Here is a 114,410-nt window from a genome sequence, read left to right as displayed (position 1 = left end):
TTTTATCTTAACATGTTTTGCAAATTCACATGCAGATTTTGATGGGAATGCTACAGCATGCATATTAAAGAATCCTGTATAAGATAGTGGTGAAAATAATGTATAATAAGCAGTGAAATCACTGTACTTGCTTGGTTCAAACTTCAGTCACAATCAATATGTGGAATGACTAAACTTATAATGGGCCAAAATATGAAGAAGGTTCTAATTAAAGCAGGCTGAATCTGCCTTGCATGCTCTTACCAGTTATGCAATTGAGGGGAGAGAAGAAAGGTAGGCTTTAGATCAAAGGATTAGAAGCACACATTGTTCCTATATATGCAGCTCTAATCCAGTGTCATGATAGAATGAGGTAAATGCTAATCTTGCTAATTTATCTGTAAATGTTAGGCTAAGATGACCTCACTAAGGAAGAGATCCCTTAGATTCTGTTCCACGTGTGCACATAGAGAGACAGGAACACTTTACCAAGAGTTTCCTTGTTCATATCTTTTAGTGAAGTCATATTGGTGTTACCCTACTGTGAGGAAACAACCTAATCTAAGGACTCTACATGGAGTTGTTGAATATCTTGTGCGATGACAGGAGAAAAAAGTAACTTGAACTTTCTTCTGGATGTAAAACAACTTTTTGTACCTTGAGGCACTCATTTAAAGGTAGTTTGTGTGGATGAAGAGTGTAGTTATTTAGAAGACCTAATCTTGTGGGCAGAGAGCAAGTGAGAAAGGGTGCAGTGCATCTTGCAGGCTACTTTGGCATTTATGGTGCCAGCAGAGGGTAAAGAAAAAAATCCTGTGGGAGAGCTTAGGGATTCAGTCTTTATGTAAGCAAACAGCTGTGTTCAGACACCTTCCCTGACATCACCTGCCATATGCCACTCTTTTCTCTACGCAGAGAACGAAAGAAAAGCAAAGCTCTGTGTTGTCTGTTGAAACTGGCATCTCTCCAGGGCATGCCTCAGTATGTGTCACGTTGTTAGGGAAAAGAAGGCCCTAGGACTCCATCATGTGAGAGTAAGGGACTTGAGTCACAATATCTGGAGAAAAGAAGGAGCACAGATGCCTCACTGGTTCAAGAGCGTAATTCCAAAATCCTAAATTCGGCTTGAAGAGACTTCAAAAGAGTTTGGCTAGAGTTTCCAATTTCAGCTAGTCATATGTCATTTACTACTGATTCTCTTTTGTGTTCAAGTGGACTGGGCAGTTGAATCCTGCTTTCCTAACAGCCACACCTATGGGAAAGCTGACTGAAACATGATCTCCAATTTCAAAGTCAATTTTAGGTGATCTTGGCCCTGTTCTCTCCCCTCTTCTAAGATACCTCTGTTCCACAGGAGGGAAGTGGTACTGTCAACTTCCTTAACTCTGGGGCTGTTGGAAAGGCACCTGGTTTATCTCAGAATTTGGACATGGAAAATTTCAAGGTCTGGCATTTCTGTTATTCCCAAGTATGCCAAAGTGACCTTGACTTTGGATGCCCAAAGTGCTCCAAGACTGCAGTGGCATAAACTCTGACAAAGGCATTTCATATCATCATAGAGGTGTTAGGAGTTCCTGCCTCTGTCATGCTTCCTTGAGTTCCCAACAAAGCTGTCCTGAATGTTGCTGTACGTACATTTCACTGATCCTCAATGAATCCAGTGATCCATGAACCCTTATTTGAGATTTCCAGGCCCAGATGCATTGTGTCCTGCCTCCTGCAAAACTCAGACAACCCAACAAATAGCAGTCTTGGCCATTCCAAAACTCAGTGCAGATCAAAAAACTTCAGATGTCCTTCTAAGAATCAAAACTGGCAACTTTATAATAAATGGGCTCATCCATCCAGGCAAATCCTTAGTCCATTTGTAATTAACACAATAACCCTTAATGACAACAAAAACCATTGAGCAAAATCAGGTACATGACTTAACATGATTTTGTGACCAGAATATGAAGATGATTTTTGGTCTGCAATGTTATGATTAGCAGTATATTACATAGTCATGAGGAAGGAAAACTCCCAAATATAGAAAACAATTACTGAAGAAACATGACTGCTTTGATGTTGTCTGCTCAACACAGCCAAACAATCTGATCCAACAAATGCTTAGAGATTCTGTATAATTCTGGAATTATTGCACACCTTACTGAAAGAATTCAGTTCAGATTCTACGAAACAGAATTTCAAGATCAGTCATCTTCTTCCTTTCTTTCTTTCCAAGCTCAGCTTTCCAGGCCAAGTGAAGACTCCTCCCTGCTTTAAGGCACAAGAGATTCTTTCACAGTGTTTGGAATACGACTGGCATAGTAGTCATAATTTCTCAAAGTGGCAAGGACCCCAGCTGAATTCATGTGTTTCACCTCCTTGTTATACTGAAATGAATTTCCACGGATATCAGTTATCTTGCCTGCAAAAAAGAAAATAAAATTTTAAAAATCCAGCAAAAAGGAGTTGGAGTTTATTAGTTCAAGTGAAATAACTAAAAGCAGTCTTTGTGGTACACATGCCTGTCATCAGATGTGAAGTATCTTTGCTTCCAGTTTTAGCACAGCAGGTTTCATATTGATTGAAATTAAATAGCTAGTGGGTTTATTTTATTTCAACAATACTTAAATTCTTTGTGTCTCAGAAAAAGGAAAACATCTCTCTCTCATGGATTACTTAAAATGCTAGCTGAGTAGCTTTTACACTGGCCATTGACAAGCAACAAAGAAAAATCCTCAGTTCAAGTAAAAACCAGGGTAAGTCTATACCACAAACTGTAACATAATGTAGAAACACCCCAGCTAGTTTTAAATGAGATTTTAGAAATCACTTAGCAAGGGCAACACAGATCTTTATTCAAGCTAATTTAACCAGGAGACTCCTACCTACCCAAAAGGCTAAATACAGCACTGTGCTGCCCCAGATTGGTTGGGTTGCTTTGTGCTTGAGCTAACCCTGTTTAAAGTTATCCCAGTTATGAACAGTACAGGCTGCAGAGGAGGTCAATAGTGTCATTATGAAGCCTGTTGTCCCTGCTTGACAGAATTTAGGAATCAAATCCCATAATTTTAACATATGGTGGCAAAAGGCCTATTAATGTGAAAAGAAGAATTTTTTAAAAAACAGTAATACTTCAAATCCTCGGTAATGAGTCTCTTCATAACTTTTCAGCCCCTTAGCCCCTAGATAAGTAAGGTGTCTCATGTTGGCTGGAGACCACGAATTCTATTGAATTACATGAATGACTCAATTTTGGAGTTTGTACATCCAGAAAACAACTGCGTGATTTGACCTATTTTTGTTGGTTTAGAGAATTCAATGTCCACATATTACATAACATTTTGCTAATAATAAACTACTATACTCAGTTAGTAGGACAGCAGGTTTTACTGTGAGATAGTAGCCAACAGAAAAAAAGAAAAGGCTTTTGTTTTGAAAACATTAAAATAAATACACCCCAAATTTGGGGATTTGGCTTTTAAAACTATGTGGCAGTTATGGATGCATGTATTGTCATTTTTCTTTCAATGGAAAGCATAAATAACTTCAAATTAATGCAGTTTCACTTTCCAGGAACTCTGAATGCTATGAACTTACCTCCCACAGCATGTAGGATAGCTTCAGGTGCACATGTATCCCACTTCTTGCACCCAGGACTGGCAAATACATAAGCAGATGCTTTGCCTTCAATGAGTTGAATGACCTGTTAAGAATAGAGTGGCAATCAGTGCAAAGGATCTGGACATTTAGACATGGGTAGAAATAACACCAGGAAGTTTATTTAAGTACTCATAGTCAGGAAAGGAACACCAGCCATTTCCTTATTGATATTACAAGAAATGTACAGTAATTTCACGAATACAAGCCTCACCAATTTGACCAAAATTTTGGTGGAAACCCGGAAGTGCGGCTAATATTCCGGGGCGGCTAATCTATTAACAAAATTCTAAAAGCTGCCAACACGGAAGTGAGAGCCCGCGGCAGCCCCAAGCCAAGCTGGAGCCCGGCCGGCCCCGGCAGAGGTGGGAAAGCCTGGCAGAGGCGGGGCCTGCAGTGTGGGGGGCGGGCGGCAGAGCCTGAGCCAGCAGGGCGGGGCAGGGGGGCGGCAGAGCCTGAGCCAGCAGGGCGGGGGAGCCCGGGAGAACTGGGGCTAGCAGTGCAGGGGAGCATGGCAGAAGCAGGAAGGCCGGCGGGTGGGGCTGCCTGGCAGCGGGGGAAGCCCAGCAGAATCGGGGCCAGCAGCGTGGGGGAGCCCGGCGGTGCGGGGGCCTGCAGTGCCGGCCAGGGCGAGGAAACGCGGCGGCGGTGCAGACGGGAGGGGGCGGCCGGCGAGCCTGGCAGCGGCGGCAGTGCCTGGCCCGCCGGCAGGGCGAGTACGTAAACGCAGCGGCGGGGCGGTGCTGACGGGAGAGGGGGGCCAGTGAGCCCGGCGGCGGCTGCAGCACCACCCAGCCGGCCCCGTCGGCAACCATGAGCGGGCCGAGCCTGCCTGGCCCCGCCCCGAGCCAGTAAAGCCCGCTATGCCGCGATCCTGTTACTAATTGGCCAGTTTGTGAAAGCTGCGCACGGATTCTCGCGACGAACGAAAGTGCGGCTAATATTCGGGGTGCGGCTTATCTATTGACAAAGACAGCAACATTGTCGAGGCACCGGGGGTGCGGCTTATAATCCGTGCGGCTTGTATTCGTGAAACTACTGTATTAAGATTTAGAAGCTATACTGTATCACCATTCCCAAGTCAATATTTTTTTAGAAATACAGTCCATAGGATAAAAATCTGCTCTCAGTTTCAGAAAAAAGAATTCACTTCTTATGCAAGTACTAAAAAAATGAAGTGGAAACTATATACATATTGTGTTAGTGCCATTTTGGGCCTTGCATGTGTTGGAGAAGAGAGATGAGAGGGTGTGTTTTTGACAGCTATGACACAATTAAGCTTTAAAACATGTACCAAATGAGTGTTCCCTGTATGCAGAGAAATTTAGCAAGGGAAATATCATTGTGTGCTTATATTTTTATCCTTTCAAATGTGCTGCTGGATAGTTGGAACAAAAGCTGTATTAACACAAACAGGAGGACATGTCCAATAATTGAGATTAAACTGAATTCCCATTTAGTCATTCTGGTCTTACAGCTTTTTATTTTCACCCCTAAAAACAGAATACTGAGGCAGACAGACCTCAGCCATGACCAGCATGACCACTGGTACAAATACACCTGTGCCAAATTCTCTCAACCTCACAGCAGACTGAATGCCAGGAAGAAAAGTTGTGCTGGGAAAGGTGGAGGAAGTCTCTCCTGTATATTCATGCAAGTAAGCAAATTATTTCTTTGAGAATTTTCTTTTTTTTTTCAAAGGTGCCACCTCCCAGTAAAAACAGAAGGTTTGGGGTTTTCGTACCTTGTTTCCTGCTCCTCCAACTCTGATGACATGGTCTGGGTTCAAGGCAGAGATGCACTCATTCACCAGGGCATTGCTGTGGGAGCGGGTGGTAATGACGATGTGTTTGCCAGCAGGTACTTCTGTCAGCTGAAAGCCAAAGGCACCCATGCCCAGCACTCCCCAGATTGTCCTGCCCAGCACAGCATTAGCTCCTGCCTACAAAAAAGGCACAGTGATGGTTAATCACACTGATCAGCAGATAAAGCACAAAGGGAAGGGGCTACCTAGTTGCATCTTGGCATATCAGGGAGTATAACATTAACACTGGGCTGTACATTTAAACAGTGGCACTTAAAAAGAACTACTCTAGAGCCCAGAGTGAGAAACTGACTCTCTTTCCCTCTAAGGCAATGACATCATTGACCCTTTTCTTATCTGTGACATTGTGAATGGTGCATTACATCCTGCCTCCAGTGACTGGCAGATTAATATTTATATACTTCTGTACTTGGGGCACAGTCTGTAATTGAAAGTATCTTGTAATTTTAAATATTTTGCGATACATGTCACACTAGCTCAAGGGCTTTTCTTTAAACTCCAATAATTTTAATTAATCCCCCCAATAACACTGAAATAATCTCCAAATGTGTAAATGCCTGTAGGTTGGCCATCCTGATTTTCACTTGAAGCCTGGCATGATACACTCTATCCAGCTGTCAGTGACAATTCATGCTTGGTTTATTTAGGGCTGCAGATTTATGGTAGTTACTATACATTGCAAATGCACCCATTGCATGGATTTACTAAAGAATTTCTAGCAAAGACTGCAACACCACTGATTTGTACTTGTTTTACAGCAGGTACTTTATAAGGACTGTACTAACATTTAGAAATCACACAATGCTGCTAAATAAATCAATTATTTAATACCTCATAGTTGTAATATGGCTGGTTAATAACTCCTGCTATTGCTTTGCCTCCATAAGCAATTCCAATAAGAACCGTTACGTGGTCAAGGAGACCTGGACAGAAAAAACAGGAATGCAGTTATGCTTGAGAAAGAGAAAGATCTTAATGAAAACATAAAGCTTCAGTAAAAGTCCACAAATCAATATGCAGGGTGCTATCTTAAAAATGCAAATACTAGTCAGGATTCTCAGATGTTGATACAATTTTTTATTACTTAGCCTTGAGGTTTGTTAAAAATTACCCCAGACAGAGTTATTTTAATAGAGCTATGTTATAATTAATACATAATGAAAAGGAAGTTTAAAGATACAACTACACAGCAGTATATGATGACATTCTTTTGTAATTGTGGTGGGAGTTCTTTAATGCTATTCAAAACTAGCAATTTTTTAACAGTTGTACATTTCTTTCCCCAAAAAGGGGAAAAAGTCTGCCTAAAATATTTTACATTAATCAACTAAAAGATGCATTAAGAAGCAAAAGCAAGGTTTCAGCATATTGTTTCCTGGAGGCTTTTCTTTTTATTTTTTTCTTTTCTTTCATTTTAGGTCTATTTCTAGATAGAAATTAGGCTTTGCTGAAAACAGTTTCTTCTCATAACTGAGGAATTGTAATTTGTGGGAGGGTGTTTGTTTCATTTTGAAAGGGCTACGAGTACAGCTGTGGTATTTGGAGGAGAGGAGGATGTAAATTTAATCAAGCATATTCCTGTGTGAAAGAGATTTAATCCTTCAATTCAAACATATGCAAAATTGTAAATTTAACTAAAAACTTAAGATAACCTGCCAGAATCAAAGGCAGATCTTTGCGCTCTGAAATGATAAAAACTGGCCAGCACTCAGTAGCACTCAGGAATATTCAGTACTGGTTAGAATAAATACATTTCAAGCACTCAAAAAGTACAGAAACATCAGCCATATAAAACCATATTGTAAGTAATTTATATGATAAAACTATCTACATGTATATGCTACTTTATTATATTGCTATTTTTAATCAACAGAATTAAAAGAAAATCCAACCTTCGGTGTACTCCTTGGTTCCATCCAAGGGATCAACCCATATGACAAGCTTTAAGAATAAAAAAAATAGGAAAATTAACAAATACAAATCATGTACATCACCACACAAAGTGTATATTTTATTTTAGTGCTTTTGTTTCCTTACGGTAGTAAGGAAATAAAGAGATCCAAAGTATTAACAATGTTATATGACTGAAGCCAATAATAATATTTTACAACAAAAGAAAAAAAGCTTAAAAATTGACTGGAATGTCCCAACAAATCTCTTAATAGAAGTATGAAGGATTAAACTGAAATGGAAAATGAGATTACTTTCTTATGTCCAAACTAGATTCCTGCCAAATTAATTAGAATCACAAATTGTAAGAAGCCAATTTCCATTTCCCATTACTGCACACAGAAGCATGCAGCATTTGCAGCTCTGGAGGTGTGATTCTCATGACTACATTTAAGTTTTCAAAGAAAAAAAATTTGGCAACGCTGAAAAAGCCTTTCTTCATTGTACACACTTAGCTAAAATTAGAAATCAGTATAGATAATGTAAAATATAAAGACATAACCCTAACATTACCACATTACCTCTTCCTCTTTAATTCCTGTGTACTGAGCAGGACAAGGTTTCTTCAGTATTTCTTCACAGTGACCATCTTCAATTAAATCCTCAGTTACATCATCAGTGGGCAGTTCCTAACAAAAGAATTCTCAGAATTATTAGAAAAATGTTTTGGACTCACCTCATTTTGCCTTAGAGCTGTGTATATGACAGCAGCTTCATAAAGCTAATGAAATGAAAAGGTGAAATGGGATGGAAATACCTTTGCTTGTTGCTTTTTGGGTTGGTTTATTTTAATTAAAACTGATGTTTTCCTAACCCAGCCAAAGTAAATTCTAGTGCAAATTACAGCAAGAGAAACTGTTAGTATGAAATAAAGCAGGTACTTACTTCTTCTCCTATGATTGTCACCTTGGGAAACTTCCGTGCCAGGGAAGCACAAATGCTCATTTGTACCAGTCGGTCAGCTTTGGTCTGCAAGTCATTGGGTCCAGCCTGTCCAAGAGTGGATAGCAATTTGTGTACTCAAAAATACACCAGCACAGCGGCCCATACAGCACTCTGAATATCTACTTGCAATGAAAAAGAAGTCTAATTTGGTAAATCTTTAACCCAATAAGTGACCTTGCAAGAGGCAGGCTAAAAACAGCAAGAAGCTGAGTTTTCCTGTGCATCCCAGAGCTAAGACAGACTGGTCTGACAATAGAACAGTGGATTTGGTGCCCCAAAGTCAAAAAATGACTGCAGGCCTTCCCAAAGTTGTGTAGCCAAACATATGTTGCTACATGTGTTACAGTATTTTCTTAAACGTTAATAACATGCTGAAATATCTGAAAGTGGGCAACTTATTAACATTTTTTTCACATTTTAGGTCCAGAAACAGAATCCCAGTCAGAAATCATTCTGTTAGCACTGGAATTTTTAAACACAATTCGTTTAAGATTTGCATCTTAGCTGAATCAAAAATTTTATCTGCTTGTATCTTTGCTGACAACATGAAAAGTGTTTTATTCAGCTACAGAAATTAGCCAATTATTATTAGCCAATTATTAAATTTAGAATCATGTTATGGGTTAATTTTTGTGAAATGCGATATTTTTCTTTGAAATTTCCCTCTCATCCCCTAATTAATTTGATTGATATTGGTCCTGAGTTTAGACTCAGTAAGATCATGTTTATTGCAGAGAATGTCCTTTGTTCCAGGACACGAACCCAATAAAACAGTATAAGTGTGGACAAAAATGTCTATCTACCAAGTGGGGGAGGGAAAACAACAAGCACTACAAAGAGAAGCAATATAAATGGAGACCTTAGAGCTGATTCAGGTAAAGAAAACTCTGGATATCAGGAGAGGAGATAGCTAAAAACTCAGCTGCCCTTGAACTAGATAAATGGATGGGAGGTCACTATGTTGAGGGAAAAGGCGTAACATTTTCTTTCCAGATGTTCTAAAGCTTTCAGTAAGGCCAGTTGGAATTGGTCTTGGTGTTTGCTGGCTGCAGAAAGAGGATGAATGATGAGAAGCAGCATTTCTGCTGCTTTCTGTTCTGCATCTCTTCCCTTTAGACTGCAAAATAGAGCCACATGCAGAGGTTCTCTTGCATTCTTTCTCTTCCATCAGCAGCTACCTTTGGCAAGAAACTTGAAGGAATTTCAAGATCTCTAATCCCTCAAACAGGAACCTCTTCTGTTGGTCATTGCTTTCAATCTAATTTTGTGTTTGTAGTATTCATTCTTCAAAAAATTTAGAAGTATGTATAACCAGTCTTACTTAGAACCAGTATCACCTATTACTTTTGATCATTTTTTAATAATGTAAATACCTGAAGTACCTTCAATGTAAAGACCAAAAATAATATATATATTTAATTGTGACATAGCTGTAAAGCTAGAATTAACTTGAAAAGTTAATTTCACCTATTCCAGTATTGTAGTCAAAACAAAGATCCTGGCTCATCAGTGCAATATAATAAATTACAGCAAATTAAGAACTTTAATACTTGTTTTCTTTTTAGAATTAAATGTGAAGCTCTGAAATTATTTTGAAAGCTCTGTTTATAATAAAATCTGAAGTTCTTTTTTGTTTTAGGAAATCAAACACTGATTTATTCTAATCTAAAATTCATCAAGGGCACAGTACTTTAAGCTGTACTAAGGATGTTAGAACACAGGTATAAAAATTACAGGATATATACCATATTAGGTATTTTGACGTGCTATGCAAACCTTGTGTTTTGTGAGGGAAATCAGGACATAATGAATGGTGTTTCTTTTAAATGCACAAACATTGTTTAGAAGTACTGGTCAAAAGACACTTCTCTAGGCTGCTTTAATCCTTTAAAAAGGAATATTTATTGTAGGTGTGGTGAGGGAGGTGAGAGCTGTATTTCCTCCCACAGCTGCTGATTTTTAAAAATACCACGTTGACTTGTATCTAACTCAAGATTAACAAGTGAAATTCATCTGGAACAAAGTAAAAGGTAATACCTTCTCCACTATGCCCAGATCCCCTGCAGACATCACATTTCTAACAATTGTTGCAGCTTTTTCTGCAACAGAATATGCCGAGGCCACCACACGCATGAGGAGAGCTGGAGAAGCCATGCTGAATGCTGAAAAGAAACAAAAAGCAAACTTGAACATTTCTCTCTTCAAGAGAAGAAAAAATGTAAAGTATTTTACCTAACATTTCAAACAGATACAGTTTAAACTGACTGGAAAGGGGAAAGTGGGTTACTGCCAGTGAGTGGCAATGAGGTGAGTTTTGGATTTTTTTTAAAAATACAATTAACAAACACAAGAATGTAAAGCTACTGTAGACAAGATCTTGCAAATATCCATGTTCTGTCTGACAGTGAACCTGGTTCTCACTAAAATAGAATGACATTAAAAAAGAACAACAGCAGCTGCAAAAACTCTCATCACAAATATTAAGAAAAAGAAAAGTCTACACACAGTACTCATTTTTTGCACACTTTGAACGAAAGTTAATTTGGACTTTTGTCAGTTTGTGCCCAGAACTCAAGCACAAGACTACCAGACAGGATGACATCAGAAACTTCATTTACTATTCCCCTTTGTTTAACTATAAAATAGGGGTTTGTAGGTGGCCAATTGTGTACACAAAGAAGTACATCAGAAACTTCATTTACTATTCCCCTTTGTTTGACTATAAAATAGGGGTTTGTAGGTGGCCAATTGTGTACACAAAGTAGGTTAATGACATGCAGATATGGCAAACTTGTATGCAAAAGTTGAATTTAACCATCCTTTCTGTATTTGTTTAACTTCTCCTGATTTCTTTAAGGAAATCAATTTCTGTCTTCCTGCCTCCCCTCACTACTCCATGTCCTGTCATTCTTCCCATTGCATTGTCTTCCTCATCTGTTCCCCAGCACAAACCAGTGCAATTCACTGGGCCTTCAGTCACCAAGTAGAATAACTATCACCCTTGGAAAGGCTGGCATTCCTCCCAGCATTTCTTTAGCTCAGGAAAAAGAAGTATTGATAACCACACTGCATGTTTTAAAATGCAAAGCCAAATCCTCGTTATGTTTTCTTATCAGTTGTTTCTGTCTGTGTAGATGACACACTTTTTGGCTTGGCCTCACATGTATGACACACTTCCAAGGAAAACACTTGAGCACAGAGCCAGACAAAATACAGAGGAACTCACTGATCACTCACACAAAAGATGTATTATGGGGAAGTGTAATATAGCAATCATATCATACATATTTCAATTGCAGAAAGCACTGCTTAAGTGGCACAGTGTCATTATACAACACCTTTCCTTTCTTCCTTGACAAATCAAGTTCATGGCTGTTCACAAAACAGCAATGTCAGAGGTATCAGAATCCCAAATTTAGCCAATTAAAGAACTTTTTGAGCACTTTAGTAACACCACACCTGTATCAGTGAAGTCAGAAGCACTCTGAGGCTGAAAGAGTGGAGCGACTACGCGAGCAAATTCCAAAAGCACAGTTGCTAATATTAATTATTATTTCCGGCTGATGGATGGGAGCAAAGTGCTCTGGAGCTCTGTGGAATAGCCAAGGTCCATACCCAAAGTAACCCTAGACAGGTAGCAATGGTTACAGAGGAAATTTTGGAAATGCTACCTGCGGCAAAAAGTAGCTCTCAAACAATTGGAAGTTGCACAGCAAATATGTATCATAACACATGGAAAGCCATATACTATTTCAAGTCTATACCATCATGTGAAACAAGTTAACAGGAAGGAAAATAGCTCGTTCCATAACGAAAATATCTGGAATATGAGAATTTCTGAGAAAGAGTTAGAAAGTAGCATATTACATGGGAAGTTTGGATTAAAGAACTGAAATGAATTATCAGACGAACATCATTAACATTTCTTGCTCAGCTTCTCATAAAAAAAATCATTTGACCTTTTACTATACATTTGATTCTGCTTCATAAAATGAGATGAAAACTTAATTGTTTCAAAAGTTTTGACTTATTTTATGTTCACATAAAGTTTCAAAAGACTCAGAAAACAATACAGAAATACTATCTTGTATTCTTGAAGCTTGATCCAAGGTGTTTCTTGGGTACATTTTTCTTGGCCACACTTAAGGCAAACAAATATACTTTCTGCAGTAAAACCAGAATCTCCTGACAAACCTTAAAATTAAAATAAGGTTTATTAAATGAAACTGAAATGAGAGGTTCAACACCCCTTCCTCATCACTCTGGAGTAATTACCTAATGAATTGCAAAGCATTTTATTAATGCAAAGGTGCCTTAAATTTTTATAGGGCTGCATTTCCTGTGTGCCACATCTTCTGGTGTATTGGACCTTTTTGATTAGATAAGTGAATGCAGTAGTTGCCTCAAAGCTCTTCACTTCCCTCCTTTATTTTAGCAACCAAGAATGGTCTTGACAAATCAGCCTCTTTTGATACCTAATAAAATTAATGAGTTCTCCAATTCTTCTTCTACTTTTTAATTCTGATGTATGTAAGTACTACAGGCTGACAGCAATTAATTTAACAAAGCACACATGACAGATTTGTTGATGGTTCTCACTCAGTCTCTTTTACACAAATTTTAATTTTCCAAATTTATGATTTTTCCTGATGAAAGGAGAAAATGGACATCACACAGAGAATGTCCTTAAATCCAAGTGCTAAGCCATGACTTCTTTCTTGGAACTCTTCAATACCCAGGCGACCAGAGCTCCCTATTTTTTTACAATAAACTTCGGCCTGCACCTAGTAAAAGATAAACTTTCCATTATGTAAGGGAGCAATATTTACCCAGCAGCTAGGTCTCGGGGTGAGAATCCCACCGCGGCTCACCTGCAGACTTCCAAGTGGGAAAGGGCTGAGCTACCTCCTTTCACCAAACAGAAAAAAGAAGGGCAGCCTGTTCCCGATTGTCCTGCCGTGGATATTCCCGGTGCAGGGCAGCACAGCCGGAGCTGGGAGCAGTGCCGGGAATGCGCCCAGCGCAACGTGCTCGGGGATGGCAGGAGCAGCTCTGCCGGCGCAGCAGCCAACTCACCGCGCCCAGCCTCGCCGCTCCCTGGATCTCCGCCGGCCCCGAGACCTTCTGCCCGTCCCCTCGCCAAGCAGCGACCCAGCACCACCGCCCACAGCGCGCTGGGGCCTCCGCGCCGGCTCCCTCTCCTCTACGAAACCACCTCGGAACGCCCCGAATCCTTCCGGCTCCGGGCGGGGCTGAAGCGCTCGCCCAGCCCAGAGCGCGGAGCAGTCCCGGTGCCGCCCGCCCGGCGCGGTGTGTCCCTGACCGCGGCCCGTCGCGCCGGCGGAAGCGCGGCCGCAGCTCCCGAGGATGCTTCGGGCCTGGCGGGCGCCGCCGCTGGCGCGGGCCCGGGCCGGCGCCGCCCGGGGCTGGGCGCGCTCCGCCGCCTCGGAAGCCGCGGCCGAGAGCCGGGAGGACTCCCGGTACCGGGACACGGTGCTGCTGCCGCGCAGCCGCTTCCCCGCGCAGCTCCCGGGGCGGCTGCAGCCCGAGAAGGAGCTGGAGACGCAGCAGGTGCGGCCGGGGCCGGGCCGGTTCCCCCGGGTGCGGGTCCCCCGGGTGCGGGTCCCGGGAGGGGCGCGGGGCTGCTCCGGGACGGCGGAGTGCCGTGTTCGGTTTGTGTTCGGTCCGTGTTCGGTCCCGCCGCGCTGGGCGAGCTTCTGGCGAGCCTGGGCTCTCTCCTGGCCCGGCAGTCCGGGCTCTTTAGAGAAGTCCGGGCTCTTTAGAGAAGCTCGGGCTCTTGAGGAATTTATAGTTTGGATAGTCGCAACTTTGATACAGTTTGTTTTGGAGGAGAGTACCGACCGTCCGGATAGTGTAGTGCTAGGATAATGATCTCAGGCCTAGTGTTTCATCCTCTTACGTACTTAAAACCCAATAATGTCTATTCTTGCAGAGTTAGAAAAGTGCATTTGTTTGCCCGCTGCTTTCATTGTAAATTTTACATCCGGACTTTTTGGAAGCGTAGAGACTTGTGATAGTTTTGGTCTTTTTCTTGCTGTTTCTACAGAAATGTGGTTTTTCGGAACTGTACTCATGGCAAAGGCAAAGGAAAACAAAACAGGAATTTTGTCTGCATGACGGACCACCCTATGCCAATGGAGACCCTCATGTTGGCCATGCATTAAACAAAGTAAATATTTACTTGTTTATACTTTATTCTTGTGAAGTGGTAAAAACTTTGTCATGTGCTCTCTGTTCTCCCTTCCCACTTAAGTCAATAACACTTTAAAATCTTCGAGGTCTTGGTAGCTGGGGCTTTTAAAAACTCATTATATGGTTATGTGGATGCCATATTTTGACATAGATACCATACCCCAAATATAAATACCATATATTGAGTGCTCAGTGTTCGTTTTGGTTGAGCCCTGAGATTCACAGCAGTACACTGGCCACAAAGTGAGAAAGACTCAAATTGTGAGCTGTGACCCACAGCTTCTCACAGTCCCAGTGCCAGAGCTTGGGCTGCAGCAATGAGCTCTAGGCCAGTGCTGTAGGTCTAGCTCTGTGTTTTAAAAATGAGAGCAAGTCAGATTTGTTCACTTCAAGTCCTGAGAGTTTATACTGCGTTTCTCTATTACACTGGTTGTGAACTCCTTGAATCAGAGGTCTCTGAGGTTCTGCCAATGTACAAAATGATAGGCAAGAAAAACAATAAATGCAGAGGCTTTGAATCACAGAGTGGTTTGGGTTGGAAGGGACCCTAAAGATGATTTAGTTCCAAATCTTCTGCCATGGGCGGGGACACCTTCTACTTGACCAGGTTGGCCAAAGCCTCATCAAAACTGGCCTCCAACACTTCCAAGGATGGGGCACCCAGAGCTTCTCTGGATTAAATATCAATGTATCTTGCAGCTTTTGATATCTGTGTTTTTTAAACAGGAGGAGCTTAATTACAAATGTGACTGTTCCACATGGGGGAGCTCAAGTGTTAACTGACCCTTGTGGCTTTTCAGATTTTGAAAGACATCACCAACCGCTTCCATGTGATGAGAGGTTATAAAGTGCATTATGTGCCAGGGTGGGATTGCCATGGATTGCCAATTGAATTGAAGGCACTGTCAGAAGTCAAAGGAGCTGAAAATCTTTCACCGATGGAAATTCGGAAGAGAGGTAAATAAAGGCTTTTAGGCTTTATTGTGGCCTTTTCTGTTAGCTATTGGTGACTTTTTCTCAGATCACTTGGTATATTTGCCAAGCAGATAGAGCACACTGGAATCTGATGAAATGGGGTGATTTCACACAGGCTTAATTTGTTGCTTTAATGAGCATTCAGAGCATTGGCCTTCAGTTAAAAAAACAAACAAAAGAAGGGCAGGGGATTTGGATGTCTGTTCTGATTAACTGCATGGTGGCCAGAAGCTGCTGTTTTTCAGATCAGCATCCTTCTCGTTTTTGAAGGCTGAATTTGATTAGGAATTGAAAAGATGCATGTAGAAGTCAGACTCCTTCAGGATAGCTTGGCTCGGTGTCACAAGTAGGAATGTATTTGTTGACTGTTTTTACCAATCCTACAAAACTATAGGGAGGCATCCTTTTGAAGAAAGTCTGCATTATATGGAAACTGTTTAGAAGAAATAATTTTAAATACAATTGAAAGGCATCATTTTTCAGCTGCAAAGCTTTTTGTAATGAGTAGTTGAAACTGCTTTAATTTGAACTTGTGGTAATGAAATGGACTAACTTATTTTCAGATGTATGTTGAAAATTTTGGATCAGCATCAACAGAGGGAGTTAACTTTCACTCTTACTAGTTTTATGTTGAAAACTTAGTTTGAGAAATTTTTTTTTCGTAACAAAATATATTTCCTCTGCTTTCTTAAAAAAAAGTTTGGAGTCTAAAGGCATGTGCTTAATGTTCCTGTGTTAGTGAAGAAGTGCCACTCCTGGATCTGTTTTCTCTTTGCAGTCATTTTTTGTGACAGCCGATCTGAAATGTATGTATTTTGAACCATAATAGGGCATAGGTTCACTACATTCAGCTTTGGTTTTACTAAAAAAATCAACAGTGCATTTTAAATGGTATTTTATTGATCTTAGTGAGCTAAACAATGTGCTTAATGGAACCATTCCCTTCAGCCAGAGCATTTGCAGAAAAAGCAATTGAGAAACAGAAATCCGCCTTCGTTCGTTGGGGTGTAATGGCAGATTGGGCCAACTGCTACCTTACATTTGATCCAAAGTATGAAGCAAACCAGCTGAGAATCTTCTACAAGATGTATGACAAGGTATGTTGAATTTCTGTGGAAGTCTTGATTTTTTGTGAGTTTTGTTTCTCCTAACTTTCTTTTTTTCCCTTCACTGTCCTCTCTAGGGCTTAATTTATCGGGATTATAAACCTGTGTTCTGGTCCCCTTCAACAAAGTAAGAATCAACTTACTATTTTGTCTTCAAAATTTTAGCAATGATGCCAATAACTATTGATGTTACAGCGTGTAACTTGTGTCTGATGTGTATCAGAACAGCCTTGGCTGAGGCAGAACTCGAGTACAATGAACAGCACGTCAGTCGCTCTGTGTACGTGAAATTTCCGCTGCTGAAGTCGCCGCCTAAACTGACTTCTGTGATAGGTACGGCTCCTCTGTAGCTTTAGAGATGGATGGCTTTGGTTTTTGTTGTAATTGTGAGTAAAGTACTTCTAATTTACATCTGTAGATGGATCATCCCCTGCTAGTGTGCTAGTCTGGACCACGCAACCTTGGACTGTGCCAGCCAATCAAGCAGTTTGTTACATGCCAGACTCAGTGTAGGTGTCTTTCACTTGGTTCAGTTGTCTGTGTCAGTCCTTGCTGGTATTTAGCAACAAAATTAAAACGTTCTGGACTGCCAATACAGTTTACTTAAGGCACCTTTTTTTGGGCTTTGTTTGGGGTTTCTTTTTGTTTTGTTTTTAAGTTATGCAATTGTAATATTTGTTCTATATCTACTAATACATTAATTTCTGTCTAAATTTTTATTAAATTATTTCTCCTCCATGAGGCAAAATTACCTTGAAACTTTTGAGATTTATGAATGAATTGGACATGTAAAACATACTGGTCTGTCTTTTAGAGATGAGGCATTTCATAGACTGGTAGCTTTGTGGTATTTGTAATTATTTAGTATCACAAATGCACGATTGCATTGCAGATACTCAATTGTAAAATGTGCAGTGACTGGACAACACTTCATCCTTGCTGCTGATAGAGTTGAATCTACAGCTGCTGTTCTGGACACACAGTTTGAGGTTATATCAACGTGTAAAGGTATGTTTTAATATTGGTAATATTAAATTGCTTAGTCTAAAAGCTACTTCAGTTTTGATGGATTCAATGTGTTTATAATTTGAGAATATGCTTCACTAAAATAATACGAGGAGGAGGAGGAATCTGTCAGATTTACTGTTGTTGTATTGTAGCTCAAATTACCATCCACAGGTTTCAAATGAATTTTGAAAATCTGGATTCATGCTTGAAAAAGTGGAATGTTGAGTGCAAGTCTGTTCAGTATCAATATCATAATTACACTGAATGCAGTTTGTCTTTCCATCCATTGTTGATGACAGGAGGGGGCTAAGTACAAGTATGGCTGTTGAGGTATTGTAGGGGCTGTTGTCTGGACAAGCTAAAGCAGTTGAATTGGGATGTTGGGATCCTAACAAACTACATAGTGGCATTTCTGAACAGACAGGCTTGGGATTCAGTGTCATGAGCTGGGATTTAGTTTGTCATTTGTGAGCTTTATTCATTTGCCTCTCAGTGATTCAGTGCTGGAAATACGCATTTGTGAAGGAGGTGAGTAATCTGTTTATATGACTTTTTGTTTTCTTTTGTTGGTTTTTTTTTTGGGTTTCTTTCTAGGCCTTCTCTTTCAGATGAAGTCTTTTTTTTTTTGAACCTAATGATGAAATTACTGAGGGTGTTTTTTCTCACAGCTTCTGTCTTTTTGAATCATGTGATTTACAGATAACAGCCAAGAGTAGTAGAGCTGAACTTCTTATAAAGAAATTTCATATTGGAACCTGTTCTGTTTAACTTCCCATATATTCAGTAATTAATTTTATTTGTTACTTTTCTGTAATTGTGTACATAACTGTGTGATGGCAGTTCTTAAACACATTCCTTTTAGGAGAAAATCGATCTGTGAACACCATTTTGTCATATGGCATATTCCTCAAGCTCTGGGATTCTTGACTTTCAGCAAGTCTTTTCTACTGTTTCAGTGAAAATTTATTCTGTTTTTTGTTTTTTTTTAAACACTTATTCTTTTTCTGCTCTCTGATAAAAGAAGCTGAATGCATGAATTGTGTTGCTCTGTTTTATCTTCTATTTGTATTTTTCAGGTACAGATTTGGCAGATGGTTCTTGTGCTCATCCCACCATTCCAGGCAGAGTCTCTCCCCTGTTACCTGCAAATCATGTGACAATGACAAAAGGGACAGGATTAGTTCACACAGCCCCAGCTCATGGTATGGAAGATTACAGCGTAGCTTCCCACCATCAGCTACCCACGGTACTTCATCTTTTCAGCTGTTGCTCTTGATTGCCTGCAACTGATTGTGTGCCCCTAAAATTACTTGTTTTGATTTGTGCATAAAACTTGAAAATGTTTTGAAGCATTCACAGAAGTGTGAGTATCAATAATGGCCTGCAGGAATGCAAGACTTGTCTTAAAGAAATGTGTATCAGGATAAAAGAATGAAGTTTCCTTCTGCTAATTGAAACTTAGAGGTGCTGGAATCAGATTTTTCTGCTCTTTGTGTGATTTTGTGTTTTTAAAGGAGAACACAGAAAATGTTTTTCAGGTATTAACTCTCACTACTCAGAAGTGTCACCACTTATGTAGGTCATTGTTACTTTTTTCCAGCAAAGCTTGTTTTAAACACAACCATAAATACAGCTTTTTATGCATGGCCAGTTTGTGATTGATGGGAGTGAACATTCAGGGTATGGGGGATGGGGAGGGTGAGGTTTGCTTTTATTTTGCACTGTTTATTTGAAAAGTCACTGAAATGCCAGTGACTGTGATGTATGATAGTTGTGGTATGTGTGCAAATGCAATGGTGCTCATTTCTTCTGGCACCTAAAATTCACTTGCCTGGTAGATTGCTAAACTGCAGTTCACTAAACTGAAGTGTACTAAACTGCAGTTCACTAAACTGAATATTTTGTTATTCATCAGAAAAGGAGTCACCCAGTAGAGTATTTAACTCACTTTTAAATACCAAAACGATAATTAATTTCCATATGGTATTTTATTGACATGACTAATTTATTTCTTTTCAGGATTGCCTTGTGGATGAAAGTGGATATTTTACAGAAGCAGCAGGTCCTGAACTTAAAAACAAGAACGTCCTTGAAGAAGGGAATGAAGCTGGTGCGTATTTGATGTTTGACCATTTGTTACTTCATCAGTTACAGTCTTGCAGGTGTATTTTGAGAGTTTGTATAAATTTGCTATATTTTGAACATGGATGAGGTACAGGCATTTCTTGCTAAATGTTGATTATGGAAAGGGTTGAGTTGAGGTTAACAGCAGCCATATCTTCAAATTTAAATTGAATCTTGCCTCATTTTTTCTCTCAGTCATTAAGATGCTTCAGGCAGCTGGGAGTTTGCTAAAAGAGGAAAAATACGTGCACAGTTACCCGTATGACTGGAGGACTAAAAAACCAATGATTATTCGTGCCAGCAAACAGTGGTTTGTTAACACAGCAGATGTGAAGGCTGCAGCACAGGTATGTAATTTTGCTTTCTTATGAGGCACTTGAAGACAACTGATGCTATTTGGTATCAGCAAAAAAAAAATCTTGCTGTAGTTCTCTCCAGAATATGTTCTTCTCTAGGGTTTATAAACAGCACTTGCAAATTGTTAATTACTTGTTGAAGCGAAATATGTTGTGAGTTTTCTTGTCAATATTGATATAATCCAGGGTAGCTATGCTGACTGGTATATTTGCTCATTGTATTTCCACATGTAGAAGTTTTGTAGTGCTAGTGGTTTTTTTCCCCTAAAACATTTTTTAAAAGTACGATGTTTCAAGGAATTAAATCAGAAGTGACGATTTTATCACTATTAAAATTACCTTTTTAGTTAGGCTAGCCTTGTGTGGCCATGTATCTTTGTTTGCTGCCCTGTTAATTTTGTCACAGTCCTATTTTAAATAACTTTAAAGCTTGGGGTCTTTTGCTTTATGGAGTTGTGTAAATCCACACAGAAAATTCAGATCAGCACCTTAGGGTAACAGTGATTTTACTCTAATTGGGGCATGAGGTGTATATTCTATATTAATCTTCATCTAGAATGGATGAAAACAGGGTGGTTACTCAGCAGGGCTGGGAGTGAGTGGTAGCCCACTACAGACAGTTTGTATCAAGGTTTTCAAAGTAGACAACAGTACAAGATACTTCAAATTGATTCACTGATGTAATTTTTAACTCATTTTTGGGGTGTGCTTGGAAGAGAATCAGAGAATTGGGGTTTGGTTGGGAAATACACAGTATATGCAGTGTCCAAATAAGTTATTGAAGAGCAGCAGGCAGTTGTCTGAGAATGTGTGGTTTGATACTGGGAATGGGAGAGTAGATCTGTACCATATTTTTATCAAGCATTATATGATTTGTGGGAAAGCTGAAGATGTTCAACAGCTCACTGTCTCCTTTACAGGATGCACTGAAAAAAGTGAAAGTGATCCCAACATCTGCAGTGAACAGCATGCTGGAGATGCTGGACAGAAGGACGTTCTGGTGCATATCACGGCAGAGGTGCTGGGGCGTCCCGATTCCTGCTTTTTATCAGAAGAGCACGGGAGAATGCTTGATAAACAGGTACCTGTCTAGCCTTAGACACTGAAAAGTGACAGAAGAAGCACTGTCTGTTGTGCTGCAGTTAATGGTATTATAAAACTTATTATTCTTAGTAGGAATACATGCTTTTACTTGTAGCTGTTTATACACAGATCTAATGTAGCTGTAAGTTAGAACAATCAAAAACTTGTTACTGGGAGTGACTTGTATATAAATAATAGGAATCAATTTACTTAGATACTTAAGTTACCTGAAAACTCCCCTTGAGATTGATTGCTGCTTTTATCCCTTGTCTTCAATGTGCTGACAATCATGACTGGCTTTTCCATTTAAGCAAGCAGTGAAATGCAAGTTGTGGTTAGAATAGATAGCAACTGTAATTGTAGCACTGTACATTGAGCAGTCCAGGTACTGTGTTAAAATACCTTTTTACAGTTAAGTGGCAGTGAGATCTGAAGTGGAATAACCACATTGGTTGCAGAATAATTAAGTGCATTTTGTTTCAAAACATTAGAGTGGTTGTGAAGGCCAGCCTCAAGTGTAACTGACCCTTAGCTATATGATTTGCTTTGTTCAGATCTTCAGATGCTAGCCTGATTCTGCCATCTTTTGGTTAGTAGTATCCACATTTTGCAAACACTGCATTTCAGGAATTCTGGACAGCATAATGCAGGAGAAATCCAAGTACGCTTTAAAACAAGGAAACTCAACCAAATATGATGCTTTTCTGTCCTGTGAGGAGTGCTTTTACTTTGGGGAACAGAGGTTTTCAATTGTGAATGCCCTCTAAGAGGTTATCTCATAAAAAGAGTATTGTGGAGTTCCATATTCATTGGATTAGTTCCATATTTTTTTGTCTGCCTTGAGATATGCTGATGTAACTTGGTTTTGTACACCTTAACATTACAACCTCTTATGAAAATTCATAAGAAGTTTTCACAGCTGGAGGTGAACTTGAATACTGTTGCAAAACTTTTTTTTCAATTCTGGTGTTGAGTAAATGTACTGCAGGAGTCCAGCATGTTGTCCAGAGGCTGTACTTAGCACACAAGCAGTAGATAGTAGACAGTAGTAGGTGAGGCTCAGGGTGTGGAGAGCAGGGAATGAACTTTAGACAGGTAGTCCTTAGCTTCACCTGGTGTGACTGGGTGTGTAGGTGCAGAGAGATGTACTTTGGCTCTCTCACTGTAGGCAATAACTGTGAGAAAAGACCACAATAGCCACAATGTCCTTTATAGTGCCTGGATAATGCTGGCACACATCAGGAAATAAATGGGTGGAGGATTTGTGGGGCGTAAAACCATTTTACCTGCAAAAAATATATGTGTGTCTCTATAAAAAACTACTATTTCTGAGGAATAGTTTTGTATCCTGGTTGAAGAGTAGGCTTGAGAGTGTGTGTGTTGCTTAAAAATTGTTAAATATGTAGTTTTCCAAGAAAAAAAGTGTAGTGAAAACCAGTCCAGCAGCTGGCACTCAAATGTGAAGGGCATCATGAAGCAGGAGCTCCTTCTGAATACTGAGGAGCTGGGACAGACAGCATTTGAAAGGAGGCATGTGTGGGAATTCCTTAGGTTGAAGTAAAATCACCTTGAAAGGCTGTGACCTGTATTAAAGCCTCTGTCTTTTGTGACTGCTCAAGCTGTGTGAGATTATTCCCGGAATTGTGCAAAGCGTGACAATCGCAGCATTTTGATGTAGCAAACTGCCATAGCTTAACACCTCCATTTTTGTGTGTTGGTGTTGGCCCAGCAGTCAGTCTTGTAGGGGAGTGAACAAAAGGACAGCCTGGCATGTTTGGGTAGAATTGATCTGGGGAATAAAGAGGGACATTTGGGAAAAAAACCAGACATATTCAATATGCTTGAAAACAGATTTATTTCATTTGACTCATAGCTTCTGACACTCATTTATAGGCAGTACTCTTTACTTCTGGCCCTACTTATTCTCGGTGGAATTTTCAAAGGAAAGTGTAAAGCAGTCATTAAATATTTTAAAAAGTCTGAGCTTAAATATTTGTAAAGTTAACTGGAGGAGACTTCTGTAAGAGGAGTAGGAGAAGTGCACAGAATATTGGCCTATAGAAGTGACAGGCAAATTTAGAAGACAGTCTGTCAATTCATAGGTCATTTTCCTGGACACCAGTTCTTTCCTGGACAGCGGTTCCTGAAAAAAAGCAACTAAGCCTGATTGTTTTGTTACATTTGCATTATCATTTTGAAAATAGTGTTACAACAGGTTGCTGACATACTTTTTGATATTTCATACGGTGTATATAATTAGAATATTTAATATAATTATGCATATATAATGAATATAAGTAAAACACCAGTAAATAACTTGCATTTCAAAACATGAGCTGTTTTTAACTTGATTGCTGGATAAACAACATTTCAGTAGCAGTTGCTGTGGAGTTTTTGAGTGACTATCAAAAGTAACAGCATCTCCACTGGAAGTCAGTGTAGTCCACATGGAGTTGCTGTTACATATGAGAGCACCAGTGGTCGATCCTGAGTGATCCTGTTCATGTATCACCTGTAAAAAGACTTCCAAAAAGAAGAAGAAACTCCCTAAAATAAACTGATGTTTACTCTGAGAGTTGCCCCTGCATTTGTCACATGAAAAGCTGCTGAAAGCCATTCTTTCAAGGCGGAACTGCTTTCTCTAACAGTGTTTTTGCCACACCAGCAATCCAGTCTTTCTAACTTAAAAGCCAAGAGTTAGTTTGTAATGTTTGATGCAGAATCTCCGTGAGTCTCCCTGCTGCTGTGGTTCCCCCATAATCCTAAAAGATATTTGATTCAATGACATTGTGACATATGGTTGGAAATTTAATATACCAATGATGTTTAAATTCTTTTATGCAGAGTATGTTGCTTCATATTGTGACCAGGAGTGTAAAAATTTTTTAAAACGCCTTATAGGAAACAGAGAAAAGAGAGAGCACTTTTTCATTATTGCCATTTTCAGTAAGATTACATAGGTAAGATTCTGTGGGATTTTTCTACCCAAATGGAGAAAAAAAGACTTTAAATAATTTGGAGTACTTGCACAAATAGATTTTACGCTGTATGACAGCTTTTAACATTTCATAGATTTCAAGAGAAAACATTCTCCATCTAGGAAACTCTGTAACTCACGGAAAAGAAGAGCTCCAAAACTAAAATGTGAGAATGGCATTTCCAGTAGTAGCTCAGTCCAGGTAATAAATGTGAGATACATACTTTAATCTGACCTCATACAGTAACTGTTTTACAAATTCACTGTCTAGATATTGGTAATAAATAGTAGTATTGCAATGATTGTTCTAATGCCTCACGACTTTTGTCCGCTTCCCTGTGACTTTGATTGACGCGTAAATTAAATTTCTGAAAAAGAAAACCTCAACATGTTTTTGAAGGAGGTCTGTCCCGTGCTCTAATTTGTTTTTTAAAATAATAAGACATTTCAGTGAATTGCAATTAACAGAAGCTTACCATTCCCTAAATACTTACAGCTGTAGTATTGATGTTCTTGTGAAGCAGAAGATAACTTTCCCTCTTTACTTCTGCTGGAAAGGAGATGGAGAGAACTAAGGCTCTGTATTCTTCTGCTCCTGACTGTATCTTAATGCTGCCTAATTTCTGTTAACAGATTAAATAAGTGTGCAGCATAATCAATATCAGGCTCCCGGGTGATTGGCTGGAGCCGTGGTAGCGTGAATTGCCGTAGGGGTGTCAGAGCATTGCAGGGACACGTAATGCGAGTTCTTCCAGATAGCCTCTGAATACAGGGCAAAGTTTTACAATGCCCTTTATGGCTCACTCAGGGAATTATCATGCTCACCTTGAAGGCTGCAGATTATAAAGTGATGAGTAGTTATTTGAGCAAGGTGGTTTTCACTTGCACCTTACAGAAAAGCACTTAGCAAAAATCCTGCTCCTTACAATGCAGATACCTTAAATAAAGTTATTTTTCTCTTGTAGTAAAATTAATCATAAGGATCCTGCGAGAAGAGCAGAGACAATAATAAGGGCTGTGTGTGTTTGTGTTGTATTTTTCAGACTGTAGGAGGATGATTTATTGAAAAATCCCTGGAAATTTTTCATCTAAACTACCTCCTTTGATGAAATGCATGTTAGCGTTCACTTATATTCTGTAGGGAAACACTGTATAGCGAAAAAAAAAACTTGCACTGCTAAAATATTACCTTTCTTTAAGATGTGATTTGAAACTATAATAGAATTTTGAGAATATTGGTCAATAAAAAGTTGACTTCACAGTCCTTGACACGTTATTTCTTGTAACTGATTGATAACACAAATCTGACCTTCTTTGACTTATCTGAAAACTTCAATCTGTAGCATAATTGTACCTGTTGGCTCTTGCGTAACAAAAAATGTTTTTTAAAAAAATCTGCTCTTCATAAATTAATAGTGTAATCTTTGCATGGCATAGCAATGCATGGCAATACTTGATAAAAGGTTGGCCCATAGTATGCTTTGTGGGAATGGTGTATCTGCAAGGGTACACAACTCGTGTGTGTGACATTGGCAATACTTACTGTAAATGAAGGCAGGCATTTTATTGTGGTTTCCCAAGGGAGAATAATAGCAAGGGTTTATTTCCTTCTTGTCAATCCCCTCCCCCACCTCTGATGGAAAGGAAAAAGTTGTTTGTTAAGAGTATATTTTTATATGTTGTCCAAGATAACTGTTAGTTTGGGTCTATAGTTGGTTTTATCACCTTTTATAAATCCCCCAAATATTGATATTGCGAAATACCTGTTGAATGTTTTAAAAATGTTTAGGTTGAAAATTAATTCATCACTGGAGTTTGTGTCCCTCCACTGAAGTGTATTTGCAATATGAAAAATTATGTGGAACACAGCCTTAATTCCTGTTTAAGTTTTCTGCTTTACAGGATGTGCTGGTAGCTTTTCAGTACTAATTCTGGGTAGGATTGCTGATCAGAGAATTTTTTTGGCTCTCATTGAGGCCAGAACCATTAGATGAGCACTGAATTGCTTCTTGCCTGAATTGCTCAACATACATAAATACTTTACATGGTAATAAACATGTTTTAGGGTAAATCATCCCCTTTGTGATTTAGCTGCTCTTGTCTTCTGCTGGTGAGTTCCATGGGTAAGACATGGGCTGTGGCTCAGCCATTGAAACTGTGGAGAGAGCTCTTGAAATCCTCAGGTGAAAACAACTGGTTGTCTATAACTGTCTTTAAAAATACACTGATAGTGCATTTGAGAAGAATCCAAGGTGGAAAATTCTATTGGCAAAGAGTGAAAAATAATATTGTGTGTTGCATTTTTTAAAATGGTCCTGGGTGCTTCAGTATCATCAATTAAAGGTCAGGATGTAAATGCAGCTTTGTCAGTGGAAGGTACTGATCCTGCAAAAAACAAATTCAGTGGAGTAGTTTAGTCCAGGCTGAGGCAAATTTCTTTTTTGATTTTCCTGCAAGCTTTCTGAATTTGAAGATTTAGGGAAAAGGAGGCAAGACATAAGGGCTGCACATCAGCTATCTGCCAGGAATTGTACCAGGGCTGGGGTCGTTCTTTGCTTTTGTCTTGGAGAAGTAAGACTCTGACAACTGGAAGTACAGCCAAACAAGCCTCTGTGCAAATATTTTTGGAAAGAACTGGAGCTCCTCAGTGTTGTTTTAGCAAGATAAATGTTAGCAGACACGTTACAAAGCCATAAATTGTGTCCTACCACCATGAAAGTGGAAGGTGAATGATGCCTGTGCTTGTTTGAAAGGGGCAGAATGGTGGTGGTGCCAACTGGATGTCTGTGTGTGAGTGTTGCTACCTAATGGCCTTTCCCTGCAGAGAACCTGCTAGGGTGTTCTAGAGGAATTTATTTTGAGAAGTAAATTGATTAATTGATGATTGATTGACTGATTGATACAAAATTGATGTTGTGTCATTGCAATTTGAGCAGTCAAGAGCAAAACTGGATTTTCTTCTTGCCATTGCACCTTGTGTCATGAACTGAAGTAATCTGTAAGAGTCCATTAAGTGTTTTAGTGATGTAGCTCAGCTTATTAGCAGTGCAGTAAAATACTGTGCTGAAAACCAGACACAAGACCGAGTTATCACTGAAGATCATCTGCCTTCTGTGTTTTCAAGATAATTATGCCAGATTGTTATTTTACTTTTTCCCCTTTTGCAATACTGTGTCAAGAAATTAGTTAACTGATTAAATTTTCATTTTCGAGTTATAAAAAAACCTTTGGTGGCCTGGGTAACACAGCAGGTTTAGTTTGAAGTTGGCAGGTCATGATGATCTGTTGTACTCCTTAAATACAGCAGATGTCTTAAAAACCACTTCTTTAGCAAGTGCTCTGTGAGTCAGCAAGCCAAAGTGTGTGGGGTTCCTCTTTGTTTTTTTAAGATATGTTAATTTATGTCTAGACTTGGCATTAAGCAATATTAAAAATCAATTCCCCATAGTCTTACCTACTGGGGCCAAAGATTGAATGTGTCATAAATAGGGCACAGAACTGCACATCTTATCTGTTCAGATCAGAAAAAATGCTTAGTTAACTTTTAAATTTTTCTTATTTCCGTAATATATGTTCATTTCAGGACCTTTGTCCTGGCTGGTGCTATATGATATGAACTAATAGATTGCCTTCAGAGTGTACATTGAGTAGTTTATTATCATTCCTCTACTGGGTGCAGAATTTTCAGTTTCCTACACTATTTAGATTAATACATTTGTATTTATTACAATTTTTAAAAATATATTGCTAAAATGGGGAAATTCAGGCAACTGGAAGTTTTATATATATATACATGTATGTATGTGTGCTACTTGCAAAGCTGTCATTTTCTCACTCCTTTTTACATGAGATATCAAGGTCTCTGTATCCAGTAGGAAAAATAAACCTGTTGTCAAAAAGAACAGATATTCTGAGGGGAAATAGTTGTGTAGTTTCTTTAATTTCAAGGTCAATAAACAGCAAATAAAATGGATTTTTGAAGTTTTCAAGCTGCTGGCATCTTCTGAGTGCCCCAATTATGGAGTATTTGCAGAAGAAGATATTTGGGATCCATGTGAGTTTTTGTGTGTTGTACAAATCCTCCCATCTTGGAAAGCAAAAATAGAAAATACAGGTAGGAAGTCTTGTCTGGATTAGAAGCTGGGAAATCATAGGTTCTAATAGCTTGGTCTGTGTATCAGTGTCTCTCACTGCTTTGGGTCTGGGATACTTGTGGAAAGGTGTGATTACTCCTCCATTCATAAACTCCTTTTTTCCTCCTTCTAACCCAGTGAAACCATCACAGATGTCATCAAAATAGTGGAGCATCAAGGGACAGATGCATGGTGGGCCCTTCCTATTGAACAACTCCTGTCAAAAGAGGCTGTAGCAAAGGTAAACTTCTGACTTCAGATACAGCAGGTACTCAAGACAATTGAGTGAATGGAAGTAATAGAAAACTTTTGTTTATTTCCTTGATCCTCTTCAGTCTTGTACCCTCATGAGAAGGTATCTTGTGAAAGGAGTATTCAAAAAGTGAGATCTGAGTGGGACAGAATACACACAATTGGCTTTGTGCTGCTAATTCAGGGCAGAGATCTCCATCCTCCTCTTAAATCAGGAGGAAAGTGACATCCTAATTAACCACATTATGAGCCCAAATATGTATTAGGTCTTGGCCATTAAGATGGATTAGAATTTTTATTTAGTTTTTCCTAACTTTTTATTGTTCTTTAACAATTATGTACTTAAGCTAGCACAAAGCTGTAGTGCTACTGTGCCATTTGGGGGTTTTGTTGTAGTTTTTCCTTGCCCTACCTTGGATTTCCATCAGTAATTATCTGAAAACTCTTTGTCAAAAATTATCTCCATTATTTTGTGTTCACTCACGAAGTTGGTAACAGAACCTATACAAAACTGGTCTAGTAACCAAATTCGCTTTAGTTCTAGCTTTAAAAAGCACTGATGATATAGAATATTTTATTTGCATTATTTAATAATTGTTCTCTCAATAGGCTGGTGGTCATGATGTTGCAGATTATGTCAAGGGACAGGACGTTCTAGACATTTGGTTTGACAGCGGCACTTCCTGGGCTCATGTTTTGGAAGGTAAAGAACTCCCATGTTGATCCTTCTTTTAAAACACTTGGAGAACAAAATATTGCTGTTCTGTGTGACAGTGTTGGTGTCAGCAAAACTGAGGCAGATTATGCTGTGACTTGTAAAGCTGCTTTTGCTTGTAAAGGTTCTGCTGTGTGGTGTACTGTGTAACTGTTGATCACATCGTACTTGTTTTGAGCAGAGAAGTGTCATGGCACAGACAGCCAAGGTACTTTGCTGCTAGCTGGTAACTCTTAAACTGTTTTTAGTTAACAAATTTCTGTCTGTGCCTGTCTGTGCTATTTGAAGCAGAACATGACTGAAATCAGCTGATGAGTCTAAGTTTTAGAATTTAAAAGTGTAGGTGTGCTTTTTCGCTTTTGATTATTTTCAGTAACTAAAGCAGTACATTGTAGCTTAAAATATTTATATTTGCTATATGCTATTTATGGCTCCCACTGTCGGTAATTGCTACTCAGCAAGTAGCAGATACTTGTACAAAAAGATGTAAAATATACATTGTTTGCCTGGATAATAGTGCAAAGTCAGGAGTCCTTTCTAAAGGAGGAGTGTGGTGCCATACATCAAGTCTGTTGGACTTTAAACCCTCTGTACACAATTGCATGATAAGAATCTTGTTGAATTATAAAACACGTTAGTACCAGAGCTTTATTTCTTAGCAACGTGGTCAGGCAGCAGTACCATCAGCAAACATTAATTTTCTAGAAGACTTTGACATATATTGAGGTTTATGCTCCTTAAAAATGTTTCTGGTTTGCTTTTGAAAGGTATAACAAAGTAGCGGTCATTTTATGCAGTTACAAACTTGCATTGTTAAAGGGCCGAACACCTCAGCTCTCTAACCCTGTGTGAGGGAGATAACCTTTCATAAGGAATAGCAGAATCAAGACTCTGCAGTCATTGTTAATTTGTGTAAAGCTCCCATATAGATTTTGTAGTGTCTAATAAATGATGGGGTTATCACGGTACAGACTTCTTTCGTGGACCCATTACAAGTTCCTCTTCTCTACCTAGTCCTCTCTTTTCATGAAACTTGCTGGAGCTTGGTGTGTGTAAGGCATTTTCTGCTGTGTGACAGCTGGAGTGGCCCCAGTGCTGTAAAAGCTGGGGACTGGCTAATCAGCAGTGTAACCTCCTAACCCTGTTCAACTTCAGAAATAACAGAAAAATTGCATTACCTTTTTTTCTATGTAATTGAGGTTTCCAGCCACTGCCAAAAGTTGTAGTACAGTCTGTGATTCATATCAAATTATTGGTTTAACTCACCTTTTATGAAACTTTGCAAGAGAAGTTGTTGAATTAAGAGTTTTGTCATCTATTTCCCAAATATGCTCCAGATTGTAAAGCTTTTTTTCTTCCAATATCAATGATAATCAGCAAGGCTTACAGACAGGCTAGTGGGTGGGATTGCTTCCCAAAGTATTCTTGGATAAAAAGAGATTAAATTCATGATGAAATCCAAGATAATGTCATAATGGGAAGAAGAACTAATTTTGTTGTAGGAGATGAGTGATAGCAAAGGTTGTTGCTGTCTTCTGATGTCACTTTTTATGGCAGAGGTTCTTCCACAGCATAAGTTACTTTCAGGGAAACTGCAGGATATAAAAGATGGCTAAAACTGAGACTGATGTTTGTTTCACTCTATCCTGAACTCAAGTTATTGAAAATTCTAAATCAATGATCTGTTAGTAACCAGCAGTAATAACAGAAGTTACAGATTTCCCTGTCAGTTCCAGTCTTGTGAAAATAGTTCTTTCTCTCCAGCATCTCTGCAACTCAGGGAACTTGGGCCTGAGTTTTCAGTGCACTTGACCCAGCTGTGTCTGAGCTTACTAAAGGAGAGGCAGCTGGTTACAAAGTGAATCCCTTTAGCTGATGGCCACACAGATTGCTGTCAGCAAATACAGCAGGTTGGGAAGGGGGTGAAGAGGGGCAAGAAGAGAGATTCTGCTGAATGAGGTTAAAGGAATTGCTCAGTGTCAGCCAAGCCCAATAGTGTAAATCATAGCTTGCATTACCTTTTGTCCTTGCACAATCCTGTTTCTCATGCTTTCCCTGCTGCATCTCCTTCCAGGGACTGGGCCTATTTCTGATGGACATGGCTTAAAGTTACTCTTGTTCCATTAAATTATGGTTGGCTTCCTTTTTCCAGCCTGGGTGTGCCTAAGGTACCACTTGTAGCTAAATGACAGATTAACCAAACGTCATCAGTGAGGCAGGTAGGAAGGTGCAACTTACACACTAAAATCAGAGATTTGGCTACTAGATGTGTAGTCACAAACCCAAAATTGTACAGCTGCAAGTAGACAGTGTGTGAAATAAACACCACTCACTGGCATCACAGAGAGCAGATCCACAAGTGCAATGTTCTCTGAAATCCTGCTGCCCCTAAAGTTTCCTGGGGATGCTGTTTGCTTTGTTAATGCTCTGTTGGCCTAACACTATTTTCACTGAACAGTTTATTGTTGTGCCTCTTATCCTATTTCTTTCTTGCTACATGTGCATGACATTTTTTTTTTAAGAATGTTTTTATGCAGCATTAAAATTTAAGTCCAGATGCTTCATACACGGATAACTGCATTTTCACAATGCTGTGTGTTAATCCACCGCTTCCAAAAAGAAAATATGGTAAAACCAAACTTTAGTTCAAAAGCATGTGCTAATTTTAAATACTTAATGCTGTGGTGCCCAGCACTTTTTCTGCTGTTGTTCTTTTGCCTTGAAGTTCAACCTTTTGACAGAGCTCATTCCAGTAGCTCCTTCTGGAGCATCCATTCAAGAGAACTCTTTAATGTCTTCAAATTGTTGTACGTTTTCCTCATGGACAGATTGCCATCTTCACTACAACCTTGAGATTATTATTTTTTAAAATATTCCATATAAAATGCAGACTGAACTTTATTGTGATGTGATTTGCCACTGGAAAAAGTCACACAGCTTTTTACCCAGTTTTGTGGATATTGCAATGATGGTAGTTTTCAACATCATAACTTTTTTTCCCTATCTTATTGGCTAATGTTTAACTGAATGAATGTGATTATTTTACAACTTGCCTATCTAAGTGTTTAAACTTTTATGCTGACTGAGAGGCTTGAATTTATCTTAGCTGGTTTATTCCTGGCATTAAAATACAATACGTTTAATCTAAAAGTCAAAGTCTGTAAGATCAAAGATATGGAATCTTGAAATCCAAACCAGAAGGATCATAAATTGTAATTCTCTTTAATGACCTATGTACTATACCTCTGTTAAAATAAACAACAAAAAAGTCTCTTTGGGGTTGTTGGACATACTTCTCCATTTACCAAAAAAAAAAACAAAAAAACCCGAGCGCTGTTGTAATTAATTTATATATAACAATCATAACTTTAACAAAACTGAGGAAGGGGAGCAACTTCTAAGGCAGGTAATTTATATGCAAACCCCATGTTTGTATTTTACAGATAAAATGTTCAGGCCTCTGTTAACTTTGCAAGCACCAGTAGCCAGCTTGCCAGATGTACTAGATCCTGTCAGAAAAGCCCAATCCAGTTTGCTGTTTGTAATCAGTTATTTGTTGAAATTCTTCTCTCCTCTAAGTTCTAACTACTGCTATTTCCATGAAAAGTTCACTTCTCTAAAACCAGTGGCTAGTAAACTAGGTGTAAATAACAAATGTGTTGTTACAGATTTTCTAATGTTGCTGTCTCCCTTACCACAAATATTCCTTTTTTATCTTGTCCTCACAAGTATTTTTGCAGTCTCTTAATCCAAAGGCTGCTTCTTACTTATTGTACTTCTAAACCCCAGACTCTTTGTAGATTTCCTTGAATGAATAAGCAAATGTGTAAAAACCGTAATATCCACCCACACATTTTTCCTGTGCTACCTGGAACTGTGTGGCCTTGACCTTTGTAATGTTGAACTTCCCTTTATTGCAGGATGGATCTAAATATCGAAACTTCCATTAAGTTAAACAAATAAATCAAGTGTGTCAGCAGCAGAAAGAAGCATTGTCTCAGGGGTCCTAAGAAGAACTAAAAAGGAGATAGTGAATAAAAATTGAGTTGAGAAACTTCTATCCAAATGTTGAGAAAGCAACACCATAACTTGTAGAATCAAAACTAAATTCCTGACAAATATGTGTATGGTTTTGCACCTTTGTAGGTTTTGACTTGCATATTCTGCTGTGTTCCACATTACTCTGTTTTCACTCTGGTGACCTGCCTGGGATTGCTTAGGACAAGGAGGGACTTCTTGAGTCAACAAGTTTTGTACCTTTTTGTACAGTGACAGAATTCCACCAGTAAAGCCATGTAAACTGTCCTGTCCTCCCTCAACCCTGTGGAATAGCTGGGTTTGCTCTTCTGCCTTTCATGTGCAGTCAGCTAATACCCTGCCTGCCTTGTAGCCCAGTCTTCCTCTAAAGTACTCATTAGCTCCACTTGTTCTTCCCTAGCATTCCTCTTTTTTTTCTGTGTATTTACAGGGAATAATATTTCTACTCAGCCTTCACAGGAACAAGCTAAGCAAGCCAGGTTTACAGATGCCTCTATCCCCAACAGGCTTTCTTGTTTCCCATGTTGTCTTAACTCTTTCCCAAAGTTCTTATTCTTCCGAGAATACCAGTGACCAAAAATGTAAATTCTGTCACAGGTGAGCTGTGGTCACTGCCAAAGCTTCCTGCTCCTCTGTAAATGCCTTTCATGGGCAGTTTGGGCATGTTCCCTCTGTGCTTTGCACCCTGAGTAATTCCAAAAGGGGAAGCTTCAGATGGTGGCATAGATTTTTATTAATTCCAAAGAATGTGAACTTTTCTTGGGTATTCCAGTTTGTTTAGGAGTACTTGGAGTTTACTTGGAAAGTATTCTGAGAACTTCTGTGAAGCAATCTGAGCATGATAGCTTCTTTTCATAATTTATATAGTTTGGGAGAGAACAAGCTTATTTGTTAAATTCTGGAGTGTTGGAAATTTTGGATTCTTTTAAAAATTGTGATACTAATGAATCCCTTGTATCATGGTAAAGTAGCCACACACCATTTAGAAAAGTAACTTACCTATTGGGTTTAAAAAGCAAAATAAATGTTACTAATCACTTTCAGATATTTTGTGTGTTAATTGTTTTAAGATACAAGCTCTGATATTCTAAATAAAATGTTCTGGTTTTAAAGGTGCAGATCAAAGAGCAGATACATACCTTGAAGGAAAAGACCAGCTGGGAGGTTGGTTTCAGTCCTCTCTCTTAACCAGTGTGGCAACAAGGAAAAAGGCACCATACAAGTAAGTGTGTGGATTGCAAACACATTTCTAGTTCATTTACTGAATACTGGGCTTTTGGAGTGTGCACAGTAGTGTATAAACAAGAGAAATCAAACCAGTACCAAGTATCTGATTTCATGTTCTTACATTTTCAGTATAAAGCTTTTCTCAGATTGTAGTTAATTTACTGTTTAACTTTTTTCTATCATAATTGTAATAATGTTTTCATTCTTCGTCATTTAGGAATTATCAGATACAAGTCTGGTTTTTTTGCTATCTCTCCCACTCCCATAATTAAAGAAATTATTCAGGAAGTGCAGTGTGCAAATTTCCCATGATCATTGACTTGTTTATTCAGCATTAGGCCATAGGGAATTGGGAATAGCTGTGTGCTTGTATTCTGCTGGAGCTGTGGCACACCATTTATCTCCTGGAAGATGGAAAGCATAGGGAAGGGGAATGTGGCTCAGCTGCAAGGAGGCTGTGTAATTTTGGGAAATGTATTGGCTTAAAAAGTAAATAACACTTTAGTCTTTAATTAATCTGAAATACTCGTGCCCTGGGTATCTAAACAATCTGTTGCTTGCACAACAAAATTAAATGAGGAAAATGAAGTTGTTTGCTCTCCTTGGATGGTAGTAAGGGGTGTATTCATGGTTGGTTGAACTCAGGGTATGAAGCCTCAGGCTCACTAAAACAGGGGGTTTCTATGTGCTTTGACTTAAAAATATCCTCATTAGAAATCTATTCTTAGCATAGATTTTTCCCTGGGATTTTGTTTTCACTAAAATCTTTCCTGCAGGACTCTGGTGGTTCATGGCTTTACTCTTGGTGAGAAAGGGGAGAAGATGTCCAAATCTGTTGGTAACGTGGTTGACCCTGATGTCGTCATCAATGGAGGCGAAGTAGGTCAAGCTCCTGAGTTTCTCAGAACTGCCACTTACAACCTTTCATTGCCAGATTCTGCAGCTGTCTGGTAGCAAAACTCTGTCAGGCTCTTCTTGGGCTGCAGTTCCATTTGGCTGGACTGAAAATGTGGAGTTGTGTTGCTTCTGCTGTAGTGCAAGAAAACCCCTTACCTTTGTTCTCTGCTAAGAGAAAAGAAAATTATACAGAGGGTGTAGAATGGTTCCTTTTTACCAGTGTTGATGGAGTAATGGAGAAGAGGAATAATAAATAGGAAAAAAAATTAAATAGTGAACCTCTGCTGTCAAACTGACTGGAGCCTACCATGTGTGGCTGGCAGTGGAGCAGTCAGAAGTAGCAGTTGCAGCCCAGCAATCTCTGCTCTCAGGCTGTTACTGATTCTGGAAATTTCACTCCATGGTCAGGGAGGTTGCACTGCCGGTGATGCTCTAAATTTCCTCCCCAGTCCTGCTGTTGCTCTTCCTGAGGCTGCTGAACAGATTTTGTAACTCACTAGACAAAAGAATCAATCCTTGCATGACTTGCTCATATGATTAATTAAACATAATTGTTCCTATTCTTTCAAAAAGGAGAAAATCCATTTTCAGAGTTGAAAACAGAAGGGGAAGAAAAACCAATGTAGTTTTAGATATTAACATTGCTAAATTAATGATAAGCATTCAAAGGATTTAAGGCTGCAGATGAGTTTCTCTCAGCTTACCTGGGTGCTAGCACTGCCTGTACACAGAGTGCTGCAGGTGTGGGTTTAGCCCTGCTCAGCAGTAACTCCTGCTAAAAGAGGGGGAAGCCTCCAACCACAGCAGCCTCTGGGCACATGGACGGAGTTTTACATGGTCCTGCAAGGAGCAGGGAGCTGGACTGCATGGTCCCTATGGATCCCTGCCAGCTGGAGATACTCTATGGCTCTGCTTTCCTGTATGTCCTCAGGATCACACCAAAGATCCTCCGTACGGTGCCGACGTTCTCCGCTGGTGGGTGGCGGAATCCAATGTCTTCACGGAGGTGCTGATTGGGCCTGTGGTGCTCAATGCTGCCAGAGATGACATCAATAAGGTAAGAGCCACCAGAGCCAACACTGTTCATCCCAGCAACAGGTCCTCTGTGTATTGCCTGCAAAGCTTTCCAGTCTTCAGACTAAAGAAGGCTTTTCCAAGGTTATTTAGGGAGGCACTACTGCTCTTTACACCTGTGGGTCAAATAGTAAAGTGTGCTGAGAAAAAGACTCCTTTCACAGCTTTGTGCTTTGGTAACAACCAGTCTTTATTTTTCTGTAGGTCCTTTTGCCATGTGTTCTTCATGATGCTTTTGTGACTATTCAGTCATTTTGAAAAGTAGTCAGTTTTAGTTAATGATGGAATATGAGCATTTTGTGTTTCATCTAAAGCAAAGGCAAATAATGTTCAATTGCTCTGTTCTAGCTCCGGAACACGCTACGCTTCATGCTGGGAAACATGGAGGGCTTCAATCTAGAGACAGATTCCATCCCCCCTGCAGAGATGTACATAGTGGATCAATACATGCTGCACTTACTGCACGAATATGGCAGCAAGGTAGGAGGGAATTGTGTTTAGATGAACATGTTGTAATATTTTCCATTGGCTGTATTTTCTTTAGGTGTGTGAGTAAAGTGTGTGTGTCAAGCAGGCACATTACAACCACAAAGGATCCTTCAATGCAATGCGCACTCTGCACTCCCTTAAGCCCATTGTAATTTTTGAGAAAGACTTTACCATTCTTAATTTGGTTTGGACATCAACCAGATTTTCCTACTCACTGTTCAAGGCCTCAAATCAAAAGTCTGTTAAAGATAGATATTAAAAAACAAAACAGAAACTAGAGCTTTGGAAATTTGCTGTTGTACAGAACTTTGTCTTTTCTGTCACTCAGAACTGTTCTGCTGAAATCATGGGCATAGTTTTGGATTTCCCCTTTTTCTTTCCACTCAAACTTGAATGAAAATTATTACTTTGGCCTAACTATTAATTGACTTAGTTTTTTTTCCCCTCTGAAAGACTTTTAAATTTTCTGCCAGACTTTGTGCCACCCATTTCATTTTCTGTAAGTTTAGTTTATCAGGGACTGTCGTTGTATGCTGTGTGATGCAGACCAATGCACTGTTCTCACCTCCCTCTCCCAGGTTACAGAAGCCTACAAACAATATGATTATAGCAAAGTTGTTCGACTGCTGCAAGCATTCTGTTCCAGAAGCTTATCTAACTTCTATTTCAGTGTGATCAAGGACAGGTGAGTTCCTCTTCCTGCTGCCTTTAAAAGGGAAAAAAAAAAGTAATGGGTAGTAAGGTTCCAGGGGAATGCTGAGTGGTTTTCATTGTTGTGCTCTCTCTTGTCCACTGGCAGTACTGAACACTTTAAAAGGTCATCAAACAAGCACAGTTAAAACCAAATAAATATTTAAAGACAGAGTATTGGATCTATATTAATACCCAGAAAGTGTGTGCGTCTGAATTTGGGAAGACAGGAGGAAGGGCTTCTAGCAGTTAGCTGTGCAACTGAGTCCATTTATCTGGTTTTTTAGATCATTAAAAGAATCCTAGGGCTGTGACAGATCCTGTGTAAATGTGCAAGGGCTGTTTCATGGGATAGGAGGGGTGGGGCTTATACTGATCTTAAGTTGCCAGGACATGAGTAAAGGAGGAGTGTGAGGAAGAGAAAGAAGCCCTAATGCTGAGGTTTACAGATGAACCAGAGCAAAAGGCTGACAGCTGCAGGCTCAGGTTCCTGAGGACAGATTCTCTCTCCAAATTAATATGTAGCAAATCTCCTTTCCTGTGGCTGCAGATGCAGATGGTCCTGTCTGCAGCCCACTGTGCTTGCCTAGGGAAGGGCACTCCAGAAAAGCTTTCCTTAGAAAGGCTGGCTGGGTCAGACTTCTGACAGTCCCAAAAGCGTGGCTCTTGACCAGAAACATGAACACAGGAATACTCTCTGCTGTCTTGCAGACTCTACTGTGAAGAGGCAAAGGATCCTAAGCGTCGTTCATGTCAAACTGTGTTGGCAGAGGCTCTGGACATTGTTGTTCGCTCCTTTGCACCCATCCTGCCCCACTTGGCAGAGGAGGTTTTCCAGTACATCCCTTACAAGAAAGGTAAAGCACATATCACTGCTAAGCAATTCCTTAAGTGGCACTGTTTAATTGCACAGTTACAAGGAATGCAATTACAGAAACATGCCATTCTTTTTCATTCATTTCATAAACGCTCTAATAGATATAGTAAGCACTGCTTTGTTTTGCTTTCAAGACTCAGAGGGTGTGTTTCGTACTGGCTGGATTAATGCAAGCTCAGCATGGAAGAAGCCTGGCATTGAGGAAGCAATAGAAGGTGCATGTGCAATGAGAGACTCCTTCCTTGGGTCCATCTCTGGCAAGAACGCCTTGGAATATGAAGTCATCATTGTAATTGAGCCTGGGCTGCTATTTGAATTAATGGAGGTAAAAAACGCAACTAAGAGTAGCGCTCTGTGTGTATGAAAAATTCCTTCCACTTTGTACTTACCAGAGAATCAAAGAACGGTTGAGAGCTCTGCTGGAGCCTGTACAGCACAGCCCCTTGCTCAGGCAGGCTTAGAACAGGTTCCCCAAGCCTCTGTGCAGTTGGTTTCTGGGTACCTCGGAGGATGGAGACCCTATGAGCTCTCTGGGTTACCTGCACCACTGTTTGACCACTCTGATACTAAAGCTTCAGCTTTGTGCTTTCTTGGAGAAGGATCACCTTCACCCTGCTGGCAGTGCTCTAATACAGCATCCTGAGGTGGGATGCTGCTGGCCCTATCCCTTGGGAGAGCAGAATGCTGGCTCATAAGCAGCTGCTTGGCTCCTTTCTCTTGGACACTGCAGTTCACATCTGTCCTCCTGCTCCTGGCAGGAGTAAATCAGACTCCTGGTTCAATCCATCCACTCTGATTAGGAATCACAGCTCAGCATTTATTTTATAGAATGGATGGTGCTGAGAAACAAAACCAAGTTCCAAGTCTGAAAGTTCTCTGTCCTCCAGGCACTGCAGGCTGAAGAGACTTCCAGTGTTTCCCAGCTGAACGAGATAATGATGGCTTCCCAGACAACCCTGCTGAGCGAGTTCCCCAAAGAAACCCCTTCAGATGCAAACATCACTAAAGGAACCTTTCTGATTAACTTGGAAGGTAAGAGAACCATTCCAGACAGGCTCCTGCACTCCAACACAGGGTTGTTCATGGCTTGAGTCTTACCTGCAGCTCCAGCCTCTCTCTCAGCAATGACACTTTCTTTGACAGGTGGTGACATCTGTGAACAATCTTCATACAAAGTTATAGCCCGACCCATTGCCAAAGCAAAATGCCCTCGCTGCAGGAGATACACAGCCGAGTCCTCAAGCACTCCCTGCCCACGGTGCCTCCAAGTCCTTGCTGCTGGAAAGGGGAGCACATGAAGACAAAATGCCTATGCAAAAGCTGCTCCAAAGTGGCTGAAGCAGCAGGTCTGCTGTACTGGAACCTGTAGAAGCAGATGCTTAAGCCCCAGCCTGAGCAGGAGTATGATGTATTTTGGGGAACCTTATATGTGTGTATATATATACACTACTTGTATATCACTTTTCAGCTTAATAAAAAGGGTGGTTAAAAATAACTGATTTACTTGTTCTTAGCAATTTGTGTTCTAGGCAAGTTCACTTCCCTTTAAGAGAAAATCCCCAGTGAGCCAGCTCTTGTTTAATTTTTATACTGGCAGCTGGTAGTTCAGCATCACCCCAGAGAACCAACCCTCTCTACAAAACAGCAGAGAAAGTAGTGACCACCATTCCCTAAAAGGAAGGAAAAGACACAATGAAACCTCAAATTTTATTTAATCAATTTACACAAATCCACAGCAAATTAAACACAAAATAGCACTATATACAGAGTATTACTTACAATACATTACAGATTTGATTGGTGTAGTGTGTCAGCTCTGACATGATGCTCAGTTACAGTAAATTCCTTTACACAGCTGTACCAGGATAGAGGAATGGAATGCAGCTAAGGAACACTCAGCTTTCCTCATGTTCCATGATGACCAAATCTCAAGCTCACTCATTTCTGCATGAAGTGTGAGGTGCTGTCAAGGAAGGTGATCATGGCATCTGTATGATATTGCCTCTTCCATTTCTCCTTCACAGCTCAGTTTTAACCTCATTTATGGAAGTCAGTAGAGAAGTACAATAGAACACAGACCAGGGAATTTTACTGGAATTCTGACTATTCTTTGTCTGCAGGAAGGCAAACGTTCAGTGTCAAAGCAAGAATCCTTCACCAGCTGCCTTGGAGTGCAGTGATCAGGAACTGGGGCTGCAGAACAAGCCACCTGCATCACCTTTCTGGGGGCAAGTCAAACCCTTTGATGACAGCAGCACATACTCCAGAAAGATAAGACACAATTCGAAATTCTGTCTCCAGCAAGGCAGAATATTACAAATGTTTCTTACATATAATGCAGGAGGAGCAGGTTACAGGAGTGAGCTGGTAATTTCAGCTGACAGACAAGATGTTTGCACCAATTTCATTTTTCTCTCCTGGCTTCCCTTCAGAAAAGTAGTGAACAGGAGTCACCAATGCCAGATAACCATGTGCAACACCATTTCAATAGTGAAGATACTACAGGATTCCCTGTAGGTACCATCAATAAAGTAAGGGTTTTAAGGCTAAAGTACTCAGTACTATCAATCTTCAGAGAAGTTGGATCAACTTTTTAAGCATTTTTGACTACAAGTTAACATGTGCAGAGATTCATAGCATACTACATCTCCTACAGTGATAAGATGGAGGAACAATCTTACAATAAGACATTCCTTGACCTACTTAAACTCAGCAGAGCTCAATAATACTGGAGAGGGATGTAAATCCAGTTGTAGCTGAAGCCCAGCACCCCAGAGACAACACAGGGAGAGCTGGACTAAAAGATGTGTCCACAGTCCTGCTGGAGAGTTGGGTTCTCCTTCCCAGGCTGTCCTCCCTTTGCCTAAGGCCCCAGCATGTTTCATCCTACATCGAGTGCAGTTGTCATTGTCACATAATGCAGTTACAAGGCATGAGCCCAACACCAGCTCGAGCTTCAGAAAAAGCAGTATTGGCTTTACATGGTAACTTCAGAGACTGAAGTTCTTCTTGGGTCTAATTCTAAAGTTGCTTTTGGAAAACAAATCATACATGGAACATTGAAAGTGCAGCAGTTCCTGCCAGCATGAAATACAGAATTTCACAAGATGTGATTGTGTTGAAAGACTAAAACTGCTGTCAAATATACCCAATTTAAACAACTGCATAAAGCACTCAAGTCAGAAATAAATAACAAAGCAGTTCAGATACTGACAAGTGTACTAGAAACTAAACATATTCTTACTAGTGCAGAATTTAAAATATACTCCAATTTAAAATTACCTTCTGAAATTCTGGGATGGGAGAGCATTGTTCTTTTTGTTGCTTAACTAGAGCCCCATGGAATTTTCTTCCCATCAAGTTCAGACTCTGTGTAAGAGCCTGCTCTGCTGCACAAGTGCTCAGGCTGGGATGGCCTCCACAGCCTCGATGAGGTTGAGGGCCAGGCTGTATTGCCCGTGGTTCTCAGGCAGGTGCTCGATCACCTTGCTCACCAGCCTGGCTGTCGTTGCAATTGGCACTTCCACGTTCTGGATTTCCTGGGGGTCCTGTGTGAAACAATAAACTCAGCATCTCAGCCATTTCACAGGTGAGCCCTCCAGAACCTTTATAAGACAGATTGCTAATGTTTATAAACACAATCAAGCTGATGCTTTGACCCATGAAACTGCTTTACCTTTCATGAAACAGAGCTACCATAAGGAAAAATATGGCGGGGGTTGGAGAAGAGAAATCTTATTTCCATGAGTAAGAAAGGGCCATTCAGATGTAGTCTCTGTCTTGGTGCAGAAAATTCAGCTTTCCCAACTGGAGCTTAACTTACCATAGCTTTGAGCCAAGTGCTCAGTGTTGGAGGAAGCCTGGTGAGGAATTCCATGCCCTCCTTGATCTGTCCGTGGAGCAGAGCGAAGGCCAGCCTCTGCCCAGCCAGCATGAGCAGCTGGGATGCCAGCACTTCTTTGTCAGCCACCAGCACGAAGGCCTGAAAGCAGAGAAACCCAAGGGACACAGTTTCAGTGTGACACAGCTCACTTAGCTGGATGCCCGAAGAGCTGCAACAAAATAAAGTTCTTGATACTAAAAGGACAATCGTCTTTGACACTGTTTCTTGTGTTACATGTTATTGTAACAAAGCACAGTAGTCGGAGCTTCAGAGCAGCACAAGGCAGAGAATTGCTCTTGACAGTGATTAACAGGAGCACAAGATCTGTCTTACAGTCCAGCGACATAATCCTCCCTCAAGAAAGAGAAGGGGATTTTTTGTCCTATTTTTTTTTCTTTCCTAAAAGACATTACAAGCAAAAGAAGCCAATTCCTTAAATTGTCAAATAGAATAAAATTTAAAAGGCCATGCTAGTTAAACCAGTAATGTAACTCTGTCAGGTTTCCACTAGTTGCAATAAACAGATTCTTACTGGGAAAATGGAAAAATAAAGGTAATTATTAGTTCTGGAAAGGTACTTTTATAGTCTCTGACTTTGCTCAGCCTGGGGATTTTTTTAGCTTGATAAATCCTGCATAACCCTTCCAGGCATCTTAAGCAAGTGAAAAGTAATTTTAGCAGAATACATGACAGTGTTGAAAAATGTTAAAAGCTATTCTTACCTCTTCACCAAGATGATCCATGCCATAACTGTACAGTTCACAGACATAATGCCTTCTGACCAGATCCTCAGAGACCTGAAGATACTGAGCCAGATCTGCAGCCAAAGTTGGCCAATTTTTCCCCTTCTCAAAAGGAAAATATTCCTCTTCTGAGACTTCTCTGTCCTTCTGTGGTGAACACAGTGTTTGAACCGCTGCACTCACAACTTTGAGCAAGAACTTTGAAGCAAAAATCACAGGTTACCTCAGGGTTATCTGCAACTTCAGAAGTTTAAGAATTTCCAGTACAAAACTTCTGCCTACCTGCTGTCGTAGGGATAACGTGTTTGGGTCTATATCCCCACTAGGTAGCAGCTGAATTGATGTAAGGTCCTTGAAAAATGCATTTTTGCCCTAAAATTAAGAACCAAAGACAGGTCTCAGGGAAACAGGGCAATACAACAAATCCACTCTGATCCAATACTAAGCAGCCCACTTTACTTCTTTAATTTTGTTTTGTATTGCATCTTCTATTTTGCTCATAGAGAAAATTGAGACCTTAAGTGAAGGCAAAAAGAAAATGGCTAATAGCAACACTTGTATGCAGAAGAATGGAGGCACAGGAATAGGATCTGATTTTACTCAAGACATCATATGCACTCTTACATGACAAAAGGTAGTTTAATTCTTTCTGTGAACAGATTAAAAAAACAAAACCAATGGAATTTGACCTGTGGTAAAACGCTAAAATCAGACTCAAAGGCTTGGTGAGAGCTTGCAGACACGTGCCTACATCAAAAGGAAAGTAATATTCTGCATTTATAGAATTCCAGTAAATCATTTAGAAAAAAATCTGAATAGTGTTACAGCACTAAATTATTTTCTCCACAGCAGGAACTAAACCACAGTCTGCACCAGTACTTTGTGTTCAGATTCTCTTAGCATCAAAGTGTGGTTATGATAGGAGGAAAGCTCAATTTCTGGTATCAGGATCAAGCTCTGATTGTAATATGCTGCATTTTAAATGCAGTGACTTTTAAAAGTGGTTTATATGGGTTAAATGAAAAATGGTTTATTCTTTTTGAGATGTTGGGAATTCTGGAATAATCATCAGCAATAATTGATACAACAGTAACACTAACATTCCTGTCCTTTAAATATTTATGTTTCCACTGGTCTGCACTTCTCAAAGCAACCAGAAAAACCTGTCATCCAGTGTTCTGACCATGCAGTATTTCCAGGCCAGCTAATAATTAAAGAGCTGATCTTCATGCAACTGAGGTCACTACAAATCTTTTATTCATAAGGAAGCTCACCAGGTTTGAGTCTCTGCCTGAATTCTGGTGACAATTTCCTTAATGCACTGCAATGGACTAAAGGTTTCCATAAAATCATGTGAGAACTGCTTAAAGTGCGAAAGCCAGCAAATATCCCAGATCCCAAGAGGAAGGGAGTACTAATTAAAGCAATATTCCATTATCTGCTTTCAAAGCTATACCTTGCTGTCAAACAGTGACAGTGGCTTCACACCCTTGAGGGAGAGCCTCATGATGGCGTAGAGCACGGTGCAGAGCACGAACTGGTGCTCCACCAGCGGGTAGTGGATGCGCTTCTGCTCCAGGGCCAGCTCCACGATGGACACCGGGCCCTCCACCGACAGCCAGGCGTCCTCAGTGTCCAGCACAGGGGCCTGCATCTCATCACTGCTCACGTCTGCCTGCCAAGCAACACACCAGAGCAGTCACACACTAAACACCTCCTGCAGTGGCTTGCTCTGCAAAGCCTTCAACCACAAGTGCTCTGCAGTGAAATGAAATGAAAAAGAAAACTTCATGTTGTTTAGAATATGTTTAACATTTGTCTGAACTGAACAGTACAGAAATTAGTACAACCACAGTCTTCATAAACAGATTTTAATCCATCAGTTCCTTGCTTTCAATGGGAAAAATAAAAATTTACCTCTAGCAAAGTTTGCAGAAGTTCTGAACAGCAGCCAAGAAAAGCTGTCATTGCTGTGTCACTCATCCCTACGTCCTGGTAACAAACAGTAAGATTTAAATTGTTTCAGCTGGAATTAAAACAGGCTTTTATTAGCTCTTTATGTTTGAGAAGACAGTTGTTGACATAAAATACATAGTTCAGCTCAGTTTCTTAACCTGGTATATTTAAATGTAAACAAATACTTAATGAAGCACAACAAAGTGTTAACAGGAAAATTTGGAATAAAGTAAATGTAGCCATTTATAATACTGTATCTCCAATGACAACTGAATCAAGTAATGCCACCTAGTAAATTTAATTTTGTGATCATATCAGTTGTCTTCCAAAAAAGTTTTAACTAATGACATTATGCATGAAAAATAATAGCAATTTGTCATCTTACAGTCTCAATCCTACCCTCTACAATATTTCAGGTTATACTACTGTTCTAATCTGCTTTTTCAGATAAAAATTAATTTATACTTTTTAAAATTTGTAACACCTTCCCTAGGACTACATTTTCAATTTTTTTTTAAACTTTCAAAAATAAATCACAAACCAGTATTAAATTTAAGACATTCTAATTATTTCTTCCCATTCAGACAAAAGTAGTATTACTTGCCCGTCTGCATAATCTGTCCTTTGGAGCTTTTCCAACCTGTTTTTACCAAAAAAAAGGTAAAATATATCACAATTGAATTTTCATTATGATATCTGTTACCCACATTTTAACCTTTTATTACTATTTTCCCAATATAAAATGAGAAAATAGCTCAGTTACAGCTACATGATGCAGCACATTGCAAATCTTGCTTCCAACAAAAGACTTGATACAGATCATAAGGAATGAACATCACTGATGCCCATATTTAGTTCATCTTTCTTAAAGCCTAGGATTGGAAATAAGGCCCCAAGGTCCTCATTCAAATCTCAGAGACAGCTAAGAAATTCCCAGTGATTTCTAGAATGCAGAACTAAAGCTGTAACACCAGGCACGATACTAGGAAGAAAGCAGTTAGCTAATAAAAACCTTTCTCCCTTCTCCTGCAGGTGTTACTTCAGGTAGAGAAGTTACGGTGAAGGATTTGCATAAATGCATGCAGGAAAACTGGAAAAGGGTTTTTGCAGAAGCAACACCTACTACAACCATACACAACTAAGCCTATTTACTGAAAGGAACAGGGAAAATGGTATTTTCCAGTTCTTAGAGAACTAAACAGAAAGTAAAGGCAGAAAATGAGAGAAGCAAAGGAGAAGGAAGAGAAGACAGAAGAGCAAATTCTTGCAGGTTTTGTGTTGGAGTTTTATTCTTTAAGTCACTATCCACTTACTAGGAGCACTCTTCCTAAACTGTCTTCCAGTAAACAGCCCCACTGCATAGTTACAAGCATGAAAAAACCAGAAGCTTAGCAGGGAATAAAAGAGTGTTCAAATTCAAAGCAGACAGGCTACATGCCAGAACAAAAGGTAACTTACTACAGTAGCAATAGTTAAAAGTGCTCAACAACATCCACAAAATATTCTCCATTTTGCAGAGTAAGAGTTCATGTATATGAAATCTGGACTTGTGGTAGATCCTTGGTACTAACTTACCAGGCACTTTAAGATATTTATTGTTTTCTAAGAAAATTTTATATATGCACACATAGATAGTGTGAAACTGTTTCACAAATATTTCTTATTTAGCAATTACAAGCTAAAACTGCACTTAAGTCTTTAGAACACATCACCCAGTGTTGATCAGCTGCCTCTAGTTAATCATCCAACGGATTTGATATTTTAAAACATGCATTCCATCACCACTTCCAAAAGTTAGCAATGCAATAAGCCAAATAAACAATGGCGATTTGCATAGTTAAACCAAAGACAATCCAAATACTTTTAAAAACAAAAACCCAAAATAAAATTTTTTATAAATACTGGTTTCACTTTTCAGTTAGTAACAAAAGCAGCCTCAAGACACTGCACTGACCTTGTCCATAAGATATGTGGCAGAAGAAAGCCTTTTCACTATGAACGTATTCCACATCATCAGAGCAATACCTAGAAAAATCAGACTTGTGAACTCCAGGTGAATAGAAAAGGGATCTTACAAGATGGTGAACAAAACAAGATGGAATTGTGAGTTATCCTCACTGCTTTATATTTGGAGTTTAGATTTCTCAGGAGAGGAGGCTACACTGGTGATCAAATACAGTCATAAGTGCAATTAATAACCTGTTAAGAACCTCATATTATGCAGACTGGGCTAAACACTAAGTACGCAGCAAGAGAGCACCATATCTGCATACATAAATAGTCTACAGAAAAGAAAATGGTCATCACCTTCATTAAACAGCAGAAATGCATGAAAAGTAATTGATTACAATTGATGCTCCACCACTTAACTACAAAAAAAATAATTTCAGAGCAATTTTATTTAAAAACACTTTTTGTTAAACACATCAACTTTATCTAACTTATTTTCACAGCTGTGATGGAAACTCAGTTTCACCATGGAAAACAGAAGCATGAATGTCAGCAGAAACTTTTGGGGTGGTTTGGTGGTTTTAAGACAAAATGGCCATCACTATCATGAACAGCATTCATTTATTCTAGTCAACAAACATCCATTCTGTTCTACAATTTCAACAAAGACAACTTCTACTAAAAGTTTTGTACTTACCATGCTGGATGTGAGCATTAATGATGCATCTTAGATGATCTATAGACCTATTGAGAAAACATGCTTCCTTATGGAAAAAAATAAATAAAAGTACAAGTTAACACATTACTCAAAACTTGCTTTAAATGTAAACTACTGATTCTGAAAGGTATCCAGGTAGATTATCCTAAAGCTTCTACTTTGACAGTTATAAAACTTTTAAGTTATTCTGCTGTTGCAATCTTCTCTACCAGTATCTGACAAACACCTGTGCATGGCAAAGTTTATTTCAGTTATCGTGAAAGCAACTGTAATTTCAGGAGCTTTTTTGTATAAGTACTGTTAACATACTCTTTGCTGAAAGGCACCTCCACTGACTACAGTCATTTTTCAAATACAAAATCCATTTCTGATAGAGTTATTTTTTCCTCAATTTTGCTATGATGCAGTAAGTTTTTAACAAATCTCAGAGGAACCTTCTATTCTACATCACGTTATGTGGCACAGCTCTAAGGAGTGCTAATTTAACTTTTAGCATCATCTGAACTTAGGACATTTTCCATTAGAGATATTATAGGACAGAAGAGGAAAAGAATTTTTTTTCTTATGACAACTCCCAGCAGTGGCGAGGGAATCCGAGAACATTCAAGAAATTCATCTTTCCTCCCACAATATAGTGGGTTCTAGTCTAAAAAATTCAGTATTTTGTGTTTTGTTTAAGCATATTTAGAGCAGAGAAAAATACACCTCTATTTTGGAGTATTGAAACTCTTTTGTCTCTGCAGTAGAAACAGCCAAAATCCTTTTTCAAAGGGAACCCAGTTTCCACACTCGCAGTACTGAGAATCTGAGAGCTTTGACACTTGTGAAGTGCCATTCACCTCAAGACAAACTCTCATTTTCTCAAGTCAGTTTCCACTTCCACTTATCACAGAAAAACTGCACTAGTAATTACTTTAAAAGTCAGTCTTATTAATTCATGTATTGATGAACCACCAGAAACTTGTGAAGCTGCTTCTATGGAGTTGGTCTTAACCATGATTCCCTGCAAAAGACATTTTCTTACCTCTGGGTCCTTATTCCACTGCACTACACATTCCCAAGAGCAATGTGCATGGAGAACATCCACTTCAAGACTACATGGAAATTGCTGATATGCTACTTGCAGCAGCTCTAGAAAAACAAAATCTGAAGTTAGAAGACAGACCTCTTCCCACTTTATGCTACTTCACAACTACAGTCTTTGCAGACGTTTATAATTTGAAAAATTCACATCATTTTCTTACCTAAGATTCTTTCTAAGCCTGTAGCTTCTTCTGGTTCCTCAAGAAAGAGATTATTATGCATTTCTACAGATTCTTCACTACTGTCTGGATTGTTTTTGTACTGGGCCACATTCAGTATGATTGGACTGAAGCCTTGCCTAAAAACCCACTTTGCTACAGTGTCAGCAATACCTCCTAGGGTGTTGAAAAGAAAAGTAAGAGATAGAGTCAATGTATTGCAGATTATTTATGGTACACAATCTAAGGACAACAGACAATACAGAGGTTACCTTTAATTACATATAGGCAATTAAAAAACTTCCTAATCAACTGATCAGAAGCTTACAATGCAGTCTTTACAGTAATAGCTTTTAACAATTTTAAAGCACTCTTTTACATGATTTACGTTGTTTTTTAAATTAAGAATGGTATCCAGCAAAACAATTTTCAGTGCAGAGTATATCATTAAATAGGTAAGGATGGCTCAGAAGTCTATTAGAAAGAAAATCAAATATCACTCCAAGGAAAAAAAAAAATGTACCTTTTCCAGCTTCAAGCAATTTCTTGACAGACAATCTGCCCAAAGGCTCAGTCTGGAGTGATGAAACTCTTTTTGTCCTTTTGGTCACTTTGCTATGCAGTAGTGTTTGAAGTATCAGGCAATCCTCTAACTGTTTCAGCAGAAGTTTCCAATATTCAGTATCAAGGGAAAGTGCTTCCCAAGATTCTGTGTCTGAACCTATAATTATATGGGAAAACTAACAGAAGATATGAACTGGTTTAGGTCTGTTCATTTTAAAGCACCACAATTTTGTTCATAAAAAATGCATAGCATTAAAATTCAAAGCTATAGCCCAAGAGCTACTGCATTTTAAAGAATCATTTACTTCAAAGTATGCATTAACTATTATGCAAAGATCAATTAATACCCCCCCTGCTCACAAGTTACACAGATACTTAAATAAAAGCCTAAAGGAAATAAAAGGACCTGAAAGATCACCTTGCAGTCCCATTTTCAAGTTCACATTTAGCTGAAAAGTGGGTTAAAATCCTTTAAAAGTATTTAATTTTAAATCCTCTGTGGCAGTGAATACTGCAGCTTTTCTAAAAGATGCAGTCCTCCACTATATACACATTCCCCAAATATATGATTAAACCACTTACATTTCCATTTCCTATCACATTAAAAATATCTATATCATGTACCCAGAAATACTGGATCACACCACATGGCAGTTCTGTGCATTATTTTGATGATTCTCATGTCTATCAGCAAATGTTCTGCCAAGAAGCCCAAAAATGTTTCCAGATTGGTAGGGGGAAAAACAAGGAGGGAAGATACATGGATTTATGGAGGGGAATTTTGAAGGAAATAAATGTTACCTTTTTTAAAAAGCAGAACAGAAGAAAAAGGGACAAAGAGGCATGTAAGGTAAAGGATACATTGCAACATATCAACATCTGTATTTTGCAACACTGACACTTTTGATAAACAGAATTGCAATAGTCAAGGGGAGTGTGCAAAAATACTAAAACACTTCCTGGTGCTCTAGTTAAAATTTATAAGGCAGACACAATTAGGGGGCTGGAGCACCTCTCCTATGAAAACAGGCTGAGAGACTTGGGATTGCTCAACCAGAAGAAAAAGCTCCAGGGTTCCCTTACTGCAACCTTCCAGTACCTAAAAGGGGTCTATGGGAAAGGGACTTTTTACAAGGGGAGGCAGTGATCAGACAAGGGGGAATAGTTTTGAAAATGAAAAAGGAGGTTTAGACTGGCTATTAGGAAGAAATTCTTTACTGTGAGGGTGGTAGGCACAGGTTGACCAGTGAAGTTGTGGATGCCCCTTCCCTGGAAGTGTTCAAGGCCAGGATAATGATGCTTTTGAGCAACCTGGTCTAGAGGGAGGTGTCCCTGCTCATGGCAGCAGGGGCTGAAATCAGACCATCTTTAAATTGCCTTCCAAGCCAAACCATGCTCTGGTTCTATTTACAAGACTGAGCATCACCTACATCCCATCTAATCTGTTCAGACACATCTACCTGGTGCCATTTGCAAATGGAATAATGTTTTCTACATTGAACTGCAACGCTGTATGCAGTTTCACAGTCTTAATCACAATTTGGTAAAGGTATTTATTGTCAAGAAAATCAAGTATCCATCATGTTAAGACAGGATAATAGCATAGGTACTACAAAAATTCCACAGCATACTTTAAAAAAAAACATTGCAACGATGTTAAAACAGGTTTACTATCCAAAGTTCATCCAAAGTCTCAAATTTATGTGGAAAGTGTGTAGGCTTTAAGTTTGTCAACATCACTTGCTATTGAGAGAGAAACTCGATGTACAGTTTTCATATTTAAATACGTTCAGTAAATAATCCTGACATATTCATCTCAGCATCATGTTCTCCAAATCTGAATGCAAATTTTCAGGCTTGCAGGATGTCAGGCTTGTGTCCAGGCTGGAATAAGGCCAAATGCCGAGGGTGTTACTGCTACCAGGACAGAAGTGATACAGTAAGGAGAAGAGAAGGGGAGGTGTGGGATGAGTTACCTTTTTCTCGTTCAGGCTGTCGATGATCTGCGCGGTCACAGAGTGTCCCACGTGGGCGGACAGCAGGGCAGCCGCGTTGTTTTGGGACTGAACGCAGGCCGTGCGCATCTGCTGCCACCAGGGGGACACGGACTGCGTGTCCCACGACTCGTCTATCGCCACTGCGGGATAAGGGAGAGCGGCAAACTCAGCCTGGGTCACCACGCAGGAGCGACCAACCCTGAGACCAGCACCTGGGAACACAGCTTGCCCATGAAGAGCAACTTCTGATTGCTCTATATGATCATTTTCCAGGTATTTAGCTCACGGGTTCTGGATTGTAACTCAAATTTAAAACAGAATGTGAATTACTCATTCCCAAAACTCACGCGTAGCAAATGTCTGGACAATAGATCTGAATCACTAGGTAACAAACCTGCTACATGCTTAAAAGATTCAAGGGATGCTACACTTCACAATGCAGACACATTCATTTGTGATTTCAAGATGCCACACATATTCAATGCACTCAAGCTGTCTCCCTTCAGGCTACCTTGAGTTCAACAGCATTAATTTACTCCGACAGCAGCAGAAGTTTATTCACACTTCCCACATCAAGCTGATAATGCTGCTCTGTGGTGAAGCAGACAATAAGGGAATGTGACACAGATTTCTCCACAGCAGCTGTCTGGCGAGGTAGGAAAATCAGCATTTAGTCATATGTACAACCTACCCTGAATTATGGCAAACTGACTTTATAGAGTAATCAAGTTAAAAATGCTGCTAAAGTAACAGTAAAGGATGCCTGACAGCCAGACACAACACAAATTAAGGAGATGGGACTACATATTCAAAAAATGTGAGGAAAGCAAGCTGGACAGTTACATTTTGGTGGCAAATAGGAGTTGTGTCAACTTAGCATAGAGTGAGAGCAAAAATATGGCATGATTAGTTAGTCCATGAACATGCAGCATTAAGTTTTGCTGCATAATTTGTGAGTGGAGAAAACCCAAAGGGATAATAGAGGCTAGTCCAAGTAGCAAATTTCTAATAATAACAAGCTACCTTTGAGAATTTTAAATGCACATCTCACCTTTCATTTTGCTCAGAAGTGACAGCATAGTGTGAAGGCAACTGACAGAATCTGGTTTGTCTAGAATATCTTTTTCCTTGGAAAGCCATAAATTGAGAAGGAGTGACTGTAAAAAAAGAGAATGTGGAATTAAAGCACTAAAATGAAAGGCTTATATTGCAACACACTTAATGCAAAGTTTCTTAAACAAGTTTTGTGTCACAGAGTAAAAATATTATATCCACGAACCATTAAATTAACATAGTAAGTTAAAAATATACAGCACAATGCACTCTATGACAGATATTGAAATTAAATAATACAAGCAGGACATTTAATTAGGAAGATATTCTAGAAAACGCTCCCTTTTGAAGGCTCAACTTGGCAAACATTAGCAGTTACTAATATTGCTGAAAATTTTACAACACTTGTAGTCCTTAATGAACATTCTAGACATTCCCACCAGAATACCTACATTTTCTACTAGAATATTTTCTTATTTTTTTTCTGTGATCTCTCTTAACTGGAAAATGTAAGTATGAGCAACTAAAGAACTGAGTATGAGGGTACTTGAACATAGCCTGAATACAGCAGTAATCTAAAGGTCAACAAGCAGAAATTTTCCTTTCGATGTTTTGTTTTCAAAATACAAATCAAAGTTTTGCAATAAACACCTTACCAACAAGGTTTGTGGGCTAAAACCTGCTGATTCCAGTGCACGGCACACTTCCTCTGTGGAACTCTCCCCACACAAACACTTCCAGAAGAAAAAGCTGCCTGAAGCAAGAATTAGTTGACATTATGAATGGTATCTAAAACCACAATCCCTCTCTTTACACTTAGAGAAAAGGAAATCTATTGATCGGTCCCGGTGAGTGCAATACAAAAGAACAAGTTACATTCAGAATCACCTGGTGTTCACCTGCCTGTCAGGTTACACAACAGTCTTTTCTGATGCCCAACAAGGGGCACAGAGAGTTGAGATAACGACAGATCTGACTAGAGCATGTTAAAACAAATTTGTCATAAGCATTCATTACATTACTTGGATAGTTGATGGTCACAATGCCGATGGATTTGCTGCCAGACTGTGTTAAGTGAGGTGCAAATTGCTGTAAACATTCTCTCTTGTGCTCTATCACCCCTGGGGAGTTGGTTCGGGTTATCAGATACTGTGTAATGCTGGTCGTGGCATAATAACCTCTCTGTCTGATGGGCCTTTGGCCTCAGCCCTGCCACCAGCTCCAGCCCCTGGGCGCCGTGCAGTGGAAACGATTCGCAATTACACCTTTGCTCCTCCAAGGGCCTATCCAGAGGGAATGCCTTCCTCCACCTCCCCCTTCTCCAGCCGAATTACAATCATTCTGCTCAACACTGCTCAGTATAGTCAAAGGGAAGAGAAGGCACCTGGATCTGATGGCAGAGTGACAGGCACTGTGGCTACTCTGAGCCCAACAACCTGGCTAAGCTAGAGAACCAACCTGCCACTGAATCACTGACAACTCTACACAAGAAGAAATACTGGAAGTGAAAGTCAGCTCACTCAGCAGGAGGAACGGGAGAAGAAGGTGGATGAGGCAGGCTACTCCACAGCAGGGCCAGCATGAGAGCAGTACAATGAGGTGGTCACTACTCAGGAAGGAAGAAGAGGAAGAATTTGTAAACAAGGCAGTAAGCAAAAAATCCCTATGCCTGAGGGAGCCGCAATATATCCGTGAAGATTTCAGCCAAAATCCAGGTGAGTACACTGTCAATCAGCTGTTCTTATGCTGGGGTAACAGGGCCAGCAGCCTGAAATGAGAGGGTAAGGAAGCCAAAGAGCTGGGATCCCTTTCTAAGGAAGAGGGCATTGACAACATAATTGGAAAAGGGAACAAATCTTCAGCCTCTAGAGGCAATTCCTCTCAGGTGGGAAGGGAAGGAATCTCTTTAAGGAATACATTATATGTCACCCAGGCAAGTGGGCTGATCCAGACTGCACAGAACAGGGTGAAGCCAGCCTTTGGAAAGTTGAAAGATGCAAAGGGCTTTTAAAGGCTACATGGAATGCAGTGGGTGCTGGGACATTCAAACACTGGGATTCAGAGGTAGCTATGGTCACTTGGTTGGCAACCATTGGCACTATGGGATCTGCCAATCAAACTATCCCTGCCCAATCAAAGCTCTACCATACAAAAGAAAGGGTTTAAAACACGATGGGGAACAGAGTTTATGTCATTCCTGCCTCAGACAACAGCAAGCCCCTTTGTGGAACTGCTTTTGCTGAGGGACCTGGATGCACCTGGGGAAGTCTGATGTGCACCTCAAGGGGATTTGATTCTGGGTGAGAACAGCCAGTGATTTGAATTGTATGTTAAATGCTACGTTGTATGGCATCACTGCTACAAATGCTGTATGGCATATCAATGGCATTACATTAAAAATTACACAGATGAATGACAATTTAACTTTGATGAACCTGGGCAAAGTGCAGTGATGCTGTAACATGACAAGCACAGCAGTGATGGAACCATAACTGGTTTCAGCATGCAACAATCTAACACCACACACCACTTCTCCTGCCCTAGAGGACTACATCTGACAGACAGAGCCCACAGCCATGGACTAAATTAAATTAAATTAAATCAATGGACATTTTAGAGGGACCTTGTTAAAAACCTCAACTCCACAAATTAGGGGTCCTTGTTGCCTCACCTAATGGATGGACATGTGTTGCCTCTGGTCAGCCCCCCCACCTCTGAGGCTAAAGTCAGTCCTGCCATTAACTCAACTCTTAGGGTGCTGTGACCATGAAAGAAACAGCAGGGTACAGCTACTCTCTGAAGTTTCCAGTCATCAGTGCCCAATTCAGTGGTGTTAATAAATGGATGAGCAGTGGTTACATGGCTTCAGGGTAATTGTATCCAAGTTGCAGTTAACTTGTATTAATATCCATTAAAGGATAAAGACTTGTCTTCCAGCTAAAGGTAAGAGTCTAAAAGGAGCAGTTACATACTACTTCAAGGCAAGACAGGTTGTTAAGGCATTCAAATTAAGGCTAAAATATTTATACCATCTTAGATTAAAATCAGTCTGAGTAATGTGACAGAGATCAACAGCTCTTACCTAGAGCCACATATTCTCCATCTTCCATATTTTTTACAGTAATCACATCCTTTTCATATTCCAGATATTCTAAGAACACTTTCACAGACAACACGTCATCCTTCTCATCAGTCAGCTGAGTGGTTTGAGCATTTTCTTTCTTGTAGTTCTCCAGTAAAGTTTCAAGCCTATGAAAATCTTTTTGTTCAAGACGAAGCAGTTTAGCCAAGTCCTTAAAAAAAAAAATCTCATCTCACAAGGCTTATTCAAGCAGATGGTTTTCAAAACACAGTAAAAATTTAAAGTCAGAAGAGACAAAATATTCCATTTCAAACGCTGAAAATGTCTTTAAGAAGGCCAAAATAATCTCCAAATCAGTTATTCACATTGCTCAAATGAAGAGCTTGTCTAGCTTCCTTTTTAAGGACCAGTACAGATGCATTTCCCATTTTTAGATTCTGCCCTTAGCATAACAATTGTCCATCAAGCAAAGAAGCCTACTAAATACCAGAATGGTTTTGTAAATATGTAAGTAGCTTTACAAATTATAGCAAAAGCAAGCCAAATGATGCTGCTATACAAGCAGCAAAATTTGTAACTTTTACAAGTCCCAAAATATCCCTCCAGAACCAAAGTTAAGAACATGCTGAATACGGAACTGAAAACAGGAGACTGTGGTTTTCTTTTCACTTGCATCTTAACTTCATGTGTCTCCTAAAGAATATTAGGTAGATGAATTACCAGACACTTGTATGAGACTGGAGAGAAGGTATTATAAACAATTAATTCATTAAAAGCTACAGGCCACAAAAATGGGTCACTTGCTTACCTACGTATTTTATCTGAGGCTTTGAAAACATACTTTTATGATTAAATCATCACTTGAATTTAAAAGACAACTGAATTTTGAATTTACTCACATTATCTGAAGGTGAAGTCTCTTTCTGTATGCCCTGGGAATTTAGTTTGCTAACCAGTTCATAAAGATGTAACAGCTTTAACTTATTTGCACAGAACTGCAGCAGCCCTTCGTCCACACATTCCATCTCTGAAGAGAAATAAAACTACATTTGAACATGAAGATGTAGCCTGGAATGGTGAAACACACACACAGGACTGGAAGATTTCTGAAGCTCACTGTAATTTTTGATACATTGCTGTTTACATTGCAATGGTTACAATGATTCAATTCAGAGCAGCAAAAAATAATAATTATTTTTACAAGAAGTATTACAGAAAGTCATCAGGCTTGTTTTAAAACTGGAGGTTGACAACGTGGAACTGGACAAAGACAAATCTATTGTGTTCAGCAGGTTTAAGGCCAAGCCAGAGACTGCTAAAAATTTAAATACAGCTCCTATTTTCCTTCATCAAGAATCGCAAACTATATTTTACTCATTCTGACAACACTTTAAGCATATTCCTCTCATCTGAAGAAAGCTTGATAACTACTAACATTAAGTTTCACCTTTGCAAGACATTGCCTTCTGTATTTTTGCCATCTTAATCTCAGAAATTTCATGTATCTATTGACATTCAAATTCCAGTATTCAATATAGGAAACTAACTAACAGCATGTCCAAAAAATCCCTTTTTTTCCAATTTATTAGTCTTTAAAGAAAGTTTTTTTGAGAGATCCTAAATAACCATTCTATACAAAAGATTCCTCTGAATACATAATTTCACCTCAAGCTGCTTCTAAGTATGATCTTCACTTACAAACCCTTATATACTTCTGTTATATAAAATCCTACCAAAATTAGAGAAACCACAGAGAGCATGTCACACAAAAACACTTGACCTTGAATTCACAACCACAGCATTCCCAGAGCCCAGGATCTGCTTCATATTATCTTTTAATTTTTGTTTTATTTTTATAATTTTATAATTTTTAGAATTATCTACTAGACAGAAGTGGAGGAATATAACACTAATCTTGTAAAATTAGAAGGCTGGAACATCAATCAAATTTGCTGTATATTGTGACTGTGGGAAATAATGTTATGTTTGACAAAAGATTAATGATGAAAAATACACAAATACACATCTTAGGAAATACACTACTCTCAACCTCTTTTCAGGATTAAAAGTTATGTTTCTGTTTTTCTTTGGATGTTTTAGGAGTTCTAACAGAAATAGATAATACTTTTGATTTAGAATGAGGTAGAGAATTTAGGTAGAGAACTGCATGTGAAGGTCTCAATCTCCTCTATCTACTTCAAGAAAACCATAAAAAGGAAGTACGACTGATAAAAATGAAGGAGAAATTCCTTTGATTTTCAGCAACAATATTTTGAATTGGCAATGGCATTTCCTGACATAAACTCTGAAATATCTAGCAAACTATTTGTAGTCTGCATTAAATACATGGAAAACCACCATCCTGTGATATCTAGCGCCAAAATTAAGCAGACCAAGCCTGGTCTCCCTGTGGAACAGTACATTTCTACAACAGTCATACAGCACTGCAGACAAAGTGCAAATGCTTCTCTATATTTGCAAAACAGATATCCACCTACCCTGTTTTTTTAAATTATCCATTAATGTCTGAGTGATGTTTGTGAGAGATGAAAGTGGCACACGTTCACTTGTCAATATACTTTCCAAAGCCTGTTAAGCAGATAGTCAAGAGAATTAAACATTCACTTAATCTCATTGCAAAAACATACAATTTAAACCAACAATAGCACATATGTGACCACAATCTTTCATCTGTATTTCACCTCCACATATACCTGTGGTGTAATTTGCTCCTACAGAATGGTCTTCTCTCTTTTTATTATTCATAGATAATGCCTTGGGGAAGTCACAAGTCAAAATTAATCATAGTCAATATGTTGTAAAAAACCTACCCAGAAAAAAACATAGAAATCCTAGACAGCTCAATTATTTGCTTCAAGTAATTCTAGGGGGGAAAAAAACCCTTATTTTGAAAGATTTAGCACTCTGATAATACAATACTTTTCTTCTAATATCAAAGTATGCTCTAAATGCTCACCTGTTTTTTTGTCGCAGGATATTTGATATCAAGTATTAATTCCTTTGCTTCAGCTTCAACTAAATCTGCAAACAAAGACAATCACAATTTCAATTCATATTCCTCAAATGCCTTCTGAAGAGCAAGTAAACCTGCCCCACACAGTTAAAGTGCAGAGGAGCTCATGACAAAGATGAAGACAGTGTTGCAGAAGCTGCCAAAATAAGCTGGAGGAAAATGAAACAAAATAACAGAAACCCGCAGCTACTTAAATATCATAGCTCATAGCACGTACAGCAGTCAGAACGCACCACAATGATATTTGTTTGCACACTTACAAAACAGATAATCCAAGAACTCTTTGATAACACAATCTTGAGAAATTATACAAGAGAACCTACCTGGATCTGAGGCTTTAGCTTTGAGTAAAGCATTTAACTTCTTCACTAGATGCATATCCTTTGCTCGTTCACTCTTTTTATCACTGAAGGAAAAGAATTTTTAATTGTATGAGTGAAGAGAACTAAAAGTAATGAGTCAATAAAATTTTTAAATTGTAATTTTTAAATTATTTATGTTACTTTAAGGTAACATCCCAGTAATTAAAATCATGCTAATCCATACAAACCAATGAGACTATTATAAATAGAGTACACTATTCAGTTTGAAAAGGAACACCAGAAATGCCAGAACAGTCTCCAACTGTTTCCAAAAACAACAATGAAATTAGTTCACTCAGAACATGAAAAGTCCTTACCTCAGTGATAAATGGAAAGGTACATGGACAGTTTTCACACTTCCAGAGACTGGATCAACAAGGCAGATCTGGTAAGTCTGGGGTTGCCATCCCTGACTGGTCACATTGTTTAGACCCATTATTTTATAACCAGGATACAACAATCTGAAATTTTAAAAAATGGCCAAAATTAGCAACCTTCCCTGTCCACAAACAAAATAAAGAAGCAACAAGTTGTATGAAGCAAAGGTTTTCTTTATGAGAAAAGACCATAGAGTGATAAAATTATAATGAAGTCCTTACCTCTAGAGCAACAAGCTACATTCAGTGGAAACACTGGGCAGCACAGGAAGAGCTTGCCAGCATCACTAGCACTTTTACTCCTGGCATAGCTATATATCACTTTATTGCAGCAGTACAGCCACCATTCCTACCTGCTACCTGCTTCTTACCTGCAGTATTTCCCCACATTGAAGGCTCCAACCCGAGGTCCCTGCTGCGTGCTCCACACTTCCAGAATGCCTCTTCTTGGAGCATAGATCACAAGGAACTGAGCTACCCTGCTTGGACCCTGCGCATTTCCAAACGGAGAAGAATCCATCTTCTCTGTTTCCCTCTCCTGAAGGTCCTCTACAGTCTGTATCCAACCAACCTCTGCATCACGGTACCCTTTGTAATAGAAGACAGAAGGTCATTAGTGTGCAGAAATTAAGAGAGGATTAGCACAACAAGATGTAATCTTGAGCTTTGTTTCAAATTGCGCAACTCCCGACTCCTGTAAAGAACTCTGGTCCATTGACTTGGAACAGAGCCCACCAGAGAGTGGCCAAATGTAGCTTTTGGCAAAGCTCTGGGGAGGAACAAATTTTTATGAAGAAGATATAAAAAGCCCCAAAACTCATCAGGTCAGTACTCTAGACGTTACACCAATGCAAGAAATTGAGGAGAACCTACCAAGCTGTATGTCTTCTCAATGAGTTTTCAAAGTTTATCTTGTCTGCAGAATTAAAGAGGGTACAAGAGCTTATCAAGAGAAAGAACCCTGGAGAATAGAGCTAAAGCTCTTGCAAAAAATATGCAAATCAAACAGAGCAGGCCGTGTAAGTAATCCAGGGATTTACAACAATACCCTTATAGACTTTAAATTACACCTGACTTTGGTTTGTAACGAGGCAATGTACTAAAATTCTTGGAATTCTAAGTCTGAACATAAGAAACCCCCAGTGTTTTGAAGAATATTATTTGCTACACTAATATCACTATCATACCTTTCCACATGCGAACCGCGAGTCCTCTTGTGACATCCAGCAAAATAACCCTTCCAAATTCATCTGTTACTGCAGCCAAAGTGTTACATGGAGAAAGACATATCCTTTCACCATGGCGCCGGGAGTCAGGAAGTCCAAACCTAAAAAAAACCCAAAACATAATGAAGCAAAGTTACTAGATACATCCTTTTCTTCTGAAATAGTTAGGCTTTTTTTCTAAGGATTAAGATTTCTTTTTTTAAGGTACACAGAAGGTATGGGTAAAATTAAGAGCAGATCATGATAAAAGTTCTTGTTCTGTCTACCAAGATGTATCATAGCTCTGCCTAAGTCCTACTAAAAAATCAAAGTTCAGAAAGTAGGATAAGTGATTGCCTTGTCATGCACTGTCAGGCAATGACTGTACACTAACAAGGAACCCACACACTGGAAGGGAAAGATGAATAATTATTTGTCCAGAATGATAAACTTAAAACTAATTACCTGCAAACTACCATTACTGCTTAAAGTCACATGTTCATCAATTATACACCTTTCAAAATTATTTAAATAATTAAAAACACAAGACATTCAAAGCAACTGAGTGAAAAAACAGCAACTTACCTCACTGCCAGTGGGGTTGCAGGTTCCACTTTTGGTTTCTGTTTTTGGACAGGTTCTTCTTCATGTTTACTCTTCCAACCAAGCCAGCCACTTGCAACAGAAGAACATAAGAATTACACTAATGGTCCTAAAAATATTCAGAATATTATACAGAATATTTTACTACTAAAAAAAAAAATTAAAAATAAAAAATAATTTAAAAAATTATTACCTGGCAGCATTAAATAATGCTGAAGTCAGTTTGCTTGCAACTGCTAAGGCAACATGAGACAACAGTGGCTGTGAGCTACCCTGAAATGCAAGAATAAAGTGTTTAGAAAGTCAAGACATAGCCAGCTCTGAACCACCCTGAAATGAAGAAACAAAGCCTTTACAAAGCCAAGAAATAGTTCTTACACTGAACTCAACTGCAGAATAGTTTTCAGCTCAGAAAGCACAGCTTTAATACTGCAAAATTTTAATTCATTACCACCAGAAAAGCCATTCTGACGTCTCTTTACCATTTCAACATCCTCCTGCAAGTCACTGGTAGCTCAGTATGTTTGTGTGCAACAGAAGCTAAAAAAACCCTGTGTATGAACTATCACAGAGATCTGGCTGGTGCCTGACTTTGGCATCCTTGCAAATACCAACATAAGCTGTTTTTTTGCAAACCTATTTGAAACCAAGTACAAAAACCAAAATTCCAATTCTACCATTTTCAATTAACTTTCGATCCTGGTAAGGACCGCGTACACATAGGAGCTGAATGTACAGACACAGCTACACTGACATCCTTTTCCTCCCATGCAGTAGAGGATGAGGTAAAGATGCTAAAGTTAAGCATAAATTTCTGTTTTCTCCTACAAGAAATCACTACAATATACTCAGCTCTTACATACACAATCAAAGGCCAAAGAACTCCAAAAAGCTGTAAGATGCACGTTTACACAATACCAATCTAAGTTTTGAATAGCATTAGTTGGCAATAAACTAACAGATTTGAGAAAATTACTTAGCACATTCAATTTAAGATAGAAAATAAAATTTCTCATTAGCAGGAACCCATGTTAGACATTACTATCACATCCACTCCAAATCATTCCAGTTCCAGAAGATCAAGAAGGGGACATGTCAACATAAAATGAACATAAGAATACTTCAGAAATACTCATACAGAAAAAAAGCAAGATTAATTATTCAAAATTTCAGCAATCAGCTTTGTAGTACATACCTCCAGGGCAAAAAAGAACCCAGTGAAAGGATTGGCTCCAACAGTAACATACTGGGACATGGCAGGTGGACTGTTTTTTATAGCTGCATTATATCCTCCGATATTGGAGGCAGTCTTCATTTGATCAAAAGGACACAGTGTCATGATGCCTAACAAAAACATTAAAGTGAATGTCTTACAGAGTCAGAACAGAGGCATGCAGTTGCTCTAAAGCGTAAAGGTATTCCTGCCTTCTTGACTGACCAGCCAGGACTCAGGGGGAAGGGAAGAGGAATAGCTTTACCACAGAAATGCCAAACGACACGGCAGAAATAACCTAATGAACTTGGGTTAATTATAAAGCACATCTGCTTTGTTCAGAAGAAAAAAAATCCAGCAGAGCTCAGCAGTAAAAATACATGTCCCAAATTCACTTTACCTGCCTTTATAGCAGCCTTCTGCCCACTTAGCTGCTTTTGTAGAAAGGGAGGAAGAGAAACTAAGTTCACTGCCCCTTAGATGTGCCTCTCTGACAAGAACCGAGGCTTCTGCAAATTCCTGAAGGGTAAAAGTCTTTGAGAGCCTATGAGCCAATTTGCCCTTTTTGGAAAGGAACCATCTCAAATTTAATTTTCCTTATGTGCTAGACTTGGGAAAGACTCACACCAGTCTTAACCTGTCTGCCAGAGAGCTCCTTCACCTGACAGAAATGACAACAACTGCATCTGACCTCATCTCTCTCAGCTGTTTCTTACCAAGCAACAAAGAACAAGACAGCCACAGCTGTAAGAGGGAAGACTCAATCAGACTAGACAAGAAAGTAAAATATATTTTTGATAGTGGTTAATGAGATATTCACTATGACAGCCTTCTCTCACCACATATTTCTATCCAACCAGTATCACTAAGTGCCCTCAACCAGAATTTAACTGCACAAAAACATTAATTTCATTTTTTTTAATACTTGAAATTAAACAGAAATGCTTACCAATACTAGCATGGTCAACAATTGTATCCACATCTTGCAAACCCCATTTCTTATAAGCTAATGGTGGAGGCTGAACATTCTCATTGCCAGATGCTGCAGCTGACAAAAATCAATAAAGCACAAAAAAATTTCTACTGAGTAAAAGACAAAATAGAGGGGGAAAAAACCACCTGATGCAATCAGAAGCCACAAAACAATCTAGTTTTAAGTTAACATGAATTGAAACATCTGTTAAAATGGCCTTTTGAAATACTTACCATCATCAAATTAAAAAATGTTTTAAAATTAACTGAATAGAACTGCACATGGCATTCCATCATAAACACATTTTGCACTTGCAGATAGTGTATTCCCTAGCTATCATGGTATAATAGTCTCTACAATTTTTAAAAGCTACTACAATTGATTTCTGTGCTTTGGCCATGTTTAAGTGGAAACTTACCTCCACCTAAGTACTTACAAAGTCAGCACAGTCACTAGATATGTAACAGAGGGAGGCGAGAACATTGGTAAGACTAAACCAGTGAGTGACACTTTCAAAATATCTATTACCCCACATATATAGATGATCAAGAATGAAGGAAGATATAGTACTCCAGCTCCAGATACCGCAACAAGCTTTGAGTCCTTCTCAACACCATCCTTGTGCCATCTATAACATAGTACTGTCACATAATTCTCCTCTACCTCCTGGAAACCCAGTTTGTTTCCAAGATAGAGTATGAACAGGCACTGTACTAAATGAACAGGATCAAAGTCTGCACAATCAAACAAGGTATGAAAAGCTCTTAGACACGAACACAAAGAGCAGTGACCACCACTGCCATCATCACAGCATTATCACTTCCCATAAAGTCTTAACTGGGAAGAACATTATTGGGAAGAAGAAGACAGTGACATGCTAAGAAGCACCACAGCAGTATGCAGGGGCTTAATGCCAGTGGGCAGATGATCACCACACAGCAGCTCACTCATTCACTCCTAGTGGGATGGGGAAGAGGCAGAAGAGTAGAAGTGAGAACACTTGTGGGCTGAGATAAAGACAGCATGCAAACAGAGCAAAATAATGAATTTTTTTAACTATTTCACATCAGCAGGCAGGTATTTAGTTACTTCCAGGAATACAGGGCTTTATCACATATAACAGTTACTTGGCAAGTCAAATGCCATAACTCTGAAGACTCCCTCTTCTTCCTTTTCTCTTCCCAGCTTTTATTTCCAGGAGCACCATTGTATGGCACAGGATATCTCCTTGGTCAGTGGGATCAGCTGTCCCAGCTGTGTCCCTCCCAGTTTCTGGGAACTCCCAGCCTGCTTACTGTCACAGCAGTGTGAAAAACAAAAAGAGCCTCAACACTGAGTAAACACTGCTCCAGAGCAGCTAAAACATCAGCATGGTATCAGTGCTGTTTTCATCATAAATCTGAAACAGCCCCATACCAGACTAGGAAAAAAACTAACTCTATCCTAGCCAAAGCCAGTGTATTATGGTGAGCATGCAGAAGACAGTCAATACAGCTTGGAGAACTTGGGCTCTGAGAATATTTTCTGTAAAGGAAGAAACATCCCTGAATGCAGTAGGTGTTAATATATCGATGAACAAGCAAGGAAGATTTAAATTCTGCCTTGATTTTATATTTAATCTAAGTAAATTTCCTAAAAAATAAAGAACTACTAGCAGATGAAAATAAACATTTCCCCATACACGTACCTCTGGCTACCTGATTGCGACATGCACGAAGGGACTGGAAGAGGCTGAAGCCATCAATTGTCACAATTGCTGCTGGGTACAAGATACTTAGTTCCTCATTCTGGAGAAAAATGAGAAGAAGGAGACAAAAAATAGATCACTGCTACTGTTTGAACAGCTTATTTTCTGGCTTTTTATACTATTAACTACACAAAGATGAGGATTACATCCAGAGAGTTAATATCAAACAAGCCACAGGCAATGGACTAAGGCAAAACTACAGAAAATCAGTATTAAAGTGTCCCAAAAATTATTTTAGCCACATAATTTTATATTTTTATCTTTTTTTAATAAGTCCTTTGTTTGCTTAATATGCCTTAGGAAGAAAATACAAAAGTTTTAGCAGCCTTTGAAGGCAATAGAAAAATAGGTTTATCTAGAATGTAAGTATCTCGGGTTTTGGAAGCCAAATTCTGAAACTGGATTAATGCCTGCCTGAATTACCACTTGGGCACATAAATGCTAATCTGGTGACACAAATTCAAGACTCAAATTCCTTAATGCTTCTGTATTTCAAAACTGATCCCAAAAATGTCATACTAAATCACATGAGTATTTGTACAAAGAAAATTTGGAAATTTCCATGGTTTTGGTCATTTTTCGCATAAAGCTTGCCAACTCAGCCACAACCAAGGAAAACTGCCTTCCTTACTAAATAGTCTGAGTTCTGCAGAGCCTTCTCTGCAGGAAATACTCATAATGACATACAGGTTCCTAGCCCTATTCTTTTAAATTCCAGCTATCTTCTCTGTGAAATAATTAAGATAAGTTATTATGACTGAGTATGAATAGCCCTTGGCACCTGTCAAATTACATTTTCTTCCTTCATCAATGCATTATGGGGTTTTTTTTGCACATAAATGAATAAACAGAAAATGAATGAAGTATTCCTTGGCAAAGAGAAAAAATAGAAAAAAATCTATAGAGCTAATACTCCAAAAGACGTTCCGAATCCTCAAGCTATACAAGCATGAATACATCCAGAACAAGAAATCAAGGGTCTCTTGTTCTAAGGAATCATCCATTCCATCAAAAACTGGTAAAGGACACAGAGGATTCAGAGAGAAGACTCCTTTCCATACCCCATAACACTGGCAGTTTGCTTTTGAAAAAATCTGACAAAACCTGTTCTGTGACACCAGGATGCCTGGGAATTTCATAGGTTCTGCACTTTAGCTGTAGGACAGGATCTTCATTCAAAAGCTGGGCAAGAAGCAGTACTCCACTCTAGAAGAGAAAGGATAAGAAGCATGAACATTTTTGTTTCTTAGAGAAGGTAAAAAAAAGCACAGTCTGCAGGGACCAAAGTTTAAAACACCCAAATGTTTATGCCAAGAGCTCCCTTGTCTCACCCAGTTGAGAAACGCACCTCGGTGTAAAACCGAACGTAGCCAGAGGTGAAGCCAACCACGATGCACGTCCAGTCAGGGCGGCCTGTGGAGCTCCTGTTCCACAAAGATACACTCAAGTTAAAAACAAATCCCATTCTAAGCCAGAGACACAGAAAAGTGTTATGTAAGGACATTAGTGATGCATATATATCCTTACCTCTTCTGACTTGCCAGTGGAATACACAACACACTAGTCACACATTCACTAGAAACAGAAACACAAAATTAGTGGTTTTCCCTGCTGTGAAGAGATCTTGTTATGTCACCACTTTGAAAGTTTTAATAATTGGTTAATGCAGCATGCCATATATCAAATTCACAATAAGAATCAAAAAAGTCCCTTTATTTTAAAGATATTTTCAATCACAAGCTCAAGAGCACCCAGACCTTTTCGTACCTTGTTAATGCTATCTTATATAAATCACAGACTGATTATTCTGTCAGTACTGTTCAGCAGATCCAAGTTAAATTTCATGTGCCTAAAGGTAAATTATTTCTTCTGATCTATAATGATATGCCATGAACAACCACTTTTTTTTTAAGAGCCAACTGAACCAAACATATCAAAATAAATTTTTGAAACATGCAATTAGGGAGATTTTATATCCACGGCCTTTCAGTGCCTTATAATTTGAGAGCATTTGAATATGGTCTTCCCAGTTAATGCAATATCTGAGCCTGCTCAATGACAGCCAAAGCATTGCAGAAGGCAAGCAGATGAGCAAGTCTATATGTCTCAAATCAGAAGTTATTTAACTGTTAACATGATACAAAATTTTACAACGTCTGGGGAAAGAGAAGCAGTACAAAGGTTTTATGAGACAGCATAGAATTCAAGATGGTATCTCAAACAGCACTTAAAGCATAAATGCCAGCAGTACTGTTTCCCAAAGGGTGACTAAATAAGCAGGGTAAACAACTGGAGAAGGAAAGTTTTCTAAATGTAAGGTTGAGATGAGTTGCAACTTTATTACATCCTCAAAGCAATGTTAAATATTTCAGTGACATCTCATCTTCCAATAGCAAAGCTTATACACCTCAGAACATTCTCAGTTGAAGGCAACTTTGGGGAAAGAAAAAAAAAAAACAACAAAACACAACCAAAACCAGTCTTTTGGCAATCTGACAGTAATTAACATATTAACACCTCCACAGAATAACAAAGCAAAATACATTTAATGTGAGTGCCCCTATCCAAACAGAGCAACCTGTTTCATAAGACAGCATTCCTCAAGGCATGTCAGGGCAATTTTAAATGCATGGTAACAGCAGTTTTAGAAAAGGATTATGATTTTTACAGATTGGAAAGAAGCTGATGAAGTCAACACCTCCTGCAGCAAACAGAAGGTTGAAGGCAATAGGGAGCATGTTCAAAGGCAGACAGCAACTCAAGGCTGCAAATGTAACAGCAAAGCGTAAAATCTTATTCCATATGGGAGATTCAAAAAAGCATCTGTCTGGTTATTTGAAGACACATGAAGCAAAAATATTGTATAAATACCAAATGTATGACCAAAGCAAGTTTTCCAAGTCCCTAAGTGACTTAGAACCCAAAAACATATTTTTATCAGAGATGAATTTATGCTTGTTTGAATGAGGTATTGAAAATGAAGAGAAATATTTCTAGAACAACTTCATGTATTTCCAAATGCAGTATTCCCTAAGAAAATTTCATCTCTACTATAAAAATTTTTTTAAAAGAGTACTTATTGTTTTCCCTTCTAGAACAAGAACCTAAAAAAAACATGTCTAAATTACACACAAATACACTGATTTGCAGAGAGCCATTCTTTTAATTTGTAAGAGCTTGTTCTGTGATACCACACAAGGCACAGGAGTGAGCTTTGCAGATACTGTTTCTCCTCACCCATGTTACTCTCTGTTTCCAACACTAATGTACATAAAACCAGGAATGCACTCAGATGAAAGGAAAAATAACACAAGTAAAAAGTGGTTACTAATGGCTAAACATGAAAATAACATCTTAATCACAGCTGCATTTCAATACCTACCCTTCCTCAACATTCAGAGAGCCACTCCAGCCAACAGCATACTGCATTTCCTCCTTTCCCTTGTCACTGTGCTTCCATTTAGCTGCCATGAAGAATAAAGACACCATCTATAAAACTCCAATGTTTTGCATCTCACGAACATAATTCTATTTCTAATTTTTCTCTTTGGTACAATACATCCTACCACACTTAGATGAAGTGCCAATCACAAACCTTAAAAAATCATAAAAACAAAAATATATTCTTAGTGACTTTTCTAAAGGAAATTTGCATAGAACAAGACACTAAAATTTTGAAATATCTAGTTTTGTTTGAAAATATTTAAACAGTAATCCATCAAATTTTAAGAGGTTCAATTCAGGAAACAGGGATCCTGAGGAAATAAGTACTAAGGAAAAACTTCTGGGAACACTACTGAACATGAGCTATAATGAATAGAAAATTTTAATTTTAACCAAGCCAAGAAGAACAAAAGCACCCATATTAAATCTGACAATCTTTAATCATTGCATCATAATTCAAGGTTAGAAGACACCACACTTTGTTATTCACAGGGTGCTGTTACAGGGGGCATTTGATTGGTTGCATCATCTTCCAGGTGCCAATGGATAACCAAAACTAAGTTAGTGTTGTGTGCCATTTGCCTGACACCTAAAACCTGAGGCATTGGGACACTTCTGCCCAGTGTGGGACAGTTGTCACTGTGCAGTACATCAGAGGCAGTTCTCCAGCAAGTGATCACTTCTTTCTGCTTGATCCAATAGGAACTTTATGAGGAGTAGTGCTGTTTTTCCAGTTTTGATGACAAATTATCAACTGGTCTGCAGCAGGTTTGGAATACACAGCTTTGCAAGGAACGACAAAGCAGTACAACAACTCAATACAATCTGCCCAATTATGGAAATCTGGCTTTCAACACTCTGATTTTTTTTGTTTTAAAATGCCATAATAGTACCTATATCAGGATGCTTCCCCTCATTTTCTTCACATGTCACCCACTGCAGCCATCAAAAGACCAGAACCCCAAACAACAGCACATCTATGAACAGCAGCTAGCTGATCAGTGTCCATATATTACTAGTGATATCTTTAAAAGTTCCCAGAGATCTACTTTAGAGTAGAATACAAAGCCACCCATTGTTTAAGATGGTAATCACCCATTATTCAAGAATTTTCTATCAAAGGTAGAATTTCAAGAAAAATTCACATTAATACTCCTTTCCCAGAGTGATACTAGCTCAGGTAATTTTTTAAGGGAAAAGAAAACTAAGATCAAGTATTTTTGACAAAACTTTTTATTTTCTTTCTGAGAAAAATTAACATCAATATCTTTGAGCATTTTAAAACAACTGGGTAGTTCTAACATGTATGCATTTTATGTTTCAAAATAGTTTCCACAGGTCAAAACACAGCTAAGAAGTAATTTACTTGACAAGCAGCACCTAGAAAATGCAAGACATGTAGTATAAAACACGCCAAAATCCTTGAAGGTATGACTTGGGGGATAAGCAGGGAGTGGGGTAAACAAATCTTGTTTTGGTTACTGTAAAGTATCCTGGCATAAAGAGCCAGTGGAAGGGATACTTACGCACTAAAAAGACTGCTTTCTGTTCATTAGCTATTACCATCAAGTCATTGGTTGGTGACAAGGACAACACACAGTCCTGAAGCCAGTAATTTCGCTGGTTCTTGGAATTAGATTCTTCTTCTTCCTACAAGTAAAGCTTTAGTCAATGTACACAACAATTTTTAGACAGAACTTGCAAGACTGATGAGAACAATCTGGCTTGCCCTCAGTAGCAGTGCTGAATGGACTTTTTATTACTGACCACATCACTTCAGCTCCAACTTCCATGGAAAGCCCTGAGAAATGCATCAGCCTTGCACTAATTCTGTGTGTTTACAAAACAGAAAACAAAGAAGTACCCATCACTAGCTCTACTCAAATTCATCTCCTTTTAAAGAGACAATAGGAGAATGAGATTTGAAGTTTTTTAATCATTGATTAGAGAGTGGAGAGAATCTTACTATTCTCATTACAATCCATATTCAAAATGAAGAATTTATCCAAGTTCATACATTGGCCAGCATTAAGCAAATATATGCACATACGAAGAAGGTAACTAAGCCAGTATTGACATGTAACAGGTAACAGGTGCCTTTCCACAAAGTAACTTCACAGTGAAGCAATTCCAAACCAAATGGTACCAAGTTTTAAGGGCATAAAGATGGGCAAGTAAAAGATACCATCCTCATGCGTAAGAGCAAAAAAAATTACATCTTTTTTCCTTGGGGCAACAAGTTAAATATTTTCTTGTAGCACAAACAAAGTAACTTCTCCTAATCACAGTTCAAAGTCAGGAAGTAACAACCTTGGAGTGAACTGTCTCAAAGTCTCAGAGTTGATACTCCTGGTTAGCCAGATCCATCCTCTTATCCAATCACAGCAACACGCTTTCCCTTGTCCACAGACTCCATTTCCACTTCCCTATCCAACCCTACCTCCTCTTAGCTCTCTAAAATATTACTCCATCCTCTAATACCTCAAAGCACCTATGTACAAATTAAAAATCCAACAACTTCAGTGTGATCATTTTCTGATTCATTCTATTTATTCTGTTACAGTAAAGTTGCATCCACTTGAAAATCTGCCCATTTACTCCCAGCAGAAAAATAAACATCAAACTCGAGGAAGAATTTGCATATCATGCTCCTAATCAGCTATTCATTGTATTTATTTCCTTACATAAACTTGCACCATAAAAATGGACATTTTAAAGAAAAGAGTGAAAATTTCAATTTAGAAATGCCTGCTGGTTCTATCAAATTGCAACAAAAGTAGAAAACCAAGCATTTGTTCTACTCATTCAGGAGGTTCTAAATGTTACAGCACATCTAACAAAGATGTGGCCTGAGAAACACATTCATTTCATGACAGTTATAGTGGAGCTGAGTACCCATTCTATTTAAATGGTTTTATACCCCGTCATTCCTGACAGTGCCAATGATTCATCCCTGGGAGACACCATGCTCATTTCAATTTGTCTGTCACCTCAGCTGAAAAATCTGTTTCTCCGCTGAACAGTCACAAGGATACCGTCCAACAACTTGGGCATCCTTCCTACACACAGAGAAAAACACTGCAGATAAGGGATTTGTTAGTAAGGTGAGTTCTGGATTCCTCAGAGATCTCAGAGGCAGTTGGAAGGCTCAGCCTTGCAAACAATTAAGAGACCAGCCCTGCTACTCTCAGGTGAACAAGTTCTGCAGAGGAATGTTTTTACCCCTTTAAAGAGCAATTGGGCTGTTCCATCCCACACAGGTAGTTTAAACCTTCCTATAAAACCATCCACACATGACAACACAAAAGGAGCACTAGTGATCCTTAGGAAGATGCCTATGCCAGTACAGTAATTTCACGAATACAAGTCGCACCAATTTGACCAAAATTTTGGTGGAAACCCGGAAGTGCGGCCAATATTCCGGGGCGGCTAATACATTAACAAAATTCTAAAAGCTGCCAACACGGAAGTGAGAGCCCGCGGCAGCCCCAAGCCAAGCTGGAGCCCGGCCGGCCCCGGCAGAGGTGGGAAAGCCTGGCAGAGGCGGAGCCAGCAGTGTGGGGGGCGGGCGGCAGAGCCTGAGCCAGCAGGGCGGGGCAGGGGGGGCGGCAGAGCCCGGGCCAGCAGGGCGGGGGAGGCCGGGAGAACTGGGGCTAGCAGTGCAGGGGAGCATGGCAGAAGCAGGAAGGCCGGCGGGTGGGGCTGCCTGGCAGCGGGGGAAGCCCAGCAGAATCGGGGCCAGCAGCGTGGGGGAGCCCGGCGGTGCGGGGGCCTGCAGTGCCGGTCAGGGCGAGGAAACGCGGCGGCGGTGCAGACGGGAGGGGGCGGCCGGCGAGCCCAGCGGCGGCAGTGCCTGGCCCGCCGGCAGGGCGAGTACGTAAACGCAGCGGCGGGGCGGTGCTGACGGGAGAGGGGGGCCAGTGAGCCCGGCGGCGGCTGCAGCACCACCCGGCCGGCCCCGTCAGCAACCATGAGCGGGCCGAGCCTGCCTGGCCCCGCCCCGAGCCAGTAAAGCCCGCTATGCCGCGATCCTGTTACTAATTGGCCAATTTGTGAAAGCTGCGCACGGATTCTCGCGACGAACGAAAGTGCGGCTAATATTCGGGGTGCGGCTTATCTATTGACAAAGACAGCAACATTGTCGAGGCACCGGGGGTGCGGCTTATAATCCGTGCGGCTTGTATTCGTGAAACTACTGTAATTAATGATTTAGGATTTTTTTATTTATATTAGTTAATGATAATTACAACTTCACTGCCTTGCCCTACTGTTTCTGACTAGCTCCAGGACAAAAAGGATGCCCCTAGGTGCAGCAGCACAGGAAGATGTGTGCATACTTTGGTAAGAAAAGCCCTACAGAACACAAGAATACGAGCAATTATCACAATAGGTTAACATCCAAGCTGTATTTAGAAAATACTACAGGAGCAAGGGACAAATAAGCAGACACATTTAAAACACAGGTCAGGACCTTTCTTGCCCAGGTGAGTTATATAGGAGGAAAAAAACCAAAACACCACACACACCAACTAGTGGAAAAGACTTCCATAATAGGGAAGTTACACACACAGATATACAGACACACACACACGTATAAACTTACAGGTTCTTGCAATTCTGCTTCATCCCAGGCTCCCCAGCCACCATCTTCCCAGCTTGTTGATTTGCCTGCTTTAAGTGAAAAAAGACTTGTCACAGGAATACACAGACAACAAAATGATCATTTTCCTTTCCTCACTAATGCATTACAACATTTTTATGGCAGATACTAAAGAAGTCCTACTGAAAGAACTCAAAGTATCTTATTTTTCTGTATTTTATTGACTATAATTTCTCAAATTATGGGAGAGCATTAACAGAAGAACAGTAGTACACAGAAATCCATCTGACCATAAAACATCTGAGCCCAGAATAATGTATATCCCACCAGCAAAGCAAAAGCTGAAGGTTTGGTTTCTGAGGAGAAAATGAGCTCAAGGACCTTCACATCTTTGCAAGACAACAGAGAGGAAGATTAATGAAACACTGATCGGTTCCAATTATATCATTCAGAAACCTCAGAGTAACCACAAGCTCACAAAATACCTCCAACACCTAAGAGAAAGGTTCATAGAGACAGGCCTACTTTAGTTGTAAGAGTGAATGTGGAAGGTCTTTTTTCAAATAAAAATACAGAACTGGATATAAATTGAAAAGCCACAGGCATTTAGTAGTAGCAGATGTACAATTCACAGACACTACCACCACTGGGACCCTGAATAAATCAATGAACATCATTGCAGTTCAGTAGAAAAGCCAAGGACTGACTTCCATCCAAGCATGCACTAGAGTGAAATCTGAAGCAGTAACATCAATAAGACTTCAATAAGAGTTTTCCAAGGATTTCTTCCAAGTTTTTCCATTGTCTACTGTCGTGGCAAATTTGACCTTGGGAAGAAGTTTAAACATAATGTCTCAAATGAGTTTAAATTTAGTTTTAAGCAGGTAAGATTCTGCCATTTTGCATGGTCAAACAGTACAGACAAGGATGTTTGTATCGAGATCAATTTCACTTGGTCTTAAAACTTGTGGTTCTGTTACCAACAAGCAAAGAAAGGTTGGTCAACAAAACAGAAATCTGTAATCTCTCTGTTTGGTTAGATTTTAAATCTTCTGTATAGGTAATGAAGACAAAAATGTTTGAAAAAATATCTTCATTTAAGACATAAACCTTTCCCCAGTGCTGACAAGTAAGTATTTTAGGAGAACATAGAAGACAAAATGCCCACTCTATTTTACCTCTGTAAAATAGAAAGGTCTGTACCATCTGCAAAACGGGCAGGTCAAGCAGTTTTACTGCATCATCAGCAATGCAGATATAACAGCACAGTTATTTCAGACATCACTCTATAAGCAGCAAGCTTCCAAGGGTCACAGTCACATCCTGTATTTGAGGTTGAAAAATTTTGCAGTGTATAAACATATAAAGGAAAATCATGGCAAACACTGTTGAATATAGTAACCACAAGAAGAAAACAGTAGCTAACTTCAATGTTTAGATTAAGATAGCTAATAAAACTCTGTTTTTGTTTGCATTTTATTATCTCAAAAGATTAAAAAAATCTCCTTCCTATAAAATTCATGGAGGAAAGAAATCTGTCCACATGCCATGATCCAGAGAGAAAACAGAACCCTATGTAAGAAACACATTGGGGCCAGGGCTTCCCTGCACCACAGAGCAGAACAACCTTCCCAAGAAACCTCAATCACTTCAATTCTGGGACTGAACACCCACAACATAAAACTGCAGCTGTGAGGATTCCTGCTGCCTCTGAATAGCCACCATTTCATGGTAGTTTTCATCATGCTGGGATGATACTAGATAAATGAAAAAAGACAGGAAAATGATGTAATGGTGAGTCACCACTCCACTGACGAAACTGCAGAGATCTTTTGGAACTGTGACCTGCTCTGCAAAGCCAGCAGCTCCTCCAGCTTACAAGCATTTACAAGCCTGCTCCTTCGTATCCATCCTCCACATTGGACAGATCATCCCACGATGTGCTATTATATATATTTATCAAGGCCTGAATCCATCTTGCCTTACACCGCTTCTTTTTGTAAGAAGAAATTAAATTAAAATTGTTTTCTTATTCACATCATTCTTATTATTTAGATGTTTCATGTATGCAATGAATAGTGAAGCAAGGCATTAAACAATAGACAACAATCCCTGGAACAATGGACAGAGGAGACACTGTCATAAAGCACCAGTTATTCACCTGTGCCAAAGATTTATAAAGTATTCCATGGAGGCTGCCAGTTTGCAGAGCCTTTCCCACCCACCAGCACTTGATAAGGTTGGTCAACTGAGAGTCCAAGTCCACAGGGTCCAAGTTCTGTTATGATGAAGATTTTCAGGAAATCTCCCACCATTTCCTTTAGTAACATTACAGATTAGAATTAGCAACTATGGAATGTAACACATTATCCAATAACCAACACCTAAGCAAGCCCTAAACAGTTGCAACACAATAATTTTTTCCACACCCTCTTCAGGAAGAAAAAAAATCTCTTAAAAATAAATCAAACTTTCCTGCACAAATCTCTATTTCGATTCAATTCTATCTCTGACTAGTAGCAGATGTGTCATAAACAGTTCTCCTTACTTGGATAAAGCAGCAGCAATATTCCAGATTTTGCTTTACTATGGAGATTGCAAAAATAAAAGTCCATCTACTGGATTTACATGAACCACTTAATTCTTTAATTTGAAGCATATGGCATCAGCATGTTTGACACTTAAGAGCTGGTCTAAATGCTGCACATGTGCAACACTGGTGTTAATGCATAAGAAAATCCATTTAAGCGCATTTATCATTAAATATAATACTCACAAGAACAATTTCGACCTATAAGCATGTTTTGTTTAAAATACAAGAACAGAGGAGAGAGAAAAAATAGCAACAGATCTAGTACACTGAGGTTTAACTGGCATTTAACAGGTCAAATTCAATATGAAAGACAATTTTACTCACTTCCCAAATTGCAGAATAGACATCTGAGCACAGGGAACTGCCCAGTGCCCTTCCTTCCAGAGCAGCACCATGACCTGGACAGGCAGCTGAAACCTTTCCTTCCTGCTCTCACATTTACATTCCAAATCTGTGCAGGAGGTTATTGGAGGATGCACTTGGACACATGCAATGAAGTCCATCCATGCTTTACGAATATAAAACATTACTAGGTAATAGTGCAAGAAATGTGTGACAGTTGCAGATTTTCTTACATGCACGTTTACTGCAATTCTGATACCACTGGATTGCATCATTATGAAAGAAATAGAAGCAGTTTTTTTTCTCTTCAGACCAAGGAATTTTAGAAATTGCTTAGAATCTTCCTGCTATTCAGGAATCATAGGGCATTTATTCCCAAAGCTCCCTCAACATGAGGACTGACAAAGGAGGCTATTTTGCCAACATTACTAGGAAGCCTCTCTTGAGACTAGTTCTGTATTTGTTCTCTCTTCTCACAACAGGCATTCTTAAGTGGGGAAAAAAAAACCCAGCACAACTAAGTTAGTCTCCTAAAACACAAAAACAACCACTTGGGCATTTTTTTCATCCTTTAGGAGGTCACAGTTGCTATCAACAAAGCAAAAAATTACTAAATCAAAAAGAATCCAACCATTAAACAGATTTTTTAAAGTAACAGTGCAAAAATGGAAATACCAGAGGGAAAAAAACCAAAGCCCATAGGAAACAAATGAAACAGATTACATACAAAACATAGTATTCCACACTTCTCAAATGCAAGCAATGCCTTAAGTTAGAGCAAGAAAGAATGAGGGCTATGCTGTAAAGGAGATGTTAAAGCAGCAACAAGCTCAGGTGAGAAGATAATTTGGATGAAGTACTTTACAGCATTCTGTCACATATGCTGAGAGCATGTCATTTACTCTCCTCCATATCTGAGGTGTATTAACTGCTACAGATGTAATCCAATTCATGCAGAGCGTGTATATTAACAACACTTTACAGGAAAACTGAAATAAAGGAATCCTGAACATAAATACTACAATCTGGAAAGGGAGGATCTGATTAAACAGGCAATGAAAAAGAGCTTGTCAGTACAGTATTCAATAGGAATATAACTGATTCAATAAGATTGATACAGAAGCAGTTAACAACAACCCTAATGCTAAATGCAATCTAGAATTTCATTTTGTAATGCATTTTTTTTTCTTTGTAACCTTGTTGGAAACTCTGAAATAAAAAGCCTGGCCTTCTGTATTTCTGAACTAAATCAGCTGATCCAGATAAAGCAAAGTGTACAAGTCCAAAAATGTTTTTTAAAGGGACAGGGTTGAAGAGTAATTTTCAGGCTGTTGTCAATGTAACAAGGCAGGATTTTAGATTTTGTGAAGGAGTTTCTCTGACAGGCTTAAGCCATCACTTCTATTGCAAAAAAAAGAGCAGCTAAGTGACACCTTGTAGCTCTGAGGAAGCCCTCAGGTAAAGAGATCCATTTTTTCTTCCCCTGAATAAGAACAAACTCACTATCATAAATGGAGATATCATTGCTTGGGAACTCTCAGGGTCAAGTTTGCATCTGTTGGCTTTTTTTCCTTATTAATTTCATTTAGGTAATGGAGATAAACACACCAGCAAACTAAAAATATCTGCACACCAAGAAAATAGTGAATTTTTTGTTTCACCTTAACAACCCCACAGTTTATCTATCAGCAGCGGCTATGCCCCTGAATTGCTGCCATCAAGCCTACAAACAGTTCAAGCTGTGAGTGCACTAGAAGAACATAGACACACACTGCTCTAAATAAACTGCAGTTAAATTCTTCAATTAATAAAAATTAGAGGAAATGCTATCTGTCTTGCTCTACTTTCTGCTGTGTTCAGGCAAACATCCATTAATTAATTTCTGAATGCTAAAACTCTGTCGTGCCTGCAAAGCTTTATCACATATTGCAAATAGGATGGATTTTTTCCATCATATGCGTGCCTTTATTTTAGACAGCTTTACAAGAGAGTTAACCTTACAGTTGTTTCCTGATCCAGCCAACAGCAGCCCAAAACCTCTTCAAGACAGCAAGATGCCAAATTAAATGTGATGCAAACACTTCCTATTCCCAGTTAGAACAGGAGTTTTCAGAGCCACTTAGACACCACTAGGCTCAGGCTCCACAGAGGATCTGCGCCTCATTAGTAGCATTACTTTTTCTGAGACTCTTAAATTCTCATGCTTAAGTTCTCCTCACTGAAATATGAAAAAGCACTCTCATCTTTTTTTTTTCCCCTAAAGAATAAAGATATATCAACTCTGTATGAAGCATATTTAACCAGCTCACTCTGTAACACCAGGTTTATTTACTTAAGGCACATGAGCCAAGATCCAACCCAACACCTGTTATTCTATTCCAATAAGGACAATAAAACGTAGCTCTATTTTGCTTCATGGTAGATCAATGGTCAGCTCAAGCAGTCTATGAGCATTTCTTAGCATGGCATCAGTGGCAATTTTAACAGATGATTGCACAACACAAGCATGAAGCACACAAACCCTTCCAGTGTTTCCTGAGTGAGCAGGAAACAGGCACCTGCAGAAATGACTTCACACAAGGCTCAGAGGAGGAGGACAGCTTTTTCTCCGTCCCCACTTTACCAGGCAAGTGTATCCTTTGCACAAACAAGACAACCTGTTGGGCTACAGGAAAAACTGCAGTGAAGTTGTAGCTGACAGGATGCTTTCTTTTATCGTGTTCTACTGTTGAATGTGTTTAAATGCTTACACCTGTACAAAGTAAGGGAAATAAACCAAATCCCCTTGGAATAAAAATCCAGATTTTTTTTATTTACCTACACCTGTATTTTTAACATATGCAACACTTTGCTAAGCCTTTTCAAGTTAAATTTGAAATTGACAACATAGAATAATTTTTATATAAACAAAAACCACTGTTTTAAATACGAGGTGACGAGTTACAGGTTTTTTACTCAAATTAAAGACATCTAATTTCCAAACTGGATTAAAGTCACAGTATCACATCTGATTTGGAAACATATACTGCCTGTATTTTCTGAAGCAAGCAAATTCTCTTCATTTAAAACGTTACTGCAAAAAAAGCTTTTACAATAATAACCTTAAATTTTATTGCAGCAAATACACTCACAGAAAATATTTTGGTTAGTTCTGTTAGAATTAAAATATGGCCAAAGTTAAAACAGCATTAAAAATTTCTTTACTTTAAAACTAAGAAACAAAAAAGACAAGGCCTACAGCCACCACTAAAAACCCTAAACCCCACACATGGAAGATGCCAGAGGCACCTTTTCAAAACCATTTGTTACCCAAAACCCAATAAGAATTCTTGAAAATTATACTAAACAATTGAAACATTAAATTATTACTAAAATAATTTGTTAACTCAAATGTGCTTTGTTAATTGAAGATACTTAATGTATATTTATTTCCCTAAGGTAGCCATAAATTTTAACTACGACCATTAAATACTGGCAAGAGTTTTCCCACACATGAACCATAGCTTTAAAAAAAATAAAGTAAATGAAAAGTTCTTGTCCCAGGCAAAAATAAAAAAATACCTAAGAGTTTTGACATGTGTTTGCTGTCATTTGTATAACTGTTTGCATAATAATGAACAGTTTAAGTTTAGTTCTAAAGTTGGATTTGAAAGCAAATTGACATCATCTTGTAACTTATTAGTAAAAAAACCCTAGATATTATTTTTCCCAACAGAGTAAAAATATAAAAATATATTAAAATCCAAGTTTTTAAATATGCAACCTTATTAAACAACTGTTTTAAAACAGTACCTTCTGTCAACAGAAGAGTTTCTAGCAAAGTATTCCCTGATAAAAAGCACAATTTACTCACTTCTAATTTAAGATACCTCCACAAGTTGCAGCAGCATTTTTCCCTTGTCAAACACAAATGCACCAAGAATTTCTGCTGAAAACCACTAAATTACAATCTTATGTCTAAATCACTTTGGGAACTCTCACTTGCTCGCTGGCATTTATACTTATTTATCCTGAACCATGAGAACAGCTGTGGTAGCAAAAAGTTACAGGCACAAATCCAAAATATTTCAATGAATCTAAATGAGCATTATTTCGAAAAACACTTGCTTCTGCCTCAATGACTGAATAAGCAAATATAAAAATAGTCCAGAAGACAGCCCACTCATTAAAATGGAACAGCAGCACATTTTTGAACATGCATTTTCTCTGCTTCTTTTATTTTTGTACTTTTGCAACATACTAAATATTTTCTTTTAATGACTGCCATTAGATAAATCCACTAAAATAAAATATCCAAGTTATTTTACACAAACGCCTCTCATGTACCACCAAGAGAAAAATATTTTAATTTCTTTCAACACCCACTTTTAGAAACACAGACACATTCCAATCCTTTGCTTTTATCTTCAGAATTCAAGACATACTAACAGAAGCCTTCTGCTTCCAGAATCCCTCCTTTAGATACAGATTATACCAAAGAAAAGCCATGTGGAACTTGTTATGCATTTTTCAAAAACTATTAGAGTCACAGAACAAGCGGCAGCAGAAAACAGTTTTCTACCAAAAGTTTTGCACACAGAAGTTTTAGTGGCAAAATTAACTAGCTGAACATATAATGCACTTTTAGAAGTTTTTAACAACTGTTGTGCCATCTTTTTTGCAGAACCTGTAGTTATATGACAAGGACTAATGGTTTTAAATGGGGAATAGATTTATATTGTATATCGGGAAGATTTTTTTTTATAATAAAGAAGATGAGGCACTGGCACAGAGAAGCTGTGGACACCCCATCTCTGGAAGTGTTCAAAGACAGGCTGGAGGGAGCTGTGAGCAGCCTGGGCTGGTGAAAAGTGTCCCTGCTCATGGCAGGGGGTTGGGCAAGATTAACTCTAAAGGCCACTTTAAACACAAACTATCCTATGATCTCCCCTCCAATTCTCCCATTGGCATTTTAAGCTTTTAAAATTAGCACCTCGATGTTTTCTCTTAAAGCTCTGTCCACAGCTGTGAGGATTTTTACAAGCATCCTCATCAACTCTTCAGCTACTTTCCTTCCCTACTGTTGACAAAACAAAAAAAAAAACATCAGCCAGGTATAGTTTGTATATATTGGGAGGTTTATATCTATACACACACAGCGTTCAGTGAACACAATATGCGGTAACAAAAACACCAAACAGTGTTTCAATTCCCTGTGGTTTCTATCCTGGATGGATCTATCTATCTAGGATTTCTATCCTAACATGGATCTGTTGAGAATGCAGCCTGTGTGTCAGGCAGCTCAGCCTCACACAGCATCACTTCAAGATTTGTTGTAATTTAATTTAAGCCGCCAAGTCAAACCTTCAGTACACTTTCAGCACGTTCTGCACTCCTAGATAACGTTGCACGCACAACGCGTGTTGTCTTTATGAGAGCGTCTTCACACGACGGCACTCCCAGCAAGAAACCCACAAACTTTTAAAGTTTGGGGCACGCAGAGTCAGCGGCCAAAGAACTTCGCCGCCACACTTCGGGATAAGGAGCGACACCTGCGAACAGCTGGGCGCCTGTAACGAAGCCGGACTGGGCAGGTGACGATGTGGCAGCGACGGCGCGACACCGACCGAGCGCCGGGCTAGCACGGCCACCGCCAGCCGAGGGCCCGCAGGGACAGCCCGCGGCCGGGCCCGACTCACCGCTCTCCTTGCCGGCCGCGGCGCTGCCCTGGCGGCGGTGCGGGCTCAGGAAGTCGCGGGCCAGCTCCAGGTCCTGGAAGTGGGCGAAGGGGACGAGGGCGCAGGACATGCTCCCGGTGACGGTGGCGCCGCCGCCACCCAACCCGGAAACGCTCGGGCACTTCCCTGCGGCCCGGCGCGGCCCCGCACGGCGCATGCGAGGGGGACGGGCTGAGGGACGGGCTGAGGGACGGCCCTCCCTGCTGGGCGGACCTCCCTGCTGGGCAGCCCATTCCAATGTTTAGTCACACTTTCTGTGAGGCAATTCCTCCCCGTGTCCAACCTAAGCCTTCTCTGGTGCAGCTTGAGGCCATTTACTCTTGTCACTAGCTGCCTGGGGAAAGAGGCCATCGCCCCTTCCCACAGGTTCCTCCCAGAGAGCCGTGAGGTCACCCCTCAACCTTTATTTCAGGATAAACAACCCCAACTCTCTCAGCTGGATTTCACCGTCCAGGCCTACTGATGAACCATCACGGTCCAAAACCCCCATGTTACTTTGATGAATAGAAAACACCTTTTAGGGTTAGTGAGAAGAGGGTTTCTTTCAGTCTTGGTTGCTCTTGCAAATACAAAGCTTTTATTTGTATTTAATGTCAACCCATTTCTATTCCTCCTCTGGACACTGCGGCATCTGAGTGAGAGCAGCGATTATGATGCTTGAGATTTGCTGTGGAGTGACGTTGGCACAATGCTGAGAGCTGACCTGCAGCCTCCAAAACCTCCTCTTCGGGTAAGGAGAAAAAAGAATGTGTGGGAAGAACATCAAGAGATGTTTTCTCGGCCCCAAGGAAACACAAATTCCCCTGTGCATAAGACTTGACAAATTTTTTAATGGATCTTACTTGTCTGGCCCTTATAAGTACACACACACTCACATATATATATAAGAATTCTGTTTCTTGTTTTCTCACAGGCCTCTTTTATGTGATAGATAACGATGTATCTTGCGGAGCTAAAAGCAGAAACAACTGAGACGGTCTAAGTTACTCTCCAAGTTTGCTTGGATCTTCTATGTGGTCTTTAAATACCTTCAAAGATTAAAGCAATTTTTACGAAGAGAAGTTTCATGCCAAACTGGGCTCCGGTTGGATTGTCCTAAAGGCACAGACCGTAACAGGTTATAAACTCCAGAAAATCTCTTGTGAGATATGCAAAGAAACTGGCTTTAATTTACCCTGGCGACTCTGTAATGTCTTCAGGTGTTCTATTTTGTTGTAGTGATGTACTGGTTTAAAACCCAGCAGGAAGGTTAACCCCACTGAACTGCACCTCCTCCTCCACCCTCTTCCAACAAGCAGCAAAACACTTGAAGAGACCACAAGCAGGAATCCCAATTTTACTGAAAAACTTGTAATAAACACAGTACCAATAAAAGAGGGCACAAAAGAGGCATTACCTGTAAGAGGGTATTCAGCATGGAGCAAACACAAACACTTCCTGAAGAGAGGGAGCCTGGCATTGTTTCTTTTTGCTACCTTTAATGCAATTGCTTTGATATAGTGCACTATATACCTTGTACTATACACTACTAGTAGTTTTAACTTTTGCACTGGTTAAGAACTTTCATCTAATAATCTAATAATACGTCACAATGAATAATTAATTCTATATTAATATGCCTGAGGTGGCAGAAATGGAACTCTACAGTGGCCGTGGCGGCTTTATCTGGGTGCCAAGCAGCCACGCGGTCCCGGCCACTTCCACAAGCCTGGCAAAAAGATGAGGAGCTTTCAGCTTCCAACACCCCAGATTTCCTGCTGAAACCACAGCCCCACAATGAGGTAGGTGGTATTGAATTAAAGACTGCTAGAAACTCAATCTGTCTTGTTCTCTGTACCCAGGACAAGTAATCAGGGCTCAGTAATTTTGCTCATGGTGACTACAGGAACATTTTGTGTTTACGTTTCAAATCTGTGGTTCCTCAGGCAGTACACAGGTTAGACTTGAATTTAAACAGATGAATAATCCTGTGGTTGTTCAATACAGAGTTGTTCAGTCCTGTTTTTCCAAACAGGCATAGAATTATATGATGTGGAGCAATAAAAAGGATATTCTTAAAAAACAAGGTCACAGTGTGGGAAAAGTTGAGACAAGAGGCTGGTTAATTTGCAGATGCTCTAATTAAACTTGGAAACCTGTGAAGAAAACTATTTAATGACATTTTAGAATTGTAGCATGCACAGTCACTAGTTATGTCAACTGAATTAATAAAGAGTATGCAAGAAATTAAATTAACAACATGGTTTGTCATTCTTTAGTGAAGCTTTCATCACATTATGAAAATTTTCCTCATTAGAGAATAGTGAACAGTGTAAGACTGCTGTATCCCTGTCTGGTTTGCTGTACATGAAGAAGTCAAGAGCTACCAAGATACCAATGAAAACATAAAATAAGGTAATGAATACTCAGTAAATAACCTGATATTTCAAGACAGGCTTGAGTACAGATAAACTCTCATTAACACTGAGAATAAACCTTTGTGTGTTTGTTAGAACTTCAGTAGTTATTAAGTTTTAGTGATTCATTATACATATATGGATGGCTACAGAAAACAAAACTACTTTGAAAAACATCTGAGATAGTTTTAAGTGAAGTTCCTAAAGACACGCAGATAAACACTTAATAGCCAAAATTAACAACACATTTCCAGTAAGAATAATAATTTGCATTGGCGTATGTCCTGCTGAACAACAGCCAAATGCAGTTTACAAAAATAGATAATTAGACTACATAACGATTTCCATTTTATGAAATGCAGGTAATGATTTGTTTGAGTCAACACAAGAAATTATAAGAGGAAAAGGCTTCAAAATGAGACAGAGTGGGTTCACATTAGGTATTAGGAAGAAATTCTTAACTGTGAGGTTGCTGAGGCACAAACATGGCTTGCCCACTGCAGCTGTGGATGCCCCATTTCTCAAAGTGCTTGAGAAAAAGTTTCTGATCCAGGCTCTGAGCAATCAGGTCGACTGAAAGCTATACCCCTGTCCCAAAGGCAAGAGGGTCAGACCTAGATGATCTCCAAGGTCACATTCACCCCAAAGCATTCTATGGTTCATTGATTCAATGTTGTTCCTCCCTCCATGGGCCCCCGTGCCGCAGAGCCCCAGGGTGTCCAGAACACGAAACCCAGCCCTCTGTGACATCAGCCCCAGGGCCGAGGGCACCACGGGCAGCGCAGCTGCTGCGGGCATTGCGGCTGTGGCTGTGCTGCTGCACGGAGCCCTCAGTGCTTGCAGCTGACACGTGCCTCTGGCAGCCATGAATCGGCTCGGCCTCCTCGTCCTGCTCACCGTGGCCAGGCTGGCACACGGGATATGGAACAACTGTGGGTAAGTGGCCCCAGAACCTGGGAGGGAGCCACGGCAACACCTGGGGCCTTCCCTGCAGAGGGCCCGCCTGTCCCCCATGGCCGGGCCCCAGCTTCCCACCCGCCATGGGGCAGCCTCAGTTCCTTGCCAGCAGCCAGGTGCTGGCACGGACAGACGCACACCCCAAGGGCTGCCCTGGCCTGCTGTGCGTGCCAGCCCTTGTGGGGAGGGCACAGGGCAGAGCTTCAGCCTGAGCCACAGCCTGAGCCACAGCCTGAGCCACAGCCTGGGCCACAGCCTGAGCCACAGCCTGAGCCACAGCCTGAGCCACAGCCTGGGCCACAGCCTGAGCCACAGCAGGCCGTGAAGCAGCATGGAAATTGTTTTCTTTTTGCAGATGGACCTGCGGGCTCCGACCCATGGTGTCTGACTCCACACCTGATGACTATGGCTTAACACGCATTGTGGGTGGCAGAGATGCCAAGCCAGGGGCCTGGCCTTGGATGGTCAGCATCCAGCATCCCTGGATACCAGGCAGTAATAAACATTGGTGTGGAGGGTCTCTCATCTCTTCAGACTGGGTCCTCACAGCAGCCCATTGCTTTGACCTCATTAAGTAAGAAGAGGCAAGGAACGGGGACATGCCATCAACACCAGCAGGTGCCCTGTCAGCAGCTCCACCTGCTATTCCCATCCCCTTCCCTCTCAGCCCAGCTGCCACACTGCTCAGGAGAAGCCTGGCCTTGTGCCAAGGCTTCCTAGCAGCCTTCAGCTTGACATTCCCTCAGCCTAAGGCATGTGAGGGCACTCGCACCTGCCAGAGCACAGCTCCCTCTCTGCCTTGCCAAGCAGAGCTCTGGCAACTGCTGGGCTACTGTGGCACACAGCTGTGCTCACCCTCAGCCCTCTCTCCATCTCCTTTCTAGGAAAATTGGCATCCTGAATGTGGTGATTGGGGCCACCCAGTTGACTCAGCCTGGCCCTGGGGCTCAGGTGCGCAAGATTAAGAAGCTACTTCCCCACGAAAACTACAACGAAAGCGATATAACGAATGACATAGCTTTGCTGGAACTGAACAAGCCTGTCAAGTGCAATCCTTACATCCAGCTAGCCTGTGTGGCTGACCCCACTGTAAGAGTTTCAGAGCTGCAAAACTGCTGGATTGCTGGCTGGGGTACAACCACAGAAGGAGGTGATTTCTCAAGAGGGACTCATGCCTGCAGAGCAAGCTCAGCACACTGGGGAAAGGTTTTGGGCTTCCCCACATCAGCAGCCAAAGCCAGGCTGCAGGGTGTATGCCTCTGCAGAGATGGGCCTGGCAGAGGCCCCAAAGACAGGCAGCAGGGACACAGCATCCCAGTGGATCTGCAGAGGGAAAGCCAAACACTAGGGTAGGGACTCCCATCAGATGGGGGAGGAGAAGTGGGATGCAGCTGCCAGTGGCTTATTCCTTTCTCTGCTCACAGCTCAAAACTCAAGTGATCGCCTGCAGGAGGCCAAAGTCCGACTCATCGATCTCCAGCTCTGCAACAGTAGCCGCTGGTATGCAGGGAAAATCCACCCCCACAACTTGTGCGCTGGTTACCGACGGGGCAAAATCGACACCTGCCAGGTAGGAGCATGCCATGAGCCCCTCAGCCCCCAGCAGCACCAGCAGCCCGGGCACCTCCACCCCAACACAGCCCAGGGCCTGCTTTGCCCTCCCAGCCCCAGCTCCCCCCAACTGCTGTGGGGGCTTCCCACACACTCCCCATCCCCACCTGCCTGCCCAGTGCCCCCCTGTGCCAGAAAGCCCAGAAAGCCCAGCTGGTGATCTTGGCAGCTCAGAGGGCCAGGTGCCAAATGTCCATCCTCTGCACATCCAGGAGCCCTGTGCAGAGAGGACAGAGGGAGCCCTACCCTACCCTACCCCAAGCCATTCCCAGCCAAGCTTCTGGAGGCTCCAGCCCCTGACCAGAGCCTTCCTCTGCCTGGAATACAGCTCTGGCACGGGCTGTGGGACAGAAGGAGACAGCCCCAGTGCAGACAGAGGCCACCAACATCACCTTAATCCTCTCTGCTCTGCTGCAGGGTGACAGTGGTGGGCCTCTCATGTGCCAGGACATGAATGCTGACTCCTGGTGGGTTGTTGGAATAACCAGCTGGGGAAGAGGCTGCGCCAGAGAAAGGCTGCCTGGAGTCTACACCTCCACTCAGTACTTCTATGACTGGATCCTGGCCCAGATGGGACTGAGTCCATTTGAAAATGCTTCCTGAACGGCAGTGTGGGCAGAATTCAGGGCACCTTGCGGTGCACAGCAACTGTTTCCTGCTAGGCAATAACTTCTGATCCAAAATCAGCCTCAGTGTCAAAAGCCTGCTCTGTCCCACCCACACACCTGTCCTCTGTGAGAGGAGACACTAGTGATGACTTGGGTGTTGGAGTAAAGATTCCTATGATCACAGGGAACAATCATTTCAGTGCAATATCAACTCCTGGGCAAAGCAAGGACTGCCACAATTGGCACCTGAAGAATGAGCCCGCCAGGCACAAAGGGACACAGTGGCTCCAAAGAGCCCCAGAGTGCCTGGTCACAGAGGACAGTGCTCTGAGCCACCATGGCTGGAGGAAGCTGGCACATCAAGCCTAGGAAGGGGATAGGATAAAAGCAGACACCTTGCATGTGGTGCTCAAAGGCACATGGGCTGCTGATTAGAGCCTGCTGTGAGCCTGGGCTAATGGGAACAGACCTGGGAAACTCCCAGGCATGACAAGGGAAACTCCTGGCTCCTGACTGGAGTGCCAGTGCCCTGAGGCACAGCCAGATTTTACAGGCAGTAAAGGGGCATTGCTGTGCCAGGTGGTCACACTTCAGTTACTCAAAGGAAGAGCTGGGCTCATTCCTGGGGAGAGGAACCTGGAGGGAACAGTAGGAGAGCACACCAGGAATGTCATGGAAGGCCAAGGGGAGTGGGCCAAGAGCAGCTACAACACCAAGGCTGTTGACAAATGCTCCAGCAGTGGTGCAGTTAGGTCACATCTGGGCTGCAAAAACTAACCTCTGTGTCCATTCTGGAGGCACAGGTGTCTTCAACAAGCCAATGGTGCCCCATTTGATTCCCTAACTGTGCGACTCTCACCCAGTCAACCAGAAACAGGATTCTCCCAGCAGGCTCGCAGATGTCATGTTCCATAAAGAACCACCAGCTCCTGCTGCAGCGTTCAGTGTCCATTCAAATCCCTGGCTGGTGCCACAGCTCCCTGTGCCCTCTGTCATGCACAGTGTGGGCAGTTCACGGCCTCTGGTCCTGGGTTCCCCCCATCCAGAGCTCAATCTGCAGCTGGCACTGCAGCTGCACACCCCCGCTCCCTGCCCCAAATGGATTCTGCAGCAGCTGCCTGCCTCACGGACTGCACAGCCTCGTCCTGCAAGAAGAGGTGCCAAAAGAAAGCTGCAGTGAGCCTTCTTACAAGGGCAGGTCCTAAAAGGGCTGGGGCAATGGCGTTACAGTGACAGAGAGAAGCTTAGATGAGGTCATATATAGAAATTCTTGTTTGTGAGAGTACTGAGGCAAAGGCATAGATTGCCCAGAGCAGCTGTGGATGTGCCATTTCTCAAAGTGTTCAAGGACAGCTTCTGAGCCAGGCTCTGAGCAGCCTTCTCCAGTGCAAGCTATCCCTCTGTGCCCAAGGCAAGGGGATCAGAGCTAGAGGATCTCCAAGGTCCCTTCCACTCCACACCTTTCTATGGCTCACTGATCCCATATTGCCCCTCCCCCAGTAGCCCGAGTTCCACAGAGTCCCACGGTGCCCAGAACATGGAACCCAGCCCTCTGTGACATCAGCCCCAGGGCCGAGGGCACCACGGGCAGCGCAGCTGCTGCGGGCATTGCGGCTGTGGCTGTGCTGCTGCACGGAGCCCTCAGTGCTTGCAGCTGACACGTGCCTCTGGCAGCCATGAATCGGCTCGGCCTCCTCGTCCTGCTCAACGTGGCCAGGCTGGCACACGGGATATGGGAAAACTGTGGGTAAGTGGCCCCAGGCCCTGGGAGGGAGCCATGGCAACACCTGGGGCCTTCCCTGCAGAGGGCCCGCCTGTCCCCCATGGCCGGGCCCCAGTTTCCCACCCGCCATGGGGCAGCCTCAGTTCCTTGCCAGTAGCCAGGTGCTGGCACGGACAGACGCACACCCCAAGGGCTGCCCTGGCCTGCTGTGCGTGCCAGTCCTTGTGGGGAGGGCACAGGGCTGAGCTTCAGCCTGAGCCACAGCCTGAGCCACAGCCTGAGCCACAGCCTGAACCACAGCAGGCCATGATGCAGCTTGGAAATTGCTTTTTTCTTGCAGAGGGATATGTGGGCTCCGACCCCTGATGTATGACTATGAGTACTTAGATAATGTCGACGACACAACGCGCGTTGTGGGTGGCGCAGATGCCAAGCCAGGGGCCTGGCCCTGGATTGTCAGCCTTAAGCATCCTGCTATACCAGGCACAAGACATCTGTGTGGAGGGTCTCTCATCAGTACAGAGTGGGTCCTCACAGCAGCCCACTGCTTCGACCCCATCAGGTAAAGACATGCTGGAAATGGAAACATCCCCACAACACCAGCAGGTGCCCTGTCAACAGCTCCACCTGCTATTCCCATCCCCTTCCCTCTCAGGCAGCCCAGCTGCCACACTGCTCAGGAGAAGCCTGGGCTTGTGCCAAGGCTCCCTAGCAGTCTTCAGCTTGACATTCCCTTAGCCTTTAGCATGTGACAGCACTCACACCTGCTAGAGCACATATCCCTCTCTGCCTTGCCAAGCCAAGGTCTGGAAACTATCTACTTTCCAGGAAATTTGGCAATGTGTATGTGGTGATTGGGGCCACCCAGCTGACTAAACCAGGACCTGGAGCACAACTGCGCCGAATTAAGAAGTTAGTACGTCATGAAAACTACAATAAAAATGACAAGAGTAATGACATTGCCTTACTGCAACTGAGCAAGCCTGTTGAGTGCAACCCCTACACTCAGCTGGCCTGCGTGGCTGACCCCAGTCTAAGTTTGTCAGACCTGGAGAACTGCTGGGTGGCCGGCTGGGGTGCTGTCACTGCAAGAGGTGAGTTCCCAAGAGAAAGTCCTGGGCCAGCTCAGCATGCTGGGGATATGGCTTGGGCTTCTCCACATCAGAGGCCAAAGCCAGGCTGCAGAGATGGACCTGGCCCACTCTCCAAAGACAGGCAGCAGGGACACAGCATCCCAGTGCCTCTGCAGAAGGAAACCAAGACCTAGGAATGGGGTTACCCACCCAAGCAGTGGACCAGAATTGGCAAGGTAATACAGTGGGGTTCTTCCTTTCTCTGCTCACAGCTCAAAACTCAAGTGATATCCTACAGGAGGCCAAGGTCCAGCTCATCGATCTCGAGCTCTGCAACAGTAGCCGCTGGTATGCAGGGAAAATCCACCCCCACAACTTGTGTGCTGGTTACCCAGAGGGCCTCATTGACACCTGCCAGGTAGGAGCATGCCATGAGCCCCTCAGCCCCCAGCAGCACCAGCAGCCCAGGCACCTCCACCCCAACACAGCCCAGGGCCTGCTTTGCCCTCCCAGCCCCAGCTCCCCCCAACTGCTGTGGAGGCTCCCCACACACTCCCCATCCACACCTGCCTGCCCAGTGCCCCCTGTGCCAGAAAGCCCAGAAAGCCCAGTTGGTGCTCTTGGCAGGCCAGAGGTCCTGGTGCAAAACCTCCATCCTCTGCACATCCAGGAGCCCTGTGCAGAGAGGACAGAGGAAGCCCTACCCTACCCTACCCCAAGCCATTCCCAGCCAAGCTTCTGGAGGCTCCAGCCCCTGACCAGAGCCTTCCTCTGCCTGGAATACAGCTCTGGCAGGGGCTGTGGGAGAGAAGGAGACAGCCCCAGTGCAGACAAGGGCCACCAACATCACCTTAATCCTCTCTGCTCTGCTGCAGGGTGACAGCGGTGGGCCTCTCATGTGCCAAGAGAAAAACAGCGACTACTTCTGGATTGTCGGAGTGACCAGCTGGGGAAAAGGCTGTGCCAGAGCACAGCGACCTGGAGTCTACATCTCCACTCAACACTTCTATGAGTGGATCCTGGTCCACCTCGGCCTGGAGACAATTGAAAATGCTTCTTGAGCATCAGAGTGGGCAGCATCCAGGGTGTGCTTCAGTGTACAGCAACTGTTTCCTGCTGGGCAATGCCTGCTGATCCAAAAGCAGCCTCAGTGTCAAAAGCCTGCTCTGTCCTGCCCACACACCTGTCCTTTGTGCATGCAGAACCTGGAGTTTACTTAATAGTTCCAAGGAAAATACATTTGGTTACAGGGATCCATCTTTTCTGTGCAACACCAACTCCTGGGCAAGGCAAGGCAAGGATGCCACCATTGGCAACTGCAGAATGAGCACAAAGGGACACAGTGGCTCCAAAGAGCCCCAGAGTGCCTGGTCACAGAGGACAGTGCTCTGAGCCACCATGGGCGGGAGGAAGCTGGCACATCAAGCCTAGGAAGGGGATAGGATAAAAGCAGACACCTTGCACATGGTGCTCAAAGGCACATGGGCTGCTGATTAGAGCCTGCTGTGAGCCTGGGCTAAAGGGAACAGACCTGGGAAACTCCCAGGCATCACAAGGGAAACTCCTGGCTCCTGACTGGAGTGCCAGTGCCCTGAGGCACAGCCAGATTTCACAGGCAGTAAAGGGGCATTGCTGTGCCGGGTGGTCACACTTCACAGATACCCAAAGGAAGAGCTGGGCTCATTCCTGGGTAGAGGAATCTGCCAGGAACAGTAGGAGAGCACACCAGGAATGCCATGGAAGGCCAAGGGGAGTGGGCCAAGAGCAGCTGCAACACCAAGGCTGTTCACAGGCAGGGCCAACCTGTGAGCCAGGGAGATCCCTGGACTTGGTTCCATATTTGGGAGGAGACGAGGGCAGAGAAAGGGAGGAGTGGAGGAAGGTGAGAGGGCTGTATAAGCCTGGCAAATGGAGAGAAGGGGCAATCAAAGAGCCAGGTGCACAGACACAAACTGCAGCTCAGTGTGCTGCTTTGCCTGAGTGCTGCACATAATCACCACAGGACGGGCAAGAAATTTCACGATTCACTAATTAACAAATCATCTACATAACTGTACAAATTCTCCCCATGACTTTATACCCTTTCTATCAAAATTTGATAGCTGGGGCCATGGGGGAAACAGTAGATGATCCTGGATTCACTTGGGGAAGACATGTGCCAAGTATATTCTCTTGGATTCCAAGCTAATGGAGTCCTGTCTCACAGCAGGTGGCATTCTTCCCTTTACGTTAATCAAGGTGGGCTGTGCTGAGAACCACCACCCCAAATCTGTTCTGGTCTCCAACACCCTGGCATAAGCTCCTTCAAATATTTCCTGATGTCAGAAGCTGCCTGCTCACTAAGGACAGTGAATGCAAGAGTGTCACTCAGGGTTGGGGATGGCCATTACTCTGCCCAGCGAGCAGACAGCTTAGAGCTGCCCAGTCATCCTGGAACAACCTTTTTGTGCTGTCTTGGCAAAATTCTGCTGCCCAAACAACTTCTCCCAGTTCTGTACAGCCTTGGCCATGGACATCTCCTCACCTAAACCAGGGACATTTCCCATTACATCAAACATCTTGAGCCATGTGAAACTCCTTTTTGCATGCCAAGAAGGGACTTCAACCCCCTTCTATGTGTGCCCAGGGGCCATAGCCCCCATTGTATGGCATAAGGGGCACAAGGCTCTCCCTGTACCTGCCTGCAAAAGCCTTTTAGCAGAGACATGAACTTTCTAGCAGACACTCGACTCCTGCCACCTCACAACTTATGGGGGTCTCCACAATGCCTCTGTGGCCACCTTAGACTCACTGATCATTCCACACACACCTTCTCCACCCTCTCTTTCAGTGATTTCACCAAATCTACACCAAATGCCACACCAGCAGAGAGCCTCAAATCCACCCTCATAATTTACACAGAATCTGTGCACAGAATTGTAACACTCACTCTTTGATTACTTCCCACACTAAAGATCCCAGCTGAACTCATCTGCCGCCAACAGCTACATGTATGGAGGCGAGAGGCTCCAAGGGTACTTCTCTAGGGTCCCATCTGGGCTGCCGATGTGCTGAGGAAACTTCCCTGTGTGACCATTCTGGAGGCACAGGTGGCTCCAACAAGCCAATGGCTGCCCCGTTTGATTCCCTACCCATGCCACTCTCACCCAGTCAGAATGGGTATCCATACCCATTTAACCTCAGACAGGATTCCCCCAGCAGACTCGCAGATGCCACGCTCCATAAAGAGCCACCAGCTCCTGCTGCAGCGTTCAGTGTCCATTCAAATCCCTGGCTGGTGCCACAGCTCCCTGTGCCCTCTGTCATGCACAGTGTGGGCAGTTCACGGCCTCTGGTCCTGGGTTCCCCCCATCTGGAGCTCAATCTGCAGCTGGCACTGCAGCTGCACACCCCACTCCCAGCCCCAAATGGATTCCTCAGCAGCTGCCTGCCCCACAGACTGCACAGTCTCATCCCGCAAGAAGAGGGGCCTAAAGATAGCAATAATAAGCCTTCCTACAAGGAGAGGTCCTGAAAGGGGCAATGCCTTTACAGTGACACAGGGCAGTTTTTGATGAGATCATATGTAGGAATTCTTGTTTGAGAGGGTGCTGAGGCACTGCCATGAGTTTGTGTAAGGAAGGCTCTGAAGCTCAGGACACACTGGAAAACCAGGTCTACTGCAAGACCCTCCCTATCCGTCCCTGGGATGCCTAGTGCTATCCCTCCATGTCCATGGCACAGGGTTAGAGCTTCATGCTCTCCAAGCTCCCTTTCACCCTAAACCATTCTATTGCTCCCTGATTTACTGCTCCTGCAGTGGGCCCCGTGACACAGACCACCACAGTGCCCAGAACATGGAACACTGTCCTCCATGACATCAGCCCCGGGGCCAAGGATATGCTGGCTGCTGCGGGCATTGCGGTTGTGGCTGTGCTGCTGCACAGAGCCCTCAGTGCTTGCAGTTGACACGTGCCTCTGGCAGCCATGAATCGGCTCGGCCTCCTCGTCCTGCTCACCGTGGCCAGGCTGGCACACGGGATATGGGACAACTGCAGGTAAGAGGCCCCAGGCCCTGGGAGGGAGCCATGGCAACACCTGGGGCCTTCCCTGAAGAGGGCCCGCCTGTCCCCCATGGCCGGGCCCCAGCTTCCCACCCGCCATGGGGCAGCCTCAGTTCCTTGCCAGCAGCCAGGTGCTGGCACGGACAGACGCACACCCCAAGGGCTGCCCTGGCCTGCTGTGCGTGCCAGCCCTTGTGGGGAGGGCACAGGGCTGAGCTTCAGCCTGAGCCACAGCCTGAGCCACAGCCTGAGCCACAGCCTGAGCCACAGCCTGAGCCATGGCCTGAGCCACAGCAGGCCATGGTGCAGCATGGAAATTGTTTTCTTCTTGCAGATGGACCTGCGGGCTCCGACCCATGGTGTCTGACTCCACACCTGATGATTATGGCTTAACACGCATTGTGGGTGGCAGAGATGCCAAGCCAGGGGCCTGGCCTTGGATGGTCAGCATCCAGCATCCCAGAATACCAGGCACAAAGCATTTCTGTGGAGGGTCCCTCATCAGGGCAGAGTGGGTCCTCACAGCAGCCCATTGCTTCGACCTCATTTTGTAAGGAGGAGCAGTGAATGGGGACATCCCCACAACCACAGCAGGTGCCCTGTCAGTAGCTCCACCTGCTATTCCCATCCCCTTCCCTCTCAGGCAGTCCAGCTGCCACACTGCTCAGGAGAAGCCTGGCCTTGTGCCAAGGCTTCCTAGCCGCCTGCAGCTTGACATTCCCTCAGCCTAAGGCATGTGAGGGCACTCACACCTGCCAGAGCACAGCTCCCTCTCTGCCTTGCCAAGCAGAGCTCTGGCAACTGCTGGGCTGCTGTGGCACACGGCTGTGCTCACCCTCAGCCCTCTCTCCATCTCCTTTCCAGTAACACCACCATGGTGTACGTGGTGATTGGGGCCAGCCAGTTGACTCAGCCAGGCCCTGGGGTACAAGTGCGCCAAATTAAGAAATTAGTACGTCACGAAAATTATAAGCGAAGTGACATGAGCAACGACATTGCCTTGCTGGAACTGACCAAGCCTGTCCAGTGCAGCCCCTACATCCAGCTGGCCTGTGTGGCCGACCCGATCCTAGGAGTGTCAGTGTCACAGGAGAATAACTGCTGGATTGCTGGCTGGGGTGCTGTCACCGCCAAAGGTGAGTTTCCAAGAGGGATTCCAGTGTCAGCTCAGCACACTGGGGAGGGGGTTTGGACTTCCTCACATCAGCGGCCAAAGCCAGGCTGCAGGATGTACACCTCTGCAGAGATGGGCCTGGCCTACTCTCCAAACACAGGCAGCAAGGACATAGCATCCCAGTGCCTCTGCAGAGGGAAAGCCAAACACTAGGGAAGAGGATTACCCCCAGACAAGGAAGGATAACCAGGAAGGAGCTGCTGGGGGCTTCTTTCTTTCTGTGCTCACAGATAAAACCCCAAGTGACCACCTCCAGGAGGCCAAGGTGCGCCTCATCAATGTCCAGCTCTGCAACAGCACCTTCTGGTACTCAGGGAAAATCCACTCCCACAACTTGTGTGCTGGTTACCCACAGGGTAAAATCGACACCTGCCAGGTAGGAGCATGCCATGAGCCCCTCAGCCCCCAGCAGCACCAGCAGCCCGGGCACCTCCACCCCAACACAGCCCAGGGCCTGCCTTGCCCTCCCAGCCCCAGCTCCCCCCAACTGCTGTGGGGGCTTCCCACACACTCCCCATCCACACCTGCCTGCCCAGTGCCCCCCTGTGCCAGAAAGCCCAGAAAGCCCAGCTAGTGCTCTTGGCAGCCCAGAGGTCTTGGTGCAAAACCTTCATCCACTGCACATCCAGGAGCCCTGTGCAGAGAGGACAGAGGGAACCCTACCCTACCCTACCCCAAGCCATTCCCATCCAAGCTTCTGGAGGCTCCAGCCCCTGAGCAGAGCCTTCCTCTGCCTGGAATACAGCTCTGGCACGGGCTGTGGGACAAAAGGAGACAACCCCAGTGCAGACAGAGGCCACCAACACCACCTTAATCCTCTCTGCTCTGCTGCAGGGTGACAGCGGTGGGCCTCTCATGTGCCAGGACATCAATGCTGACTCCTGGTGGGTCGTTGGAGTGACCAGCTGGGGAAAAGGCTGTGGCAGAGCAAGGCGGCCTGGAGTCTACAGCTCCACTCAGTACTTCTATGACTGGATCCTGGTCCATATGGGCACATATAATATTTAAACTGCTTCTTGAGCATCCAGGTTGTGCTGCAGTGCACTGCAACCTTTGCCTGATGGCCAATGCCTGCTGATTCCACAGTGTCTATGACCTGCTCTGTCCTGCCCACACTCATCTCCTCTGTGCTTACAGACACTGGAGTTGACTTAATGGTTGAAATAAAGTTACCTTTGGTCACAGGGAACAATCTTTTTGATTGAATTCTGACCCCTGAGCAAAGGCAGGGACTGCCACAACTCACACCTGCAGAATGAGCCTGAGAGCAGACCTGCCAGGCACAAAGGGACACAGTGGCTCCAAAGAGCCCCAGAGTGCCTGGTCACACAGGACAGTGCTCTGAGCCACCATGGGCTGGAGGAAGCTGGCACATCAAGCCTAGGAAGGGGATAGGACAAAAGCAGACACCCTGTGAGTGCTGCTCAAAGGCACATGGGCTGCTGAGTAGGCCTGCTGTGAGCCTGGGCTAATGGGAACAGACCTGGGAAACTCCCAGGCATGACAAGGGAAACTCCTGGCTCCTGACTGGAGTGCCAGTGCCCTGAGGCAGAGCCAGATTTAACAGACAGTAAAGGGGCATTGCTGTGCCAGGTGGTCACACTTCACAGATACTGAAAGGAAGAGCTGGGCTCATTCCTGGGGAGAGGAACCTGGAAGGAACAGTAGGAGAGCACACCAGGAATGCCATGGAAGGCCAAGGGGAGTGGGCCAAGAGCAGCTGCAACACCAAGGCTGTTAACTGGTAGGGCCAACCTGTGAGGCAGGGGGACAAGATCCCTGGGCTTAGCTCCTTATTTGGGAGGAAACAAGGGCAGAGAAATGGAGGAGTTGAGGAATATGGTTTATACACCTTTGATGCCAGAACAGAAATGATTTTTTGCATCCCACCTCATATCTTCCCCATGCTCACAGGAAGAAGCACAGATCCACTCTTGGGGTGTACCCCATCTCCCTAGCTGGGGTCATCTGCCCCTGATAATAGGGAATCTGCGATGAGACTCGGAGAAGGTCCTCTTTAGTCTCCTTCCTGAATTTCTGATGGGCCTCTTCAATCCTATCTTCCATTTTCAGTACATGCTCCACCAGGTGTGTTTCCACAGCTGAGATTTTTGTTTCTGTTGGGCCGTGCACAATGCCTTCATAGTACCAGAGCCTCTTTGTCACTGCACTATTGTCTGTCTCATCCTTCTCCTTCCACTGCAGTGTTGCTATGGTAGGGGTGTACATTTGCAGCCAGAATTGTGCAAGTCTGAACCACATCACTGTACATTTTACAATGTCTGGACTCTTAGTGTCTGGGTTGCCATCTGAGAAAAGGACTTCTAGCCAGTTTTCTTAAGTGTTGGATTTCTTGCTCCATGGTCTTCCTGAGGCCTTCATGCATTTAGAGAACTTCTGGGCGTAGGTATTTTTCTTTCACATTTGAGCTGTGTCCAGAGGCTGAGAGGTTTGGGTCTCCTTGCAATCCCCTGGTCAATACCCACACCATGTGACAAGGATCCCAAATGCCTCACTTTAGTACCATCCAAAATCGTACCATAGCCTGCGATGCCCCAGATTCAGACCAATCAATTTAATATAGACTCATTGGGCCCCTGGCTGAGATCTTTTCTCAGATTGCGAAGGCTTTCTAAGAACGCCAACTTGGTGATTATTTCTGGTTCCAATTCCTCTGCTGGCTGTGAGGGTCCTGACTCCCCATTATCGTCCAATTGGGTGAATGGATTTGGTTTTGTGTTTCCTTCTCTGGACCAGGGCAATTGCTGTTTGCTTAGGCTCCCCATCTGGTTTAGCTGCAGCCAGAGAGCCTGGGATGTCTTCTCACTCACCCTTCTGCCCCTCTGGCTGTATTTGCTTCCCTGCAGTGTCTACAGTGTGCAATAAGCATTACCCAGGGCCCAGCACACTGCAATGAGCTTTTTCTCTTTAGAGCTGTCGTAATTCTCTTTCAGATAGTTCCCCACCTCAGCTGTATTCTGAATTTGTTCAGGGGCAAAGTTCCAAACTATTGAGGCAGAGAACTCCTTTCCAGGCATCACAGGGTTTGGCCTATGTCCTTCCACATCCCACATCACTCAGGATTTTCCACCACTGAGCCAGATGTCTGGATAACCTCTCTGGAAATCTCAACCCTGATTCAAAATGTTCTGTAGGTCTTATGGAGGAGAGTTAGCAGAATTTAAAAAAAAAGAAAATATGGTATCTTTAACATCCAGAGGGAGCTGAATATTCTCAAAAGGTGACATGCCAGATCTGAAGAGGAAGGAGATAAAAGGCTGGGAAATATATTCCCCTATTTTTCCACCAATTGTGGAAAATTGTGTAATTGTTAATAAATCCCCAAAAATGACTGCCAAGACCAGCACAGGTAAACAGCAGAGAATACACATCCCAAATAACTCTCATTGCCTCTGATGTTATCTTTCCATAAATCATTACCAGAGAGCATATCAACACAGCAATTCTGATTCATGTCCCTGATATGAAGAAGATCTATACCAGGGCCAACATTGCCAATTCATAAGGATAAGCAAACATGCCTAGGTGCCAGGAAGCCATTATTGAAGCAGGCAGCATGGTGACCACTGACTGTTGTACTCAATACAAAGTCTTTCAGACAAGAATATTATTTTGTTTTATTTTTCACTTTCTCTTTTCCCCTTAAGTTGGGCAACAAATTTTGTCTCATTTTGAGACAATTTAAAAGAGAACCATCTGGGTTATCTTCTTTAGACTTCCAAGAATCCTTTTCCGCCACTAAGGAATAAATACTAATAAATGAAAGTGAAAACAAAACACAACAAAACAAAAACCCAAACCTCAATGTTTTATTAACAAACCAAGTCCCAACAAGCAGGAAAAAAATAAAAAGTAAATAACTTGTACGTATCAAAATAAACCTCACCACCCCACCAGGACAAAAGGAGACCCAAAATGTTGGAGAATACCCATACGCATCAACTTCTCCCCCTTTGCAAAGCAGGGGCCTCACAGAGTAGATGAAGGCCCAGCAGGAGATGAAGGCCTCGTGGCTCATCTGATGCTGACCTCCTCCACATGGCAAAGAACAGCAGAACAGCCATGGCAGGTGAAATAGCTGGGCTGGAGCCACTTGGTGTGTTCTCTCCACAGCTTGATGCAGTTCACAGTGGTTTGGGTTGGAGTGGGAAAGCTCCGCTCCTACCAGTGTGATATCCCTGGTCTTGGACAAGCAGCTGCTCAGTTTGCCTCCAGGCAGCCCAAAAATCACTACTGCAGCTTGCCCAAGACAAGGAAAGGAAAAGCTTTTGCCTAGGCAAAAACCAAGCCACCCATGATAAAATCATGCCACACAGACCCCTCAAAAACCTGGGCAGGGAGCTTTTAAAAAAACATCCATCCAAAAGAAAAACACTGCTTTCCCCCAACCTCACACACACAAGGTCCTGGGGTTGCAGGGTCTCAAAGATACAGGAACAATTTGTGGAAAGAGAGCAGAGGATATTTGAATACGCTGTCATAGTAAATCACTCCAGGGCACTAAGGTACAGGTTGCCCAGAGCAGTGTGGAACTCTGCGTTTCCCACAGTCAGGGTCAGCACAGAAGACACAGACAATTTCAGGAATAAGTGTAATTTACTGTAATTGAAAACTTCAAAGAATTGCAAAAGGATAAGCTAATGAATCTAATAATTAATAAAAAAGACTGCCTACTCTGGGCTTACAGTGATGAAAAAAGACACATCACAAGTTACCTTAATACTTTACCATGATTCAGGTCTGCCCATCAACTCGGGGAAGCCACTGTTGCAATACTGGACAACCAGTATTAGCAAGAAAATTCTGCCAGTGTCTTCACCTACAGGTAACAAGGTTTCTGTGAGGGGGTCCTGTTTTTATACTGTTCAATAAACAAGATACCAAAACTTCTAGCTCAGTGACATCTGGTTTCAGACTCCTACAAGAATGCTCCCAAGGCCTTGGAGGGCTTCAGGAGGAATCAAGGGGAGTTGTCTGGGATTCTACACCCCTACAACAAGGTCAGATGAGGCCTAGTCCCTTTTCTAAATAGGGAAGGGTAAATCCATGTATTGCCCGTGAGTGGATATAGAAAACATTTGGCTGGAAGGTCAATCTAGAGACCAACTTTTTGTCCAGAGCTGTTGTTCCTGCCTCGGCCAGGGCCTGTTGGTCAGCACTTAGTACTTCAATGCACCAGCCCTCAAAATGTTCAAGGACAGCTTCTGAGCCAGGCTCTGAGCAGCCTTCTCCAGTGCAAGCTATCCCTCTGTGCCCAAGGCAAGGGGGTCAGAGCTAGAGGATCCCCAAGGTCCCTTCCACTCCACACCTTTCTATGGCTCACTGATCCCATATTGCCCCTCCCCCAGCAGCCCGAGTTCCACAGAGCCCCACGGTGCCCAGAACATGGAACCCAGCCGTCTGTGACATCAGCCCCAGGGCCGAGGGCACCACGGGCAGCGCAGCTGCTGCGGGCATTGCGGCTGTGGCTGTGCTGCTGCACGGAGCCCTCAGTGCTTGCAGCTGACACGAGCCTCTGGCAGCCATGAATCGGCTCGGCCTCCTCGTCCTGCTCACCATGGCTGGGCTGGCACATGGCATACAGTACCCCTGTGGGTAAGTGGCCCCAGGCCCTGGGAGGGAGCCATGGCAACACTTGGGGCCTTCCCTGCAGAGGGCCCGCCTGTCCCCCATGGCCGGGCCCCAGCTTCCCACCCGCCACGGGGCAGCCTCAGTTTCTTGCCAGCAGCCAGGTGCTGGCACGGACAGACGCACACCCCAAGGGCTGCCCTGGCCTGCTGTGCGTGCCAGTCCTTGTGGGGAGGGCACAGGGCTGAGCTTCAGCCGCAGCCACAGCCTGAGCCACAGCCTGAGAGATGGCCTGAGTCTCAGCCTGAGCCACAGCCTGAGCCACAGCCTGAGCCACAGCCTGAGCCACAGCAGGCCGTGGTGCAGCTTGGAAATTGCTTTCTTCTTGCAGAGGGAGCTGCGGGTTCCGAGCTCCAGTATCTGCCTACACCCCCACGAATTATTACTACAGCAACGTTTATGACTACGGCTTGACACGTATTGTGGGAGGCTCAAATGCCAGGGAAGCATCCTGGCCATGGATGGTCAGCATCCAGATTGCTTATGCACAAGGCAATCAGCATTGGTGTGGAGGGTCTCTCATCACTTCAGACTGGGTCCTCACAGCAGCCCATTGCTTCGACAAGATTAGGTAAGGAGGAGCAGGGAACGGGGACATCCCCACAACACCAGCAGGTGCCCTGTCAGCAGCTCCACCTGCTATTCCCATCCCCTTCCCTCTCAGACAGCCCAGCTGCCACACTGCTCAGGAGAAGCCTGGCCTTGTGCCAAGACTACCTAGCAGCCTTCAGCTTGACATGAGGGCGCTCACACCTGCTGGAGCATGGCTCCCTCTCTGCCTTGCCAAGCAGAGGTCTTGCAAACTGGCAAGCTGCTGTGGCACCTGGATCTGCTCGCTCTCAGCCCTCTCTCCATCTCCTTTCCAGCAACCTCAGCATGGTGTATGTGATGATTGGAGCCACCCAGTTGTCTCGGCCAGGCCCTGGGGCTGTAGCACGCACTATCAACAAGGTGGTGATACACCGGGACTACAAGCGTATCGACTTCAGATACGATATCGCCCTGATGCAATTGAACCAACCTGTCCAGTGCAGCTCCTACATCCAGCTGGCCTGTGTGGCTACCCCCACTCTGAAAGTCTCAGAGCTCAGCAACTGCTGGATTGCTGGATGGGGTCAAACTACTAAAAGATGTGAGTTCCAAGAGCGGTTCCTGGGCCAGCTCAGCACGCTGGGGAGGGGGTTTGGGCTTCCCCAGAGCAGTGGTCATAGCCAGGCTGCACGATGCAAGCCTCTGCAGAGATGGGCCTGGCCCACACCCCAGAGGCAGGCAGCAGGGACACAGTGCACAAGTGCCTCTGCAGAGGGAAAGGCAAACCGTAGGGAAATTGATCTCCCCTACAGACAGATGAGAAGAACTGGCATGGTGCTGCCAGGGCTTATTCCTTTCTCTGCTCACAGCTGCAGGTAAAACTGGCCACCTGCAGGAGGCCAAGGTCCGGCTCATCGATGTCCAGCTCTGCAACAGCACTGACTGGTATGCAGGGGATATCCACCCCTACAACTTGTGTGCTGGTTACCCAGAGGGCAACATTGACGCCTGCAAGGTAGGAGCATGCCATGAGCCACTCAGCCCCCAGCAGCACCAGCAGCCCGGGCACCTCCACCCCAACACAGCCCAGGGCCTGCTTTGCCCTCCCAGCCCCAGCTCCCCCCAACTGCTGTGGAGGCTCCCCACACACTCCCCATCCACACCTGCCTGCCCAGTGCGCCCCTGTGCCAGAAAGCCCAGAAAGCCCAGCTAGTGCTCTTGGCAGGCCAGAAGTCTTGGTGCAAAACCTCCATCCACTGCACATCCAGGAGCCCTGTGCAGAGAGGACAGAGGGAACCCTACCATACAGGACCCCAAGCCATTCACAGCCAAGCTTCTGGAGGTTCCAGCCCCTGAGCAGAGCCTTCCTCTGCCTGGAATACAGCTCTGGCAGGGGCTGTGGGACAGAAGGAGACAGCCCCAGTGCAGGCTGGGGCCACCAACATCACCTTAATCCTCTCTGCTCTGCTGCAGGGTGACAGCGGTGGGCCTCTCATGTGCCAGGACAACAGTGCTGACTACTGGTGGGTCGTTGGAATAACCAGCTTTGGAAATGGCTGTGGCAGAGCAAGGCAGCCTGGAGTCTACATCTCCACTCAACACTTCTATGAGTGGATCGATTTCAACATGCGTACACAGGCAGTTGAAACTGCTTCTTGAGCAGCAGGGCCAACAGGATCCAGGGCAGGCTGCACTGCACCACAACCTTTTCCTGCTGGGATCATGCCTGCTGATCTAAAAGCAGCCTCAGTGTGAAACGCCTGCTCCATCCTTCCCACACTCCTCCCCTGTGTGCATGCAGATACTGGAGTTGACTTAATAGTCCCAATAAAAATACCTTTGTTCACAGATATCGGGCCTGTCTGTGCATTTCCAATTCCTGGGCAAAGTAAGGACTGCCACAATTGGCACCTGCAGAATGAGCCCGCCAGGCACAAAGGGACACAGTGGCTCCAAAGAGCCCCAGAGTGCCTGGTCACACAGGACAGTGCTCTGAGCCACCATGGGCTGGAGGAATGTGGCACATCAAGCCTAGGAAGGGGATAGGATAAAAGCAGACACCTTGCACATGGTGCTCAAAGGCACATGGGCTGCTGATTAGAGCCTGCTGTGAGCCTGGGCTAATGGGAACAGACCTGGGAAACTCCCAGGCATGACAAGGGAAACTCCTGGCTCCTGACTGGAGTGCCAGTGCCCTGAGGCAGAGCCAGATTTCACAGGCAGTAAAGGGGCATTGCTGTGCCGGATGGTCACACTTCACAGATACCCAAAGGAAGAGCTGGGCTCATTCCTGGGGAGAGGAACCTGGAAGGAACTGTAGGAGAGCACACCAGGAATGCCATGGATGGCCAAGGGGAGTGGGCCAAGAGCAGCTGCAACACCAAGGCTGTTCACAGGCAGGGCCAACCTGTGAGCCAGGGAGATCCCTGAGCTTGGCTCCATATTTGGGAGGAGACGAGGGCAGAGAAATGGAGGAGTGAATCAAGGTGAGAGGGCTGTATAAGCCTGGCAAATGGAGAGAAGGGGCTATCAAAGAGCCAGGTGCACAGACACAAACTGCAGCTCAGTGTGCTGCTTTGCCTAAGTGCTGCACATAATCACCACAGGATGGGAAAGAAACTTGTTAATTAACCAATCATCTACAAACTGTACAAATTTGCCCCAAAATTTATACCTTTTTCAATCTAGCTTTGATACTGATTTGTGGGAGGAGGAATGGTAGAGGAACACCGTGGGGAAGACTTCTTGACGGCAGTTGCTGTCCTTTCAAAGGTGAAGGCGAGTGAATGTTGAGTTTCTTCATCTATCAGAAGGCTTCAAACTGCATTGGGCTAGGTGTCACTTTGCCTCCTTCTGGATAGTCCTCTTGGCTTCAAGTGATGCCTTAAAGAACCTAGAAATGAAACAACACACTTTTGACATAATATTAGTACCGGAGGTAATATAAAAGGCTGATGTTTATTGCAGGCTTCCAGGCGCAGATATGGCATGTGTCTACAGAATTCCGCCGCCATATGGGGTGTATACAGTTTTACAAGCTCAGCAAATTACCATATTTGACCACCAAAAATCATCAATTAGGACACATATGGTGAAGTAATTACTCCCTCGGTTGAAAGGTCTCTAAATTCTCCACCGCACCCTCCCCATCCCCTCGCCAGATGGAAACTAAATTTTGTTTATGAAAATGTGTCCCAAAGAGCTGTTTCCAGCCTTGGTTCCCAAGAAGAACCAAAGCAGGATTCAGGCCTTGTAACCCCCATGGCTTAGAGCTCTGAGATATGTTTTGTCTTTCTGCTCAGGAAATACACACGGAAAAGTATTGGGAAAAGTAGCTACAGATACGTCAACAGGCTACAGAGCTACAAACACACGTGTAAAGAAGACAGAGAATATGTAAAAGAAAAATAGTTAAAAATCAACCTGGTGTCGCCAAGCCAATGGAGTCCAGTCTCATGGCAGGTGGCACTCTTCCCTTTGTGTTAATCAAGATGGGCTGTGCTGAAAACAACCACCCCAAATGTGTTCTGGTCCCCAACACCCTGGCATAAGCTCCTTCAAATATTTCCTAATGTCAGAAGCTGCCTGCTCACTAAGGACACAGAGTGCAAGAGTGTCACTTAGGGCTCGGGATGGCCATTAATCTGCCCAGCGAGCAGACCAGCTTAGAGCTGCCCAGTCATCCTGGAACAACCTTTTTGTACTGCCTTGGCAAAATTCTGCTGCCCAAACAACTTCTCCCAGTTCTGTACAACCTCAGCCATGGATGTCCCCTCACTGAAACCAAGGACATTTCCCATCACATCAGACATATTGAGGCATGTGAAACACCTTTTTGCAATCCCTTTTTCAGCCCCTTCTATGTGTGCCCAGGGACCATAGCCCCCATAGTATGGCACAAGGGGCACAAGGCTCTCCCTGTGCCTGTCTCCAAAAGGCTTTGAGCAGAGACTCAAGTCCCGCCACCGAACAATATATGGGGGTCTCCACAATTCCTCTGTGGCCACATTAGGCTGACCATACCTGCATGGCAAGGCATCACGCATGCCTTCTCCACTCACTCACTAGCCATGATTACCCCAAATTGGCACCAAGTATCACAACAATAGAGAGACTCAAATCCACCCTTTTCATTTACACAGACTCTGCACACAGAGTTATGACACTCCTCCTCAGGCTCCTTCCTACTCCAAAAATTCCAACAAGTGGGATGTTTGGAGGAGGGAGCTTCAGAGGTACTCCTCTACAATGCCATGTGGGCTGCCATAATGCTGAGGAACTCCCTGTGCAACAATTCTGGAGGCACGGGTGTCTCCGTCAGAGTTGCATATGTCTCATTCCATAAAGAGCCACTGGCTCCTGCTCCGGCTCTCACTGTTGTCCTGGTTTAAACAACAGGCGTCTGCCAAGGAAGGCAGGAACCTGCTTTGGTATGGAAAATATGATCCCCTTCCCTTCAAATTCTTATAGCTTACTGGGTTTTCAGATATGAGATACAGGGCTAACAGTTCTTTTCTCGTGTGTCTAATAAGGCAAACAACCAACAGGAACAGAAACCCAGTAGGAGCCTTCTCTCAGCCGCAGGCACTTTCCCCTGGGTGCAGTTCCGGGCACAGCCAGCAGGGGCGCTGCTGGCTCCCGGCTGGGCAGGGCACTTGCGATGATTCCCCCGCGCCTGCAGGGGGCGCTGTGCTGCGGGATCGGCTGCTGGTCTCACGCAGTAACGGTGGAAGAGATGGAAAAGGGGCTTCCTTTGGAAACTCACGGGAAACAGCCGGTCTCAATGCCACTCGGAAAGCTGAATGGACTGCAGCAAGAACCTCGGAGCAACAGATTGGAACAGCAGAGGCAGACCCATCCCAGAGTGACAAGTGTAGCAAAGATTCCGGAGTCATGCCAGAAGCCAAGGAGTGTTCAGACAGGCACAGAGTGTTGGGTTGATGTGCAGCAAAAAAGCCCAAATCAGCAGCAGAAAACAGCACAGCTGGGCAGTGGCTGCCCGGCTCCTGCAAGCAGCAGCCACAAACAGCTGGAAGAGAAGACCTGCGAGAAGCAGGTGGGAGTCAGGATTCACTTCCCAGTGAGGCTGGGTGTTGGAAAGGTCCCAGTCCAACAGCTGCTCTTGCAAGCAGAAGCTCACCCATAGAAAGGAGAAAAACAGTGCAGGACAGAATTCCAATGGTGGCAGCAAATTCTTTCCACAACAGCAGCAAACCCAGCCCTTCCCCTCTGCCCCGAGGGTGAGAGTGAGGAGCTGTGCTGAGACCCTCACCCCTCCACCAAAATCTCACATTATCTCTACACTTCCCAAGAAAACCCTCCTACTCAGAGACTGGAGCAAACTGCCCCCTTCCTCTACTCCTTGGCTACATTTTTGTCTCTTTTAGATATCCACAATTCCCATCTCTTAGGCAAAAAATGGGAGAAGATTGCCTGAGAGAAGAGAAAAAGGAGGGACCAAAAAAATCCCAAACTCCAGTAAGTGTCCATTGAAATCCCTGACTGGTGCCACAGCTCCCTGTGCCCTCTGTCATGCACAGTGTGAGCAGTTCACGGCCTCTGGTCCTGGGTTCCCCCCATCCAGAGCTCAATCTGCAGCTGGCACTGCAGCTCCACACCCAGCTCTCTGTTCCAAATGGATTCCTCAGCAGCTGCCTGCCTCACGGACTGCACAGCCTCATCCTGCAAGAACAGGGGCCTAAAGTAAGCAGCCGAGAGTGTTCTTACAAGGGCAGGTTCTAAAAGGGCCAGGGGCAATGGGGTTACAGTGACAGAGAGTTGCTTTAGATGAGATCATATGAAGTAAATCTTGACTGTGAGGCTGCTGAGACACTAGCAGGTGTTACCCAGAGCAGCTGTAATTGCCTGTTTTTCATGTTGGTAGGGTCAGCACAGAAGGCACAGACATCAACCTGTGGAAGAAATGTAATTGACTGGAACTCAACCCGGCAGTAATTTCAAAGAATTGCACATGGATAAGTAAGCAGGACGTTAAATCATTCGCAAAGAATTGCAAAAGGAGAACCCACTGACACAGTGAAGAACTGGAGAACCACTCCCACCAACTGGGAAATCCTGCAGGTGCCTTGCCCTACAGGCAACATGGTTTCTGACTGCGCTGTGGGTGGGCCTCGTTTTCATACCTGTTATAAGTCCACATTATATTATTGGCTTTTCACAAATATTAAAATGGATGCTCAATGTATAATGCTGGAAAACTTTGCTGTATGAACATAGTTTCTTTTAGCTCAACTATTAACAAAACTTAGAAATTGTAATGTGATAAGTATGTATTTTTCTTGAATTGTAACATGGTGAGGTAAAGAGTTTTTGTTGGTGTAACTAACTCAGAGAATTGTAAAATACATTATCCTATCGGGATGAAGACAGGGGTGATAAACACTAGAACTCCAGGGAAGGCATTTATTGATCTCTGTTATCAGGGACTGTGCCAACAGGAAGGAGCCACTAGGAGAAAAATAAAAAATGTTGATTTACAAGTTGGGGGGTGGAGGATGATTTTGATTAATACATAAGGGTCTATGAATATGCAACAGGTTGATGCATTTAACAAAGTGTTTTCCCAGTTATTGAGAACTCTTGAGGGAATGTCAAGTACACAGCCATTATAACCTTTTGCTTTATTGTTTCTCTTACTGCATTTACTAAGTCTTTTCTATTTTACCAAGAAAGTGAATCTCGTTTTCACATACTGTTGAATAAACAAGATACCAAGACTTCTAGTTCAGTGACATCTGGTTTCAGACTCCTACTAGGATGCTCCCAAATCCTGGGAGGGCTTCAGGAGGAATCAAGGGGAGTTGTCTGTGATTCTAAACTCCTACAACAAGGTCAGATGAGGCCTAGTCCCTTTTCTAAATAGGGAAGGGTAAATCCATGTATTGCCCGTGAGTGGATATAGAAAACATTTGGCTGGAAGGTCAATCTAGAGACCAGCTTTTTGTCCAGAGCTGTTGTTCCTGCCTCGGCCAGGGCCTGTTGGTCAGCACTTAGTACTTCAATGCACCAGCCCTCAAAATGTTCAAGGACTGCTTCTGAGTCAGGCTCTGAGCAGCCTTCTCCAGTGCAAGCTATCCCTCTGTGCCCAAGGCAAGGGGGTCAGAGCTAGAGGATCCCCAAGGTCCCTTCCACTCCAGACCATTCTATGGCTCACTGATTCCATATTGCCCCTCCCCCAGTGGGGCCCGAGTTCCACAGAGTCCCACGGTGCCCAGAACATGAAACCCAGCCCTCTGTGACATCAGCCCCAGGGCCGAGGGCACCACGGGCAGCGCAGCTGCTGCGGGCATTGCGGCTGTGGCTGTGCTGCTGCACGGAGCCCTCAGTGCTTGCAGCTGACACGTGCCTCTGGCAGCCATGAATCGGCTCGGCCTCCTCGTCCTGCTCACCGTGGCTGGGCTGGTACATGGCTTACAGTACCCCTGTGGGTAAGTGGCCCCAGGCCCTGGGAGGGAGCCATGGCAACACCTGGGGCCTTCCCTGCAGAGGGCCCGCCTGTCCCCCATGGCCGGGCCCCAGCTTCCCATCCGCCATGGGGCAGCCTCAGTTCCTTGCCAGCAGCCAGGTGCTGGCACGGACAGACGCACACCCCAAGGGCTGCCCTGGCCTGCTGTGCATGCCAGCCCTTGTGGGGAGGGCACAGGGCTGAGCTTCAGCCTGAGCCACAGCCTGAGCCACAGCCTGAGCCACAGCAGGCCGTGATGCAGCTTGGAAATTGCTTTTTTCTTGCAGAGGGAGCTGCGGGTTCCGAGCTCCAGTACCTGCCTACACCCCCACGAATTATTACTACAGCAACGTTTATGACTACGGCTTGACACGTATTGTTGGAGGCTCAAATGCCAGGGAAGCATCCTGGCCATGGATGGTCAGCATCCAGCATCCTTATGCACAAGGCAATAAGCATTGGTGTGGAGGGTCTCTCATCTCTTCAGACTGGGTCCTCACAGCAGCCCATTGCTTCGACAAAATTGAGTAAGGAGGAGCAGGGAACGGGGACATCCCCACAACACCAGCAGGTGCCCTGTCAGCAGCTCCACCTGCTATTCCCATCCCCTTCCCTCTCAGACAGCCCAGCTGCCACACTGCTCAGGAGAAGCCTGGCCTTGTGCCAAGACTACCTAGCAGCCTTCAGCTTGACATGAGGGCGCTCACACCTGCTGGAGCATGGCTCCCTCTCTGCCTTGCCAAGCAGAGGTCTTGCAAACTGGCAAGCTGCTGTGGCACCTGGATCTGCTCGCTCTCAGCCCTCTCTCCATCTCCTTTCCAGCAACATCAGCCTGGTGTATGTGGTGATTGGAGCCACCCAGTTGTCTCGGCCAGGCCCTGGGGCTGTAGCACGCACTATCAACAAGGTGGTGATACACCGGGACTACAAGCGTATCGACTTCAGATACGATATCGCCCTGATGCAATTGAACCAACCTGTCCAGTGCAGCTCCTACATCCAGCTGGCCTGTGTGGCTACCCCCACTCTGAAAGTCTCAGAGCTCAGCAACTGCTGGATTGCTGGATGGGGACGAACTACTAAAAGATGTGAGTTCCAAGAGCGGTTCCTGGGCCAGCTCAGCACACTGGGGAGGAGGTTTGGGCTTCCCCAGAGCAGTGGTCATAGCCAGGCTGCACGATGCAAGCCTCTGCAGACATGGGCCTGGCCCACACCCCAGAGGCAGGCAGCAGGGACACAGTGCACAAGTGCCTCTGCAGAGGGAAAGGCAAACCGTAGGGAAATTGATCTCCCCTACAGACAGATGAGAAGAACTGGCATGGTGCTGCCAGGGCTTATTCCTTTCTCTGCTCACAGCTGCAGACAAACCTGACAACCTGCAGGAGGCCAAGGTCCGGCTCATCGATGTCCAGCTCTGCAACAGCACTGACTGGTATGCAGGGGAAATCCACCCCTACAACTTGTGTGCTGGTTACCCAGAAGGCAACATTGACTCCTGCAAGGTAGGAGCATGCCATGAGCCCCTCAGCCCCCAGCAGCACCAGCAGCCCGGGCACCTCCACCCCAACACAGCCCAGGGCCTGCTTTGCCCTCCCAGCCCCAGCTCCCCCCAACTGCTGTGGGGGCTTCCCATGCACTCCCCATCCACACCTGCCTGCCCAGTGCCCCCCTGTGCCTGAAAGCCTAGAAAGCCCAGCTAGTGCTCTTGGCAGCCCAGAGGTCTTGGAGCAAAACCTCCATCCACTGCACATCCAGGAGCCCTGTGCAGAGAGGACAGAGGGAACCCTACCCTACCCTACCCTACCCTACCCTACCCTACCCTACCCTACCCTACCCTACCCTACCCTACCCTACCCTACCCCAAGCCATTCACAGCCAAGCTTCTAGAGGCTCCAGCCCCTGAGCAGAGCCTTCCTCTGCCTGGAATACAGTTCTGGCAGGGGCTGTGGGACAGAAGGAGACAGCCTCAGTGCAGGCAGGGGCCACCAACATCTCCTTAATCCTCTCTGCTTTGCTGCAGGGTGACAGCGGTGGGCCTCTCATGTGCCAGGACAACAGTGCTGACTACTGGTGGGTCGTTGGACTGACCAGCTTTGGAAATGGCTGTGGCAGAGCAAGGCAGCCTGGAGTCTACATCTCCACTCAACACTTCTATGAGTGGATCGATTTCAACATGCGTACACAGGCAGTTGAAACTGCTTCTTGAGCAGCAGGGCCAACAGGATCCAGGGCAGGCTGCACTGCACCACAACCTTTTCCTGCTGGGATCATGCCTGCTGATCTAAAACCAGCCTCAGTGTGAAACGCCTGCTCCATCCTTCCCACACTCCTCCCCTGTGTGCATGCAGATACTGGAGCTGACTTAATAGTGCCAATAAAAATACCTTTGTTCACAGATATTGGGCCTGTCTGTGCATTTCCAATTCCTGGGCAAAGTAAGGACTGCCACAATTGGCAACTGCAGAATGAGCCCGCCAGGCACAAAGGGACACAGTGGCTCCAAAGAGCCCCAGAGTGCCTGGTCACAGAGGACAGTGCTCTGAGCCACCATGGGCGGGAGGAAGCTGGCACATCAAGCCTAGGAAGGGGATAGGACAAAAGCAGACACCTTGCACATGGTGCTCAAAGGCACATGGGCTGCTGATTAGAGCCTGCTGTGAGCCTGGGCTAAAGGGAACAGACCTGGGAAACTCCCAGGCATGACAAGGGAAACTCCTGGCTCCTGACTGGAGTGCCAGTGCCCTGAGGCAGAGCCAGATTTCACAGGCAGTAAAGGGGCATTGCTGTGCCAGGTGGTCACAGGTCACAGATATTCAAAGGAAGAGCTGGGCTCATTCCTGGGGAGAGGAACCTGGAAGGAACAGTAGGAGAGCACATCAGGAATATCATGGAAGGCCAAGGGGAGTGGGCCAAGAGCAGCTGCAACACCAAGGCTGTTCACAGGCAGGGCCTACCTGTGAGCCAGGGAGATCCCTGAGCTTGGCTCCATATTTGGGAGGAGATGAGGGCAGAGAAAAGGGAGGAGTCAAGCAAGATGAGAGAGCTGTATAAGCCTGGCAAATAGAGAGAAGGGGCTATCAAAGAGCACAGACACAAACTGCAGCTTGGTGTGCTGCTTTGCCTGAGTGCTGCACATAATCACCACAGGATGCGAAAGAAACTTGTTAGTTAACCAATCATCTACAAACTGTACAAATTTGCCCCAAAATTTATACCTTTTTCAATCACGCTTTGATACTGATTGGTGGGAGGAGGAATGGTGGAGGAACATCGTGGGGAAGACTTCTTGAAGGCGGTTGTTGTCCTTTCAAAGGTGAAGGCGAGTGAATGTTGAGTTTCTTCATCTGTCAGAAGGCTTCAAACTGCATTGGGCTAGGTGTCACTTTGCCTCCTTCTGGATAGTCCTCTTGGCTTCAAGTGATGCCTTAAAGAACCTAGAAATGAAACAACACACTTTTGACATAATATTAGTACCGGAGGTAATATAAAAGGCTGATGTTTATTGAAGGCTTCCAGGCGCAGATTTGGCATGTGTCTACAGAATTCCGCCGCCATATGGGGTGTATACAGTTTTACAAGCTCAGCAAATTACCATATTTGACCACCAAAAATCATCAATTAGGACACATATGGTGACATAATTACTCCCTCAGTTGATGGGTCTCTAAATTCTCCACCGCACCCTCCCCATCCCCTCGCCAGATGGAAACTAAATTTTGTTTATGAAAATGTGTCCCAAAGAGCTGTTTCCAGCCTTGGTTCCCAAGAAGAACCAAAGCAGGATTCAGGCCTTGTACCCCCCATGGATTAGAGCTCTGAGTTATGTTTTGTCTTTCTGCTCTGGAAATACACATGGAAAAGTATTGGGAAAAGTAGCTACAGATACATCAACAGGTTACAGAGCTACAAATACATGTGTAAAGAAGACAGAGAATATATATAAGAAAAATAGTTAAAATTCAAACTGGTGTCGCCAAGCCAATGGAGTCCAGTCTCATGGCAGGTGGCACTCTTCCCTTTGTGTTAATCAAGATGGGCTGTGCTGAGAACAACCACCCCAAATGTGTTCTGGTCCCCAACACCCTGGCATAAGCTCCTTCAAATATTTCCTGATGTCAGAAGCTGCCTGCTCACTAAGGACACAGAGTGCAAGACTGTCACTCAGGGTTGGGGATGGCCATTACTCTGCTCAGCGAGCAGACAGCTTAGAGCTGCCCAGTCAACCTGGAACAACCTTTTTGTACTGTCTTGGCAAAATTCTGCTGCCCAAACAACTTCTCCCAATTCTGTACAACCTCAGCCATGGATGTCCCCTCACTGAAACCAAGGACATTTCCCATCACATCAGACATATTGAGGCATGTGAAACACCTTTTTGCAATCCCTTTTTCAGCCCCTTCTATGTGTGCCCAGGGACCATAGCCCCCATAGTATGGCACAAGGGGCACAAGGCTCTCCCTGTGCCTGTCTCCAAAAGGCTTTGAGCAGAGACTCAAGTCCCGCCACCGAACAATATATGGGGGTCTCCACAATTCCTCTGTGGCCACATTAGGCTGACCATACCTGCATGGCAAGGCATCACGCATGCCTTCTCTACTCACTCACTACCCATGATTACACCAAATTGGTACCAAGTATCACAACATTTTGGTACCAAGTATCACAACAATAGAGAGACTCAAATCCACCCTTTTCATTTACACAGACTCTGCACACAGAGTTATGACACTCCTCCTCAGGCTCCTTCCTACTCCAAAAATTCCAACAAGGGGGATATTTGGAGGAGGGAGCTTCAGAGGTACTCCTCTACAATGCCATGTGGGCTGCCATAATGCTGAGGAACTCCCTGTGCAACAATTCTGGAGGCACGGGTGTCTCCGTCAGAGTTGCATATGTCTCATTCCATAAAGAGCCACTGGCTCCTGCTCCGGCTCTCACTGTTGTCCTGGTTTAAACAACAGGCGTCTGCCAAGGAAGGCAGGAACCTGCTTTGGTATGGAAAATATGATCCCCTTCCCTTCAAATTGTTATAACTTACTGGGTTTTCAGATATGAGATACAGGGCTAACAGTTCATTTCCCGTGTGTCTAATAAGGCAAACAACCAACAGGAACAGAAACCCAGTAGGAGCCTTCTCTCAGCCGCAGGCACTTTCCCCTGGGTGCAGTTCCGGGCACAGCCAGCAGGGGCGCTGCTGGCTCCCGG

General features: G+C 42.9%; 8 protein-coding genes across 13 annotated transcripts; 6 read left to right on the top strand and 2 right to left on the bottom strand.

Annotated features, from left to right (window-relative positions):
* Window positions 1-1,779: 1,779 nt before the first annotated feature.
* BPNT1 (3'(2'), 5'-bisphosphate nucleotidase 1) lies at window positions 1,780-13,648 on the bottom strand. Of its 4 annotated transcripts, none has more exons than XM_033056195.2 (9): window positions 13,174-13,648; window positions 10,382-10,506; window positions 8,285-8,389; window positions 7,921-8,028; window positions 7,342-7,390; window positions 6,281-6,372; window positions 5,369-5,566; window positions 3,565-3,670; window positions 1,780-2,389 (listed from the first exon to the last, which is right to left on the bottom strand). In XM_033056195.2, the coding sequence occupies exons 2-9, from the start codon at window positions 10,496-10,498 to the stop codon at window positions 2,241-2,243; spliced, it is 924 nt and encodes a 307-aa protein (XP_032912086.1). In that variant the 5' UTR covers window positions 10,499-10,506; window positions 13,174-13,648; the 3' UTR covers window positions 1,780-2,240. The 4 variants fall into 4 exon arrangements, with proteins under 4 accessions (XP_032912086.1, XP_032912085.1, XP_032912087.1 ...); XM_033056194.2 differs by having other exon boundaries at window positions 13,216-13,648; XM_033056196.2 differs by having other exon boundaries at window positions 13,421-13,648.
* Window positions 13,649-13,711: 63 nt separating this feature from the next.
* IARS2 (isoleucyl-tRNA synthetase 2, mitochondrial) lies at window positions 13,712-40,073 on the top strand. Its single transcript, XM_033054031.1, has 23 exons — window positions 13,712-13,915; window positions 14,412-14,534; window positions 15,358-15,514; window positions 16,481-16,629; window positions 16,716-16,765; window positions 16,862-16,971; window positions 17,057-17,147; window positions 17,531-17,646; window positions 18,723-18,892; window positions 19,666-19,756; window positions 19,966-20,117; window positions 21,047-21,207; window positions 28,458-28,560; window positions 29,181-29,274; window positions 34,438-34,546; window positions 35,328-35,430; window positions 36,380-36,505; window positions 36,871-37,002; window positions 37,590-37,696; window positions 38,413-38,558; window positions 38,713-38,903; window positions 39,466-39,610; window positions 39,722-40,073. Exons 1-23 carry the CDS (start codon window positions 13,712-13,714, stop codon window positions 39,874-39,876), a joined length of 2,985 nt encoding a protein of 994 aa, XP_032909922.1. The 3' UTR covers window positions 39,877-40,073.
* A 198-nt stretch (window positions 40,074-40,271) lies between these two features.
* Window positions 40,272-82,117, bottom strand: RAB3GAP2 (RAB3 GTPase activating non-catalytic protein subunit 2). Of its 3 annotated transcripts, none has more exons than XM_033054027.2 (35): window positions 81,937-82,117; window positions 73,327-73,394; window positions 70,250-70,373; window positions 68,662-68,743; window positions 66,807-66,854; window positions 66,628-66,703; window positions 66,384-66,485; window positions 65,220-65,319; window positions 63,509-63,607; window positions 62,542-62,690; window positions 61,540-61,619; window positions 61,329-61,418; window positions 60,726-60,865; window positions 59,910-60,126; window positions 59,479-59,622; window positions 59,123-59,205; window positions 58,743-58,807; window positions 58,264-58,354; window positions 56,665-56,792; window positions 55,766-55,976; window positions 53,340-53,437; window positions 52,682-52,787; window positions 51,610-51,770; window positions 49,593-49,809; window positions 49,073-49,246; window positions 48,853-48,959; window positions 47,808-47,874; window positions 47,115-47,185; window positions 45,765-45,800; window positions 45,122-45,196; window positions 44,661-44,879; window positions 43,487-43,576; window positions 43,184-43,402; window positions 42,402-42,560; window positions 40,272-42,126 (listed from the first exon to the last, which is right to left on the bottom strand). In XM_033054027.2, the coding sequence occupies exons 1-35, from the start codon at window positions 82,043-82,045 to the stop codon at window positions 41,980-41,982; spliced, it is 4,152 nt and encodes a 1,383-aa protein (XP_032909918.1). In that variant the 5' UTR covers window positions 82,046-82,117; the 3' UTR covers window positions 40,272-41,979. The 3 variants fall into 3 exon arrangements, with proteins under 3 accessions (XP_032909918.1, XP_032909921.1, XP_032909919.1); XM_033054030.1 differs by having other exon boundaries at window positions 63,509-63,601; XM_033054028.2 differs by having other exon boundaries at window positions 73,327-73,391.
* Window positions 82,118-85,236: 3,119 nt separating this feature from the next.
* Window positions 85,237-87,542, top strand: LOC116993345 (acrosin-like). Its single transcript, XM_033053742.1, has 5 exons — window positions 85,237-85,307; window positions 85,684-85,902; window positions 86,213-86,478; window positions 86,753-86,898; window positions 87,357-87,542. The coding sequence occupies exons 1-5, from the start codon at window positions 85,237-85,239 to the stop codon at window positions 87,540-87,542; spliced, it is 888 nt and encodes a 295-aa protein (XP_032909633.1).
* Window positions 87,543-89,398: 1,856 nt separating this feature from the next.
* LOC116993344 (acrosin-like) lies at window positions 89,399-91,404 on the top strand. The gene is made up of 5 exons (XM_033053741.1): window positions 89,399-89,478; window positions 89,611-89,832; window positions 90,099-90,364; window positions 90,616-90,761; window positions 91,219-91,404. The coding sequence occupies exons 1-5, from the start codon at window positions 89,399-89,401 to the stop codon at window positions 91,402-91,404; spliced, it is 900 nt and encodes a 299-aa protein (XP_032909632.1).
* Window positions 91,405-94,309: 2,905 nt separating this feature from the next.
* Window positions 94,310-96,580, top strand: LOC116994485 (acrosin-like). The gene is given in 5 exon segments (XM_033056224.1): window positions 94,310-94,380; window positions 94,721-94,936; window positions 95,251-95,522; window positions 95,791-95,936; window positions 96,395-96,580. Coding segments are annotated over 5 exon segments (891 nt in total).
* Window positions 96,581-101,105: 4,525 nt separating this feature from the next.
* LOC116993343 (acrosin-like) lies at window positions 101,106-103,399 on the top strand. Its single transcript, XM_033053740.1, has 5 exons — window positions 101,106-101,176; window positions 101,541-101,780; window positions 102,076-102,341; window positions 102,610-102,755; window positions 103,214-103,399. The coding sequence occupies exons 1-5, from the start codon at window positions 101,106-101,108 to the stop codon at window positions 103,397-103,399; spliced, it is 909 nt and encodes a 302-aa protein (XP_032909631.1).
* Window positions 103,400-109,117: 5,718 nt separating this feature from the next.
* Window positions 109,118-111,411, top strand: LOC116993340 (acrosin-like). Its single transcript, XM_033053737.1, has 5 exons — window positions 109,118-109,188; window positions 109,493-109,732; window positions 110,028-110,293; window positions 110,562-110,707; window positions 111,226-111,411. Exons 1-5 carry the CDS (start codon window positions 109,118-109,120, stop codon window positions 111,409-111,411), a joined length of 909 nt encoding a protein of 302 aa, XP_032909628.1.
* The last annotated feature ends 2,999 nt before the right edge of the window (window positions 111,412-114,410 follow it).

Source organism: Catharus ustulatus, chromosome 3 (genome assembly GCF_009819885.2).
Source record: "Catharus ustulatus isolate bCatUst1 chromosome 3, bCatUst1.pri.v2, whole genome shotgun sequence".
Lineage (NCBI taxonomy): Eukaryota > Metazoa > Chordata > Aves > Passeriformes > Turdidae > Catharus > Catharus ustulatus.
Note: the sequence above shows the minus strand (reverse complement) of the source record. Positions and strands in the feature narration are given on the sequence as shown.

Bases quoted from the DNA above. Each gene is read 5' to 3' on its own strand.
- LOC116993345 (XM_033053742.1), top strand. From the start codon at position 85,237: ATGAATCGGCTCGGCCTCCTCGTCCTGCTCACCGTGGCCAGGCTGGCA. The intron at 85,308-85,683 runs GTAAGTGGCCCC...TTCTTTTTGCAG, and splicing joins GGGATATGGAACAACTGTGG to ATGGACCTGCGGGCTCCGAC. The intron at 86,479-86,752 runs GTGATTTCTCAA...CTCTGCTCACAG, and splicing joins GGGTACAACCACAGAAGGAG to CTCAAAACTCAAGTGATCGC.
- LOC116993344 (XM_033053741.1), top strand. From the start codon at position 89,399: ATGGGGCAGCCTCAGTTCCTTGCCAGTAGCCAGGTGCTGGCACGGACA. The intron at 89,479-89,610 runs GTGCGTGCCAGT...TTTTTCTTGCAG, and splicing joins AAGGGCTGCCCTGGCCTGCT to AGGGATATGTGGGCTCCGAC. The intron at 90,365-90,615 runs GTGAGTTCCCAA...CTCTGCTCACAG, and splicing joins GGGTGCTGTCACTGCAAGAG to CTCAAAACTCAAGTGATATC.
- BPNT1 (XM_033056195.2), bottom strand. From the start codon at position 10,498: ATGGCTTCTCCAGCTCTCCTCATGCGTGTGGTGGCCTCGGCATATTCT. The intron at 5,567-6,280 runs GTATTAAATAAT...CCTTTTTTGTAG, and splicing joins AGCCATATTACAACTATGAG to GCAGGAGCTAATGCTGTGCT. The intron at 2,390-3,564 runs GTAAGTTCATAG...TCTTTTTTGCAG, and splicing joins TATCCTACATGCTGTGGGAG to GCAAGATAACTGATATCCGT.
- LOC116993343 (XM_033053740.1), top strand. From the start codon at position 101,106: ATGAATCGGCTCGGCCTCCTCGTCCTGCTCACCATGGCTGGGCTGGCA. The intron at 101,177-101,540 runs GTAAGTGGCCCC...TTCTTCTTGCAG, and splicing joins GGCATACAGTACCCCTGTGG to AGGGAGCTGCGGGTTCCGAG. The intron at 102,342-102,609 runs GTGAGTTCCAAG...CTCTGCTCACAG, and splicing joins GGGTCAAACTACTAAAAGAT to CTGCAGGTAAAACTGGCCAC.
- RAB3GAP2 (XM_033054027.2), bottom strand. From the start codon at position 82,045: ATGTCCTGCGCCCTCGTCCCCTTCGCCCACTTCCAGGACCTGGAGCTG. The intron at 59,206-59,478 runs GTAAGGACTTTT...CTTTTCCTTCAG, and splicing joins CCTTTCCATTTATCACTGAG to TGATAAAAAGAGTGAACGAG. The intron at 58,808-59,122 runs GTAGGTTCTCTT...CTTTGTTTGCAG, and splicing joins AGCTAAAGCCTCAGATCCAG to ATTTAGTTGAAGCTGAAGCA.
- IARS2 (XM_033054031.1), top strand. From the start codon at position 13,712: ATGCTTCGGGCCTGGCGGGCGCCGCCGCTGGCGCGGGCCCGGGCCGGC. The intron at 17,148-17,530 runs GTAGGTGTCTTT...ATTGCATTGCAG, and splicing joins TGTTACATGCCAGACTCAGT to ATACTCAATTGTAAAATGTG. The intron at 37,697-38,412 runs GTGAGTTCCTCT...GCTGTCTTGCAG, and splicing joins TTCAGTGTGATCAAGGACAG to ACTCTACTGTGAAGAGGCAA.
- LOC116993340 (XM_033053737.1), top strand. From the start codon at position 109,118: ATGAATCGGCTCGGCCTCCTCGTCCTGCTCACCGTGGCTGGGCTGGTA. The intron at 110,294-110,561 runs GTGAGTTCCAAG...CTCTGCTCACAG, and splicing joins GGGACGAACTACTAAAAGAT to CTGCAGACAAACCTGACAAC. The intron at 110,708-111,225 runs GTAGGAGCATGC...GCTTTGCTGCAG, and splicing joins GCAACATTGACTCCTGCAAG to GGTGACAGCGGTGGGCCTCT.